This window comes from Melospiza melodia, chromosome 1 (genome assembly GCF_035770615.1).
Source record: "Melospiza melodia melodia isolate bMelMel2 chromosome 1, bMelMel2.pri, whole genome shotgun sequence".
Taxonomy (NCBI): Eukaryota; Metazoa; Chordata; class Aves; order Passeriformes; family Passerellidae; genus Melospiza; species Melospiza melodia.
The window spans coordinates 2,569,157-2,671,143 of record NC_086194.1 but is presented as its reverse complement, the minus strand read 5'-3'; the positions used below and the strand labels follow the sequence as shown (position 1 = coordinate 2,671,143).

General features: G+C 49.5%; 6 protein-coding genes across 14 annotated transcripts; 3 read left to right on the top strand and 3 right to left on the bottom strand.

Moving 5' to 3' along the window:
• Positions 1 to 3,890: 3,890 nt before the first annotated feature.
• On the bottom strand, positions 3,891 to 51,411 carry GJC2 (gap junction protein gamma 2). 3 transcript variants are annotated; one of them, XM_063169920.1, is made up of 3 exons: positions 51,393 to 51,411; positions 47,826 to 47,928; positions 3,891 to 8,757 (listed from the first exon to the last, which is right to left on the bottom strand). In XM_063169920.1, exon 3 carries the CDS (start codon positions 8,735 to 8,737, stop codon positions 7,487 to 7,489), a length of 1,251 nt encoding a protein of 416 aa, XP_063025990.1. In that variant the 5' UTR covers positions 8,738 to 8,757; positions 47,826 to 47,928; positions 51,393 to 51,411; the 3' UTR covers positions 3,891 to 7,486. The 3 variants fall into 3 exon arrangements, with proteins under 3 accessions (XP_063025990.1, XP_063025912.1, XP_063026068.1); XM_063169842.1 differs by lacking the exons at positions 47,826 to 47,928; positions 51,393 to 51,411 and adding an exon at positions 43,457 to 43,813; XM_063169998.1 differs by lacking the exons at positions 47,826 to 47,928; positions 51,393 to 51,411 and adding an exon at positions 14,718 to 14,836.
• Positions 6,185 to 6,744, top strand: LOC134425441 (protein BUD31 homolog). The gene has a single exon (XM_063170125.1). The coding sequence runs from the start codon at positions 6,242 to 6,244 to the stop codon at positions 6,674 to 6,676; it is 435 nt and encodes a 144-aa protein (XP_063026195.1). The 5' UTR covers positions 6,185 to 6,241; the 3' UTR covers positions 6,677 to 6,744.
• Positions 51,412 to 55,072: 3,661 nt separating the features above from the next.
• GUK1 (guanylate kinase 1) lies at positions 55,073 to 67,474 on the bottom strand. Of its 2 annotated transcripts, XM_063169712.1 has the most exons (8): positions 67,381 to 67,474; positions 62,268 to 62,381; positions 61,520 to 61,561; positions 60,529 to 60,625; positions 58,424 to 58,562; positions 56,529 to 56,613; positions 56,156 to 56,241; positions 55,073 to 55,250 (listed from the first exon to the last, which is right to left on the bottom strand). In XM_063169712.1, exons 1-8 carry the CDS (start codon positions 67,421 to 67,423, stop codon positions 55,215 to 55,217), a joined length of 642 nt encoding a protein of 213 aa, XP_063025782.1. In that variant the 5' UTR covers positions 67,424 to 67,474; the 3' UTR covers positions 55,073 to 55,214. The 2 variants fall into 2 exon arrangements, with proteins under 2 accessions (XP_063025782.1, XP_063025693.1); XM_063169623.1 differs by lacking the exons at positions 55,073 to 55,250; positions 67,381 to 67,474 and adding an exon at positions 63,546 to 63,566 and having other exon boundaries at positions 56,152 to 56,241; positions 58,387 to 58,562.
• A 29-nt stretch (positions 67,475 to 67,503) lies between these two features.
• MRPL55 (mitochondrial ribosomal protein L55) lies at positions 67,504 to 70,063 on the top strand. 4 transcript variants are annotated; one of them, XM_063169399.1, is made up of 4 exons: positions 67,504 to 67,534; positions 68,232 to 68,316; positions 68,834 to 69,017; positions 69,869 to 70,063. In XM_063169399.1, exons 2-4 carry the CDS (start codon positions 68,294 to 68,296, stop codon positions 70,010 to 70,012), a joined length of 351 nt encoding a protein of 116 aa, XP_063025469.1. In that variant the 5' UTR covers positions 67,504 to 67,534; positions 68,232 to 68,293; the 3' UTR covers positions 70,013 to 70,063. The 4 variants fall into 4 exon arrangements, with proteins under 4 accessions (XP_063025469.1, XP_063025380.1, XP_063025552.1 ...); XM_063169310.1 differs by having other exon boundaries at positions 67,519 to 67,582; XM_063169482.1 differs by lacking the exon at positions 67,504 to 67,534 and adding an exon at positions 67,714 to 67,728.
• A 121-nt stretch (positions 70,064 to 70,184) lies between these two features.
• Positions 70,185 to 73,344, top strand: C1H1orf35 (chromosome 1 C1orf35 homolog). 2 transcript variants are annotated; one of them, XM_063176271.1, is made up of 9 exons: positions 70,185 to 70,204; positions 70,981 to 71,117; positions 71,210 to 71,363; positions 71,444 to 71,489; positions 71,575 to 71,657; positions 71,745 to 71,817; positions 72,147 to 72,226; positions 72,490 to 72,648; positions 72,759 to 73,344. In XM_063176271.1, the coding sequence occupies exons 2-9, from the start codon at positions 71,024 to 71,026 to the stop codon at positions 73,024 to 73,026; spliced, it is 957 nt and encodes a 318-aa protein (XP_063032341.1). In that variant the 5' UTR covers positions 70,185 to 70,204; positions 70,981 to 71,023; the 3' UTR covers positions 73,027 to 73,344. The 2 variants fall into 2 exon arrangements, with proteins under 2 accessions (XP_063032341.1, XP_063032335.1); XM_063176265.1 differs by lacking the exon at positions 70,185 to 70,204 and adding an exon at positions 70,273 to 70,375.
• A 1,958-nt stretch (positions 73,345 to 75,302) lies between these two features.
• Positions 75,303 to 90,565, bottom strand: ARF1 (ADP ribosylation factor 1). Of its 2 annotated transcripts, none has more exons than XM_063169067.1 (5): positions 90,458 to 90,565; positions 80,107 to 80,286; positions 78,597 to 78,707; positions 77,966 to 78,090; positions 75,303 to 76,912 (listed from the first exon to the last, which is right to left on the bottom strand). In XM_063169067.1, exons 2-5 carry the CDS (start codon positions 80,252 to 80,254, stop codon positions 76,751 to 76,753), a joined length of 546 nt encoding a protein of 181 aa, XP_063025137.1. In that variant the 5' UTR covers positions 80,255 to 80,286; positions 90,458 to 90,565; the 3' UTR covers positions 75,303 to 76,750. The 2 variants fall into 2 exon arrangements, with proteins under 2 accessions (XP_063025137.1, XP_063025218.1); XM_063169148.1 differs by lacking the exon at positions 90,458 to 90,565 and adding an exon at positions 81,862 to 81,880.
• Between the last annotated feature and the right edge of the window lie 11,422 nt (positions 90,566 to 101,987).

Here is a 101,987-nt window from a genome sequence, read left to right as displayed (position 1 = left end):
TAGGAACAATTGTGGTGGGGATTTTGCTTGTGGCTGTGAATATTTTGCTGCTCTGTCCTTTTCCTGCCCCCAGTGACAGGATGAAAGGAGTCATTCCTGCAGAGTCATCGTCATTGCATTTGGTCACCTTTGTGGCAGTGACTCAGTGGAGAAACCCAACATCCTAAAGGGTTTACAGAGTGGAGGAGGAAAGGGGGAAGTGAGCAAATCAATATATATAGAAATAATAGTAAGTAATAATATTTTCTGTTCCTAGGGCTGTCTGACCCATGCTGGCTCCTGTGTGTGACCCAGATGGGATTTGGGAGAGCTTGGATCCCTCCTCCCCATGCTCAGAGGATCAGCATTGTCCTCCAGGCTGGCTGGGACCTCACTTTGCATCCCTGACACCAACTGGGAATGCACCCCTGTGCTTGAGTCCCTGCAAAACTCTTGGAAAACATGGGAAAGCAGGCTCAGCTCCCCTTGGGAAGGGATGTTGTGCAGGGCTGGGAGTGGTCATCCCGTGTCCCTGCCCAGCGAGGGGGTTATTGATCCCCCAAGAGTCTGCCCTGGCTCTGGCACCCATCAATAATGCAGTTATTGACTCTCCCTGCAGAAAACAGCCTGTGCATGTGAGATGTGAGGGTGACACCAGCTGGGGAGAGGCTCCAAACCCTCTGCAGGTCACTCACAGCCCCCTTGGCTCGCTGTGAGACAATGAAAAGGGGTTTGAAGGAGGGCGCGAAGATTCTGACTGCGCAACCACACATCTGCAGAGGGGAGCAGTGGGGATTTGGGGAGGAGCAGAGTGAGGAAGAGGAGAAGGGAGGGAAGGTGACACAAGGAGCAGCACTGCCACACTGCTGGGAATTTGTCAAGTGGCTGCTGTTGGTCCAAAGACACCAGAGAAAACCATGCTAGAAAATCAGCCCTTGCAGAAGAGTTCAGCTTAAAGCACATTTGAGGGTGCAAACAGTCTCCAAACAACCAAAATATGCAGAGCTAAAGGCATGAGGCTTCTCCATGTCTCCATGGGGTTGCAGAGAGGGGGTTCATGTCACCCTTCAGGGTGATGGTGGCAAGTTGGCCAGAAGATCCATGGTCTTTTCCCACCCTGCTGCTCCAAAGCTGGAATCTCCTGCTGGGGTATTGCTGGGGCAGCCCTGCTGTACAGACTGGGATTAATGGGTTAATCAGGTCTCTGTGACCAGTTTTGGGGGGTTTTAGCTTAAAATCTGCCCTTGGCTTTCTCCCTTTCCCTGACTTTGGGAGGTTTTAGCTTAAAATCTGCCCCTTGGCAAGGCGTTAGCCAAGGTTTTTTCCTGGCACAAGAACAAGGGAGTGACATTCCTATCCCTGGTGTGGTGACTCAGGGGGGATCTGCAGGTCAGCAGGAGCTGAGGGGAGGATCTGAGTCACCAGCAAGTGCTCAGGCCATGGATGGTGCTGTGAGGGGGGTAGGGGCAGGAGAAACCCAAAATGCTGCACTCCTGCCTCCCAGCATCGCGTGGGAAGCACAAGTTGATCTGGGGCTGTGGGATTGTTGTTGCTCATGGAAAAGGAATCACAAGAACCCAGGCAGAATCCAGCCATGGTTATCCTCAGAGTTTCCATCCCTCCCTTGGGATCACAACTTTAAATGCACACAGTTTCCCCCGGGACACAGGGCTGGGAATAAAGGAGAAGTCACGCTGATGTGGGGGACAAGCTCATGCCCTGCACAGCTGTGTCGCAGACATCTTTTATGAAAATCTTTTCCTTGAGATTTTTTCCTCCTGGGAGGCTGAGAGGCCTCAGAGACAAGATGTAAACAATGATTATCTGCTGCTGTAGAATGCAACATGTGCATCTGTGATTGGTCTTATGTAGATGTTTAGAATTAATGGCCAATCACAGTCCAGCTGGCTCTCTGTCTAAGCCACAAACCTTTGTTATTCATTCCTTTCTATTCTCAGCTTAGCCAGCCTTCTGAAATGAAACTCTTTCTTCTATTATTTTAGTATAGTTTTAATATATTATATATCATAAAATAATTAATCAGCCTTCTGAAACATGGAGTCAGATCCTCGTCTCTTCCCTCAACCTGAGACCCCTGTGAACACAGTCACCCAGCTGCAGTGACCAGGGAACAAATTTCCACCCAGGGAACAAATTTCCACCCAGGATCACCTCTCTCCTCCCCAGCAGCCTGGGATGTGGCCCTGCAGGCATTTTTTCCAGGTTTCAGCAGCCCTGTGAGCAGCCAGCCTCTCCTGCTGTGCCCAGCACATCCCCAGCCAGCAGGGAGCATATTCCCAACATGGGACAAGGACAAACACAGCACTGGGATATGTTTGTCACCACCATGGTGTGACCCTTCTGAGCCTTTCCTGCAAAACTCCCAGCAGAAGGGATGGATGGATGGATGGATGGATGGATGGATGGATGGATGGATGGATGGATGGATGGATGGATGGATGGATGATGGATGGATGATAGATGATGGATGGATGGATGGATGGATGGATGGATGGATGGATGGATGGATGGATGGATGGATGGATGGATGATGGATGGATGGATGGATGGATGATGGATGGATGGATGGATGGATGGATGGATGGATGGATGGATGGATGATGGATGGATGGATGATGGATGGATTGATGATGGATGGATGAATGGATGGATGGATGGATGGATGGATGGATGAGGGATGGATGGATGGATGGATGGATGGATGGATGGATGGATGGATGGATGGATGGATGAGGGATGGAGGGATGGAGGGATGGATGGATGGATGGATGGATGGATGGATGGATGGATGATGGATGGATGGATGGATGATGGATGGAGGGATGGATGGATGGATGGATGGATGAGGGATGGAGGGATGGATGGATGGATGGATGGATGGATGGATGGATGGATGGATGGATGGATGATGGATGGATGGATGGATGAGGGATGGAGGGATGGATGAGGGATGGAGGGATGGATGGATGGATGGATGGATGGATGGATGGATGGATGGATGGATGATGGATGGATGGATGAGGGATGGAGGGATGGAGGGATGGATGGATGGATGGATGGATGGATGGATGGATGGATGGATGCCACTGCCAGCTGCTGCTGTGCTGATGCTCCTCCTGCATCCACTTACCCTTTTCTCGAGCTGCAAGAGCAAACAGCATTCCAGGCATTTTGCTCAGCCAAAGTTCCCAGGGGATGAAGGGCATATCCAAATTCCCTGTCTGTTCCTAAAAATGGCCAAAGGGATGGACATTTAGGGAACAGGCATCCCCAGGGCTGTTAGGGACTGACCTCAAGGACATGAGAGTGTTGTTCAGCTAGAAATCAGGAATATCCCATGGATGAGAAATCCTGGCACAGCCTGAGAGAACAGCTTGGCACAGGGAGAATTTACTTCTTTTGCCATAGGTTTGATCCTGAGGGCTCTGCCTGTCTGGGTTCTCTGTGGTGGAAATGAAACCACCCTCTGACAAAGAACAGTAGGAGCCTTGGAGCTCAGCAGCTTGATTTTAATATGCACCCAAAGTAAGGTAAATGCATGAAAACCACCCTAAAATCAAGCCCAGCTGAAAAAAATTCCCCATAACTCAGGAAAAACTTCCTGCTCTTGTCCTGGTCCTGTCCCCACCGAAGCCAGACCTTCTTCAAAGCCCCCCCCAGCAAATGTGGGACCCCCTCCCATTCCCCAGGTGGGGCTGGAGGATAACAGGCCCAGATGGGACCAGCCCCAGCCCTGGAGCAGCTGGGTTCTCTCAGAGGAGGTGGAAGGGAGGCTGTAGAAGGAGCAGAGGGTTGACATCACATTTACACCAAGCTCTCTATGTCTACGTTCACACTCACATGTTCATAGTGCCTGTATCTACACATGGACACACACACACCACTATGCATAGATCTGCCTCCTGCCACTATTTATAAGGGTTTGATTAATCAGAAAAACAAATTTGCCAACAGTGCTTTTCCTCAATTAATCAGAAAAACAAATTTGCCAACAGTGCTTTTCCTCAATTGATCAGAAAAACAAGTTTGCCGACGCCAATTGCCAAAAATTCAGCAAGTAAAGGAGCCTCGACTCTTTACACTTTTGTTTTCATGGTTGCATAAAGGCACTTTCTGATGATGTGAAGCAGCAGTTTGTTATAACCCTGTAACTGCAACAATTCCCATCACATCTGTAGCGAGTGCTACACAGGCACCAGTAGGACACAATGTCACTGAGGGTTTGGAGCAGAGTCGGCGCTGGGCACGACTCCCGTGGTCAGGGCGAGAGGGGCTCCGAAGGTGTTCCCCATCTCTGCAGGCCCAGCACTCGGCTCCTCACGGCCAGACACCACTCCAGTCTCTCAGCTCTTATTTGGCTCGTTGTTTTTGGGGTTTTCTCAGTACGTTTGGAGCCGTAGTCCCACACAGCATGCTGGTCCTGGAGTCACTTTGCAAAACCCCCCTCCAGGTCTCTTCTCCTCACTGTTCGGGATGTCCCCACCCGTTACTGTCTCAGAGAAGGGCCATTACCTCGCCCCAGCCAGGGCTTTTACTAATACAAAAACAACCATTAACGACAACGACCCGTAATTACCATAACACAGGCAGCAGCCCAGCAGTACTGGTAACCTTTTTCTCACAGAAAAAAATCAACTGAATTTTTGTTCATAACAGTGCCAGTTCTGGTTCACAGCATCCAACAAGGCCCTCATTGGCATGTGCCAGCCCAGGCAGGCCATCAGCTGTGAGCCTGCCACCAAGGTCCCTGCAATATGTCAGTGGTTTTCTTACCAAAGGATCAGGAATTAATTTGATTAAGGGTGTTTAGTAATTAAACGCTGCCTGGCCTGCAGCACTCGAGCCTTGCCATGCAGGAGGGTGGCTGATCCCTGTCAGCCTAGCTTCTCTCCTGAGCCACCAGCAGCTCCTCTTCCCAGCACAGCACATTGTCCAGTCTCTGCTGGGGGCTCTGGTGCTGAGCCAGGGGCTGGGAGGTGGGGAGGGTTTGCTGTTACTCACTGGAGTGTTGTAGTGTGTTCATATGTGTGTTCCTTAAGTTCATTTAATTCCTCCCTGATTTTATGCATCTGCTCCCCCCCATTTTGTGTAAAATGGTTCTGCCCTCCTCAGTTTTCCCGCCACAGCCCTGCCAGTTCTATTGTCAATCTTTTAGGTTATATAATTCCTCCTCCCCTTTTTCCCTTACAGGTATGCTTTTTCTCCTTCCTGGGCCAAGTCAATCACCCCCCGCCCCCCCCACTCCACCTAGCATTCCAGAAGCTTCTCCTCTTTGGGGGTTGTGGTTGGCTGTGGTCCCGGGGCCCCTCCCATACCTGGTACCTATTGGGCTCTCCACTTTGTCATTTGTGTTAAGCTCATCCCTTCTTCTCCCCCCATTGGTCTTCTGTAAACCCCTCCCGGGTCCACTCCTTCCCTTTATAACCCTGAGGCACCCTTTGTTCTGGGTCATTCGCTGATACATCGTGGGCTTTCCAATAAACCTGGTTAGCCCCCCTGGCGAGTGTCCAACTCCTTCCTTCTCGTCGTTTAGCAGCGATCCAGTCCGCAACCAGCACAGCCCGAGGCCTTACGACGGGATTCGAAGCCGCAACTCCCCGCACCTGAGGAGGGCTTCGAGACGAGAAACCATCCGCCTGAACTTTTCCTTTGCACCGCTGCTGGATCAGGTGAGCCCCGGACTCGGTGGTTACCCCCGCGGCCTTTTTAATTTTCCCTGGGAGCCCTCCCTGCGCTGGGGACTGCTCCCGACCCTTCTTCCCTTGAGGGCTGGTCTCTGGGCGCTGCTCGTGGCCGGGGGAAATTCTCTCTCTCGGCGCGGGGCGGGGGGTCTCGGTCTGCCGCTCGGTGTGCCCCGGCTCCCTGCTGCTGCTGCTGCTGCTCGGGGATTTTAAAAGCAGTATACACAGCTGCATTGTTTCTCTGCAGCGTGTTTTGCTGTCCTTCAGAATTCGTGCCGGCGGGCGCGGGGAAGCTCTGCCCTCTCTCTGTGCGGTAGGGGCCCTCTCGGCGCGGGGTGTTCTTCTGGGGACAGTCCTCACCCCTTTCGTTTTTGGTTTTCCCTTTCCTGTGGGGTCTGCTTCCCCAGACTTGGGGCCAGGTCCCACCACCTAAATTCCTTTCTTTCCCCCCAGTGAACCCCCAGACTTGGGGACAGTGGGTGGAGCAGGGGCCGGCGGTGTGACTCTTGAGGGAGTGCTGGCAGTTCCCCTCGCCCTTTGGCCCTCTCGCTGCCGAGGCAATGCCCAAAGTGAAGGGGAGCAGGAAGCCGCCCCCGGATGGCTGGGAGCTGATCGAGCCCACGCTGGACGAGCTGGACCAGAAGATGAGAGAAGCTGAGACAGAGCCACACGAAGGGAAGAGGAAAGTGGAGTCTCTCTGGCCCATCTTCAGGATCCACCACCAGAAAACACGTTACATCTTTGATGTCTTCTACAAGAGGAAAGCAATCAGCAGAGAGCTCTATGAGTACTGCATCAAGGAGGGCTATGCTGACAAAAACCTGATAGCCAAGTGGAAGAAGCAGGGCTATGAGAACCTCTGCTGCCTGCGCTGCATCCAGACTCGGGACACCAACTTTGGCACCAACTGCATCTGCAGGGTCCCCAAAAGCAAGCTGGAAGTGGGCAGAATCATTGAGTGCACTCACTGTGGATGCAGAGGCTGCTCTAGGTGAAGCCTTCTGTCATCAAACTTGTTTTTTGAACTCTGAGGGACATCCTTCTCCTCAATGGACTATGGGTGTAATTACAGCCATTTTCTGTGATGGGCTATTTCTGTATTAAATTAAAGCATCAGCATGGTCACCTGGATCATGCATAAATGGGGTGTCGCAGACATTTTTCCACAGAAATCCTTTCTTTCAGATTTCTGTGTCTTCGGGAGGCCAGAGGCCTCCGAAGAGAAGGTAAACAATTATTATCAGCTGCTGTGGAATGCAACAGGGACACCTTGATTGGCTCATTTCCTATGTTTATAATTAAGGGCCAATCACCAGGGCAAGTGAGGGGACTGAGTCCCTGGACACAACTTTGTTTGGGATTCTTTTCTATCTATTCTTAGCTTAGCTAGCAGCTCTGCAAACCTCTCTCTATATTCTATTTAGTATAGTCATAATGTATTATATATCATATCTTAATAAATCAAGCCTTCTGATCAAGATACAAGAGTCACCGTCTCTCTATCACCAGCAGCACCCACTCAGGTCGCTGTAATAAATGGGGGGGAGCAGATACATAAAATGGGGGAGGAATTAAATGAACTTAATGAACGCACTACAACGCTGGAGGTTCCCAGTTGGAGAACACGTTTGAAACAGGGAAGAAATGTCTTTTGTTAACTGGAAGACAGCACTAAATTGGTCCAACACTCCTTTCACTCTCTCGACTTCCATGCAAAAACCGTGCCCTGCGAAACACACGCGAGATAACACCGAAAACCAGAAATAAACCAAAACCAAAGCCCCTCTCACGGCTTCCTGACACAGTTATATCCACACGGATGTCTTCCCATCTTTACTGCTGGAGCTGCCTTTCTCCAGTGAGGCCTTGGGCTTAGCACCTTGTTTCTCCTGGGCGGTGTTGGCCCTGTTCTGCTCCACCACAGTGCCCCCCGAGGCGGGGCTGCTGGTCCGAGAGGGCTGGGTGTTGGCCTGGGTGCTGCTGTAGCTCTGGAAGGCGATGTCCAGCTGCTCCTGGGCCACCCTCAGGTGCTTGTGCAGCGTGGACAGGTCGGCGGGCAGGTTCTCGTCGGGGCTGGTGCATTGCTGCTCCTGGGCCACGTTGGCCAAGTTCTGCTCGTGGGCCATCAGGCTGTTGGGGATCTTGGTGGCCTTCTCGGATTTGACGACCAGGTTGTACTCGGGAGGGCAGGAGATGTTCTTGGGGTAGGCGTAGTTGTAGGGCGGCTGGCGGAAGCTGTTGATTTTGCGGTTGCGGATGGCATCGCGGATGGTCCCGAAGCCCAGGTGGAACATCTCGCACATGTTCAGCAGCAGGCACAGGCAGCTTACCACGTACATCACCAGCAGGAAGATGGTCTTCTCCGTGGGCCGGGACACGAAGCAGTCCACGGTGTGGGGACATGGGACCCTGTTGCAGACGTAATATGCTTCCACCTCAAAACCGTAGAGCAGATACTGGCCTATCAAGAAGCACACCTCGAAGGAAGCCCGCGTGAGGAGCTGGAAGACGTAGATCTTCATCAGCCCCTCCTGCTGGATGCGCCTCCTCCCGTCGTGCTTCTGCTGCTCCTTGCACTTGGGCTTGGCCTTGCTGGCCTTGTCGTGCTCGGCCGCGTCGTCGGAGATCATGGGCTCCTCCTCATCGGCCTCCATGGCGTCCTCCATGTTGCGCACGGCCTGCCAGTTGAGGGCAAACTGCTTCTTCTTCTTGAAGCCCTTGAGCTTCTCCTCCTCCTCGGCCGAGCGGGCGATCCTGTGGATGGCATAGCCCAGGTACATGACGGAGGGCGTGGAGATCATGATGATCTGGAAGACCCAGAAGCGGACGTGGGAGAGCGGCGCGAAGGCGTCGTAGCAGACGTTGTCGCAGCCCGGCTGCTTGGTGTTGCAGGTGAACTTGCTCTGCTCATCGGAGTAGATGGACTCGCCCCCCACCGCCGTCAGGACGATGCGGAAGACGATGAGCACGGTGAGCCAGACCTTCCCCACGAAGGTGGAGTGGTTGTGAATCTCTTCTAGCAGGCGGGTGAGGAAGCTCCAGCTCATGTTGGTCATAAGGGCTGCTCAGTTAGAACCTGCACGGAGAGGGGCGAGATAAAAGCAAACAGGGATGGGAGGTCACATCTTGTGCCAGAGCAGTGACTGACCCTTGTGCCGGGCACTGGGGAGGCCACACCTCGAATGCTGGGGTCAGTTTTGGGCTCCTCATGACAAAGAAATACATTGAGGAGCTGGAGCGAATCCAGAGATGGGAATGGAACTGGAGAAGGGGCTAGAGCACCAGGATGTAGCCATGATATTTTATGAAGAATTCTTTTGCCAGGATTTTTCTCCTGAGAAGCTGAGAAGCCTCAGAGGAAAAGAAAAACAATAATTATCTGCTGCTGTGGAATGCAACAGGTGCATCTTTGATTGGTCTCATGTGGTTGTTTTCAATTAATGGCCAATCACAGCCCAGCTGGCTTGGACTTTCTGGTCAGTCACAAGATTTTATTATCATTCCTTTCTATTCTGTTCAAGCCTTTTGATGAAATCCTTTCAGTATAGTTCTGGTATATTACTCTCCTTTAATATATCATAAAATAATAAATCAGCCTTCTGAAACATGGAGTCAAGATTCTCATCTCTTCCCTCCTGGGACTCCTGTGAACACCACCACACCAGGAGGGGCTGAGGGAGCTGGGAAGGGCTCAGCCTGGAGAAAAAGGGATCAGGGGGGCCCTTGTGGCTCTGCACAGCTCCTGACAGGAGGGCACAGCCTTGGGCTCGGGTTCTGCTCCAGGGAACAGGGACAGGAGCAGAGGCAACGGCCTCAATCAGCACCAATGCAGGTTTGGATTGGATATCAGGGAAAATTTCTCCCCTTAAAGTGTGTTCAGGGCTGGAGCAGTGGAAGATGCTCCCACAACACAGAGACGTGCCCTGTTGAAACATTTTTCATCAGTAAACCCAGAAAAATGCAAAGAATCAGTGGAAAAATGGGAATATTTGTGTTTACAGGCAAATGGCCCTTTTAAGTCCCTCTTGAAACAAAGCAAAACAAAACTTTAATCAAATACAGACTGTTTCAAAAATAAACCTTGAGAAGCTTTCAAGAGAAAAGCATGGATTTGTTAGGAGACCTGGACAGCTGGGGAGGAAGAGCTTGTAACGAGCATTTCGTGTTTAGCTTAACATACAGAGAGTTCCTTGGGTGACCTCAGGCAGCACCAAAGACAGGAGGGATCTCACTGCTTGGCTGGCACAGATACTGAGAGATGAGAGCAGTAGGGAAAACACCTGCACCCCGAGAAAAGAGGGAAGGGAAGAGGAAGAGGAAGAGAAGAGAAGAGGCTGTTTTCCTATGTGCAAGAAGGGCATCAACCATAAATCTCCATGCTGGGTGGGGAAAAGGCTGAGTGGGGAAAATGCTCATAAAATCTCAAAATTCTATAATTTTTGGGGGTTGGAAGGGACCCTAAAGATCCTATTCCATGGGCAGGGACATCTCTTAGACCAGGTTGCTCCAGCCCCATCCAGCCTGGCGTGGTGATGCCACGAGACACCAGCCTGGCTTGGCACCACTGGAGACACAAATTTCGCTGTGGGGTCTCCGTGGTGGGAGCACAGCAGCAGGAAGGGAAACGTGCCCCGCTCTGATCTCCACATCCAGCCCTCCTGGAATGCAACTCTGCTCCCACTGCTCCCCCGGAGAGGAGCCAAGCAGCGCTGCTTTGGTTCGCGCAGATGGAATTTTCTAACCCTGCTATTTCCAGATCAAACAAATCCCCTGTGAACGCAAACCCCCGAGTCTTCACACGCCGGGCTGGGGGAGAGCTCACGGCACCACAGATGGTGCTCTTCCTGTCCTGGGGCTGGGGAAACTGAGGCACAGCTGGGTCATCAACCAGCAAAAGTGGGAAATTCTCCTCTCTGCCATCAACCCTCAAAGCTGCTGGGAGCAGAATCCCCCTCTCCTGGCCCAAAAGTGATGCCTTGCTCAGTACATGTGATAATTGGGATAATTCAGCAACTGCAGGACATGGAAAGTGATGCCCACTGAGATATTCTTTATTTATTGATGAAATTTGGTTTATTCAGGGGTGAGATGGGAAAGTTCCCTGTTTGAGTGCCTTTTTTTGCTTCCTTACAGTGGGTACACCCTAAAGAGTATTTAACTCTTTCTCTGTCATGTTCACATTCAGATAAGGGCAAATTGAGGTGTTAAATGATTTGCAGAATTAATCCAGGCACTCAACTGATGTGGGGCTGGGAAGGGAAGACCCTGCTGGGGAAACTGAGGCACAGCTGGGTCATCAGCCAGCAAAAGTGGGAAATTCTCCTCTGTGCCACCAACCCTCAAAGCTGCTGGGAGCAGAATCCTCCTCTCCTGGCCCAAAAGTGATGCCTTGGTCAATTCAGCCCCTGCAGGACATGGAAAGTGATGCCCACTGAGATAATCTTTATTTACTGAGGAAATTTGGTTTATTCGGGGGTGAGATGGGGAAGTTCCCTGTATTTAACTCTCCCTCTGTGGTGTTCACATTCAGATAAGGGTAAATTGGGGTGTTAAAGGATTTGCAGAGTTAATCCAGGCTCTCAGCCAAGCTCCAGCTGATGGGGTCTGGGAAGGGAAGGTCCTGCTGGGTGTGGGGCATGGTGCATCTGCCTGTGGAGCATCCTGGGCTGGATCAGGCAAGGTTGGATGCTGCCCAACCCTGGCTGGCCCCATACAGGTGTCCAACCCCCCACCAGCTCCCATCTGCACTCCAAATCAGCTGCAAGCCCAAAATTGTTCTTAGAAATGCGCTTTGAATCCTGTTCATCCAAATTTCAGTGCTGCCCTAAAGAATTCTGAAGCTTACACCGAGGATAATTCACCGTTTTCATAATTCACAAGTGTTAATCATGGACACAATTCCCAAAGCTCTAATGCACCTCCCAGGAGCTGTGTGCTGGGGCAGGGGGGGGGTCTGACCAAGGTTTTCACCAATTTTGGAGGAAATATTCCAGTTTTGAAGTGGTATTTGTCAGGGTTGCTAGCAAAGCACCCCCTGTCTCCTCTAGGGGACACATTGTAGGAAGGAGGACCCAATGAGGTGCTCCCAAATCTCCTGAGCCAAGGAAAAGGAAGGAAATTGTAAAATATCAGAAGTGAGGGGTTGTTGCTTTGAGCAGAACATCCCTGGCTGCCAGCTCCACCCTGAGCTGTGGGTGCTGCCACTGCCCTGCTGCCCAGCCCTCTGTGCACATCTGGATCTGCAGGAACATCTGCAGGAAACAGCCCCGAGCTCTTGCTGCACCCTGGCACCCTCCTGTGAGGGGTCACACCTTGGTGAGCATGGCTGCGTGGGGAAAATGATCATAAAATCTCAAAATCCTATGATTTTTGGGGGTTGGAATGTGGTTTTTACCAAAACACACCCCTGTCTGCCCCCCTGGCACTGGATCTGAGAGCAGGAGCCGAAGGAAACGAGGTAAAAATCCCCTCCCTACAAACCAGTTTGGTTAAACTTCCAGTGGGGTTTAGGATTGACTGGTTACAAATCCCAAACTGTGGGATTTTAATGTTTTTAATTGCTTGGATGGGGGGTTAACAACATTCCATGATGTTTTGGAATTGATTATAAATAAAACAAGCTTCCAAGGAAAGACTTGTTCACAGTGCTGAACTGGCACTAGGAAAAGGCTCCTCTCCTCATAACCCCAGCCATCAAAGCACAAAACACAGATTTTTGCATCTTTCCACCAGTTCCTCTGTGCAGTGTGAAAGTTATGCAGTCTGGGTGAAAAATAAACCCATCTGGGTGGATCTGCAGCAGGCAGAGGGATTAGATGAGGTGGTTCATGTAGCTTAAATATCTCCCCTAGAAAGGATTCCTCATCCCTGTGGCTTTGAAACCCGTTCATTCAGTCATTCATCACCTCCAGAGTTGGATGAACACACACAGGGTACAAGCTCCACTTCAAAACAGCTACAAATGAGAGGTTGGACTGCTCAAACCACCACCAGTTCCTAAAGCAGTACAGGAATGAGATTTTCTGACCACAGTGACCACCCAAAACCCCCTGACCCCTCCACACAACCACAGGCACAGCTGTAGGAACTGGGAAAACTTTAAAATCTGAATATAAAACATGCCAAAGAATGAAAAAAATATAAATCAGTGCTGGCTGGTAGTGGGATCTCAGTCCATTCTGCACGCTTCCTGAACTACAGTGTAGATTCATGCAGCTGAATTATCTCCCCATCCCTGTGGCTTTGAAACCCATTCATTCAGTCATTCATCACCTCCAGAGATGTATGAACACAGGGCACAAGCTCCACTTCAAAACAGCTGCAAAGGAGGGGTTGGACTGCTCAAACCACCAACAACTCCTGAAGCTGTACAGGAATGAGATGTTCTCACCACAGTGATTTCCCAAAACCCCCTGACCCCTCCATACAGCTGTAGGAACTGGGAAAACTTTAAAAACCGACTCTAAAATGCACCGATGAATGAAAATATATAAATCAGTGCTAGCTGAACGTCAGTCCATTCTGCACACTGCCTGAATTACAGTGTAGATTCATGCAGCTGAATTACCTCCCCAAGAAAGGACTCCCCATCCCTGTGGCTTTGAAATCCCTTCATTCAGTCACCCATCACCTCCAGAGGTGTATGAACACAGGGCACAAGCTGCACTTCAAAACAGCTGCAAAGGAGGGGTTGGACTGCTCAAACCACCACCAGTTCCTAAAGCAGTACAGGAATGAGATTTTCTGATCACAGTGACTATGAAAACCCCCTGAGCCCTCCACACAACCACAGGCACAGCTGTAGGAACTGGGAAAACTTTAAAAACTGAGTATAAAACATGCAAAAGAATGAAAAAAAATATAAATCAGTGCTGGCTGGTAGTGGGATCTCAGTCCATTCTGCACGCTTCCTGAACTACAGTGTAGATTCATGCAGCTGAATTATCTCCCCAAGAAAGGACTCCCCATCCCTGTGGCTTTGAAACCCATTCATTCAGTCATTCATCACCTCCAGAGGTGTATGAACACACACAGCTCACAAGCTACACTTCAAAACAGCTACAAAGGAGGGGTTGGACTGCTCAAACCACCACCAGTTCCTAAAGCAGTACAGGAATGAGATTTTCTGACCACAGTGACCACCCAAAACCCCCTGACCCCTCCACACAACCACAGGCACAGCTGTAGGAACTGGGAAAACTTTAAAAGCTGAGTATAAAACATGCCAAAGAATGAAAAAAATATAAATCAGTGCTGGCTGGTAGTGGGATCTCAGTCCATTCTGCACGCTTCCTGAACTACAGTGTAGATTCATGCAGCTGAATTATCTCCCCATCCCTGTGGCTTTGAAACCCATTCATTCAGTCATCCATCACCTCCAGAGGTGTATGAACACAGGGCACAAGCTCCACTTCAAAACAGCTGCAAAGGAGGGGTTGGACTGCTCAAACCACCAACAACTCCTAAAGCTGTACAGGGATGAGATGTTCTCACCACAGTGATTTCCCAAAACCTCCTGACCCCTCCATACAGCTGTAGGAACTGGGAAAACTTTAAAAACCGACTCTAAAATGCACCGATGAATGAAAATATATAAATCAGTGCTAGCTGAACGTCAGTCCATTCTGCACACTGCCTGAATTACAGTGTAGATTCATGCAGCTGAATTATCTCCCCAAGAAAGGACTCCCCATCCCTGTGGATTTGAAACCCATTCATTCAGTCATCCATCACCTCCAGAGGTGTATGAACACAGGGCACAAGCTGCACTTCAAAACAGCTGCAAAGGAGGGGTTGGACTGCTCAAACCACCACCAACTCCTGAAGCTGTACAGGAATGAGATGTTCTCGCCACAGTGACTTCCCAAAACCCCCTGACCCCTCCACACAGCTGTAGGAACTGGGAAAACTTTAAAAACTGACTCCAAAACACTCTAAAGAATGAAAAAAAAATATATATATAAATAACTGCTAGCTGGATGTCAGTCCATCCTGCATGCTGCCTACACTACAGGGAAAGGGATAAAATGTACTTACAGAGACATGATGCTGCTCGCGGTGCCTTTCCCTCCTCCTCCACCGACATTCCTGTGCCTCGATCCCTCCTCCCTGCCCCGGATAAAGCCCTGGATAAAGCCCCAGCAGCTCGGTCCAGCTCGGTGCAGCCTCCCCAGCGCTGGGCAAGCCGGGCTCCCTATTTAAGGCTCTCAGACCCCGCCTTTGCCCGCAGCCCTGCCCGACCCTCCGCAAGCTGGAGAAGCTGGGAAGGTGCTCCACAGCCGGCCAGGATGGAGAAAGGCGCTGGTTTTAAATCCAAACAAGCCGCCGGGGCTGGTTTCAGGGACGCCGCCTGGAATTTTGCTTGAGTGAATTAATGGCATCAGCTTGTGGCGCTGGTTGGAAAGGCTGAGAGTGTGACTAATAGGGAACATGAGGAGAACGCATCCTGGGAAAAGCTGCTTGGCTGTTGGGGGTGAAAAATTAAAATAAAATCAAATAAAATAAAATAAATTTTAAAAATAAAAAATAAAATAAAAATAAAATAAAAATAAAAATTGAAATAAAATAAAATATAAAATAAAAAATAGATAAAATAAAATATAAAATAAAAAATAAAATAAAATAAAAAAATAAAAATTAATAAAATAAAATATAAAAAATAAAATTAAAAAAAGAAAAATAACAAATAAAATAAAATAAAATGTAAAATAAAATAATAAAAGAGGGGAATCTCGCTAGTGGGAAAATCTGCCCTCAAGCTCCTGCTTGGAAATCTGTCCCTGAAGGAGGGGGTTCCCCTCTCCCCAATCTGTTGGAGGGAGCAGAAAGCAGGTGAAGGATGGGAGAGGGGTTTTGAGCACCTACAGAGAGTTTTCTGGCTTCTTGGCAGATGCAGGAAGGAATATCAGGGATGGGGATGCACAGGAAGCCTGAGGCAAGTGGTTCTCAAGAAGAAAAATCTCCACCCTGATGGTCCAAGGAGCACCTGCTCCATCCATGAGGAGCTCTGGCATTGCCATTCCAGCAGCACCAGGGCTCGGGGGTGTCAATGCTGAATTTATTCTGTTACCAGAATAAATAACATTTCTGCTGTGCTCACAGTGGAAATGGACAGTCAAGGCAGAAATTCCAGCAAGGATCAGATCCCTGAGGGCAGAAAACATGGGGAAACATCCCCATCTGCACTGGGATTAAAAGGGGTGTTTGAAACCATATGTTTTATCAGGAAATTTTATCTCTGGTGCTGAAAAAGCAGAGCCCTGGCTTCCCAAAAAGCCTGAATGGACCTGGAAGGGCAATTCCTTCTCATTGGAATTTGTTGCCTTGATGCTCTTGCAGAGAGCAGTATCTGCATTTTATTGCAGCTCCATTCCTCGAGGTTTCCTGTTATAAACGAATTACTTACTTATCATTACTGATAAGTTTATGCCCTGTTTGGAATCAGTCACCCAAGATAGGCAGGAAGAGCCTTATCAGCTGGGTGAGGTGTAGGGATGAACACACCTTGGTGGGAATGTGCCACACCAGGAAAACCAGGTGTGGGAGGTGTTTTTGGGGAATAAACCTCTAAAAAAGTTGAATTACCACAACCCTGGCTTCATGTTTCAACTTCAGCACATGGCACAGTGGCAGTTTGTTCTCCCAAAGGACACAGGGAGGTTCCAGAGGAGAACACCAGGGCTGGAGATCTCCAAACACCCCCAGGGCTGGAGATCTCCAAACAATCCTCAAGGCATGGAGATCTCCAAACTTCCCAAGGGCTGGAGAATTCCAAACCCTCCCCAGGGCTGGAGATTTCCAAACACCCCCAGGGCTGGAGATTTCCAAACCCTCCCCAGGGCTGGAGATCTCCAAACAATCCCCAAGGGATGGAGATCTCCAAACTTCCCAAGGGCTGGAGATTTCCAAACCCTCCCCAGGGCTGGAGATCTCCCACTGGAAGAGTTTGGAGATCTCCAAACCCCTCAAGGGTTGGAGAATTCCAAACCCCTCCAGGGCTGGAGATCTCCAAACTTCCCAAGGGCTGGAGATTTCCAAACCCTCCCAGGGCTGCAGATCTCTAAACACCCACAAAGGCTGGGGATCTCCAAACACCCCAAGGGTTGGGGATCTCCAAACCAACTTGGGGTTGGAGATTTCCAACCACCCAAAGGGTTGGGGATCTCCAAATCTCCCCAGGGCTGGAGATCTCCAAACCCTGCAGGGGTTAGGGATCTCCAAACCCCCAAGGGCTGGAGATTCCCAAACTCTCCCAGGGCTGAAGATCTCCAAACTCCCCCAAGGGTTGAGGATCTCCAAAATCCCCAAGAGTTGGAGATTTCTAAACCCTCCCACGGCTGGAGATCTCCAAACCCCCACAAGGGCTGCAGCATGGGCATGTCACACCTACTCCTTCCTAAAGCCACACCCTGTGACATCCACCAGAGCTCAGGGATGGTCACCAAGAGCTCTTTCCCACCCTAGAGCTGTGCTGAAAGCCCCACCTGCTGCTGCTGGTGCAGGACAGAGCTGCAGGGAAGTGCTGTTGGTTATTTAAAAATAACCCGCTGAGAACAACTCCCAGGCTCAGCTCAGAGATAAAAGGCAGCTCAGCGTGGTCCCAGCCCCGTGGGTCAGGCAGATTTTCCAGGCTCTTTGCTTTCTAACCATCAGGGTTATTTATACACACAGCTCTCGTGGCTGGGGAAAGGTTTCTGGGGCATCTGTGCTCCAGGCAGGCCAGGCAGCATCTGCTCCTGCTCCTGCCATCACCCTGGCAGGGACTGAGGGATTCCCATCACCAAACCAGCACCCAGGCAAGGAGGCAGAGCCACGAATGGGTGTTCAGGGAAAAACCTGTGACAGTGGTCACAGGGGTTGCAGGATGAAGAGAGAGGCGAGAATGTTGACTTCGTGTTCAGAAGGCTTGATTTATTATTTTATGATATATATTACATTATGATTATACTGAAAAGAAATAGAATGAAAGTTCTCAGAAGGTTAGCTCAGCTAAGAATAGAAAAGGAAATGAATAACAAAGGTCTGTGTCTTGGCAGAGAGCAAGAGCAGCTCTGCCGTGAGTGGTCAGTAAATCCAAACATTTACAGGAGACCAATCACGGATCCACCTGTTGCATTCCACAGCAGCAGATAACCATTGTTTGCACTTTGTTGCTGAGGCTACAGCTTCTCAGAAGGGAGAAAAATCCTAAAGAAAGGATTTTTATGAAAAGATGTCAGTGACAAAAACCCACGCCTGCAGTGTCGCAGACATATTTTCATGAAAAATCCTTTCCTTAGGGTTTTTCCTCCTGAGAAGCTGAGAGGCCTCAGGAACAAAATGCAAACATTGATTATCTGCTGCTGTGGAATGCAACAGGTGCATCTGTGATTGGGCTCATGTGGTTGTTTCTGATTAATGGCCAATCACAGTCAGCTGTGACCGTGGACTCGGACAGAGAGCCAGAGCCACAAACCTTTGTTATCATTCTTTGCTTTCTATTCTATTCTTAGCCAGCCTTCTGATGAAATCTTTTCTTCTATTCTTTTAGTATAGTTTTAATGTAATATATATCATAAAATAACAAATCAGCCTTCTGAAACATGGAGTCAACATTCTCATCTCTTCCCCAATCTGAAAACCCCTGTGAACACTGCAGCATCCTCAGTTCAATGCCTGGCCAGGAGAGATGGGAATAAAAGAGAGGAGACAGAGGGGAAAGGGTGTGATGGAGCTTTGGATAATTGTGGCTGCTGCTGGGAGTCACCTCTCCAAGCCACCTCTCCCCCCCAGGCACCATTTGTGTTTCAGAGCAGTGATCTGTGCATATTTATTTAAATGTTCTATGGAAATACAGGAGTGCTGTCACCAATGATAATGAGACCTGGTGTAACATCTCCTGCTACAGCAGGGATGAGGAGGGACCATAATTACCCACCCTGCGCACAAAACTACAAAGCTCTGGGCTGGATTGTGCTGATAGGTCATTGTCTTTGCTGATTTTCCTCTTTTGTATATTCATTTGTTCAGTTTTAAACTCAATGCAATGGAGGTTTGCATCTTTGTGCAAATGATAAGCCTGTTTTTAAAACAGGGCCCACTGTGTTGAGACAAATGTGAAAAATTGGAATGAATTAAAACCACCATCTTTTTACCTTATTGATTATTGTTGGATTTGGGCTTTTGAGATGATGGAATTTCCCATCTGAGAAGCAAAAATATTTGAACATCACAAGCAAGAGCAAGACATGAAGCAGCAGTTTTAGTTCTTATCTTTTTTCTCTTGGATTAACTTCACTAAAAACTTTTTTTCCCTGATTTTTGGAGGTGGGATGCAGGACTCATCCTCACCTTTGGTGGCTGTGGGTGCTTGCCCACTTTGAAAGGGATTTGTGATGGAAAGCGTGGCAAAGGCACGGCTAAAATGAAATATTGGGATTTGGAAAATATTATTTTTCTTTTGCATAGATTGAAAATCCACTGAACTGTCTTATTATTGTTATTTGCCAGTAATTAGGTGGCAATTATGGGGAAAAGGGGATCTGGGGAAGCACTCTGAGGTTTTATCCCCTTCAAGATGGGCTTCAGGGGTTGGTACCTCCTTCCTCAATGTGTCCTCCTTTCCTCCACCCCCTCTTGTGCTCTCAGAGCTGCTGTCCCAGGAGCACACAGGTGTGGGGGGATCCATGGGTTTGGAAGAGCATTTGGGCTCATTTTCAACCAGTTTGGTTCAAGCCAGCCCTGAGAACTTGACATTTCCAACAGCACGTGCCCGGCTGAGAGGGGAACGGGGCCCTGTGGAGAATCCCAGGATGGTTTGGGTTGGGAGGGACCCTAAAGAGCCTCAAGTTCCACCCCCTGGCCATGGGTGGGGACTGCAGCAGGTCCTTGGGCCTGAGGGCCAAGCTGTGTCTCACTGGGACATCTCCATTTGCATTTCCTGGTGGCAAAGAGGCCACCAGCTCCCACGGGAGCGCCTTCTTCATGCCTGGAGTGTCCAGAGCCTTCAGCAACCCCAGGACCCACATTGTGTCCCCAAGGGCCCAAATCGTGTCCCCAGAAACCCAAACTGTGTCCTCAAGGACCTAAGTTGTGTCCCCAAGGAACCCCAAACTGTGTCCCCAAGGACCCAGGTTGTGCGCCTAAGAACCCAAGTTGTGTCCCAAGAAACCCAAGCTGTGTCTCCAAGAACCCAAGCTATGTCCTCAGGAACCCAAACTATGTCCCCAAGGACTGAAGCTGTGTCTCCAAGGACCCAAGTTGTGTCCCAAGCTGTGTTCCCAAGGGCCCAAGCTGTGTCCCCAGAAACCCAAGCTGTGTCCCAAGGAACCCAAGTTGTGTCCCAAGGAACCCAAGTTGCCAAGCTATGTCCCCAAGGACCCAAGCTGTGTTCCCAAGGGCCCAAATTGTGTCCTCAAGAACCTAAGTTGTGTCCCCAGGAAGCCAAACTGTGTCCCCAGAAACCCAAACTGTGTCCCCAAGGGCCCGAACTATGTCCCCAAGGACCCAAGTTGTGTCCCCAGAAACCCAATCTGGGTCTCAAAGAATCCAAGCTATGTCCTCAGGAACCCAAAATATATCCGCAAGAACCCAAACTATGTCCCCAAGGACTGAAGCCGTGTCCCTAAGGAGCCAAGTTGTGTCCCAAGGACCCAAGCTGTGTCCCCAAGGAACCCAAACTGTGTCCCTAAGGACACGGGCTGTGTTCCCAAGAACCCAAATTGTGTTCCCAGGAACCCAAGTTGCCAAGCTATGTCCCCAAGAACCCAAGCTCTGTCCCCAGAAACCCAAGCTGTGTTCCCAAGGACCCAAACTGTGTCCCCAAGAACCCAAGCTGTGTCCCCAGGAACCCAATTTGAGTCCCCAAGGACCCAAGCTCTGTCCCCAGAAACCCAAGCTGTGTTCCCAAGGGCCCAAATTGTGTCCCCAAGAACCCAAGCTGTGTCCCAAGAACCCAAGCTGTGTACCCAGAAACCCAAATTGTGTCCCCAGAAACCCAAACTGGGTCCCCAAGCACCCAAGCTATGTCCTCAGGAACCCAAAATATGTCCCCAAGAACCCAAACTATGTCCCCAAGGACTGAAGCTGTGTCCCCAAGGAGCCAAGCTGTGTCCCCAGGAACTCAAGTTACCAAGTTGTGTCCCCCACTTGCCAAGCTGTGTCTCCAAGGACCCAAGTTGTGTCCCCGGGAACCAAACCTGTGTCCCCAAGGCCCCAAGCCCTGTCACTGTCCTGGTGACCTGTCTGGTCCCCATCTCCTGAGTGCTCTGGGACAGGCCAGCAGCTCCCAGCAAGGATGGGAGCCCCATCCTGGGACAGGGGTTGGGTTAGCGGGTGGAGGGGCCACACCTGGGCACAGAAGGAGCCATTTCCTCATGAAACAGAAACCCAACCAACAATTCCATGGGTCGGGGATCAGGGACAAGCGTGGCTGTCCCAGGGAGCTGTTCAGGAAACTGAGGCAGGGGTGAGCACTGGGAATGGCCCTGGTGCTGCTCGGCTCACCCATGCCAGCCCAGATGTTCCAGGCTCGTTTTCAGTCCAAACTCCCTGATTTAACACCAAACCCATCCCAGCTGTGCAAACTTCTCCCCTCCTTCACACAGAGCTTTGGGTGCTCTCCAAGATTTGGGGCTAATCAGGGCTCGAATCCTAAGAACTCAGCCAGAACCTTAATTCTCTTTAAAATAACAATTTACAAGCAGCAGGAAAAGCTGTGCTAAAATCTGCTTCATCACAAAACTCTGCTCAGACTTTTCAGGGCAGTGGTGACGCCAACCCCAATGCAAATGTGTCATTTAAAGGACAGAAAGACAAAATCTCTATTTATTCATCATCAGGTTGATTTTTATCCTGCATCCAGCTCTGTTGGATGAACCCAGGAAGGTTTTTTGATGTGGAAAAGAATGATGTGGTTGGTCTCTGGCTCTTTGCAAGGATGAAACAGGGAAAATCTGGTCTTACACGTTTTTCCAAAGCCCGTGGGGATTCTGGCTGAATAATGCAAGACTGTTTGAAAGCGAGGTGAGGGATGTTTTCCTTCATGCGCTCTGAAAATGTAAACTCTGGCTCTGAGCTGCCATGACATTTGGACCACAGCTATGCCTCAGTTAGCACAAAGACAGGTCAGAAAATGGAATTTCTGTGAAGTTTGCATTGGTTTGTGCCTGGAGCCAGAAGCCAGCGCTGTTAGCAGAATAAATAACATTTCTGCTGAAAACCAGGAAAAGTTTCCTTCAGATATCGCTGGCTGATGACTGCAGAAAGGTAAAAGCATTTTGAAAATGACCTAAAAACTTATCTGATATGCTTAAATAACAACAAGATTTCCATTCCAAAGCACAAAAGCCCAGAGGAAATGTTTAAACCCAGGCTGGAGAGCTGAAGCAATTTATTCCAGCCCTTCCCAGCTGAACATTTCTCTGCCATGGACACATTCTTGAGATAAATTTCAGTGTTGAGCAAAAAAAAACACATTAATTTTTTTGAGAGAAACCTTTCTGCTGAAGTGTCTGAGGTGATGACAATGAGATGGCAGTGAGGGGTGGAAAGAAGGGACTCAGGTGGAGGCCTGGGATGTGGCTCAGCAAAGCCCTTTATAGCATTTTTTTTCCCCAGCATCTGTTCCTGCTCCAAAGAAAACATCTGCCTCCATAGCCAGAGGTCAAACTGAGCCATTATTCCCTCCTCTATTTGCTTCCCTTTCCTGAAGTGGCTGAGGGAGCAGTGGGAATGGAAGGCCATCCCCAACCCCACCCTCAGGGTCATCCCTGGAGCTGGAGCTGCCCCTGTTCCTCCTGGAATCCCATCCTGGAATCCCATCCTGCTGCCTCCCTCAGCTCTCATAACAGGAAACAATAAAATTTCCACTCGGTGCCGCCAGCCCTGTGAAGCCAAGCCAGGCTGGACTCACTCTAGACCCTCCTGAACTTGTACAAAAGAGTGAAAAAAAAAAATAAAAAAAAAATCAAACAATTCAATTAAAATCAGAGGAAATCCATCCCTGGGCTGTACAAAAGTTCGCAGCTCATCTCCTCCTCCCTCTGTTGTCCATGTGGACATTCCTCCATCCAGCAGTGCCTCAGTGCGGGTGGAAAAGGGTCAGGGTGTGTGGGAGAGGTCAGGCAGTGCTGGAAATCAAAAGGGAAATGGACACATTGTTGGCTGCTCCAGCAAGGTGTGGGTTTGGTGGTGCTGTTCCCCAACACCTGTGGATGGGCAGGGATGGAGGGAGCTTGGAAGAGCCCCAGGAAAAGGGGTCAGGACAGGTTTGGAAGCTCAGCCACAGCTTCTGAGCTGCTGGGTGAGGTCCCTGACTGGTGCCGAGTGGGTGAAAGGAATATTTTGCCCTATTTTTCAGCAGCATGAAAACCACACTCCCAATGTCAGCGTGGGAAGGGGATGGGGGCAGCAACACCTTAGGGGCAGCTTGAGCATAAAACAGCAACCCCCAGAGTGGAGGTGGAGCAGTTCTGTCCTTGGGACCCTCCCAAAGAAAGAGAAAGGCATGGAGGTGACAGGGCTGGAGCTGCTTTGCTCTGCAGCCAGGCTGGGAGAGCTGGGAATGCTCACAAGGAGCTCCAGGGAGAGCTCAGAGCCCTTCCAGGGCCTGAAGGGGCTCCAGGAGAGCTGGAGAGGGACTGTGGACAAGGATGGAGGGACAGGACACAGGGAATGGCTTCAGAGTAAAAGAGAGGATGTTTAGATGGGATATTGGGAAGGAACTCCTGGCTGGGAGGGTGGGGAAAGAGTGGGATGGAATTCCCAGAGCAGCTGTGGCTGCCCCTGGATCCCTGGAATGTCCAAGGCCAGGCTGGACAGGGCTTGGAGCAGCCTGGGACGATGGAATGTGTCCTGTCCTGTGTTTGGAACAGGATGGCCTTTGAGGTCCCTTCCAACCCAAACCTTTCCATGATTCCATGGTTCTCTGAAAGCTCAACATCTCCAGCTTTCCTCACCAATCCCCCCCTGCAAACACCTGCAATTCTCACAGGTTTGGGGTGGTTTTGTGTGTGGAAAATGCTCTGCAATGTCACAGCCAAGCTGCTGACCCTGAGAGTTTGACTCTTTTTTTTTTTTTTCTTCCCCAGAAGTTCCAGTGGAAAAAATGATTGGTGTCACTTCTGTCAGCACACACCTCATCCATGTCAGACACCGCAGCAGATGGCACGAGCTGCTCACACCCAGCCAGGACAGCCATCAGAAATGGTCCAAAGCTATTTCATGCTTTTATCCTCTCTCAGATAACGAGTGACAGGACAAGAATAAATGGCCCCAATTTTATGGCATTTTAGAGGAGGTTTAGATTGGGGAAAAAATCTATTAGGGAAAAATTCTTCACAGAAAGAGTTATAAAACACTAGAACAGACTGCCCAGGGCAGTGGTGGAATCACCATCACTGGAAGTGTTCAAAACTGTGTGGATGTAACACCTGGGGACATGGTTTAGGTGTGACTACGATGGTGCTGGGTTGACTGGTGATGATCTTAAACAATTCTATGGTTCTAATGTTTTACAAACGCAAAAAATATCTGTAATTTGCCAACCAAAAGAAACCTCTCAACTCTAACAGGGCCAGGAGCTTGCAGTGAGCAAGTTCTCCATCAATTTGTCCAGGAACAGGAGCCAGCCCAGGTGTTTGCATCAGGTCCAGGTTTGTTTGCTCTGCCAGGTTCTCAGGATTGTCCCTCACACTGCCCTGGCCAGACCCTGGCACCACTGAGGCCTGCCCTGCCCTGCCCTGTCCTGCTCTGTCCTACACCATCCTTGGGGCAGAGCTGCTGCTCTAAACACCCCTGACAGCTCTGAGGTGGTTTAAAACCATCTGGGGGTGGTTTGGAGCAGCTGCTGGGCTTGAGGGCAGCTTCAGGTCCTGGTTTGGTGTGTCACCTCCTCAGGATGCTGAGCCACACTCTGGGGCCCAGCCTGCTCTGCCAGCACTGGAATCACAGAATCCCAGCGAGATTTGGGATGGAAGGGATCTTAAAACCCATCTTCAAAGCCATGGCAGGGACACCTCCCACTGTCCCAGGCTGCTCCATGCCCCATCCAGCCTGGCCTTGGGCACTGCCAGGGATCCAGGGGCAGCCACAGCTGCTCTGGGCACCCTGTGCCAGGGCCTCAGCACCCTCACAGGAAGGAATTTATTCCTAATATCTCATCTAAAGCTACCCTCTATCAATTTTAAGCCATTCCCCCTTGTCCTGTCCCTCCATCCCTTGTCCAAATTGCCCCTCCAGCTCTCCTGGAGCCCCTTTAGCCACAAGAAGGGGCTGCAAGGTCACCTTGAATCTTTCTCTTCTCCAGGCTGAACGACCCCAATTCTCTCAGCCTTTCCCCACAGGAGAGCTTCTCCATCCCTCTGGTCACCCTGGTGACCTCCCAAACCCATCACCTACCACAGAGTTTCTGCTTGCAGGAGCTGAGGTGAAGCTCGGGCAGCAGAACTTGTGAGAAAAGACAAAATTTTACCCAAACCATCATGTCTGAAATAGCAGATCTTTCTGCAGATTCCAACACTCGTTGCTGGGATATCTGTGTTATCTATTTCCCAATCTTTTGGCTTTGGAGGAGCCTCTGACTTGTCAGGTCAGACAGAGCCATAACAGCGAGGCTGCTCCATGATCCAAGTGTTGTGCAAACAGGGACAAGGGCTGGGAACAGCTGTCAAACCCTTCTCTCCACCAGATAAACCCATCCCTCTGCCCTCCCCTAATAAACCTGCTGCACACTCACCACCCCAAATCACCAAAATATCCTCCTGAGCTCAGCCCTGGACACCTGGACACCAGATTTTCTTTATGGTAACAAAATATTTATGGTAAAAAAATTCAACACCAACTTTAAAACTGTATTGAAGACAGCAAGAAGTTGCCCAGAGAGGCTGTTCCCTCCCCAAATAAATCTGCTGCACATTCACCACCCCAAATCATGAATATATCCTCCTGAGCTCAGCCCTGGATACCAGATTTTCTTCATGGTAATAAAATCTTAATGGTAAAAAAATTCAACACCAACTTGAAAATTATGTTGAAGACAACAAGAAGTTGCCCCGAGAGGCTGTGCCCTCCCCAAATAAATCTGCTCACCACCCCAAATCACCAAAATATCCTCCTGAGCTCAGCCCTGAACACAGATTTTCTTCATGGTAACACAGTCTTTATGGTAAAGAAATTCAACACCAACTTGAAAATTGTATTGAAGACAGCAAGAAGTTGCCCAGAGAGGCTGTGCCCTCCCCTTCCATCCCTGGGGCTGTTCCAGACCAGGCTGGACGTGGCTTGGAGCAGCCTGGGGTAGTGGAAGGTGTCCCTGGCAGGGGCTGGAATGAGGTGACCTTTAAGGTCTCTTCCAGCCCAAACCACTCTGGGATTCTATGGAGGCAAGAAGGAAAATGCCAAAGGAGATCCAAGACACTCAGGTGTGACTTTGTGGCCCATTTCCCCATTACTAATTAGACCTAAATGGAGTTAAAAGGGAAGACAGAGACTCCAGCATGAAAAATAAGGCAGCAAATAGGTTGCATGTGTTATTGCCAAACTGTTCTTAGATAACAGACACAACAGAAAATAAGGAAAAAAAGGAAACATCATTTCCACAAGTGCTTTCCTACCCTCCTGGCCAGGTTCCCAGCACAACCAAGGCAGGTTCCCACTCTGCTCACCAAGATATTTCATTACACAGATATCACCAGCAAATATTTAATTACCCCTTTGGCAATTAGGCACAGACTCAATTAGACAGCCAGGTTTGCATGCAAAGAGAGAGAAGAGCCCAGAGGAGAGCCCAGAGCAGCACGGTACCTTGCAGAGCTCCAGGCTGGAGCATCAGCCAGGGCTGCGGGTCCTGATCCAAGGAGGGTCTGATCTGAGGGTGGAACAGGGACAGGAACCTTCCTGGACATGCTTACATAGGTGGTCCCCACCCTGCTGACGTGCAGATGTCAGCAGCTCCTGCCTCACATCTGGACAGCCCCGGGTCCCCCGTGCCAAGAAGGGACACTGCCAGAATCATATTTCCTGGAAAAATCCCTTTACCCAGGATTCTTCTCCGGGGAAGCTGAGGAGCCTCAGGGAAAAAGGAAAACAATTCTTATCTGACTTGTTTCTCCTGTGTTTTACTGCTTTTAAATGCATTTGGAGATTGTTTGCCCACAGGTGATTGTTTCATTGCTTTCATGTGAATTGTTTTTACGCAATGGCCAATCACAGCCAAGCTGTGTCGAGGCTCTGGAGAGAGTCACAAGTTTAATTATTATCTTTTTGGCCTTCTGTCTGTGTCCTTTCTGTATTCCTTAGTATAGTTTATCATAGCATTCTTTAATATAATATACTATCATAAAATAATAAATGAGCCTTCTGAGAACATGGAGTCAGATTCATCATTCCTTCCTGCCATGGGGCACCCCACAAGTACAACAGGACACCACGTGTCTGGTCATCCCCAAAGGCTGCAGTGCTTTGGGCACTCAGGGGGGCTCCAGCAGCACCTTCTCCACCCCCTCACCACCATGGGCATGAGCCCACACCTGCCTGTTGGCCAAACCCTGCACCAGCACCACAAAAACCTACGCCAGTACCACAAAAATCTACACCACAGCACTGAACCCTATACCAGCACCACAAAAACCTACTTCATACCACCAAGTCTACTCTAGCACCTGCAAACCTACACCACACCACCAAACCTACACTGTCACCACCAAACCTATAAAAGCACCATCAACCCTACACAACAGCACCAAACCCTACACCAGCACCGCAAAAACCAACACCACACCACTAAATTTACTCTAGCACCACAAAAACTACACCACAGAACCAAACCCTACACCAGCACCACAAAATCTACACCACAGAACCAAACCTAGACCACAGCACCAAACCTACACTGGCACCACAAAAACCTACACCACAGCACCAAACCCTACACCAGCACCCCCAAACCCACACCAGCAGCACCAAACCGTAATCAGCACCACAAAAAGCTACACCACAGCACCAAAACTACACTGGCATCACCAAACCTATACCAGCACTTCCAACCCTACAGCAGCACCAAAAATTCTACCCTACACCACTAAACTCAAACCATACCACCACACCTATACCAGCACCCCCAAACCCTACACCACAGCACCAAACCTACACCAGCAGCACCAAACCCTACACAACACCCCCAAACCTACACCAACACATCCACACCAACACCTCCAAACCTACACCAACACATCCACACCAACACCTCCAAACCTACACCAACACCACCAAACCTACACCAGCACCATGACAAATGACCCAACAGCCCCAAACCTACACCAACACCCCCAAACCTATACCAAGCACCACCAAACCTACACCACCAACCCTACACCAGCAGCACCAAACTTACACCAACACCATGAAAAACCACCCAACAGCCCCAAACCTACATCAGCACCCCCAAACCTTACACCATGCCACCAATCCACAGCCCACCTTCACCCAATCCTAGAGCATTCCCCAAACTTGTGGTGGGCCCAGGATGGGACCATGATCCCAAGGGCTTGCTGTGATCCCATCACTCTCCAGGCCAAGGAAGATGATCCCGGCCTTGCTCCCTGCCCTGTCCCACCAAAGGATGGACCAAGCTGGCTGGACAAGGATAAGGAGTTGGACAAGGAGCTAGGAGATGCTGGCTGCAGCCAGGTGTCCTCAGGGGACCATTATGGGATGGCACCTTCCTCTCTCCCTGCCCAGACAGGATCCATTGCATGGCCCCACTGCAGGAGCACACAATCCCTTCCAGCCTCAGTCTTTAATGAACAGCTCATGGAATCACAGAACCCTGGAACTGTTGTGGGTGGAAGGGACCTCTGGGGATCAGCCAGTCCAAACCCCCTGCCCAGGCAGGGTCACAGAATCACAGAATCATCACAGAATTACAGAATAATGAGATTGGAAGAGACCTCTAAGATCGAGTCCAACCCATGCCCTAACACATCAACCAGACTATAGCACCAAGTGCCATGTCCAGTCTTTTTTTTTAAACACATCCAGAGATGGTGATTCCACCACCTCCCTGGGAAGAGCATTCCAGTACTTTATTATTCTTTTGGTGAAAATTTTTGTCCCAATATCCAACCTGTTCCTTCCCTGACACAGCTTGAGGCTGTGTCCTCTGGTTCTGTCAGAGCCCAACCTCACCTGTCTGCAGCCTCCCTTCAGGAAGGTGTAGAGAGCAATAAGGTCACCTCTGAGCCTCCTCTTCTCCAGGATAAACAGTCCCAGCTCCTTCAAACGTTCCTCACAGGGCTTGTGTTCCCAGCCCTTCTCCAGCCTTGCTGCCTCCTCTGGACGTGCTCAAGCATCTCAACGTCCTTCCTAAACTGAGGGGCCAGAACTGGACACAGCAGGGGTTGAAGCTTCATTCAGCTGTGCCTTCCACCAGTCTTTTTTTTGCTCCAGGTCACCTGGAGCAGGTGGCACAGGAGCTCATCCAGGTGGGTTTGGGGTGTCCCCAGAGATGGAGGCTCCACGCCTTCCCTGGGCAGCTGTTCCAGAGCTCTGCCACCCACCATGGGAAGAAGCTTTTCCTCATGTTGAGGTGGAACTCATTGTGTTTTTGTTTATGGCCATTGCTCCTCATCCTGTCCTGTGGGGGACAGCACCCCTCACTGCCCCTGGGGCAGCCACAGCAGCCTGGGCCCCACACCAGCACACATTCTGCTTCCCTACAGGTTGCTCTGGAGAATGAGCAGCAATAAAAAGCTGCAGAGAAGAGAGGATAATGTGGAATCCAGCTGTGAAAACAAAGATTGAATCCCTCTGGGCCTACGACCTCCCTTGGCCGGCGCGCGGGAAAAAACGCGCCAACACCAATTCCTCTCCTCACGTCCTTCCAACTGGGAACTTTTCATGAATGAGCACGTTGGGGAGGAAGGGGAGGGCAGGAAGCTGGGGGAGGAAGAGGATGAGGAGGAGGAGGAGAGCCCTTCCATGCCTGTTACACAGGGGAAGCTGCAGCTCGTGGCTGCGGGCCCGAGCCAGCCACGCTCCATGCTCAGGGCTGATCCGCAGCCTGAGACAAGGGGAGATGAGGGCTCGAGGAATCTGTCTTTGTTTTCAGGTCGGTCCTGATGCAGAGATCGTCCCTGTCAGGAGCCAGGACATCCCTCTGGCTGTCCTGAGCTGCCCAGACCCCTGCCAGGGGGCTCAGGGACCCTGGCACAGAGCCCAAAACACCTGTGGGTTTGATTATGACCCATGGAGCAAATTACCAACCTTAGATGAAGATCTGCAAGCCACAACAGTTTAGGTAGAATAATAGTGAAGTTATCATGGGGTGGAAAAGTAGATTTTGGGGTTTCTGGAATGGGGGTTCAGGGGGCAAGATGGAGGGAACTGGGTGTGTCCAGCCTTTCTCCTTCTTCTTCTTGGCCTCCATCTTCTGCTGTGATGGTGGCACTTTTGGATTGGTTTAGAGAAGAAGCTCACTGTCTAACATAGGTGATAGGGATTGGAAAGTAATTGTAAACATTGTACACGTAGTTTTTAGTATAAAGACATAACAGTGCCCTGGGGCAGGCAGAGTGCCTGGAACTGTCCTGCTGGACGGACCTCAGCTGGACAGGAGAAAGAATTTTATAGATAAGAAACAATAAACAACTTTGAGACCGAGAACTGAAGAGCTCTGACTCCTTCTTCAAGCACCGGGCTGGGAAAGAGAATTTCTAACACATCTTGGGGTCACTGCGAGCAGCGAGAGATCCCGACACTTCCCAAGGGAGCACCAGGCCTGTGGGTGCAGGTAGGGATGTGCCCCCTGTTGATAAAGTGACCAAATTATCCTTTGTCTCCTAAAAAAGGAAAAAAAGCCCAAAAGTTTCTCTCCTCAGTTAGGTAAAAAGACATCTCATAGGGCCTTGGGGACTTCACCTCAAACCTAAGGATAGCTCATTGAACAGGAGCCAAAAGGTCCTATCTAAGTAATTTACTAGAAAAAAAAGAGAACAAAAGGAACTAATAATTTTTGTGACGTGTTTTACCAGGAGAAAGAACCTCTTGCCCTGGCTGGGTTTTCCTTATAAAGACTTTTGTTACTTTACCTTTTAATAAACTTTTCTGTTTCCAGCACTGCCACAGAAGCCATCCTGCTGATTTCATGCCATCTAAGGCAGCTGAGCTGTCTTGGGTGTGATATAAATCTCCAAGAGCTTATCAGACCTGGCTTGAGGAGACCCCAAAATCAGGTGCAGGTTTGGCTGGAGAAAACAACAGCTCAGGTGAGCCCTGCCCTGCTCACCCCAAACCTCCACCACCCCTGGGTGAATTTGTCTGGTTCCCAGGCAGGGATGCCTGCATCTCCTCTGTGAGGCTGGGGATGGGACACAGAGGATGTTGCAGTCATGGTTTAATTCACGATAATACCAAAATCCCTCCATGACGTGCAGCGAGCCCCTTCCCAGGCTCCCAGTCTGGTGCTCACATTTCTTCCACATTTTCTGCCAGCCCAGGGATGGTTCAGCCTCCTCTGCTAAGTTTAAAGAGGCAATCAGCACAGAAATTCTGTGAAAAGAGTGTATTTAAGGGGAAAAAAACCTGATTCTCCTTCCCTTAGTGATAAATAGACCTTAAAAATGCCAAGCCAGAGTCTCTGACCTCTAGGCAGCTTTTGGGACGGGTCTCAGTTTGTTGGTGCTCAGCTGAGGTCCATCCTCTTTGCTGTGGTGGTCACTGGCTGGGCACCCATCCCACCACATTTCCATATTCCAGGAAACCCCCTGGGTATTTTCTGGAGTGAAAAGCTGCCATCACTGACCCTGGCCATTACCAGCAGCTGAGGAAAGAAGATGAAGTGGTGGGAGGCTCTGCGTGAAAATTCAGTCTTTCCATCTCTGCTTCTTTCCCTCCCTTCCTCTCCAAGTCATCCTCCCTGCAGTATGCAGACAGAAACAATTAAGAAACCACAGCACCATCTGTGTTTCTGAGAAACTTGAAGAAACAACATGAACCAACCCCCAAATCATGTCCTGCTGGAGGGGCTGGAGCCAGAGGAGCAGCCTCACACCTGACTGGTGGCACCTGACCCACTGAGCTGTGATAAATACAGAGCCTCTGAGCTTCCTTGTGTCATTTTAAAGCAGATCTGCACCCATTATCACCTTTTTTCCTGACTGCTTTTTGGTCCCTACTGGCCTCAAAGCCTTGGAGCCTCCAGCTGAATCCTCTGGAGCTCCTGCCAGTGTTGCTTGGCCAGCTCTGTGCTGCCCTTTATTCCCCATTCCACCCTGTGCAATCCCACACTGGATAGCTGCAGTGGTGGAGTGCTTGCTCAGCATGTGTGAGGCAATGGGATTGGTGCCTGCATTCTCCTTCTGGGAACCAGATGATCTTCAATGTCCCTTCCAACCCACGCCATTGGATCCTGTGATTTCCCCCTCTCCCAAGGAGAACAAGGGAAATGTTGGTCTTGTCTTCCCTTGAGCTGTGAGGGTCCTGCAGACCAGGATTGTCAGCACCAGACACAGCCCTGGGGTGGAGGGTGGCTGAGATATGATGAGGGAAGGAACTTGCCTGGTGGGGGACAACATCCAGACCAAGCCCAGGATGTCCCACTGAAGGTTTCTCCCATGGCATTGTCACCCTGTCCCACGTGGGACCTGATCCCAACCCTCCTGCATGGATGTGTGTCACAGACATCTTTTATGAAAAATCCTTTCCTTAGGGTGTTTCCTCCTGAGAAGCTGGGAGGCCTCAGGAACAAAATGTAAACATTGATTATCTGCTGCTGTGGGATGCAACAGGTGCATCTGGGATTGGGCTCATGGGGTTGTTGCTAATTAATGGCCAATCACAGTCAGCTGGCTCAGACTCTCTATCCGAGCCACAAACCTTTGTTATCATTCTTTCTTTTTCTATTCTTAGCTAGCCTTCTGATGAAATCCTTTCTTCTATTCTTTTAGTATAGTTTTAATGTAATGTATATCATAAAATAATAAATCAGCCTTCTGGAACATGGAGTCAGATCCTCATCTCTTCCCTCATCCTCAGACCCCTGTGAACACTGTACAGGATGTGCCTCTTCTGCCATGACAAAATTCAATATTATCACCCTGCCATGAGCCCAGACCCTGCTTTGTGTCCATCCCCACTTTTTTGGGGGCCCCAAAAGTGAGCAGGCCTTCTACTGGCACACCTGAGCAGAGCAGATCCAGCCCTTGTCCTGCTGCTGCCCATTCAGAGCTCCTCACTCCACCCTTCCCAAAAATCCCGCTGACCGAGTGGGATTTCTCCTTTGGCCAAAGCTCTTCTGCTCTCCATCTCATTGCCAAGAATTTCCAAAACCTGGCGGGAAATTAGAGAGCCAGCAAAACCTGCCCTGCCTCGGAGCTCATTTCCTGCCAGCCATCCTCTGTCAGGCACTGGGGGCAAAATATTCCAGTCTTTTCCAGGCACTAAATCACCCAGCTGGACTGGTAATGGGGGCAGCTGAACTACACCTAGTTCCAGCTATTGAAATGGTGGCAGCAGCCTCCATCCCACAGGAACTGACCCCTCTGCTGCTGCTGACATCCATTTCCAGAGGTGTTTGTGGAGCCTGGGCTGGGTGGAGGGCTGCAGGCTCCAGGGAATGGAGATGGGATGTGGGGTGCTCAACCCAAAGGAGAAGCCAAAAGCTTCATGGAAAAGAAGGAATGGATGAGGTAGGGAGTAAACAACTTAGGGGGAAAGCGTTCTGAGGGGATGGAATAGGGGTACAAAGGATCAAATCGTTTCTCTAACTAACAGAGAATAGCTATTTTTTGTAATAGAAACAACAATAAAACTTGTGAAAACATGCAACACCACAGACAGGTGCATGGCAGAAATATCAATTAATCCCAAATTAATGCAAATGCCTTCTTTGTGCATGCACCTCCAACTCTAATTAAATGCAACAATTAATAAATACCAATTCCTTGTACAGAAGGAGAAGAGATGAATACAGCTTCAAATCCTGAAGAAGGAGCATCTTTGCAGCACACAAACCCAAAAATTTATTACCTTCATTAAAAACCCTCTCCAAACCTGCCACAGGCCCTCTGATTCCACTCATGCAGTCCCAGGGATTACATGGACATGATGAATTAGCCCTACCAGACTGATCATCAAGGGAAATTAAGGTTGGAAATGAGCCCTAAGATCATCAAGTCCAACCATCAACCCAGCACTGCTGTGTTCACCTCAAACCACATCCCCAGGTGCCACATCAATGTGTATTTGAACATTTTCAGGGATGGGATTCCACCGCTGCCCTGGGCAGCCCCCTCCAATGCCTGACCAGATTTTCAGGGAAGAAATTTTCCCTAATATCCAATCAATACCTCACCTGGTACAAATTGAGGCCGTTCCCTCTCCTCCTGTCCCTGTTCCCTGGAGCAGAGCTGGCTGTCCCCTCCTGTCAGGAGCTGTGCAGAGCCACAAGGTCCCCCCTTTTCTCCAGGCTGAGCCCCTTCCCAGCTCCCTCAGCCCCTCCTGGGGCTCCAGCCCCTCAGTGTCCTTCTGGTCATGAGGAGCCCACACATGGACACAGAATTCCAGGTGTCTCAGGGACAATCCCTGCCCTGGCTCGAGCTGGTTGGTCACAATGCTCTGCACATCAGCCCGTTCCAGCCACAGAACCAGAGAACATCCAAATGGGATCTACAGGGACCAGCACTCTCCAGTGACCACTGAAATTCTACATTCAGAAACGCCCAACGTGGTCACTGGGCTTCATAGGACTGAGAAACGGGGCCACCATGGGCTCCTCCTGCAGCTCTCAGCAAATCTGCCCAGCACAGAAGCCCACACACACCCCCAGCCCATCACCTGCCCCATCCTGGCCACCCCAACAAGTCCCTGCTGCCCCACCAGCTCTCCCTGCCCAGATTTCTGTCCAGCTCCCACTTTGGGAATTTTGAGTGCTCCCACTTGTGCTTTGGGAGATGACCAATTTCACCCTGCCTGCCCACACAATTCCCTCGTTAAACCAGGGACAAGAAGGGGATTTGGGAACACTCAGCCTCTCTGCTGGGCAGTGGAAGGGGCTGGGTGGAATCTGCTTTCCCTGGGTAGGCCTGTTTTTGAACAGCAATTCCTGGCAGGGAAGAGCAAATCCTGCATTCCTCAGTGAAGGAATCTGGGTGATGTCACCTCCTGCCCAGTGGCAGCAGCATTCCTGCCCGAGCCCTCCCTCCAGGCAGCCCCTGCCTTTCCTCCAAATATTTGTTTTGGCTGGTTTTTAGGAAGCTTGGAATAACAGCAGGATGGGCTCTCCTACTGTAAGGTCTGTCCCTGAGCAGCACGTTCACAGGGCCAGGGGTTAATAGAGGCTCAAATGTGTCAGCCAAAATTTTACTGCCAGTAGCAAAGTGGGGGATTTGTTGGTTTTGTGTTGGTTTTTTTTTCTTTTTTCCTCCTCCTTTACAATCTGTGTGGTTCAGTGCAGGCCGGGAGATATCAGAAACCTCTTAAAACAGAAGGTTCTGTGCCTCGCTAAAACACTTTGAACCAAATTCCTTAAATTTTCTTGTACTTGTGACTGGACTAGAGGCACGTAGATGTGCTTGTAATGCTGTGCCCTGCCTTCCCTCCCTTCCACCCAGCAAGACACATCTATTGAGGTGCCTGATGCCAGCCAGGACCTTTCCTAAACTGCTGGCCTGGAACAAAATGCCCTTTTGCCTGGCAGGGAGTCCCAGTGGATGTTTGTGGGATAAGGGCTGCAGGGTATGGAGCAACTCTGGGGTGACAATGCAGAGGCAGGACCTTGTGCCATGGTCTCCTCCAAAGGATAAAATCTCGGTGGCATCCTTCAAGACTGGATTTAAGGCGCTGGGGTGGGATTTCATTGTTTAAATTTGGGTGGTTAACCCTCCCTGGAGCTGAGTGTCGCAGACATCTTTTATGGAAAATCCTTTCCTTAGGATTTTTCCTCCTGAGAAGCTGGAAGGCCTCAGGAACAAAATGTAAACATTGATTATCTGCTGCTGTGGAATGCAACAGGTGCATCTGTGATTGGGCTCATGGGGTTGTTTCTAATTAATGGCCAATCACAGCTGGCTCGGACAGAGAGCCGAGCCACAAACCTTTGTTATCATTCTTTACTATTCTATTCTTAGCTAGCCTTCTGATGAAATCCTTTCTTCTATTCTTTTAGTATAGTTTTAATGTAATATATATCATTAAATAATAAATCAGCCTTCTGAGACATGGAGTCAGATCCTCATCTCTGCCCTCATCCTCAGACCCCTGTGAACACTGTCACAGCTGAGCACAGGGTGCCCAGAGGAGCTGGGGCTGCTCCAGCCCTGGAAGTGCCCAGGACCAGGCTGGATGAGGTCTGGAGCAGCCTGGGATGGTGGAAGGTGTCCCTGCCCATGACCCTTCCAACCCAAACCATTCTGGGGTTCTGTGACATCCAGGGGCTGTCTGGGATTCATCTCAGCCTCCAGCTCTTCCCTCCACTCCTCTAGATGTCACCAACTCTCCTCAGGAACCAAAGCACACCCTGCCCAAGGTGTGACATCCCCCTGCAGCTCTTTTTAAATTTTACACTGCCCTTAGGAGTTCCCATCCTTCACCAAGGTGCTGCTCACACCCCATGGATCACCCACTGCTCCTCAGCACCTGTGATGTGGAGAAGGGAAGGTGGGCATGGCTGGAGGGATCAGGAGCTGATTTCAAAGTCGGTTTCTTATGGCAGGTGGGTAAATTCTTTCCCTATGCTCCAAGATGATCCATTGCTGGCCCCTGAAAACGTTTCCTGCTCTCAGACTAATTCTGCAGGACTCATGGGAGGGGGATAATCCAGTGGAAAATGAAGAGCAGGAGGTTGTTTCTTGTGAGGGGCTTGTGAGGTTCAATCACTCTGAATCCCACAGGTGATGAAGAGATGTCACCAAGACAGATTTCACTAAAACCTGAGCTGGGACACTGAGATCCTACAAAGACTTGGGGAGAGGAGTGATGGGGTGGAAATGAGCCCCATTTCCAACACCAGCACAAGGTGCTGCCCCACATCTGAATTATAAAAAAACCCCACATTTAACCAACTGCTTTTTTTCCCAGGCTGAAACCTCTTACATCTGCTGATCATCTTGTTCTGTCAGGCTGTGAGCAGGGACAGGAGCCTGAGGCACCAGCACAATCTGTCCCTCTCAGTGCCAGATGTGACCTTCAGTGGCAAAACGACCCAACCTGGATGGATCCCACCCTGCTGATGGCTGAAATCATCTCTCCAGCAGCCCCTCAGAGCCAGGCTGGTGGAGAGATTTCACAGCCCCAGCCCCGACTCAACCCCTCTGCAATTAGCACAGCACTTTTCATCAGCTCTCTGTTGTTTTTCAGCCCTGGTGATAAAAGGCTTCAGAGAACATTTCCAGCCGTACACAAACTGCAGCCTGCCAACATAAACACCATAAAACACTCCCAATAAATCAGGGCTCACCCTTGCTACGGCTATTCAAATGCTCTGGAATGGCTAAAAAAGTGCTCTGGGCTGCCAGGAGGATCTGCAGCCACGGGATCAGGGAGGGAGGGAGACAAACAGGGAGAAGGACTGAGGGGAAGCTGGAGCTGAGCTTCCTCCTCATCCTCCCACACTGGGAGAGCTCTGCTCGTGGAGGAATAAATAAAGGAGCTCCACGCCCGCACAGATCCTGGCTAGCGCACAGATCCTCGTGTGTTTGCCCTTAGACACAGAAATCCTTACAGAAAGCTGAACCTGTGAGCTGCCCACATGCCTCTGCTGTTTTCCAGGGTATCCCTCTGTGCTGTAACCACCCCACACAGCAGCTCCAGGAGCCCCCTCAGCATTTGAGGATGGGCACAGGAGATCAAACCCTGCATTGGCCACTGGAGTTCTCCAGGCAGAAACAGCCTTGGCCAAACCCTCCGGCCAAACCAACCCCGAAAGTCAGGCAGGGTCTGGAGCATCCCCCAGCAGGGACTGGAGCATCCCCCAAGCAGGGTCCAGCCCCACTCTGCTCATTTTGCTGTGGGTCCCACCCACAGAAGGACCAGCCCCAGGTCATCCCCCAGGCCGGGGCTGAAGGAGAGGGCACCCAAGTCCTCCCTTCTCCCAAAATCCCGGAGGCACACGGTCCCTCTCGCGGCATCCCCAGCTGAGCTCCTCACCTCTGCACCCACGCCAGGATGCTGGGCAGGTGTCCATGGCCCAGGCAGGGGTGTCTCACGCTCCACCAGCCCAGCTCTGCCCAGCACACGCCGCCTCCACGCTCCGCCAAGCTCTGGCTCCATGCAGGCAGGCGCTGAGGCTGCGGCTGATCTCACCCGTGTCCCTGCAGCCTGGAAAACGCTTTGTGCGGGGATTCTGCGGGCCTGACAGCGGCCACCTCCCATCAAGGCAAGCCAAGCATGCAGCACGGCCCCGTGGGAGGCAGCCTGGCTGTGGATGCCCTTGGAGGAGAGGCGGTGGGAGCAGCGAGCGGCATCCCCAGAGCCTGGCAGAAATAATGGGGTTTGGCATCTGGGGTGACCCCAAAGACCTCCCCAGACCAGCCCGGGGGCTCTGGGCACTGAGGTCAGCACAGGGTCCCGGCCCTGATGGTCTCCCCTTTTCCTGGGGAATCTCCCAGGAGAGGCCAGGCTGTCAAACCAGGTTGTGTCTACAGCAGGGATTCCTTGCAACGCCCCTGGCATCATCTTTTCCCTCTCTCTCTTTCTCCTCCCCTCCTCCTCTCCTGTTGTATTTGCAGGGATTCCTGTGGCAGGGAGGAATGGTGAATCTGACTCCATGTTCTCAGAAGGCTAATTTATTATTTTATAATGCTATATTAAAGAATACTATACTAAATTATACTAAAGAATACAGAAAGGATACTTACAGAAGGCTAAAAAGATAATAATGAAAACTCCAGACTCTCTCCAGAGCCCTGACACAGCTTGGCCATAATAGGCCAATGAGACAAAACAACTCACAGCAGAATCCAATCCAACAATCTCCAAACACATTCTAGACTTATGATTGATGATTTTGATGATGATGATTTTATGTTTTATTATTGTCTATATTTGTAGTTATTAGGATGACTATTATGGTTATGGTTTTATTATGTATTTATTATATTTGCTGGGTCCCCTGATGAAGGGAGGAATGGTGAATCTATGTTCTCAGAAGGCTAATTTATTATTTTATAATACTATATTATATTAAAGAATGCTAGACTATACTACACTAAGGAATACAGAAAGGATACAGACAGAAGGCTAAAAAGATAATAATGAAAACTCCTGACTCTCTCCAGAGTCCTGACACAGCTTGGCATGGATTAGACGGTGAGTGAAAACAACTCACTTGAAACCAATGAAAAAAATCACCTGTGAGTAAACAATTTACAAATACATTCTAGATGAGCAAAACACAGGAGAAGCAAATGAGATAAGAATTGTTTTCCTTTTCCTCCGAGGCTTCTCAGGAGAAAAATCCTGGGTGAAGGGATTTTTCAGAGAATGTGAATGCCACATCCTCCAGCCCTGCTTTTTATCATCAGCCTGATGCCCAGGAGGTGCAGGAGGGAGCAAAGCGATGCTGCAGAGAGCCCCGGGGCACGGGGCAGGGCCAGCACAGGCCACCGGGTCACTGAGACACCGCCTGGTGATGCTCTGCAGAGCGGCTCCTCCGAGCGGGGACACGGGCAGGGGGAGGGAAGGAAACCAGGACATCCATGTCTGAGCCAGCCTGGTTCACTGATTCTGTCTGAGGAAAGGGCTGGGCAGGGCTCTGAGCAAAGCCATTGTCACCGGCAGGAAAAAAAAAATAAATAAAAATTTAAAAAAAAAGGATGATGAAAACGTGCCTGGAGGGATTTGGCTCGGGTTCACGTTTGAACTGGTGTTGTCTTGTAGGGAACAGGATTTGGGGTCGTGGCATGGATTAACCCTGCCTCAATCCAGAGGAGGGATGGGAGCACCCAGAGGCGCTCAGGGCTGGGCTGGAAGCCATGCCTCCCCAGTGGGGGACGAGCCCCATTTCTGGGCTGTTTTCCCGTGATTTTGCCCATTTCCATCCCACTGCTGGTGCCATCAGGGGCTCACTGCCCCCTGCCCTGTGTTTGAAAGGTGCCTCACACCAAGCAGATTTGCACAGCTCCCCGCCAGCTTAAAAGGGTGTGAAAAGGGGTGAGAAATAACAACACAAAGCAGAAATTCAGCCTTAGAGGTGCTGAGCTCCCTCAGTTCTTGCTCTGCAGAAATGGACCTGATCTCTGGGGAAATGGGGATTCTGGGTGTAAACCCCACAGAACAGGGTCCTGTGGCTGATGGAAAATGGGGATTCTGGGTGTGAACCCCTCAGAAAATAGGGTCCTGTGACCTCATACTATCCTGGTGTCCTGGAGCATCTGGTGCCACCCTGTGACCCCCCTGTGATGGTGACAGGGCCCAGCTGGTGGTGGCACCTCCCAGGGATGAGGCTGTGGAGCGTCATTAATGATCAGGGTGACGGCACTGAGTTCAGGGGGATAGGGAAGCTGTGCTGCTCTGTGCTGCTCACAGACATCCCAAAAACACTCCATGGAAGGACAAGATGCAGCCAGAAGAACTTCAGGTGGATAGGAAATAAAACTCTCCCTGGCAAACACTGGCATGGCGTGCTGGTGGCATCTGCAGCTCCTGAGGGACCTCCAGCCTCTGCCGGGCTGTGGTTGCACAAATCACCCTCAGATCCTCACCTTGCTCAGCATTTCCCACACCTCCACACCCGCTGGAGCCAGGAAAAGTTGGCATCCACTCCCAGAGCATGGAGAAAGAGCAAAAAGTCAAACTGAACAAAAAAAGAGAGTGTGCAGCTCTTGGAGGAGCAATTCTGACCTGCTCGAGGGCTTGGCTTGTCCTTATAAAGTCACTTCATGTGGGAACCCAGGACATCCCTCTGGTTGCCCTGGAGGACTCCAGACACTGGCAAGGGGCTCAGAGACCTTGGCACGGAGTCACAAACACCTGTGCCTTTGATTTTAACCCATGGAAACAATTACCAACTTTGTGTGAGGAGTTACAAGCCACAAGAGTTTGAGTAGAATGATAGTGAATTTATCACAGGGTGAAAAAGTAGAATGTTGGGGATTTAGAATGGGAGTTCAAGAGGCAAGATGGAGGAATTTGGATGTGTCCTATCCTTCTTCTTCTTGGCCTCCATCTTCTGCTGTGGTGGTGACAGTTCTGGATTGGTTTAGAGTAGAGACAGACTGTCTAACATAGGTGATAGGAAAATTATTATGAAATTATTGTAAATAAAGTACACATAGGTTTTAGTATGAAAAGCCAACACCACCCCAAGGGTGGTCAGTGTGCCCCAACCCAACCTGCCAGACAGATGTCAGCAGGTCAGAGAAAGAATGTCATAGATAAGAGAAAATAAACAGCCTTGAAATGCAGAACTGAAGAATCTCAAATTCTTCGGTTGCAGGGCTGGGAAAAAAGAGACTTTCAAATATCTCAGGAGCCATTTCAGCCACAGAAACCCGAAAACTTCATTCCTCAGGGTGGGACATGGGGTCCTCACCTTCTGAGGATGCAGCTGGAGAAACAGTGGCACAACCCACAGCAGAAAAAATGGGAGAGGCAGGGAGATAAATTGCTCCAGCAAAGTTTATCCCAATGTGTCTTAATTAATTTATAGCACGGGGCTGCTCCTTTGCCATCCATATTCCCTGTCTTCTACAGGCTGCAACGTGCAGAAACCCCACAAAAACTCCTTTATTTTCCCTTCTCCTGGCAGCAAGGAGCAGAAACCACGTGGATTTTCATGGCTGCTCATCAATCTCCAAGGGACAGAGCAGGTCAAAGGGAGCTGGGCAGCCTTAAATGTGACCCTTGGGGTGCTGGGGTGAGCACTGGGTGCAAGAACTCCAGCCAGGCCATAAATGAGAGGAGAAGAGAATTCTCCCCAGCCCTGGGGTCAATCAGGAATATATATGGTGCACACCATGTTGCTGGGGAAGGAGGGGTTTCCTTGTGACACACACACACACAAAACACAAAAATAAAACCCTCCTGGTATTTTGGTCTTGGACAAGACCCAAGGATTGTCTGGGAAATGGCTCTCCCAGCTTGCAGGAGGAGCAGATTCCCTACATCTGTTCCTGTTCCCATTGTCTGGAGCTGGGATTTCCTCCCTGTGCCTCTCTAAGGAAGTCTGGACACGGGGCAGGTTGCCCTCCTGTGGCATTCCAAGGGAATTTGGGGGAAAGGAGAAGGTCCCAGGGTTTCAGGGACTCTGTTTCCCTTTGGGGGGTCATGGAATATTTGCTCTCCTCTCATCAGGAGAGGACACAGCTCTCTACCAATAAATAATTGAGCCAAACTCCTGTGCTTGGGATAGATGGAAGGAGGAATTCCCTCCCCTCCCAGGCCACCTCATGAACAATGGGGGTCAGGAGCTCCTTCCAGCCCCCCTCTCCAGGAAATCCTTTGGGCAACTAAATCTGCAGAATCTGGAGGTAAAAGGGACACAATCCAGGGTCATCCATCAGCCACAGGGAAGATCTTTAGGATTTTGAAGGATGGGGCAAATAAAAGCTGTGGAACCTCAACAGCATCTCCACATGAGGTTCATCCCAGTGGAGCCTGAGGTGGGGATGGGGGATCCAAGTTGGAGATCCCAGCCCAGAGGAGCATCCTGGGTGTTTGGTGGCCCAAGGAGAGTTTTCTCTCCAGGAAGGTTGGCCAGGAAGATGAGGCCAGCCAGGAGGAGGTTCAGCTCCCAGTGGTGGTGATTGCCAAGCCACAGGCTCCCCCTGCCTCAGTTTCCCCAGCTGCACAGGAGGGAACGCAGCCTTTGCAAGGTGTTTGGGATGTGAAGGTGAAAAGGGCACTCACAGCCTTGGGTCTTATTTCAAAAACAAGCCAAAAGCACCTTGCAGAGAAGATAAACTTATCATGGATCAGACACACCAGCTGCAAACCCACATCTGCTGCTGGATGAGCCCCCATGGCTGCTGCTCTCCAGCCATGCCTGGCCTCACAGCCCAACTCAGCATGCAGGAGCAAGGGGATCCAAGCTGGTGATCCCCAAGCCAGGAGGATGCACATCCCAAATTTTGCAGAAACCTCAGGAATGGAACACAGGATCAGCAGGAAAATCAGAATCTGGCGTTCCTCCCCCAGCTTGGGTGGTCTGAGATAAGAGGAGGTTTGAGATAGGGACTGGCAGGAGGTCCCGGAGCACAGAGGGGTTTCACAGAATCCCACAGTGGTTCGGGGTGGAAGAGATCTTAAGGATCACCTCATTCCACCCCTTGCACTGTCCCAGGCTGCTCCGAGCCCCATCCAGCCGGGCCTGGGACACTTCCAGGGATCCAGAGGCAGCCACAGCTGCTCTGGGAATTCCATCCCACCCCTCCCCACCCTCACAGGGAAGAATTCCTTCCTTTTTGCAGCTGCACCACGTTGGGTTTAATCCCAAACTGCCTGGCCGCGGCTCCGCAGTGCCCTGCGTGCCGGGGGATGATTCACGGCAGCAAAGCGTGCACAAACCCACGCCAAAAAAGGGATGTTGTGGCTCTCACCCCTGCAGGAAAGGCACCACAGGAACATCCAGGCTCAACAAGCCAAATTTTGGCATTTCTCACCCCAGAAATTGGGAAAGGGCGGAAAATGAAGAGCGGGGTGGGAGCAGAGCAGGGGGTGCAGCACAGCGAGGGGATCCGCAGCGCGCTGAGCTACGAACCACCGGCAAGCAAAACCAGGAGCAGGGAGAACAAAACAAAGCAAAACAAAGCAAAACAAAGCAAAATAAAATAAAATAAAATAAAACGAACACGAAAGTAACATACAGAGAAGCGCTGGGCTCAGTCTGTCCCAGAATGGTCCCATCCTGGCCAGCTCTGGCGCCTGGATCCCCGTCCGCAGCCGCTCCCAGCGCCGCTGTCCTCCCTTCCCAGCACAGCTCTGACGTGGGACGGGAAAACTCCTCTGGATCTGCACTCCCTGCCACACCAAGGATTCCTTCGCTTCCCTCGAGTTTTTTGGGGGTTTTTCTTCCCAACCCGCCACGAAAACGCCATAAAAAAAAAAAAAATACAGCGGGATGAATTCAACTCGCTCGCTCTACCAGAGCCCAGAGCGGTGTTTGTGGAAAAAAAAAAAAAAATCAAATAATTCAAATAGTTGAAGGGTTTAGGGCTAAAAATAGCAGAAAGAGCTCCTTGGAGCGGGAGGGGAAGGCGGGAAGCGGAGGTGCTGCAGCGGGATAAGAATGTTTCCTTCTTGTTTGGGATTTCTTTTCCTTTCTGCACCAAACCGGGTGGAAAGTTGGCACAAACCCTCCCTTAGAGTGAAACGCTGCAGCACCACCAAAAAAATGCATTTTCCCCTCATTTTTTATGCCCAAAGCAGTGCTTGTTGGTTAAATTTTGTATTTGAATGTTTTTTTGTTGATCAGAGGCTCCTCTTTATCCCCGTTCTGCATTCCCAACCCCATTTCAGGGCAGGGGGAACATCTGGAAGGGAAAACAGCTGGAAAGGGACAAGAGGGACATTTTCCTCCTGCTCTCTGCCAGAGGGATTTTTCTCAATTTTTCTCTCCCATCCCAGCCCCTCTTCATCCTCGTTCTCCCTTCCCAACCCCATTTCAGGGCAGGGGGAACAGCTGGAAGGGAAAACAGCTGGAAGGGGGCAGAGGGACATTTTCCTCCTCCTCCCCCAGCCCCTCCTGCTCTCTGCCAGAGGGATTTTCCTCCCCCCTGTGCACATCCCTGCTGCAGAGGAGGGGATGCTGCCCCTGACCCGAAGCCACCAGCAGGGATTGAATAATTGCCCCGCGCCGAGGCCACAACCCCTGGCACGTTGTCATCTGCTCCTTCCCCTTGCCAGCCCGCATGATTTTCTGGCTGACCTCACAAAAATTGATGTTTTCCTTAAAGGCCCCGTGTTTTGCGAGGGGAGATTTGGTTTCCAGGAGTCCAAATCACTGAGGTTTTGCTGGCTGCTATTAAAGAAAACCCCAAAACTGAAGAAATTTGGCATAAAGAAGGCCCTAAGCCTTTAAAATCTTGTGGTTCTTCATCTCTTAAACATCCACAACCTTCAACACATCCTAAGCAGCTCTCACCGTGTGAAACTGCTCAAAATAACTTGTTTTCCCTGGTCTGAAGGAAATTTTAAGAGATGTCCTTGCTCCTCAGAGCAGCTGGGACGGGGCAGCCAAGTTTGCATCCCCTAATTTAATTTCTCCAGTGTTTTTGTGCTCTCCAGCTGCTCTGGGGCAGGAACAGGCTGGGAACAGCCTGGCTGGCTGGGCAGGGCTTATGTGAGCCCAGGAGGAGCTTTCCAGAGGAAATCAGCTCTGGGATGCTCCAGGGATGGAGGAGGAGGGAGGAAGCACCACAGCACTTGTTCCTGCAGCTGCTGCTGCCCTTGGCACAGTCACGAGCCCCAAGTTCAAGAAATTTTGACAAGAAAGTTCCTAGGGAAATCCTATTTGTAACCACACGGCTCGAAACCAACCTTAAATATGCTCCTTCAAAAAAAAAATCTCAGCCCTGCTCTGTATCAGACTCTGAGCAAACTCTCATTCAGCCTTGTGTAAAAGGGTCCCAAGCAAAATCCTGGATTTAAATTTTAAGGGATTGCCCAGACCCCAATGGAGTTGGATTTCTGTATCTTATGCAAATATTTAATGCAAAACATTTTGCAGGCTTAGGGAGAAATTAGCATTTTCATGGTTCTCAGTGCTGCCTTGATACATGCAATATATAAAATAAAATATAACAAATACACAATATCTTACAAGGATCAGTGAAACAATGACACAGAATCCTGGGGTGAGGAACCTCATTTCCCTCCCCATTTTTTTTTGCTCCCAAATCCACAATCCCAGCCTGCCAGTGCCCACCCAGAGAGTCCCATCCTGGTTAGGAGGTGACAATGAAAAAACATAAAAAACATTAAAAACCTCATAATTTTTTTTTTTTACATTTACTTATCATTATAAAAAACCCTATAATAATTTCAAACCTTAAAACCCTACCAAATTAGTTACATCAACTTTATTTCTGCCTCAACTTACCTCAAACATAACATTGTAAAAATTAAACCAATGAGAGTACTAGCTAAATAAAAAAATCAATACTGCTAGCATTACAATTACAACACAATAACAAATTATTATGTTATGTTATAATGACAGATTATGTTATGTTATAATTACAGATTATTATGTTATGGTATAATGACAAAATGTTATGTTGTGTCATAATAACAAATTGTTGTTATAATAACGATTTATTATGCTATGTTATAATAAATTATTATGTTATGCTATAGCATAATAACAAATTATTATGTTATGCCATGATAACAAATTATGTTATAACATAATAACAAATTATGTTATAATAACTTATGATGTTATGTTATATAATTTTAAAAAATTATGTTATGCCAGAATAACAAATTATTATGTTATGCTATATCATAATAACTATTATGTTATGCTACAATAACAAATTATAGGGATTTGTAATTAATTATCATGTTATCATAATATCATTATCATGTTATCATATCGTAATAGCAAAATATTGTTATACTATAATGATAAATTATGTTATGCCATAAAAATAAATTATGTTATGTTATATCATTATACCAATTTATTGTTATGCTATATCATAATAGCAAATTATTATGTCATAACAAGTCATTATGTTATATCATAATAAATTACTTTTGCCATAATAACAAATTTTTATGTTATATGATAATAACAAATAATTATGTTATGCTATATCACAATACCAAAATATTATGTTATATCATAATACCAAATTATATTATATCATAATAAGTTATGTTATGCCATAATACCAAATTACTGTGTTGTGTTATATGATAAAAAATTATGTTATAGAATAATAACAAATTATTATTTTATGCACAATATATTACAACACCAAATGATGTTATGCTATATAATAACACCAAATGATGATATTATGCTTTAGCACAGTACGAAATGATGATGCTATGCTGTCTCACAACCCCAAATTCTGATGCTGTGCTGTATCACAACCCCAAATTCTGATGTTATGCTGTCTCACAACACCAAATCATTATATTATGCTATATCACAACCCCAAATGATGATGCTGGGCTGTATCACAACCCCAAAGGATGATGTTATACCATATCAGAGTACTAAATGATGATGCTGTGCTGTATCACAATACCAAAGGATGATGTTATGCTGTCTCACAACCCCAAATTCTGATATTATGCTATAACACAACCCCAAATGATGATGCTGTGCTATATCACAGCTCCAAATTCTGATGTTATGCTATATCACAACCCCAAATGATGATGCTGTGCTATATCACAGTACCAAATTCCAATGTTATACTGTATCACAGTAACAAATTCTGATGCTATGCTGTATCACAACACCAAATGATGATGTTATGCTATATAATAATACCAAATTACGATGCTATGCTGTATCACAACACCAAATTCTGGTGCTGTGCTGTATCACAACCCCAAATGATGATGTTATCACAACCCCAAATGATGGTGTTATGCTATATCACAGTACCAAATAACAATGTTATGCTATATCACAGTACCAAATGATGATGTTATGCTGTATCACAACACCAAATGATGATATTATGCTATATAATAATACCAAATTACGATGCTATGATGTATCACAACACCAAATTCTGGTGCTGTGCTGTATCACAACACCAAATGATGGTGTTATGCTATATCACAGTACCAAATTCTGGTGCTGTGCCGTATCACAACACCAATTGATGATGTTATCACAACCCCAAATGATGGCGTTATGCTGTATCACAGTACCAAATTCTGATGCTGTGCTGTATCACAACCCCAAATGATCATGCTATGCTGTATCACAGTACCAAATTCTGGTGCTGTGCCATATCACAACGCCAAATGACGATGCTATGCTATATAATCGTACCAAATTACGATGCTGTGCTGTATCACAACCCCAAATGATGGTGTTATCACAACCCCAAATGATGGCGTTATGCTATATCACAGTACCAAATTCTGATGCTGTGCTGTATCACAACCCCAAATGATGGTGTTATCACAACCCCAAATGAGGATGTCATCGCACCCCCAGACTCTGCTGCCATGCCCCAGTAGCCATCCCCTGCAGGTCCGTACCTTTCCCAGGCAGGAATCGGAGCCGTGGGGCGGCGGCTGCTCTGCTCAGCTCAGCTCAGCTCAGCGCATTCCCGGGGCCCAGGCTGGCAGCTCCAGCTCAGCCCTGCAACAAAGGCAAGGAGGATCAGCCCCGGGCATCTGTGCCAGGCACAATACGGCAGCGCAGGGCCACTGTCCCCTCAATGGCACCATTGTCCCCTCCCGGCCGCGCTCCTGCGGGTGGTGGCACGGGGAGAAGCTGCTGCTCCTCAGACAGTGGGGATTGAGGGGGTTTTTGCTTAGAGTAATTGAGAAGTGCTTAAAAAACTTTTATTTTAGTCTTGGAGTAACTGAGAAGTGCTTTAAAAATTTTATTTTCAATTTTATGTGAGGAGTAAGATAATACAGATATTATAATTTACACTATTATATTATAATTTACACTATTATAATCAGAAACTATTTTTCAATTACAATACAAGTGTTTCTTAACTTATTGACTTTTACCACACTATACTGTAAATCCTTTAAAACCAATCATCTAAAATGACTTCTCATGAGTTCTATTGTACTGTAGCATTTACAGTTCTATTTCTCTAAAATATCCAGTCTTACTTATAAAACCATCTTTTAAAACTTGTTTCTAATTCCAATTCTCTCTCAACAATATCTACCTTATTCTATAATATTTCTAAATTGACATTTCCTATTTCAAAATGTACATACCAATATATACTATGTAAACCTTCTATCAAACTTTAAAAATATTCCCACAAATTCCCACAAGAGAGCCCCTGAAAGGTTTTGTGCCGCCCCTGGAGAAGAGCAGGAGGAAATAATTGTTCAAATTATTTTGGATCCCATCAAAATTGTTTTGGATCCCAGTTTTGCCCTGACAGCAGCACTGGGGTGAGGCTCCTCCAGGAAAGGGGGAAAATGGGATCTTGGGGCAAATTAATCAGAATTGGGAGGATTGGGGTGAGAAAGGGATCACAGCTCACTGATCAAACACAGGGATGCTCCCAGGGGGGTTTTGCTGGGATCCTTGCAGGAGTTTCCATCTGGATGCTGCTTCCAGGGGAAGAGCACACTGAGGAGCTGGAGGAATCTGAGAATCCCAGATGGTTCGGGTTGGAAGGGACCTAAAAGCTCAGCCAGTGCCACCCCTGTCATGGCAGGGACACCTTCCAGTGTCCCAGGTGCTCCCAGCCCTGTCCAGGGACACTGCCAGGGATGGAGCAGCCCCAGCTGCTCTGGGAAATGGGAAATGCAGGGAGCAGGGTCAGGGCTGGAGGATGGGCTGCACAAGGGGAGGCTCAGCAGGGAGACTTCCCTGATAAATACAACTCTTAAATGGGAAAATGGTGAGAAAACAGAGCCAAAACATCCTCAGAGGCACCCAAGGCCCAGAGGGGCAGCACATCTGTGCTGACAATGGTGACAGTGCACAAGGGAAGGTCCTGCCTGCCTCTGCAAACACTGGGGCTGCTGCTAGAACTCAAATGAATGCCTTTCCTATAGGACAGAGGGGATCAGGCTGGGTTTCAGACAAAAAAAAAAAAAAACAGTAAAGATCCCAGAGATGCCACCACAGAAACACTGTGACCTTGGGGATGACCCAGGGTGAATAAAATATATTTTAAAAAATACATGAAAAGGCAAATGGAAATTAGCAGTGGTGTTGTGCTGGAGGCAGGCAGCTCCTGGGGCTGCTGGCAGGGACAGGGAGTGCAGGCAGCCCTTGGAGGAGGGAGCAGGGGGATGTTCCCAGCTGGGATGTGGGCATCAGGCTGCAGCAGGAAGGAGCGGCCAGAGCCACGTGGATGGAGGGTGTGGGATCACCCCTGCTCAGGGGAGAGCCTGACAGACACACACACCCTGCCAGGGAGGGAGACTGTCTCTCTGCTCTGGGCTGGGGCACCAGTTCCACCTCTCCACCCAAACTGGGGTGCGTTTTCTCCCTCCAGTCCATGTGCCCACACCCAGGATTTCAACCGTGTTTAAAGCAGGAGATGCAGCTCACATATCCTGCAATTCCAGCTAGGAGAAATTATAAATCCCAGGATTTCAACCATGTTTAAAGCAAGAAATGCAGCTCATGTATCCTGAACTTCTAGCTAGGAACAATAATAAATCTCCTCTATTTTCTCATCCTATACCCAGCATATCCAGGTCAGCACATTGGTGGTGACTGGAGCATTGCTTTTGGCTTTTTGAGTTTTTTCCATCACCTCCATGCTGACTCCACATCAAGGAGCCAGGCCATCCCTAAAATTCAATGTCCACCACACAGGCACTTTGTTTTCCATCAAGAATTGAAACAAACAGGAGCAGCAATCCCTGTTCCTTCAGGGAATATCTGCAAATTAATGCTGGGCACCTTCCCTGTGCCCATTGGACCCAACTGCCAGGAGTCTTATCCCCCACATGGCTTCAATAAAATAAACCCCTCTATGTGGAAATTGAGGAATATAAATCTATATTTGCCCGGCTCCACCTGGATACTGAAATTTTGCCTTTTTTGCCTCCCTTCTTTTTATCCCCTCTTTGCATCTCTGGAGATGGGGAAAGTAAAACGCAGAAAAACATCCTGTTTTCCCTCTTTTTTTGTGGCTGGGCTGAGAGGAATCAGGAATCACAGAGCAATCAGTCAGGAGGGGGATGCACCCCTGACCCCACACGCATCCGCTCCTTGCGGTGGCCGTACCAGTTGCCACGGCACAATGGGAATTGCAGATGGCTTCTGCTTGTTTACAGGGCTGGAACACATCCTGGACAAGCAGAATCCCAGCTGCTGCTGCTGGAAAAGGCTGAGGCAGCGGTGGATTGCTGAGTTTTGCAGGCTGGGAGCAGGGCAGGATGGCAGGCTGTGCGTGCCGTGCCGGCCGGAGCCGGCCGCGCGTATGGATCGGCGTCCCGCGCTCTCCAGGGATGACACACTTGCACATGCAGTCGATGAGGCTGACCCAAATACAGCACCCAGCAGGGCAGGCACGGCCCCTGAGCCAGCTGCCAGGGCCACTCTCAGCCTCGTGCAGCTCATGGGCACGGCAGGACTCCTGTGAGCAGCCTGGAGTGTCCAGAGGCACGGCACGCCTGGCAGAAACTCCGTCCTCCCGCTCAGCTTCCTTCCCAGGGGCAGCACAGGCAGAGAAAAGCCCTGGAGGGGCAACTTTGGCTTTGGCCAAGAGCCCTGGAGGGGCAACTTTGGCTCTGGCCAAGAGCCCTGGAGGGGTAAATTTGGCTCTGGCCAAGAGCAAATTTGGCTCGGGCCAAAAGCCCTGGAGGAGCAAACTTGGGTCAAGTCAAAAGCTCTGGAGGACCAAATTTGGCTTGGATCACAAGTCTTGGAGGAGGAAATTTGGCTTGGGCCAAAAGTTCTGGAGGAGCAATGCCATGGCCAAAAGCCTGGAGGACCAAATTCGGCTCGGGCCAAAAGCCCTGGGGGAGCAAATTTGGCTTGGGCCAAAAGCCCTGGAGGAGCAGAAGGGCCATGGCTAAGGGTTGCTGGCACGGATCCATTTGAGTCCCACATGGATCAGCTATCCCAGGGAGGGTTCTCTGCTGCTGTGGGACAATGGGACCTACCTGTGCTCGGTGCTGGTGGTGCTGGTGGGAGTTTCAGCGTGAGGTGGCAGCAGCTGGAGCGTGGTGGCCACCTCCCTGTCCTGTGGGAGAGTACAAGGGACATCAGGATACCCCAGCATGGATCACAGAACCCAGCACAGCTGCAGCCTCCTGAAAAAATGCCCTGGATCTACGTGGCTGGGGAAATCCATCCCAAGCCCACCTCCCAGTGGTTCCACTGCTCTTTATCCATTTTGGAGCAGCTGGGAGCTGCCAGAGGTTTTTGCACCCTGGGGGATTGGGGGACACATGCAGGTGGCTCCAGTGTGGAGGGATGAGGATGAGACCCCCAACTCCCTGCTCTCCTGTCTGAAGCCATGCAGGCTGCTGGAGGATTCCCTAGATTTTCCCTCACAGATAGAACAGGAAACCTGTCTTTGCCGAAAAAGGTGGGAATTAGCAGCCTCTGCAGGAGATCCCAGGAGTTTTCCCTCACAGGATAACTTCTGGCAGCACTCAGACACCCACAGCACACCCTCCCCATGCCCCACCACGAGCACATCCCCTCACATCCCCTACCTGGGCTGCTCAATCCCGGGAGACGCGCGCGGAGCGAGGCGGGCGCTGACGGACAGGCAGGAGAATCAGGGTTATTCCTGCTCCTTCTCCCCCTCCTTGCTCATTCTCTACGCCAGCTGCCCAATTATTTGCCAGGCCAGCTCTGCCCCGCGGTGCCTTTCTGCAGTGGAATGGAAGGAAGCCTGAAAATCAGAGCTGCCTCCAACGGCACTGAGATGCCAAGGAAAAGCACGGCGAGGACAAGGCTCTGGGATCATCAGGATAGATAAAAATGGGCTTTGGGCTAATGTTGGCTGATTCAAGGTGTCCTGGAGGGTGGCTCCAGCTTTTTTGGGGTGGTTTGGGCTTTGGGGAATGCCTGCCTTCCTGAATTCCCAGCAGCTGGGTGCTGCTGTGTCAGAGCAGAGGTGACCTCAGTTCACACCCCACTCCTTGAAGGAGTTTTTCTATTTCCAAAGAGCTTGGGTAGGCATGAAAATTGAAAAAAGGGGGGAAAATAATCAGCTGCTGCCCCAAAAGCAGCATGTCAGCCTGGATTCAGCAAAAAACAATGCAATGACTGCAAAGCAACAGCTTTGAAGCAAAAGTGCTACAGGGTGTTGTTATTTTCTTAGCATTAGCTTGAAAATATCCTCAGTCACAGACTAGAGAGCTCCCAGGGCAGGTTTTATCCCAGCTTTTACCATCCCCTGCCCTCCTCTTCCTCCCTCAGCATCCTCTCCTGCAGGGATGTAGGTGCTGCCACGTTTCCCAAAGCATCTCAGCTGAAAAAAGCTGAAGTCTGTCCAAATTTATCTCAGCCTGACAGAACAGTGAATATTTAGTTATATAAAATCCCCATTTCTGACATTTCTGGAAGCAAGCCAGGAGCAGGCCTGCTCCTTCCCTTGGGTGTACCCCAAGATGGGAGCAGCACCCTCCTGCCTGGGAGATCTGGGTGGGACAATGTTCCTCCAGGAGGAGCATCTTTAATCAGCCAACCCCTGGGCTGGAAGGTTTCTGTATCCTCACTTTTCCAGTCTGATCCCTCAATGCCAGCCCCACATGGAGCACTGGGAGCAGATGTTTGCAGATGTGGAGAGCCCAGCATCTGGCCCCAGTCATGCTCAGCATGGTCCTTGCCTGCCCCAGGGATGTAGGAATTGAATACCCCAATGAGCCAGCACCAAACCCACAGATCCAGAGAGGCTTTTATGGCTGCAAACTCAATTAACAAAGCAGACATCCCATTTTCGAGGGTGCAGGAATTAAACTCACTTCAACAAGTGCCTTCACCCACCCAGCTTTGGGATTCAATGCACCTCCAAAACGCCAAACCTGGAGAGGGGCACCCAAAATGACTCTCTGGAGATGCTCCACAGCTGTGCCACCTGCCTGGGGACCAGCCTGGCTCCAGCACCCACTCCCTCTGATTCCCAGTGCCTTCCCCATGGCCATCCTGTCACCTCCATCATGTCACCTCATATTGGAATTCCAAGCGTTCTCTGTCTGATCCATCACACACAGCAGCTACAGCAGGGCACCCCAGCATGCCGGGACACCCCACCAGGCTGGGACATTCATCCTTCCCCAGGGAAGGGGACACCAACCACCCAAAGGCTCGGCTGTTCCCGGTTCCCGGGGGCTGCCCCGCTCCCGTTCCCGTCCCGCGGGCTCTGCACTCACCGCTCCCGCCGGGCTGACCGAGGCCGGGCTGCAGGAGGGATCCGCAGGGAGCAGCGGGCGCTTCCATGGGGTGACAGCCCCGCAGGCGCCACGCGGTGGCCGCAGAGCCCCGCACCGAGGCGGCCGCCGTGTCCTGCGCCTCCCGCTCGCTGCTCCGGGACTCCAGCGCGTTCCTGCTGCCGTTCCTGCCATCTAGAGGGGACCTTTCCCACTGCAAACCGTCCCTCGAATTGTAATAAAATCCCACGGTTCAGGAGGTAAAAAAAAAAAAAAAAAAATCAGAGCTCAATAATCAGAGCTCGTCATTGAAAAAGGACGGGAAAAAGCACAAGAAAAGCCTGCGTGGTTCACACCACGAATCCACACAGGATTCTCCTGCTTGTTAAGCCAGTTCCAGAACAAAGCAGTGGGAAATCCACAACAGGAATTTCTAGGAAAGATGTATCAAAGCAGTCTGAGAAAGCTAAATGAGCAAAATAATCATGAAGTCATGGATGTGAATGTGAGGTACTGAAAGGGTGGCCCAAGGAGAGTTTCTGCTTGTTGTCCCCATAAAGTGGAGGATGGAGGTTTGGAGATGACCTGGAGCAAGAGGTGCTGCAGAGGGATGGGATGTGGAGAGGATGAAACCCAAAATGGAGTGTTTAGGTACAAACCTGCTCTTGGGTAAGAAAATATCCCAGCCTGGCACTGCAGGGCCCAGTGGGCCATGGGGTTTGGGGGGAAGCAGCTGAAGTCACCCTCTCTAGGACAGAGTGTGGTCATTCCATGGAAGGGAAGCACACGAGGGTTTGGGATGGAAGGAACCTCAAAGCCCATCTTGCTCCAATCCCTGGATGGGCAGGGACCTTCCACTGTCCCAGGCTGCTCCAAGCCCTGTCCAGCCTGGCCTTGGGCACTGCCAGGGATCCAGGGGCAGCCTCAGCTGCTCTGGGCACCTGTGCCAGGGCCTGCCACCCTCCCAGCCAGGAATTCCTTCCCAATATCCCTCTGGCAGTGGGAGCCATTCCCTGTGTCCTGTCCATGCCTTGTCCCCAGTCCCTCCCCAGCTCTCCCGGAGCCCCTCCAGTTGCTCAAAGCTCTCCCTGGAGCTTCTCCTCTGCAGGGAACACCCCCAGCCCTCCCAGCTTGTCCCCACTGTTTTCAGTGTGAGAAACCAACCCAAGGACACTCAGGATATGTTCTGCTGGAGGGACTGAAGGGCTTGGAAGCTTCATGAAAACATCAAAAAAAGCTACAGAAAACTTGGGAAATGAAGTGCAAAGCTCTCTAGGTCTCAGAACAAGAGCTGCACAAGCAAGAGTTACTGGATGCAGAGGATTCCCCCTAGGAAAAGGGATTTATTGCTGCCTTCCAGAGGGGCTCAGCCCTTGGGCAGCTCCCAAAGAACCCAGAGGTACAAACCTGAGGGAGCACGTGCTGAGCAGGCAGTGAACAGAAGCACAAGCACGACCAGGTTTTCTTTTCTTTCCTTTTAATATAAACATCCTAGGGAGAGTTGGGGGTAGGAGCAGCCTACAGGGAATGTCTCTTGGAATAAAACGCTGCGACGTGCTTCGGGAATGATGTGCAAAATCCAAACGGCCAGGCAGGGCCAGCTCAGGACTTCCTGGATTCTTCAGTCTTCTTGATTTCCTGCAGGAAAGATCAGGAAAGAGGCTGAGGATCTGCCACTCTTGGGGAAACAGCTCTTGGTGTCACAGCTTAGGAGACCAGGAGCGACCAACTGTGGGTCCCAGGATGAGGTGAGAGATGAGAATCTGAGTCCAAGTTCTCAGAAGGTTGATATATGCTATATTTATAGGTATATTATATTTGTATTGTATTTATATTTATATTCATATTCATATTTTTATCCATATTATATTTATATTATATTTATATTCATATTATATTTATATTCATATTATATTTATATTATATGAAAATGCTATACTAAAACTACACTAAAGAAAAAGAAAGGAGACATCAGAAGGTTAGAAAGGAATGATAATAAAAACCCGTGACAGATTCAGAGAGTGACACAGCTGGACTGGGATTGGTGATTAATTAAAAACAATTCACATGGAACCAATCAAAGATGCACCTGTTGGTAAGAAACCTCCAGACCACATTCCAAGCAATCAGATAATTATTGTTCACATTTCGTTTCTGAGGGTTCTCAGCTTCTCAGGAGAAAAATCCTGGCAAAGGGATTTTTCAGAAAATATCATGGTGACAACCAACAACTCAGACCAGTTCATGACATCCCAGAACCAAGCTCTGAGTTCACCCTTAGGGACAGGGCAAGGTTTGACTTGGAAGCTCCAGAAATAGGAATCCCCTTCTCTGTCATCCAGGGGTGTTTATTTTGCCCCAAGTCAGGATTGTGTTGGATTAATTTCCCCCTCCCTGATCCATCACTTGTACTCAGCCTGTCTCTCAGCAGCTCAAAGCAGAGCAGGTGTGGGATGAGGTGACATTTCTGTGGCTGCCTGAGAACAGACACTCACCTGCCTGGGCCAGGAATGAGGTGGGAAAATCCCCAAGGACTCACTCACCTCCAGCAGCACCTCCTTCAGTTCAGAATAGGCCTTTTCTAAATCATCATTAATGATGACCAGGTCGAACAGCCCAGGCTCTTTACCTGGGGAAGGAGATGAGGACAGAGTTAGAGGACAATTTTTCTTCCCTGTGTCAGCTCTCATGCACAAAGCCCCATGGCATTTTAATAAGATTTTTTAGTATTATTATTAGATCAGCTGCTGCTAATGAACTGCTCTGCCAAGCAGCCCCAAGGAACTGCAGGGGGAACTGCAGCAGTGATCCAAGTCAGCTCATGGCAAGCCCTGCCAGCGCTGCTGGAGAGCACAAATCAGCTGCTCCCAGCAGAAGCAGCTCCCAAACCCCCCAGGCAGCCCTGCAAGGACTCACTGAGCTCCAGGTCCACGCGGGCTGCACTCAGACGTTTCTGTAAACTCTCCTCTGTCTCCGTCTGTCGGTCCCGGAGCCGTTTCTCCTACAGGACAGAGACACGAAGGGGATGAGAGCTCTGAGAGCTGCAGGCACAAACCACCCCCACCCTCAGGCAGTGCTGTCTGTGAGAACACCCTGCAAAGGGTGACTGAGGGGCCTCACTCACAGCCCAGTGCAAACCAGTGGCCAAACTGGGCTCGAGATCTCCTACCCACAGTTCAGGGTCCCGGGTTGCCTTTACCTCCCTCTCATTTATTTATTTTTCCAGGTACTGCTGGAAATGAGATCTCTCTGCTGGGCTCTGGCATCTGGTGCTGCTGGCTTCCTCCTCCACAAACTCAACGAGAAACAGAGCCTGCCTGATGTACTGAGAGCAAGAGGGCAGAGTCAGGAGTTGTCCTCATGTGGCCTCATCCCTCTCTGAACCACGACAGTGATTCCACTGCTGCAAGAGTCCCACTGCAATCACTTACACAGGGCAAGACAGAGGGGCAGAATTTAGGGTGCTGCACAGAACCAGCCTCCCTGGGTTTCATTTTAACTGTGGAGGCAAGTCTCAGCACAGCATGAAGCACAATTAATTAAAGACTGGCCATGCTGCAATGGAGTTCATAAGGTGTGGAAAACATTGAGGAAGGACTCAAAAAACAAACCACAGGAAGATTTATCCCTGAGAGCCAGAGGCTGGGGAGCTGGGCTGGGTGGAGATATGTTATAGTGGCCTCCTTGATCCAGGTCTCAAAAGCTCTATAACACACCCAAGATAGCACAGCTACCCTTGGAGGCATAAAATCAGCAGGATGGCTTCTGTGGGAGTGTTGGAAACAAAAAGGTTTAATAAAAGGCAAGATAACAAACAGAGAAAAACTGAGCCAAGTGCCAGAGGTTCTTGCTCCTGATAAAACACCTCACAGAAGCCATTAGTTGCTTTGTTCCCCTCTTTTTCTAGTAAATTGCCCAGGCAGGACTTGTTGGCTCCTGTCCAATGAGCTATCCTTAAGTTTGAGGTAAAGTCCACTAAACCTATGAGATGTCTTTGTACCTAATTGAGAAAAGAAACTTCTGGGCTTCTTTTCTTTTTGAGGGGACAAAGGCCAGTTTTGTCACTCCGTGGCACACTCCTACAGGGATTTGTTTGGAATGTGTTTGTGGGATCTCAGCACCTCAGGACTGAGGTGCAGAGTGGCCGAGACCACCCTTGGGGGGCTCGGGAGTCCTGGAATGTTGCCAGAAGTGTCTGGGGCTGGACTTTGATCCTGCACGGGAGATGACACCTGTATGAGGATGGGAGGATTTCACTGGGTGAATGGTGAAGGGATGGGTTAATTAGAGTGTGAACACAGGGTTTAGGATTTCTGTACAGGGGGGTCTAAAGAAGTAAGATGGAGGAATTGGGGCGTGTCCTGTCCTTCTTCTTCTTCTTCTTGGCCTCCATCTTCTGTGGTGATGGTGGCACTTTGGGATTGGTTATTACTAAAAGTGCACTGGTTAACAAGGGTAAAAGGTATTGGGGAAAATTGATAAATATTGTATACGTAATTTCGAGTATAAAGATAGGTGACCGCCCCGAGGGCTCTCAGTGTGCTCATGGCTGGCTGCTGTGCAGACTCTGTCGGGCCAAGAGAAAATCTTTTAGATAAACAATTAATAAACACCGAGAGACCGAGAAAAGATCAGAAGCCTCTTCTCGTCCTTTGGAGCGCGGGCTGCCCAAGGCCACCCCGGGCCTTTCCAGGCCACCTAAACAGCCGAGAAACCGACATGTGTTCCCAGCTGGAGCAGGGCCCTGCAGAGGGGAGCCGTGGCTGCTGATTACCTCTAAGCGCTACCGGCAAAGCAAGGCGGGCGCTCACCAGGATCTCGATGGAGGGCGGCTGCACCGAGATGTAGATGGGGTTCAGCTCCGTCCTCTTGATGTTCCTCACGCCCTGGATGTCGATGTCCAGGACACAGATCTGGTTCTGGGCCTGCACGGCCTGCACAGCTCCTTTACTGGGGACACAGCACACAGGGAAGGGTCAGAGAGCCCGGGGGTGAGGGCGTGTTCACAGCGCTCACAGGAGGAGGGAAGAGATGAGGATCTGACTCCATGTTGCAGAAGGATGGTTTATTATTTTATGATCTATATTATATTAAAACCATACTAAAGGATAGAAGAAAGGATTTCATCAGAAGACTACCAAGGAATAGAAATGGAATCTTGTGACTGACCAGAGTCCGAGCCAGCTGACTGTGATTGGCCATTAATTAGAAACAACCCCATGAGACCAATCCCAGATGCACCTGTTGCATTCCACAGCAGCAGATAATCATTGCTTACATTTCATTTCTGAGGCCTCTCAGCTTCTCAGGAGAAAAATCCAGGCAAAAGGATTTTTCATAAAAGATGTCTGTGACACAGGGGTGTGGTTATTAATTGTTGTGGGTCCCCAGGAGGAGGTGAGAGATGGGAATGTTGACTCCATTTCAGAAGGCCGATTTATTATTTTATGATAAGACATAATATTGAAAGAAATGATATACTAAAACTACACTCTTAAAAGAGAAAGGAGACACCAGAAGGCTGGAAAGGAATGAATAATAAAAACCCATGACAGACCCAGAGAGTGACACAGCTGGACTGGGATTGGTCATTAATTAAGAACAATTCACATGGAACCAATCAAAGATGCACCTGTTGGTGAGCAACATCCAAACCACATTCCAAGCAATCAGACAATTATTGCTTACATTTCATTTCTGAAGTTTCTCAGCTTCTCAGGAGAAAAATCCTGGCAAAGGATTTTTCACAAAACATGACAGTGACACAGGGAGGGTTGGGGTGTCCCCTCCAGCAGCGGGGAAACCTCACAGGGCTCCCCAAACTGTGGCAGGAGAGGACAGAGCCTGCTCTGCTCTTGATGAGGAGTTGCTCCAAGTGTCACTGCTCTGGGTGGAGCAGGGAGCTGCTGTCTCCTGCTGGAGAGGCTGGCAAAGCCATGCTGGAAGCTGTGGGGATGGATCAGTGTGACTCTCCCAGGGATGGGTGGGATGTCCATAAACTCCTGCCTTGGCACAGCTCCACCACCTGGAGAGAAGTTCCCTGCTCATGGCAGGAGGTTGGAACTCGAAGATCTTAAAGGCCCCTTCCAACCCAAACTATCCTGGGATCCTGTAACAAATATGGAAATAATCTTCACTGAAGAGCAAACCCACTGAGAACTCCCCTCTCCAGAGATCCACTGACTCTGCTGAAGGATGCTGGATGGACATGGATGCTCCCATCTGTGTCAGAGACACATTTTATGAAAAATCCTTTCCTTAGGATTTTTTCTCCTGAGAAGCTGGGAGGCCTCAGGAACAAAATATAAACAATGATTATCTGCTGCTGTGGGATGCAACAGGTGCATCTGGGATTGGCCCATGTGGTTGTTTCTGATTAATGGCCAATCACAGTCAGCTGGCTTGGACTCTCTGTCCAAACCTTTGTTATCATTCTTTATTTTTCTGTTCTTAGCTACCCTTCTGATGAAATCCTTTCTTCTATCCTTTAGTATAGTTTTAATGTCATATCATAAAATAATAAATCAGCCCTCTGAAACATGGAGTCAGATCCTCATCTCTTCCTCGGACCCCTGTGAACACCACCACACATCTGGGTCACAAGAGGCATTTAATTCTCCACTTAGTTTTTCAAGTGATGGCTTTTATATGCTGCAAAGACAATTTCTCTTCCCCAACATGGGGAATTGCCTCAAGCTTTTAAATCATTTATTGTAACTCACTGCTGACTTAGGGAGCAGAAAGGATTGGTGAGAACTTCTCAACTCTCCTTCAACTCTCCATTTCTCCCACATCTGGGCAGGATCATCCTCAGGGGCTTGGAGAGATTCTGAATTTATTTTCTAGCATCCCAGAATAGTTTGGATTGGGAAGGATGTTCGAGACCCTGGGGCACAGGCAGGGACACCTGACCCACCTTGTCCCGTACATGTTCCCGGAGAACTCCGCGTGCTCGATAAACTCCCCAGCATCAATCTCCTTCTGCATTTCCTCTCTGCTCACAAAGTGATAATCTGGAGAAGGGAGAATGGAGAGAAATTAACATTCTGAAGGTAAACTTCATGGTCAAAATGACACCCGTGGGTTTTTGGGGGAGAAGACACTAAAAATCTGTTTTAGACAATGATTCACTTTCTACTTCCACACCAGTTGTCCAAACACCTGCTCAAAACTTTCTGGAGTTTTCTGTGTGGCCAAAAATGCTGCTCTACCCCATTTTTCACATCCTTTCCCACTCCTGGTGCAGTGGGAACTTCTCCTCCCTTGCCTCCAGGTATGGGACACATTAGAGCAGGAATGGTGAGGCCTTTCAGTTAAAGGATTTCTAATTAAAGACCAGAATGGGATGAGAGACAGGGAGATAAAAGGGAACATCAAAACCAAGCTAATTAAAAAGGAACATTTCTCTATCTTCTGTTGAAATTCCTTCCTGTCACTTCAGAGGGAAAACTGCCACTGGAAATGAAGAACAAACCTCATTTGGTTGTTTCTTAAATATGCAAATACATGAGAAAACAGCTGGGCACAAGCAATTAGTACAACTAAAACCATTTAATTAAGCAGCTGCACTTCCCAAAGCAGCGGCCATTGGAGAAACCTCCTCAGAACCACCTGGAACTCTGCAAAATCAAATCACCCAAGTTCAGAGCACAGTGCCCAAAATGAGAACCCAGATCTGAAAACCTGAATTATTTGGAGAGTTCAGTGAGACAGACCCAACTGAAAACCTGAATTATTTGAAGAGTCCAATGAGACAGACCCAACTGAAAACCTGAATTATTTGGAGAGTTCAGTGAGACAGACCCAACTGAAAACCTGAATTATTTGGAGAGTCCAATAACAGACCCAATGAAAACCTGAATTATTTGGAGAGTCCAATGAGACAGACCTGACTGCAACAGGCTCACCTTTGCCATTCACTTCTCCAGGTCTTGGCTGCCTTGTGGTGTCTGCAGGGAAAAAAAGAAGAACAAAAAAAATTAGAAACAGCCTTGTAAATTCTGTACATCACCCACAGATGATGCAGGATGAAAGAAATGCCAAGATCTAAGTGGCACATGGATTTCTAGGCAAAAATCTCTACCAAGAGGCAATTTGGGAGAAAATAAGGTTTAGTTTGGAGTGAGATTAGAGATGCAGTTGAATCAGAACATAGGATAACACACACAAAATGGATAATTTTAAGGTTTTTTTCTCCTACCATTAGGTTTTTAAGCATCCAGTATTTGCTCTTTCATGGTGGAGGGAATCCAGATCTCAAAGCACAATTTTACTTGCAGTACACAGTGTTGGGACATTAAAACACATTTTGGAAATGGACCTAAAAACACCTTACAAAGCTCCATGGAAAAAAATCAAGTGGCTTTTGAAGCAGAAATGTGGGGGGAATTTTGTTACTTTCACAGTCAAGAATCACTCAGAAGAATCTTGTTTACTCTCTGAGTTCAGAGATGTGGGGAGTCACTAAACCTGGAAAGGTGCTACTCCAGACAAAGCTTAGCCTCACCACTCAATACCAGGAGTAAAAGGTGCCCTGAATAATTTAAACACCCCCAGGATCCCACAGACAGACTGGGACACAGCCAAACCATGAGAAACCAGAATTTAGGTATAAATAGAGGCAGGCTCAGAGCTGGCCCAGCCCTGGATACTCACGGGAGACGCTGAAGCCGAAGATGTTCTCATAATCCTTGAGCAGTTTCTTTAACAAAGTGCTTTTCCCTGCACCTGATGGGCCACTCAGGACCACTGGCCTTGGTCCCTGCATGACTGGGGACAGACAGAGAAATGGCTCTGCTTAGAAACACCCATGAAAATGCAGCTGTGGATTCCCAGGAGTGCTCAGCCCCTGAAAACAGCACCAATCTTTTACCCTTGGGCACAAATTTATGCAGGAAAAGCTGAAATGATGCAAAATCACAAGGTCAGAGCTGATAAAAAGCACTGGGAGTGCAGAAACATGTCTCAAGAGACTGAGGTTAAACTCATAGGATGTAACCCAAAGAAGGAGGGAACTGGGATTTAGCTGCCACTAAACTGGGATGATTGAAGCCAGATGTTTTCCATCACAGCTGGGTCTCACTGGGACCAAAATCCTAAGGAAAACTCTCTCTAAAAAGGACAAAACCCTGTTTGTGCCTGGTGGCATTTGGAATCATGGGACAGAGGTACAATCCCAGTCCCTTCCCTCTCACAGGGAGAGAGTTTGCAGGTAAAACTTTGTATCACCAAACCCTTGTAACATCATCTGAACTCAGGTGAAATCACTGCCATCAACAGTCGCGGGGATTTATTCCCACATTTCCTGAAGCACCAACTCCCTCTGCAGGTGTTTCATGGTAAAAAAGAAAGAGATCCAGAGATCAGTTCCTGGTACTGGTGGAAAAAATGCAGCCTGGGGCCACACAGAACAGGAGAGGAAAAAGGGGAGAGGAAAAAAAGGGGAGAGGAAAAAAAGGGGAGAGGAAAAAAAGGGGAGAGGAAAAAAAGGGGAGAGGAAAAAAAGGGGAGAGGAAAAAAAGGGGAGAGGAAAAAAAGGGGAGAGGAAAAAAAGGGGAGAGGAAAAAGGGGAGAGGAAAAAGGGGAGAGGAAAGCAACGGGAGTTTTCACATTCCTGTGTCTCTGGAGAGAAGGAAAGTTGAATTATCCACACGTGCAAAAGAAGAAATGCTGTTTAAAGGTGTGGGGGGACCACAGGGACCCTCATCCATCAGCAGTTTCCAAACCAGAAGCGATGGTGAGAGTGGAAGGAATCAAAGAAGCTCTTCCCATTTCAGTTTCAGCAAGCACTAAAATCATTTCCTCAGCCTGCGGGCTGGGTGTGGCCTGGGGAGGCAGCAGATAAAGCCTTTCCATTTTCAGTGAGCTCACAGCAATGTCACCCTGACCTTACACATCACTTTCCAAGCAGCCTTAAGCCCGGTGCTGTCTCACCAGCGCGGCCCGGTAATCCCGCCGGGCTCCCTCCCGCTGACCCCGCGTTCGCAGCCCTGAATCCCCGCTCCTCCTCCTCCTGCCTGGGGCAGCACGGCGCGGAGACTGAATTACACAGCTTCTCTCTGCTCCCGAGGAGCCTCGGCTCACCGCAGCTCATCCCGGGCGGGGTTTAAGGCACAGAGCATCGGGAGGTGCCGCAGCGGCAGCGTGGGCAGTGAAACACCCACGGGCGATTATCATCCATAAAGAAATTCCTTTATTCGTCTTTTTTTGGTTTTGCTCAGTGCCCTCTGAGATGAAACCTTGAGAGGACCAATCCCATCACCACAGTGCCCGATTAGGCTCCATCACCCCAAAACCAGAAGGTTGAACAAACTCTAGAAGTTCTTTGGGGGCTTTCCTACCATCCCCTTGGTCTTTAAACGTCTGTAATTTCCAAAAAAACACAGGTTTTGCCTAAATGGTCAATACCAAAAGAAAGCACCAGGGAAATGCTACTCAGTGCTTGCAGAGCAGTCACCCAAAGCATTTTCTTCTCTCTGTCCCACATCATCCACCAGGTGAGCCCTCAGCATTCCCTGGAAATTCATGGACACAAATTCATCCCTTCAGCCTTCACAACACATCTGCCCCAAACAACGCTCTCCATCACACACCAGCTTCTACAAGCACCCCAAAAGTGACATTGGGGTGTCATGGATTTCCAGGTTCCCTTCCACAAATCCCAGTCCCAGATCCCAGCCAGAAGGAAAAGAGCTTTCCCTTCATTTCCCCCAAAGTTTCACCTGCCCTTAGCAAACACCAGCAGAAATTCAAAGCTGCCCAAATCACTTCCAATCATTGAACCCCAGACAGTGGGGAGGGGGCTGGGAGAGGCTCCAGCCCATCCTTACCTTTCCTTGTGCTCCTTTCCAGCCAAGGAAAGCAGAGGCAGCAGCACAGGCTCCTGGGGGCAGAGCTGGGCTATTTGTGAGCTCCTAAAGCCTTCATTAACCAGCTGCCATTCGAAGGTGGCCAATGAGAACAACCCTGCCGAGCTTTAATCTCCCCCTGCTTCCTCCTCCGCTCTGCTCTCCGGGCTGCCAAAGCTGCAGCAGCACCCCCAAAAGGTGAGGGGTGCCAGCCCTGGCTGGGGTGGGATTGTGGCAACAGCAAAGCTGCTCCTGGCCCTGCATGCACGAGGGTTTTGTCTGTGTAGGATCCTGGAATGTTTGTGTTGGGACCTTCCAGAGCATCTATTCCACATCTAGCCCTGCCATGGACAAGGAGAATTCCCACCAGGCCAGGCTGCTCCAAGCTCCATCCAGCCTGGAGCACTTCAGGCACTTTGCTTCTGCAGGAACATTGCTCTTCCTTTGGAGCACACAGCTCCACGACAGGAAAACTCCTCCTCCTCAAACCACTCCCTCAGCGGGACCCTCTCCTCCACCTCACCCCCTTTTCCTTCCCCAGCACACCCCCAGCTAAGAGAAAAGGCACCTGGGCAGTGATCACGTCTCACTTCTTTCAAAACAGCTAAAAATAAACCTGAAGACTTGCAGGTGTTTCCTCCTGCCTCCCTTGTGAATCCCTTCCCTGGCTGCAGATCTGCAAAGGAAACTGAGAGGGAACAAAAGGCATTTCAATGCTCATGGAATCCCACTGGCAAACTGGGGATTTCACAGAATTCCAGAATGGTTTGGGCTGGAAGGGACCTCAAAGCTCAGCCAGTGCCAGCCCTGCCATGGCAGGGACACTGGGATGGAGCAGCCACAATGTCCCTGCCCCCACTCCCTGCTCCCCAAACACCACAGCCCTCAAAACCCACAAGGAAGCAACAAGAAACCCCCCCCAAACCCCAGATCTGGTGGATATGGGGCTTTTTTCTCTTTGTTTGGTTCCAGGAATGCATTGGTGCATCACATTTCCAAGCTGGCTGCAGCAGGAATGTCACAAAATGTATTTATTTTAGGCAGAAGCTCAATTTTTTATTCCCCCTTTTTTTATTCCCCCCTTTTATTTCCCCAGATTTTGGCATTTTCAGAGCAGCCAATCTGCAAATATCCAGCACAGAGGGTTTCCTAAAAATGAGCTGGGATCCAGCCTAATCTACCAAAACCACTGCAGAGCTGGCCAGCAAGAGAACAGCCCAACTAATTAACAATATTAATTATCTCCTGGGCCTGAATTATCTCCTGAGCCACACAAAACCCCTCTGGGCTGCAGAGGTGGTGACAGGAGGGTGTCCCCAAGGCAAGGAATGGCTCCTGGTCTGCTTGTGCTGCTAAAGTCACCCTGGATTTTACCTCACCAGGGGAGCAAAGGACAGACATCACAAGAGTTAAACAAATTAAAACTGATTAGCAGAGAGGCTTTACAGGGAAGGCAAAGCCACCTTATGAAGAAGAAAAGAAGATTAAAGCACGGTTTCCCTGGAGCCTTGAGAAATGTCTCCTGGATTAGGATTATAATCCCAGCCCCTATTTTTAGCAGGTTTGTTATAAAAGTGCCACCCCTGTAGATCTGGGACAGGTTCCAAAAAGGGAGAGAGCTCCTGCTGTGACAGGGAATCATCTGCAGGGAGGTTCCAACCCTCCAGCTTCTCCCACCCTGTGGTTCTGTGAGGAGCAGAGCATCCCACAGCAGTGCAGAGCTGGAGCTCAGCCACCTTTTTCCTGCAAATAATTACCTACAAAGCACTAATTAGCCTCTCCACTGGCTGCAGCCTGGCTTGCAGGGGATGGTGATGCTGCACTTGCTCGAGGTCACTGCAGAAATCAGGGAGCTCCAAGCCCATTATTCCCATGTCCTCCTGTAAACCAGAGCCCACCAGGAGGATAAAACCTCCAGAGAGGTGAAGCTCACACAGGTGTGCTTTTACCATCCCCACACGTTTGTTTCAGCACACCTGGAGGATGCTCGTCCCTAAAGCCCTCTAACCCCAAAAATCCCACAAGCACATCTCTGTGTGGTTTATCCAAGCAGGGACACCTCGGAGCCACCCCGGAGCAGCTCAGCCATGGGGACCCCGTGTGGATGGTGGCAAGGGCACACAGCCAGCCTGGGGACAGCCCCGCGGGGCTGTGACCTGTGCCACCCCCTCAGCCATCCCACACGGCTAACACGGGACAGAGCAGGGGCAGCTCAGCCTCCCCAGGGCTGCGTGGGGGGATCATGCAGGGGGTCAGCACAGCCAGGTCGGTACCTCAGTGTCCCATGGGGCACTCAGCAGCCCGGGGCCAGCTGGGACCCCTCAGCCCAAGGCCTTTGTGAGGGGCTGAGCACCCCAAGGCCAGCCAGGGCTCCTCAATGCAGGGCCCCCAAAAGGGGCTGAGCACCCCAAGGCCAGCCAGGGCTCCTCAATGCAGAGCCCCCAAGCCAGCCAGGGCTCCTCAATGCAGAGCCCCCAAGCCAGCCAGGGCTCCTCAATGCAGAGCCCCCAAGGCCAGCCAGGGCTCCTCAATGCAGAGCCCCCAAGCCAGCCAGGGCTCCTCAATGCAGAGCCCCCAAGACCAGCCAGGACGCCTCAAAGCAGAGCCCCCAAGACGGGCTGAGCACCCCGGGACCCCTCGGCAGAAGAACCCCGTGAGGAGCTCGGCACCCAAGGCAGGTTGGGCCCCTTCAGCGAAGGGTCCTTATGAGGGACTGAGAACCCCAGAGCCGGCCAGGACTCCTCATGGCAAGCCCTCCGTGAGGGGCTGAACGCCCCGAGGCCACTCAGCCCAGGACCCCTGTGAGTGACGGAGCTGCTCGGGCTGGTTGGACCCCCTCTGTCCACGGCCCCTGTGGCCGGCCGTGCCCCTCAGGCCGCGTTCCCCGTGAGGATGCGAGCCCCAGCCCCATCCCCGCTCACCCGCCCGGGCGATCCCCGCCCCGCGCATCCGCCCGAGGATCATGAGGGGATGGGGGGGGCGCTCCCGGCAGCCCCCGCGCGCGCCCGCCGCCACCGCCGCGCGCCTGACGTCACCAAGGGGGCGGGGCCCGGCGGGGAGGGAGCGCGCCGTCACGTGAGTGAGGGGCGGCGGGACGGACCACGCGGAGCGCCGGGCGGGGGGGTGAGAGAGGGGCTGAACCATGATGGTGGGAGGGGGGACAGCACCTGCAGGGCTGTGGTGGAGGGGGGAGTTAGGGGAGAACGGAAGGAGCAATGTTGAATGAACCACGGCAGGGCGGAGAGGGGGCGGTGTTGGGCCGAAGCACGGTGCGGTGGCGGGAGCCATAGTGGGGTTGGAGAGAGGCGGGAGGGTTGTGGGGGGGAGGCATGATGGGATTGAACCGTGGTGGGCTGAACCATGACGGGGAGAGGGGGGAACTGTCATGGAACTGACGCATGGCTGGGCAGGGGGAGATGTGGTTGGGCTGAACCATGGCGGGAATGGGGGGAACCATGGTTGGAGAGAGGTGGGAGGGCTGAACCAAGGTGGTTGTGGGGGGGAAGCATGATGGGACTGAACCATGACGGAGAGAGGGGGGAGCTGTCATGGAACTGACGCATGGCTGGGCAGGGGGACGTGGTTGGGCTGAACCATGGAGAGGGGTGGGGAGTACACGGGGCTGAACCATTGCGGGAGCGGGGGGAGCCACAGCGTGGCCGGAGCTGTCATAGGGCTGCCCCGTGCTGGGGGGAGGATGTGGAAGCTTCACAGCGATGGCGACACTGCGGTGTCACCTCACAACCACTGCAGCACCTTTCCTTGTCCCCAGAGTGTCCCCAGGCTGTGTCCCTTCCTCCGTGTGCCGGACCCGTCCCTCACAGCCGGGCTGCGATGGCGGCCAGCGGTGCGCTGAGGTGAGCGCGGGGTGCCCGTGGGGCAGCGGCGGCTCTCCCGCCGGGAACGGCCCGATGGAGCTCCCGTCACCCTCACGGTGACACTTGGCAGAGCTCCTGCCACCCTCATGGTGACACCTGGCAGAGCTCCCGTCACCCTCACGGTGACACCCGGTGTGAGCTCCTGTCACCCTCACGGTGACACCTGGCAGAGCTCCCGTCACCCTCACGGTGACACCCGGTGTGAGCTCCCTTCACCCTCACAGGTGACACCAGCTGTGAGTTCATGGCGACACCCGGTGTGAGCTCCCGTCACCCTCACGGTGACACCGGTGTGAGCTCCCTTCACCCTCACGGTGACACCTGGCAGAGCTCCCGTCACCCTCACGGTGACACCTGGTGTGAGCTCCCGTCACCCTCACGGTGACACCCAGTGTGAGCTCCTGTCACCTTCATGGTGACATGGGCCAGAGCTCCATCACCCTCCCGGTGACACCAGCCTGTCACCCTCACGGTGACACCGGCCCTTTCCCCACAGTGCCCTGCGCCTCCTGGCCCGGCCCCGGCCGCCGCTCTGTGCCTGCACCCGCAGCAATTCCAACCGCGCGGCCATCGGGCACCTGCAGCGGCAGCGCTACGGCCGCCTGTACCCCATGCTGCTCGTCAGCACCGACGGCTCCACCGTGCGCCTGCGCTACGGAGAGCCCAAGAGGATCCTCATGGTACGGGGACAGTGACAGGCTGGGAGCAGGGGGGTCACAAGGGCTTGGGGTGTGTCCCCAGGGGGCTCAGGGTGTGGTTCAGGGGGTTCACAGCCTGTCCTGGGGCCTGGGAGGTCACAGCGTGTCACTGGGATTGCACCCTGCGTGCTGGGGGTGTCGCACTATGTCCCAGGGGTCTCACACCGTGTCCTGGGGGTGTCACACCGTGTCCTGAGGGTGTCACACTGTGTCCCAGGAGAATCTCACACCATGTGCCAGGGGTCTCACACCATGTCCTGGGGGTGTCACACCGTGTCCTGGGGGTGTCACACCGTGTCCCAGGAGAATCTCACACCATGTCCCAGGGGTCTTATGCCTTGTCCCAAGGCTTCACGCCGTGTCCTGGGATCTCACACCATGTCCTAAGAACTCATGCCTGTCCCTGGGGAATGTCACACCATGTCCCAGGGGTCTCATGCCTTGTCCCAAGGCTTCACACCGTGTCCTGGGATCTCACACCATGTCCTAAGAACTCATGCCTGTCCCTGGGGAATGTCACAGCATGTCCCAGGGGTCTCATGCCAGGTCTCAGGGCTCCACACCATGTCCCTGGGATCTCACACTGTGTGCTGGGGGTGTCACACCCTGTCCCAGGGATGTCACACCATGTCCCACGAGTCTCGTGCCTTGTCCCAAAGCTCTACACCATGTCCTGGAAGCTCACACTGTGTCCCTGGGATCTCATCCTGTGTCCTGGGAGTGTCACACCATGTCCCAGGGATTTCACACCATGTCCTAGGGGTGTCATGCTGTGTCCTTGGGGTGTCACACTGTGTCCCCGCTGTCTCATCCCGTGTCCCCCGTGTCCCCAGATGCCCCTGGACAGCAACACGCTGCCCGAAGCCGAGCGCAGGGCTCGTCTGCGCCGGCAATTCCCCAGCAAGCCTAAGGCCAAGGAGGAGGAAACCTTCGAGGGCATCGACCTGGACACCTACAAGAAGTTCTGGAAGAAGTGAAGCGCTGAAAGCAGGATTGTTTAAATGTATAAATAAATGTATAAATGAAAATGTTCAATTCCAGCCGTGTGTGTTGGTGCGGCTCTGCGGGGCTCCCCCCGCGCTGGGAGGCGCGGTGGTACCGCCCGTCCGGCCCCCCTCCGGCTGTGCCCGCGGTGGTAGCGGCGGGGCGGGCGCGCTCGGCGGCCGGAGGTGCGTGAGGGGAGCGGGGGCGGCCTCGGGATTTGGGGATTTTGGGGATTTTTGGCATTTTGGGGGCTCTGGGTGTGACCAGAGGGGCCCGGGCTGCAGGGAACCGCCCCGAGCTGCTTTCACACGCCTCGGGCACGGGCAGACTCCCACCTCAGGCCCGGCAGCGTCCAGGTCTTGCAGCTTCCCCGGTCCTGAATCCCTTCCCAGACCCTGAAACTCTCCCCCGGGTAATGTCCCAGCCCGGGCCGTGCAGCTTCTTCTCCGGCTGTACAGCCACTCCATGATCCCTTTTTCCAGTTCATCCCATCCGGGCTGTGAACCCCTCCTAGACCCTGAACCCTCTCCCTTGAAGCCCAGAACCCCCATGCGGGCTTTAAACCCTCTATCAACCCTGCAACCTCCTCGCAGTCCCAGAGCCTTCCCACTTCTAATCCCGAACTGTCCCCCACAGGCTGTGAACCCTCCTTGCTCTGCAACCCCTTCCCAGAGCGTGAATCCCCCAAGCTGTGACTGCCCCGCTGCTGGCCCTAAACCCTCCGTGAGGCTCTGAACCACCCCAGACTCTGAAACCTCCAAGGCCACGAACCCCCTCGGGGCTGCCCTAAGCCTCCCTCCCCACCCAGCAGCCTCCCCCCAGGCTGGGACCCCCCCACTAAAGCCTTTGCTTACTCCACTCACCTCTGGGGGGCCAAATTTGCTTCCCTGCTCCTTGAGGAGCCCCCCCAGGGCTGCAGGAGGATCTGCAGTGGGTAACCCCGGCGCTGATCTCGTTGCAGGTCTCCAGAACCCCCCGAATCCCCTGCAGGGTGCGGCCCCGCCATGTTCGGCTCCTCCCGGGGCGGGGTCCGGGGGGGCCAGGACCAGTTCAGCTGGGAGGATGTCAAGACAGACAAACAGCGTGAGAATTACCTGGGTAAGGGCGGATCCTGCTCCGATCCCACCCTGCCTGTCCCCTGTGTGGTTTTGGGGTGCTGTGATGCTGAGGGGGGTCGCTGTTCCCCACAGGGAACTCCCTGATGGCGCCGGTGGGGCGGTGGCAGAAGGGCAAGGACCTGACCTGGTATGCCAAGGGCAAGAAGGACACGGGGCCCCCGTTATCCCGGGAGGAGGAGCTGGCTGCAGTCCGCCTGGCCGAGCAGGAGGCCATGATGGCAGCGCTGTGAGTCCCCAGCCCACAGAAACCCCAAAGCCAGCAGCTGCGTGTCCCCACACACGGATCACCTACTCTTGTGTTTACAGGGGCTACAAGAGCTTGAAGAGGCAGCCCACGGGCCTCAGCAAAGAGGTAACAGAGGCACCACACACCCCCCCAGTGTCCCCTGGCTCTGATTTTGGGGACACACACAGGACACTGTCCCCCCTCCCCACAGGACCTGGCTGAGGTGTGCAAGAGGGACGGCGGCGAGCGGGACGAGAAGGACGTGGATCGGGTGGTGGGGCTGGGCAGCTCCAGGTGAGGACAGGGAAGGATCCCTCACCAATTTCTGAACGTTTTGTTTGATTTTAGTGTTTTATGCCTTTTCCTGTGGTCTCTCTGCAGTGGCAGTGCTGGCAGGGTGATGCTCTCCAAGGAGGACAGAGAGGCTGCCAAGATGGGGCTCTCGGTCTTCACGGTACGGTGCCGGTCACACTGTCCTTGGAAGGGGCAAAAATAGATGGAAAAAGGCAAAAAGCAGTGCCCCTCACCTGGAATATTTCATCTAAAAACCACCTGGGTATTGTAGCACAGACCTGCAGGAGTTTTCTGTGTCCTGTTGGCACAGAGGTCATTTGTGGGGCTTTCAGTTGGAAGCAGCTGTTTAAGGGTATTCTATTTTCCCCCAGATATAATTTAATTTTTTTTCTAAGTTTAACTTTTAAAGAGAGAAAAACCCTTTGTCTTGTAATTACAAGCTCTGGGCTCGTGGATTCACTCTGTATTTTTCCCCCTCTCCAACCCTAGCACCAGAGAGTCTCCAGCAGTCCAGAGACATCTGTCTCCAAGAAGAAGCAGGAAAAGGAGGAGAAGGTGGAGGAGAAACGGTGAGGACTTTTCTCACTCTGGTGGGAAACCACCAGAAACACCCTAGCTTTTATGAGAAATATTTTACAAAATGTTTCCATGGCTCTGTGTGGCACTGGGCTTGTTTTGCATCTCTCTGAATCATCCCCAAAAGCCTCTGTGGGCTTCTCTTTGGCAGGGGAGGGATGTGGTGGGATGTGCCTGGAAAAAGGGATGGGGATCAGGTTTTGGAGCCAGAGGGATGCACAGTGCAGGGATTCTCATTGCTTGATCCATCCTGCAGACCTGAGAGCAGCAAAAAATCCAAAAAGGAAAAAAAGAAGGAGAAAAAAAACAAGAAAAAGAAGAAACACAAGAAGGAGAAGAAGAAGGACAAGGAGAAACATTCCAAGAAGGATGCTGCCCCATCATCCTCGGATTCTTCCCCGGATCGGGATAAGAGGTAGAGGCTGGCATCAGGATGCCCCGTTGGCATTTCCTGGCTTTCCAAAATCCCTTTTCACCCCCAGAATCACCTTACTGGGGTCTCCTCTGTCATTGCTGTCCCCGCAGGCACCACCGCAGGAAATCGCCGCAGCACGGCCGGCGGCGGCACCGCACGGAATCCGGCACGGGATCCTCGAGCAGCGGCAGCGAGCGGAGCCGCAGCCGGAGCCGGAGCCCCGCCCGGCGGCGCAGCCGCAGCCGGAGCCGCAGCCGGAGCAGGGACGGCCGCGGCCGCCCCCCGTCCCCGCGGAGGAAGGGCAGGAGGAGGAGCAGCACCCGCTCCCCGCCGGCCCGCGGGCTCCGGCAGCGCCACGACACCGACTCGGAGGGCTGAGAGCGAGCCTGGGGCTCTTGCAGGGACATCTTGCAGAGAGTTCTATTTTTGAAGGGATGAAATTAAAAAGGTGCAGCCCCGCGGGTGCCGGGGCAGTGGCAAAGGGCATTAAGGGTGTGGTGCCGGCAGCCCCTTCCCTGCCTGCCCAGGGGCAGCAGGGCCTGGGCACCCTTCTCTCACTCCTAAAGTCCATCCAGCAGGATTGAGGGTGCTGTGGGTCAGGGCTGGTGCTGAAAATGCTGTGGATACCTCGTTTATGGATAGAGATTTCTGAAGAGATTATTATTATTATTATTATAAATATTATTGTTATTATGATGGGGTTTTGTCTTCTTTCTCTGCCTGTGCAGTGCAGTGGCTGAAGGGATTTTTGCTTTAGTTTCCCTAAGTTCATCAGCTGCATGGATGGGAGTTTAAAGCCCATCTAGCTCCTGTCCAGGGACACCTTCCCCTGTCCCACCTGGCCCTGGACACCTCAATAATTCCTCAGTTTACAAAGTGGATGGGACCAGGTGTCTCCATAGGCTCTGCCCTGGCCACAAACCCCAGGGAGCAGCAAACTCCATTGCCAGCCCTCAGCACGTGATGATTGATGTTCTTGGCACGCTGAAAGGGGAATTTCACACCAGTAAATGGAAATATTGATCCCAGTGGGAAGGGGCTGTCCCCAGCAGCTCCGGAGCATCGCTGCCAAGCACAAGGGCCTCATTTGTGTAATTAATGATGCAACTGCACACAGGGAGGGTTTGTGTGCCCCGGTGGACAAAAGCCCAGTGGCACCGTGCTCAGGAGCTCACAAAGCCCTTCTGTCCCAGCACTGGGAGATGCTGCAGAGCTGTCACAGCCTGTGGAGATCCCACCCCACCCCACAGCGATTTTTGGGGCTGGCAGCTCCTTGGCACCAGGGCTGCTCCTGAGCCATGCCAGGGATCCCCAGGGCACAGCTGGGCACTCCCTGGGCAGGAGCTCTGGCCCTGCTGGTGCTCACCAGGCTGAGCTCAGGCTCACTCCATGGGATTTTGGGATCCAAACCGTGGCTGGAGCCTGCAGGGAACATCCCACTGTGGAACAGCACAGCAGAGAAAAGCCCCACAAAGCCCAGAGTGCTGCTCTTCCACGGGTTCCCACACCCCACCCTCAGTGCCAAGCCCTGGCCGGATGGGTGGCAGGGCTGGGCAGGGTGCTGGGCACCCACAGCCCCTCGGCACAGGGACAGGGTGTGGGTGTGCCCAGAGGGAGCAGCACTGCTGGCCCAGCTCAGTTCAGCTCTCCTGGGCTTTCTCCTGCTCTGTTCCTGTCTCACACCCAAACCAAGATCAGTTGAGAAACAGGGGAAGCCAAAACGGAGGGGGCAGAGGGTAAAGGAGCCCAGCCCCAGCCCTGCTCACCCCAAAGCCTCCCTGCCCAGCTGCTGCCAATCCCTGGGCCACCGGGCTTGAGCCAGCCCGTGCCCAGCTGCTGGGTGGCCCAAACTCCAGCCTGAGAGCCTGGGCACAGCAAAGGGCAGAGCACCCACAGCTCCAATAACATCTCCACATTCTCTGCTTTCCACAGCAAATCCTGCCTGCAGAGCAGCAGCACATCCTAACCCAGCTGGCCCTTCAAGTTCAATTCCCTCCCAGAACAGGAATAAAGAGCTGTCCTGCTCTATTAGGGATGCAAATACCCTGATTCACAGCCTGAAATTGCAAGGTGGATTCCTGACTTGCAGGAGGTTTGTGATCCCAGTTTGCCCAGTGCTATTTACCCTGTACTCCTGTCCCAGGTTTCCCCAGAGGGGATTTGCTCTCCAACCTGCAGGACAGACCTTTGATCCTCCAGCTCCCCAGTGCAATGGGGGAGCTGCAGCTGCTGCAGCAGGAAAGCAGCCAGGAGCTGGCAGCAGCCTCAGCTGAGCACTGGGGAGGGAGGAGAAGCTGCAGCTGCCAGGGAAGGCAGCAGGATCACCCAGAGGAGGAGGAGCTCTGTCCCAGATCCACAGAACTGCAGAAAGGGAAAATGCAAAACAAAGCACTTAGCAAGGTGGAATTCCTATTTCCCCTCACAGAACTGCTAATTCACAGATCTGTAATTAACTGGGACCAGGAGGAACAACCCATGAAGCTCAAGAGGCAACAGTTACTCCAGCAGAAGCCAACAAACCCCAGCCACCATTTCACCTGCAGGCTTCCAACCAGCAATGATTCATTTCTTGGAAAACACAGATTTCCTCAAATTTTCATGCAAATTTTCACGGATCCCCTGCAGAAAGATGATACAAACCAACACAATACCAGTGCAAGTTTCATGAAACTTTTTATTCAACAAGTATTTAATTATGATTCTGCCAAGATGATCGAATGAACAGCAAGGCATAAAAAACATGAAATAGTTAAGAGATTTTTATTCTAATAGCTTTAATTACAGTGCTTGTTTGTCGAAATGAAAACTGAAAACAAGTATACAAAACAGTTGATTACTAGTTGTGTATTGAAAGCAATAAAGGTTTCCACAACACTAAATAAACCAGTTCTGATAGTTCCTCGAGTTAAAGTTTAACAGCTCCAGCTTCTTCAGTGTTTATCAAAATACAAAAGAAAAGTAAAGAGGTCTTTTTTTTATTTTTCTGATGGCAAATCTGAACCTTGCAGTATGAGGGATGCCAAGGGTTTTCACACATATACAGATATGGGATTGTTCCAAAATGGGATTGAATACTTGTAGAGTGGAATGACTCTCCAAACTCTCATGCTTTTTGTTGTTTTTATTTTTTCCCTAGACACTATACATAGATGTTTGGTGTTTTTCATGGCAATTCTTACGTTAAGTACAGTACTTTCTGCCTATAGAGCTTAGGACTAGGACAGGCTGTGCTTCCTGTGGAAAGGTTTTGCCCTCTGGAGTGGTTTAAGCACAAGAAAAGTACAAAACACTTTTTGACAAATATGACAGGCTAAAAATGTCGACTTCTGGAAATGATTCAAGTTCAATGGAAACGAGAAATCTCACCTGAACCAAAAGTCAGATGTTTAGCATGAGTCTGCAAAGCTCATCTAAACCAGGCCCAGCAAATCTTTGAACGGTTGTGAACGGAGATGAGCACAGACTACGAGCTACAGAAAGAGCCAGAGATCTACTGATTATGATCTGTTCATTAAGCAGATGAAGCTAATTGGGTGTCAGTCATTGCTTCACCCTTTCAAAAGAATCAAGAGTCACCACGTTAGAGCTGGAGCAGCAGAAGCGATGTCAAACGTTTGTGTGTTTTTAAGTGTTTTTACTTTTCCTTGTCTATTTAAAAAAATACAGAATTCAGGTTAAAAACCAACCACCAAAATGGATCTCACAGATCTCACAACCCAACCAAGATGGAATCCAGCTCTACTGCACAAGGACCACTGGCAACCCTTAGTTATTAACCCACTGAATTCCCTTCCAGGTACTAAACAGTGACTCGATTCTTTACAATAAAAAAGCTGAGTAATATTGCATAGGAGTACCAGAAACTGCCTCATTGGAAACAAAAACTATTTACATTAAATAAGAAACCTAACTGTTTTCAGGCTTGTATTTGCCACATTTACAGCATGATGCAATATATACTGTGACAAAAAAGAAATGAAAACAGCTTCCGGCACTCAATACCACAAAGTAGCACAGTTTGCCACATTAGAGTAAAGCGAAGGGCGAGTAGGAGGAGATAAGAGGGAGGGTGGAAAAAGAGGGAAGAGGAAGGTTTATGGTTTCATTTCTGGTTTCTGAGCTGATTGGACAACCAGTCCAGTCCTTCATAGAGACCGTCTCCGCTAGTGGCACAGGTGGCCTGGATGTACCAGTTCCTGTGGCGGAGGGAATGCAGTCCCAGTTTGTCTGTGATTTCTGCTGCATTCATGGCGTTCGGCAGGTCCTGCGGGGAGCAACCACAGTCATTCCCTGGCACACACATCTCTATGGAAAATCCTTTCCCCAGGATTGTTATCTCCTGAGAGGCCTCAGGAACAGAATGCAAACATTGCTTATCTGCTGCTGTGGGATGCAACAGGTGCATCTGGGATTGGGCTCGTGTGGTTGTTTCTAATTAATGGCCAATCACAGTCAGCTGGCTCAGACAGAGAGCTGAGCCACAAACCTTTGTTATCATTCTTTGCTATTCTATTCTTAGCCAGCCTTCTGATGAAATCCTTTCTTCTATTCTTTTAGTATAGTTTTAATGTAATATATATCATAAAATAATAAATCAGCCTTGTGAAACGTGGAGTCAGATCCTCGTCTCTGCCCTCATCCTCAGACCCCTGTGAACACCATCACAATTCCCCACTCCTCCATCACCAGCTTCAAAGAGCTCTCAAATCTTCTCTTTCAGAAAACCCCACTGGATTACTGTGATATTCAAGCTATTTCCCCAACACTGAGAAAAAAAACCTCCAAGGTTTAGCAACCTAATCTAAATCAACATTATGGAATATTTGAGTATTATCCAGCCATTCCCACAGTGCTGACACTGCTCACAATTCCAAGCCCACACTTCAAAATGATTGAAGCCTAATGAAAATTGTGTGAGAAGGACCTTAGGATTCTCAAAAACACTTGGAAGGCAAATGACTGCTGACACCTGACTGTTCAGTCAAGGTCTTTTAAGGAACTAAAACTTTGTAAAACTCACCTCAAATTCTAATATATTATATATGTGTTGCTGCAAGTGAACACATATAATTAAAAGTCACAGTTTGTAAATCTCCTAATGTGATTCTCTTGGCCAAGTCTATTTAGAAGGATGCTCCTTTCAAATGAGAATTCAATCCATTTTTTCTCCCTTCAACATACCTGAATGGCCATTTACTCTGAGTTATTTATCATTACACTGAAAATATGAAAACCAAGCTCAAGATCTGGCACTCACAAGGATGGTGGAAGTTTTCAAGGGTTCAGACAGACAGACAGACACCTTTCTTGGGCATACCTGTTTGTTAGCAAACACTAATAAAACAGCATCTCTGAGCTCATCTTCTGCCAACATTCTCATAAGCTCTTCTCTGGCCTCGTTCACACGTTCTCTGTCATTGCTGTCAACCACAAAAATCAGACCTAGAAATAAGCAAAAATAAACAAACTTGAAGTCTCATGTCAGAAAATCTGTTCTTGCTGAAAGTTGGTGAAAACTGGTGTTGGATTGCATTTGTTTTTGCAACTTGGTTATTCTTTCTACAAACCCATTTTCCAGGGAGCAGCAGCCCCTGAAATGCTGTGACAGGACTCAGACACACACAAAAAGACCCAGCAGTGACACAAGTGACAAACTCCCAGCTCATGGGGCTGCAGAGCTTTAAGTACAGACTCTGCTTTGAAATGAGGGCAGAGCTGTGATGCTGACAGAAGAAAAAACTCCTGAGTCAGAAGGACAAGGAAGACTGGTTTGTGGAATCCTTCCCATCCCTCTGTGAACCTGCAGCGAGCAGCACACAAACACACCTTTTATAATAACAAATATTTCCATTCTCCTCCAAGAAACTTGCAAAATGAACTGAGTGAAGACAGCCAAACAGCTCTGTCAGCCCCAGGAGAGCTGGGCATGAGGAGTGGGGCTCCCTCACCTTGTGTGTTCTGGAAGTAGTGGCGCCACAGGGGCCTGATCTTGTCCTGACCGCCCACGTCCCACACTGTGAAGCTGATGTTCTTGTATTCTACTGTTTCCACATTGAAACCTAAAAAAGAGATGGTGGCATAAATCTCACTTCAATATAGCTGGTGTGATTAGCAGGGCACACTCAAGACTGTGATCATTTAAAAAGTTCACTTCAAATTGGAGTTACTTTAAAGCAGCAGAATCCTCAGCTGAAGCTGTTGAAGGAAAACCAGCTTGTGCTGCTCCCACCATCACCCCAATGGATAAATCTAATTGCTACATGAGCAGCTACAACAAACAAGCTGTGTTGCCTTAAAAAACCCCTTAATGAACAAAAAAAATCCCAGACAAGCAACCCCAACAAGCTGACAAAAAACCAACCCCAAAAAACCAAAAAAACCCAAAAGAAACAAACTCCCCAAACAACAAAACCCCAAACAAACAACAAAACCAACCCCAACCAAAAAATAAACCCCAAAGGAACCAAAAAACTAAACCCCAATGCAACCAAAAAAATAAACTCCAAAGGAACCAAAAAACTAAACCCCAAAGCAACCAAAAATTAAACCCCAAAGGAACCAAAAAACTAAACCCCAATGCAACCAAAAAAATAAACTCCAAAGGAACCAAAAAAACTAAACCCCAAAGCAACCAAAAATTAAACCCCAATGCAACCAAAAAAATAAACGCCAAAAAACTGAAAAATAAACCCCAAAGAAAGCAAAAAGCAAATCTCAAAGAAAGCAAAAAGCAAGCCCCAAAAAACTGAAAAACAAACCCCAAAGAAAGCAAAAAATAAACCCCAAAGCAACCAAAAAATAAACCCCAAAGCAACCAAAAATTAAACCCCAAAGCAACCAAAAATTAAACCCCAAAGCAACCAAAAAAATAAACACCAAAAAACTGAAAAATAAACCCCAAAGAAAGCAAAAAGCAAACCCCAAAAAACTGAAAACAAACCCCAAAAAACTGAAAAACAAGCCCCAAAGGAACCAAAAACTAAACCCCAAAGGAACCAAAAAATAAACCCCAAAGGCACCAAAAAACTAAACCCCAAAGCAACCAAAAAACTAAACCCCAAAGGAATAAAATTAAACTTTAAAGAAAGCAAAAAACAAACCCCAAAGAAACCAACCCCCTCCTGCAACCAACCAACAAAACTCCCCAATCTCCCCTGGGTTTTCAGAACTGCAAATCTCAATACCTTCCAATAAAAAGAGAAAAAAGAGAAGATGAACCCTCTGCTACTCAGTCTGACAGGATGCCACCACAGCTGGGACACAAATTGTCTTTCTGTGGCCCACAAAGGCTCATTCCCCAAGTGATGATACAGGGAGGGGAGTGACAAAAGTCACAATCTCCTCCCATGGCAGAATATCTGGTTGTGCCTTCACACCACAGCTTTAACAAGTTGTTCTGCCAAACCAGCTGAGACCCAAATCTCCAAGGCACGAGTCAGAGAAACACAAAACTCTTACCTATAGTAGGAATAGTAGTTACTATTTCACCAAGTTTAAGTTTGTATAGAATAGTTGTCTTTCCTGCAGCATCCAGGCCAACCATGAGGATCCGCATTTCTTTTTTGCCAAAAAGGCCTTTGAAGAGGTTAGCAAAAATATTTCCCATGGTTCAGGTGTGTTCTCTCTGGCCAGTGAAGTCTGGAGGAAAAAAAGATCAGAGTATCATCATGAGTTACCAACAGTTGTGAGAATAATAACGTAAAAAAACCACAAAAATAGCAAAGTAAGAAATAATGTGAATCATTTATAGACACCCCAGGCACCACTGAACATTTTCTCCACACTGAAGCAACACAAAAATGAACAGATGTGCTAAAACTCAGTGCTCATGAAATGACTCAGCTTGAAGTGCCTGAAATGTTTCAAATATTCTTTCAGAGATTTCAGCATTAATTGCTGTTCTCAAACTCTTGTTTGCAGAATTCACCCAGCTGACCACTTCAGGCACTTTGCTCCCCGTTGTTATGGGACAGTTGATCTGCAGCAAAGTGTCACCATTAAACAAACTGAACTGCAGATAACACATTTCTGCTTAGCACAGCAAGAGCTGGTGATTCATTGGGAAGGAAACTCTGAATACAGCTTGGATTTTCTCCTACTCAGAAGAGTTTCCTTCCTCTCCATCCCGAGGAAATGGTGTGTGAAGAGCACAAACACAGAGCAGTTACTCTCATTAGCAGCGGAGGGAGAGCTGCTGTAGGAAACAAACCCACACTGAATCAGGTTAACCACGGAGAATCAGCAGGCACACAAAGGAGCAGCTCAGGGGTGAGCACTTCCCTCTGCTGCCTGTGACTGCAGAGATTCAGGACAGCAGGAGCTTCCTGAGGGGAGCTGCTCTGCTCTGCACCTCTCACCCCTCCCCGTGCCCTGGGGACCCATCCCAGCCCAAACTCCCTCCTGCAAGGCCCCAGCAGCACTGAAACCCCAGCAGATTCCATCCTCTGCTGAGCCTGGGAGCTCAGGCCTGCACAGGCACAGCTCACACCTCCTGAGGCTGCGACAGAAGCTCTCAGGTGTCAGTGCAAGAAAAGACAGAACCCAACTGAAAATTCAACTTTCAGATGAGATGCACCGTTCAAAGCGTGAGTTTCCTGTAAACCAAACCAAATGTAAAGCATAACATGAAGTCTGAATCATCTCTGGAAATATTCTGTATTTCATGATGAAGCGAAACTTTCCCTAGAAAGAGAACAGAATATCTACACAGAATACCTATTCATTTATCCTTATAGAATATATATTTTATTTATCTTGACAGAATATCTATTTATTTATCTTGACAGAATATCTATTTATTTATCTTGACAGAATATCTATTTATTTATCTTGACAGAATATCTATTTATTTACCTTTACAGAATATCTATTTATTTATCTTGACAGAATATCTATTTATTTATCTTTGCAGAATACCTATTTATTTATCCTTATAGAATATCGATTTTATTTATCTTTACAGAATATCTATTTATTTATCTTAACAGAATATCTATTTATTTATCTTTGCAGAATACCTATTTATTTATCCTTATAGAATATCGATTTTATTTATCTTTACAGAATATCTATTTATTTATCTTGACAGAATATCTATTTATTTATCTTTGCAGAATACCTATTTATCTTTAGAGAATATATATTCTATTTCTCTTTACAGAGTATCTATTTAGGAACACGAAAGCAGGATTTGGACTGACAAGCACAGCTCACCACAAAAGCTTTTTCCTTTTTCCTTTCCCCACTCTGCCCAGTCTGGGGCTGCCTCGGCCTGCACTGGGAGAGGCTCAGCAGCTCTGTCCTCTTCATGAGCTTTTCTGGACACAATTTTGAACCCAAAATTCAACTCTGTCCCATTAAGCAAGCCACATGTGTGAGCACTCCCAGCTGCACAGGCAAGTTCAGAGTCCACTCCAGGACGTCAATCCCCACACAGCAGCTGAGTCAAAGATTTGTTTATTTTGTATGACTGAAGCTTTAAAACTCAACTCCTCTACAAACCAGACTGGGGATTAAAACCAAAGGGGAGGTTTCAAGCTTCTATTATTGTACAATTTCCTTTTGTATTTCTGCGACACCACCATGGATATCCCACCCCCGCTGGAATATATGAAGGCTGTATAAACAGGAAGGTTCATTAGGAAGCAGAGAAAACAGTTTTGCTGCAGTCCTGGTTTCTCCACAGCAGGAAATCTCCCATGCCAGCGTGCTGGAGGGCAGGGAGGCTGCAAAGCTTCCCTTTGTCTGCTGCTCATGCCACTCCATCCCCTGCTTCATCTGGAGAGCAGCAGCCAGGCCTGGCCTGTGACCTTCAGCAGAGCCCACAGATCCTGCCTGCAGGAACCCTCACGGCCAGGGAAGCTCAGAGGGCTGCACAATGAACGCCTTTCTGTGCTTTGCACACCTTTAAAAGCACAACGAGTTATCAGATGCTTGGACTGATCACAGTAATTAGTAAAAAGACAAAAATCCTACAAAATCCTGTCATTTACATCCAGGCCAGCTCTGCACACACTGGAGGAGCCCAGGCTGCTGAACAAGCTGCTGGTACTTGGCACTACCAGCACTGAATCCTGTTAGATCCCTGTTTTCCTGGCAGCAATTTCCAGGTCAAGCCTGCCCTTTGCCACTGAAGCTGCTTTTACACCAGCAGCCTCCCTATTTTTACTTTTTGTGAAGATTAAGAAGTTAAGATCTATTTAAGCACTTGGTTTCCAGCTCCCCTCTTGTTCTCTTCCCCATCCCTCCTATCCAAAGCGAGTCTGTAACTTTATTTGGTGCTTCAGGGTAGGTGGCATTACAAAAAGTCACATTTATTTTTACAGGCAGCACAGTATAGTTTACAGCCCACTCCTGCAAGAAAAGCATGTTTACAAGTTGACTAAAAAGTAGCTGAATCCTTGCTGTCTAAAAGAAGAAAAAACCAGGAGAAATCCATCAGTAAAACAAATTGTTTTGGTTCCCATGGGGGTTTTGTTGGACGGGGCTGGGGCAGGGTCCCTGAGCAGGAATCTTTTCCCACAGGAAGGAACTCACACTCAGGTTTGTGCTGCTCCCTCTCTCCCTGCAGAGCCACGGGAACCGCCCGGGTTAATTCAGCTCAGCTGAGGGATCACGGGACTGCTCCCTCTGCCTTCAATTCCCACCCCAGCCCATTGCTTGCACCGGGAGAACGTGCACGGCTTGAAAAGCCTTCCATTTTCTCATTTATCAAACAAAAAAACCTGTTATCTTTCAGGCATTATCACCATCACCCCTTGTCTCACCAATACCTGTACTCCTCACTGAATTTAACTTCCTCCTGAATGCTGTCAGTAATTGCTGACAGCACGAGTTGGATAAAACTCCTGAAAACATAAAAGACTCCGATTTGTGAGCTGCCCTGAATTCCTCACTGAATTTAACTTCCTGTATTCCTCACTGAATTTAACTTCCTCCTGAATGCTGTCAGTAACTGCTCCACCGACCCTTTTAGGAGCACAAGTTGGATAAAACTCCTGAAAACATAAAAGACTCCGATTTGTGAGCTGCTTGTAGTGCTCGAGCACATCTTCAAAGGAGGGATCCATCGGGCTGAGCGGGAACATCCGAGTGTGAAAGGGAACGATTTGAATGAACGGCACCGAGGATTTTCACAGAGCTCGGTGTGGATTCTCCCTCAGCACCCCTGAGCAGAGCCAGAGCAGCGTGTCCGTCTGTCTGTCCCTCCAACACATTTCACTCCCCCTGAGCAGAGCCAGAGCAGCGTGTCCGTCTGTCTGTCCCTCCAACACATTTCACTGCCCCTGAGCAATGCCAGAGCAGCGTGTCCGTCTGTCTGTCCCTCCAACACATTTCACTCCCCCTGAGCAATGCCAGAGCAGCGTGTCCGTCTGTCTGTCCCTCCAACACATTTCACTGCCCCTGAGCAATGCCAGAGCAGCGTGTCCGTCTGTCTGTCCCTCCAACACATTTCACTCCCCCTGAGCAATGCCAGAGCAGCGTGTCCGTCTGTCTGTCCCTCCAACACATTTCACTGCCCCTGAGCAGCGCTAAAGCCGTCGGGCAGCCTGGGCCGAGGCACAGTGTGCCATGGGTGGGTAAACAGCAGCGCGTTTCAAAGGGGAAATTGCAGTTTCGTTTCATGAAACCAAAGTTGTTTTCAGCTGCCCGTTCTCTGGTAAGTGACACACTGAGAGAGCCATGAGGAGAACGGGGAGCCTTCACAGGCAGCCTTTGGCAGAGAGGAGTTAAAAATGAATGAGAGTCTGCAGCAGCAGCAGCCCGGCCTTGTTACAGTGATATGGCCCATGAGGAAAAGCAGAATCTGCTTTTATTAATTGGAGGTGGTTAGAAAAAGAGCTCTGAGGGATAGCTCAAGGCCAAAGAGCACTAAACAATTCATCATGCTGCAGAATTTTATGTTTAAATGCATTAAAGTCATTTCATTCAGGCTGGTATCGTGAGATGTCCAATGTGCTGCTTGACCTGCAAACTCCTTGGGTGAGCCTGGTGAACACCCCCAGGTGTGTATGACCAAAGAGAGCAAAAAAACCTCAAAATTCCCACAGACCCTCAGCTCTACACCTCAGGAAAAGTTAGAGATCAGACTTCCCTGAGACAGGAATCGTTCCATTTAAATTTCTTTAAACCCACCAGAGCCAAAATGAGAGGATACCACATGCATTATTACAAACTATACCGCAGTACAAAATCCATTTATTTCCCTTCTACACACAGCACTCAGCACACGAGGCTCCCACAGGGAATAAATAAAGCTCCAAACTCTGCACGTGTTCCAACCCAGCATTGTGGCAATGTGAGAATCCCGGCAGCCGTGAACACTGCAGGGGTGGAACCAGCAGAGCTCCAAGGTCCCCTCCAAGCCAAACCATTCCAGGATTTTATGGTGCTGATAAAATCAAGGCAAGTTCAAGCCTCAGCTCCTCCCCTGCCCAGAGGGACAGAGGGCATTTGCTGTCCGTGGGGTATTTGCTGTCCCCATCCTGTTTCAGTGCCATTTTTAAAGAGAGATAAGCACCAGTGGCACACACTGAGCTCCACAGCTTCAATGTTAAATATTAAACACAGGGAGAACCCCCAAAAGCTGCAGGTTTACCAAAAATCTCCTTCCTGCACCTTGGCAAGTAAAACTGGCCTGTTTAGAAAAGCAATGGATTCACCAGCAAAATTCCAGCTCAATTTAAAGGAAAATCTACTTGTTAGCTCCATGTCTAAACCAATTAGAAAAGCCCCAAATCCAGAATTCCTAACCAGGTATTAACATACAGGTTCTATCAGTCACAGGGAATAAAAATGAATCAATTTGCCATTTAGCAGAAATATTGATTTGAAATTCAGCCAGTTGTCACTGCTTGGCCTGGATCATTCTTTCTCATTTATAGCATTCTAGAATGTTTTAAATTAAATTATCAAGACAGGCAAAATATTCACACAACTGATCACCAAAGCAATGTGCAAATAAGAGGTGAGAATGCATTTTTTAAAGAACCCATGCAACTCCAACAGCTGTTGGTGTAACATTCAAGAACAACTGGCAAATAATTTCAAGTGCAAACCTAACCCGACAGCTTATTAACGATATAAAGTGTGATTTAAAGGAGAATGTGAGGAGAGATCCAACAAGAATAGAACACTGCTCAAATTCAGGATTTTCAGAGTTTCACACCCCCACTCAGCAGGGAACAGCACTGATGTGTTCTCTTCAACTTGAAACCATTTCTTTACAGATTCGAGTGTTCTGTTACAGCAAATTTTGGAAACACCTCTTTATATATAGCCAGGGTGGCCCAACACTATCCCAGTACAGTTATATTCAACTATTTTTAGGAACTGTTTACTGCCCTTGCACATCTGCTGAGCTGAGAGATGAAATCCACTCAAAGCCTTCCACTGTGGGGCCTGCACACTGCAATTGAGCTGAGATCATTTTTATTTGAGCTCTGTGGGCCACACCAGCACCAGGAGGGATGGATTACATGTGGGAGAGCTGCAGGCAGGCTAGCCCTTTGTTCACCAGGTGATTCATGATCCTGCACAAACAGCTCTGCCAGAAAGGCCATGGCAACATCATCTTCCCACAGCTCCTCATTAATATCCTCATTAATATCAGTCCTCAGTCCTTGATCATTTTAATAATTAGAACCAGAGGAGTGTGAATTGCGGAGATCCACACTGACCACTGGCACCTTTTCCCCAGGTTACACTGGGGGCGTTTCTGCCAAGCCTGGGATGGGAAAGGTCCTGAAGGACCATAAGTGGTTATCTGAGGGAAAAAGCAGTGAAATCCCAGTTAAACACACACAACTGCTGGATTTGGTGGCCAAAGGCTTGCAGGGCTCAACTGAAAAGGGCTCCAAAAGCAATGTGCGTGCCCAAGGCAGGGGAGGACAGGACTCCAGGGGACAGGAAAGCTCCCTGACCAGCAGCTTTAACCCAGGGAGGCTGAACACCCCCTGTGCACACACCTTCCCCACACAGGACTGAACACCCCCTGTGCACATACCCTCCCCACACAGGACTGAACACCCCCTGTGCACACACCCTCCCCACACAGGACTGAACACCCCCTGTGCACACACCCTCCCCACACAGGACTGAACACCCCCTGTGCACACACCCTCCCCACACAGGACTGAACACCCCCTGTGCACACACCCTCCCCACACAGGACTGAACACCCCCTGGGCACACACCCTCCCCACACAGGACTGAACACCCCCTGGGCACACACCCTCCCCACACAGGACTGAACACCCCCTGGGCACACACCTTCCCCACACAGGACTGAACACCCCCTGGGCACACACCTTCCCCACACAGGACTGAACACCCCCTGTGCACACACCTTCCCCAGACAGGACTGAACACCCCCTGGGCACACACCTTCCCCACACAGGACTGAACACCCCCTGTGCACACACCTTCCCCAGACAGGACTGAACACCCCCTGTGCACACACCTTCCCCACACAGGACATTCCCTCATGCTGGAACATTCTCCTGACAGAACTGGCCTTGAAGTGGAAGAAAACACAAAACAATTTCACTTACAATATCAAAACAAGGATAAAATGGGGAAAGTTTCCCTTGGGGTCATGCCTATTTCTCAGACATGAGAACAACTCACTCCTAAAACACCCAGAATAAAAAGTTCCAGGATCAGAGTGGGTTGCTTGACTTGATACTCAAACCCCAAATCAGAATTACTCCTCATTCTCACCCTCAAGCAGGGAAAGCAAACTGCTGCTGTTTCACAACCAAACTTCCAATTATTTACAGATTTATACACCTGGGAGCACACAAACCAGAAGGGACACAGGTGAGTGAATTTCCTCACCCTTTCACCCAGTGCAATCATTCCAACAGGGAGAGCAGCCCAACAGGGCCCTCCAGCACTGCAGACAAAATCAGGGCCATCAAACCAATCCCAAAAACTTTCCTTGCAGAGAACCCCTTTATCCACATGGCTGTGTTCCTGTTTTATTCCACTATAAACCCCAGGAATAAAAGCAAAATAAAATATCTGGGCTGAAAAAGGACAGGCTGACAGGCGAAAAGCACAGAGGGAGCTGCATCCATGCTCTCCTCACTCAGGAAATATTGTGGTGCCAAAAATGAAGTTGTGAACCCCAAGAATGGCCTTGGGGTTTCTGCTTTCTGCTCACCAGTTCAGCACTGGGCACACTGGTGTGAGAACTGGTGGGTACAGAGGATTTCTTCTCTTTAAGATAAGCAGTGCACAGTTGGGGTGGGTTTCTTTTTTTTTTTTTAGTTTTGAGGCTGAATTGTTCCTGAGCTCAAAATCTCCAGTTTTAAGCCAAATATCCTGTTATTCATTCCTGGGAACTGGGCACTAAATCAACATTTACACTGCTAGCAGAAATGGCAAAGGCTCACGGGAGAGCTCCATCCAGCAATGAAATTGGGTTTGGTTTGGGGGAAATGTCAGAGCAGAGCCTCTGTGAGGAAGAGGAGCAGGGGCTGAAGGAGAGCTGTCAGACACGAGGGTTTTGTGAGAACTGAAACATCAGCAAAGCTCCAGCACAGCCCCTCCGACGTCTGCGTGCGTTCAAAATAAGGAATAAAATCGGAAAGGAAAAAATGCTGAATTACACAGAAAAAACAGCTGCTCTAGTAGGAAGCTGATTCTGAACTTCTTTACTCATCAGTTAAAGAAAGAAAGGGAATAGCACAGGCTCTGTAGCATTCCAGGAGCAGAACTTCCAAGAGATTTCTAAAAAAAGAATCAGAAGTATTTCTTTTCAGATAAAGTTAGCTCACATTCACCAAATTTATCCGCTGGAAAGCAAGCTGGATGCTTGGGAAGGCTGCTGAAATCCTGAAGAATTCTTGCTTGAAAGCCCACGTTTAAAAAAGAAGAGAAAGAAAAGCCTCTGGGATGTGTAAAGCTGGTTGTTTAAATTTCACCACTGCCATTTCAGCTGCAATCCTGCGTTTGGAGTTCCTCCTCCTTCCACCGATTCAGTCATCAATGGCTCAGCTGATAATTATCTGCACAAACCCCGTGCAGAGTTTGGTGAATCCCCAGGAGCAGAACGCAGCCCCGACTCCCACACAGCCCGCCAAGCTCCCTGGTGCTCCCCCCGCTCGGTCAGCGTGACTAACACTCACAGGGAGCGCGGCTCCCGCCAGGCCCTGCCACATTCCAGCTATTTCACAACCCAGGAAACGCTGAGAAACCCGGGCGAGCTCCTCCTCAGCCCATTTACACCCAGGGCTTGGACTCTTAACAGGATTTCCATCACAAACACAGAGCTCTTCGGAGCGGAGGGCGGCCCTGCTTTGGAGCCGTCTGAATTCCTGATGTTCCATCGGTGCAGGAAGCACCGAGGGACTTGGCAAAGCTGCGGGGTTGGAGTTGCAGAGGTTCACTCGAGGTGAGTTTCCTCACCCTTTCACCCAGAGCAATTATTCCGACAGGGAAAGCAGCCCAGCAGCACTGCAGACGTGTTTGTAGCAGAGAAAAATCAGTGGCATCAAACCAACCCTCAAAACTTTCCTTTCAGAGAAGCCCTTTATCCATACTCCTGTTTTATTCCATTATAAACCCCATTAATAAAAGCAAACCGGCAATCCTCCACTTCAGCCACACTTCCTTTTTTTCCCCCCCAGAAGCGCTCTAAATCAGCAGCAAAAATAGCAAGAAAGATTGCTGAATGACCTTGGAAAAATCCACTTTGCCTCGAGTTTCTCCTCCTGGAAAATCAGGTTAATGGAATACCCTGCCAAGGGGTGCAAGACAGAGCTCAAAGTATTAAACAAATACTCGGAATTTTCGTTATTGACAAAGCCACAATTTCAACAGCAGACCTCTGGCCGGGACTGTAATCAACCTGCGGAATTTGCTTTGGCAGGAGCGGAGCGGCAGAGCCACAAGGTCAATGTCAAAAGCACCACAACAACATTTGGGGCAGTTTCTATGGCCAGGCTGAGTTTTGGCCTCGCTGCGCTATCACTCCATCACTTTATCAGCCCCGAAGTATCACGTTGGCCTCGCACAGAGGCACGACGGAGTGTTTTCAGGCAGAATTTAATATCCTTATCCTCCCACCGGGAGCTGCTGGGCCAAGGAAAGCTGATCTCCCACAGCGCCCAACGCAAGGCGATGCACGGCAAACAAGAGTTGTTTGCTCCACGATAAAGCTCAACTCCTCTGCCCGGCAAAAAAAGCACCAAGTCAGCAGCCGAGGGCTTACAGAGAATCAACCTCTGCCCCAGCAGCTCCAGCCGAGGCTGCTTTCCCCCGCCACACGAGGGTTTGAGGGGGAGAGCACAAGGAGGAAACGCCGCTCCTTGCTCGGGCGGGGCAGGGGCCGGAATGAGCGAGTTTGGGGAAGGGAGGACAAACCCATCCCGTCGGCTCCCATCGCTAGAGGGAGCGGAGAGGGGCCTTGTGCAGCTGCTGCCGAGCTGGAGCGATTCCCCTTCCCCAGCCCTGCCTATCCCGGATCCCGGCCCTTCCCACCCCATCCCACCCACGGCAGGGAAGCGAAAGGCCCGACCCCCCCACCCCCGGCCCCACAGACGTGCAGGGGGGCACGGATGGGGCAGCACCGCTCCTGGAGGGTCTGTGCGGGAAAAGGAATGAGTAGGAATGAGACGGAGTGAGAAGGAATTAAAAGGAATGAGAAGGAAAAAAGAGGAAAGAACAGCCCGGCCCCGCTGCCTCAGCGTCCGCCTCGCCTCAGCGCCAAGGCCGCGGGATGCGGGCGGGGGCGCGGCGAGGCGAGGCGGAGGGGGGAAAAAAGGCTCGAAAGGAGGGAAGAAGGAGGTGTCGGCAAACCCACCGGCGTCGTCGGGAGGCGCGGGCCGTGGGTCTGGCTGCGCTCGGAGGGTCCCGCTCGGAGCCCGCTCGCCCCGGCCGCGATCCGCCCTGGAGCACAAGATGGCGGCGCGATGCGGCCACGTCAGTGCCCGCCCCGCGCGAGGCACCACGGGGAGGCGAGGAGGGAGCGGGGGGCGTGGCCTGCGCGCAGGGGGCGGGGCCAAACCGGGCTGCCGCAGGGCCGGGATGCGCGGGGGGCGTGGCGTAGAGACGCAGTGGGCGTGGCCACGGCGTGAGTGACAGATCAGACAGACCGGGGGCGTGGCCTGGAGCAAGTGGGCGTGGCTATAGCGGGAGTATCCACTCCTGGAAGGCGCGGGGGCGTGGCCACCTCACAGGCCACGCCCACTCTGCGGCGCGGGAGCGGAGCGGGAGCGGGGCCGGGATCCCGCGGGATGCGGGGATGGGATGGGATCGATGGATGGGATGGGATGAGATCAGATCGATGGGATGGGGTTAGTCGGGACCGTGCCTGCCCTCCCTGCACGGCTCCCCTTCCTCTGCACTGTGCCCTCCCCTTTCCGTGCACGGTTCTCCTTTCCCTGCGCTGTTCCCGCTTCCCTTCACCGTTCTTCCCCCGTTCCCCTTTCCCCGCAGCGCTCCTTCACCTTCTCTGCACCATTCCTCCCCTTTCCCTGCTCTATTCTTACTTCCCTGTACCCTTCCTTCCCCTGTCCCGTTCCCCTTTCCCTGCATATTCCTTCACCTTCTCTGCACCATTCCTTCCCTCTTCCCTTCATCATTACCCCGTTCCCTGTATCATTCCCCTTTGCTTGCACCGTTCCTTCATCTCTGCACCATTCCTTCCCTCTTCCCTGCGCTGTTCCTCTCATCCCTTCATCACTCCCCCTTTCCCTGCCCCATTCCCACTTTCCTTACACCATTCCCCTTTCCCTGCCCCATTCCCCATTCCCAAATCCACCAGCAATCCTCTCTGAGCTCTCCCACCCCGGCTGCTTCTCCAGCCTCTCTGTGCCTCAGTTTCCCCACGCAGGGAAAATCCCTTTTAATTTTTATTTTTATTTTTTACCTAAGCAATTAATTTTCATTATTTAAACTAATATTAATTTATTTTACCTCACACAGCACAGAGGGAACAGGTCAGCACAGCAGAATCTTAAATCCACGTGGAAAGGGAATAATTCACATGGTTCCAAAAAGAGAATAATGCCTATGGTTCCAAAGCTCAAGAAGTTGCTGTAAAAACAACTGTGCACAATGAATTTAGACTTATCTGCTCTCTGTTTTGGGTTAAATTTGAGATAAATCAAGGCAGTGCGCTGTTCCAGGCTAAATACTAAATCCTTTGTTAATGAGAAGCAGGAAGCCACCAAAACTGCTTATTTCCAAATTTCCCCCTGATGCTCATAGGAAATGAGTGCCTCAAAGACCTCCATCCCCTGTCCAATGGGGCTGAAATCACCCAGAATTACAGAGAAGGCAGATGGGAGTGAGCCCAAAATCTTCTTTTCCTTAAAAAATTGGGTCACACTCAAGAGAGATGGCAGCAACAGGGCTGAGAGGTGCCAGGAGGCAAAATCAACCCTGGGCTTCTTCCAGGGAGGCACCACCCACCCCCAGGCACAGCAGGTTTAAATTTGTATTATTATTTTGCTTTAAAAAGCCCCTAAATTGCATTAAATCTTCCCAAAGGGTCACTGAGCACCAGCAGCACCGATGGGCTGAGAAAGTGACAGCAAGGACAGGCTGAAAAATCAAATTAATCCTGTTTTTCAGCTGGCTGAAATGGGGGTTCAGGAAGAGGAGAGCTGTTCCAGGGCACAGATTGGTGCCCACCTCAATGCCCAGGCACGGACAGCTCCCATTGGCATCACAGATGTCCCTGTCCCCTGGTTATCCCTGCATTTGGGACCTGTTTGGGACACAGCAGCCCCCGGGAGCTGCTGTAAGAGTTGGACCAAAAATACCCAGTGAGATTTAGGGAGAAAAAAGGAGATTTTGCACTTGCTCAGGGCTCCTGGGGAGGAGCTGGATATTGCTGGATATTTTGGGTAGCCCTGGGGCAGGAGCTGAGCTGGGAGGCTCTGTGTGTCTGTGGCAGGAGGAAGCTGCTTCCAAATCAGCAGCAAAATCCCAAATAGAAATCCTTTCCTCAGGATTTTTCCTCCTGAGAAGCTGAGAGGCCTCAGGAACAAAATGCAAACATTGATTATCTGCTGCTGTGGAATGCAACAGGTGCATCTGGGATTGGGCTCGTGTGGTTGTGTCTGATTAATGGCCAATCACAGTCAGCTGGCTCAGAGAGAGAGCTGAGCCACAAACCTTTGTTATCATTCTTTGCTATTCTATTCTTAGCCAGCCTTCTGATGAAATCCTTTCTTCTATTCTTTTAGTATATTTTTAATGTAATATATTACATTAAAATATATTGTATAATATATTTTATTATTTAATGATATTTATAATGTAATATATTACATTAAAAATATCATTAGATAATAAATCAGCCTTGTGAAACGTGGAGTCAGATCCTCAGCCCCCTGTGAACACGGTCACACATCCCCAATCCCTGCTGGGCACAGCTGAGCAGAGCAGCCCTCGTTTGTTTCCCAGCCCTCCTTTCCCAGCCCTGTCTCCATGCCCGGGCACTGAACCAGATCAGGGCTGCTCTGAGTTAAAAATAACCCTTCTCTCATTTTCTTTTCCTTTTTTTTTTTTTTTTTTAGCTTTTTCCTTTTGCTTTATTTTTAACCCAGAGCAGCTCCTCCTTTTAGCTCGCTCAGGGGAGAAGATGCTCAGCCCCGCTGGGGTGAGAGTCCAGCTGCAGAGCAGCTCAGGGGAGGTTATTTCTTATTTCACATTATCACCCATGAGCCATCACCAGGGAGATCTGATTTCATTATCCTCAAACTCTGATTTCATTATTCTCGTCCTCAGTGGACGCTGAGCTCGAGGTCTCATCCCTCTGATTCATTCCTGGCTGGAACCCTTTGCCCTGTGACTCACAGCATTCGTGGAAGGAAAAGAGGCCTCAGTTTCTTTTTCAGAAGTGCCCTTTGCTTCCTCCATCCTAAGGAAAAAAAAAACAAAAAAACATGTTTTTTTTTTTTTTTCTTTTTGGGAGAAGGACAAAACAGGGCAGATCTGCTCATTTTTCTGGGTGCTCCCAGGGTTCCAGAAAACCCCTTGGATTCTCCTGGATGGCCCCTTTGGAGCTGGAGAGTTTTCCTCCCTGCTGGGAGCCTCTGATGACAAATCTGCAGCTGAGCTACACCCTGTTCTCGCTGCCCTTTTGGATTAAAAAAAAAAAAAAATAAAAAAGAAAAAAAAAAAGTGTTTGTGCAAGGAGGTTTCTGAGGTTATAAAAATATCACCTGGAGTCTCGGAGCTCTTCCCAAGCTGTGCTTTTCCTTCTGCCTCTTCCCCCAGGGAAAATCACCACAGGCTGGATCTGCTCTTGCTTCAGGGTCCCCCAAAATAATCTTTTCTCCCGAGTGTGGGCAAGCTGACTTTATTGAGAAGATTCTTGGTGAGAATATTTGGGATATTGGGGTGATGGACACCCCTGAGCAGGTGGCAGCGATGTCCAAGCATTAAATCCCTCCTGGTGGTGGTGGAAAAGCAATTTTGGGGTGGGAACCCATCCCAAAAGGGTGGAAGAAGCTCTAGGACATGGGGGCCCATCACTGCTCCGTTTTCCCTGGAGTTCCTGGCTGCTGTCAGGTTGAGGATTTCTTGGTGAGAACATTTGGGATAAAGGTGTGGTGGAGACCCCTGAGCAGCAATGTCCAAGCATGAAATCCCTCCTGGTGGTGATGGAAAACTAATTTTGGGGTGGAAGGGGCAGAAGGACACCAGGACCCATCACTACTCCATTTTCTGCTGCCTTGGAGCTCCTGGCTGCTGTCAGGTTGAGGATTTCTTGGCGAGAATATTTGAGATATTGGGGTGGTGGAAACCCCTGAGCAGCAATGTCCGACCATTAAATCCCTTCTGGTGGTGATGGAAAAGTAATTTTGGGGTGGACACTGACCCCAAAATGATGGAAGGGGCTGAAGGACATGGGGGCCCATCACTGCTTCATTTTCTGCTGCCCTAGAGCTCCTGGTTGCTGTTGGGTTGAGGATTTCTTAGTGAGAATATTTGGGATATTGGGGTGGTGGAGATATTGGGGTGGTGGAGACCCCTGAGCAGATGGCAGCGATGTCCAAGCACTAAATCCCTCCTGGTGGTGATGGAAAAGTAATTTTGGGGTGGACCCTGACCCCAAAATGATGGAAGGGGCTGAAGGACATGGGGACCCCTCACTGCTCTGTTTTCTGCTGCCCTGGAGCTCCTGGCTGCTGTCAGGTTGAGAATTTCTTGGAGAGAATATTTGGAATAAAGGGGTGGTGGAGACCCCTGAGCAACGATGTCTGACCATGAAATCCCTCCTGGTGGTGACGGAAAAGTAATTTTGGGATGGAAGAGGCTGAAGGACATGGGGACCCCTCACTGCTCTGTTTTCTACTGCCCTGGAGCTCCTGGTTGCTGTCAGGTTGAGGATTTCTTGGCGAGAATATTTGAGATATTGGGGTGGTGGAAACCCCTGAGCAGCAATGTCCAACCATTAAATCCCTTCTGGTGGTGATAGCAAAGTAATTTTGGGGTGGACACTGACCCCAGAATGATGGAAGGGGCTGAAGGACATGGGGACCCCTCACTGCTCTGTTTTCTGCTGCCCTGGAGCTCCTGGCTGCTGTCAGGTTGAGGATTTCTCACCTCTGAGTCTCTCACCTCGAGGTGAGAATTGCAATTACGCACAGGAGCTGAGAAATTACAGCACCCTCCACCCCCCTCCAGCAATTTGCTGTGTTGCCTACCCAAAATAGCCACGATTCCAGGGATCTGTGCTCCTGGGGTCACCTCTAGATGGGCTTGGGCTGTTGGAGAGATGACAGAGCTAATGTTGCTGCTCGTGTTTCACCATCCTGCAGGGGAAAGGAAGGTGGAAAGAGGAGGAAAGCAAGAAAAGCTCTTCACAGCTGCATGGAGAGGCAGGAAAACCAAGAATATTCACGGGCAGAGCTTTTATTTTGCTGTGGCTTCTCCTCCCAGAGCTGGTTTAGGTGGCAGAAGGACCCACTCAGCTGGAGAACCTTTGAGAGCAGAGGGAGCAGATCAGCTCCGTGCTCCTGACACCGCCTCCAGGGATGGTGGGGAAATTGCCTCAGCTCTCTCTGCCTCGTTTTTCATCCTCATTCTCTTGGAAGCAGCTGCTCTTCACGTCTCGGTGGCATGCAGGGTGACCTGGCTGTGAGGAGATGGTGGTGGCACCTCAGGAAGGAACTGGGATGCCTCAGGCTTCAACTTTTATATTTTTTTCACATTCTGTGCTGCTTTAGTGTGAGGGTCTGGGCTTCATATTATGGGATGGTGAGCTCTGTGCACAGAGCAGGGAGACAAAACAATTCCTGCTCCAGCTGGGCACCAAGGACTGTGGTGTTCATGTGCCCTCTGAGAAGAGAGAAGCTATAAGAAAAGTAGAGAAAATAATAATTAAAAAGAATAATTAAAACAGTTTTAAATGAATTTATTACTCTTGTGTTTGTGAACATGCAGAATGTGTTGGAAGATTATTTACCTGAAAGAATTTGATAATTAGATTCTACTGAAGATTGTTTTGTTTCCTTAACCAATCACACAAAGCTGTATCCTGTCAGGAGACAGTAATGAGTTTTCTTTAGCATTCTTTAATAAGAATTATAAAGTATTCTTTATAAAGTATGATATAGTATGGTATTTTATCAATATAATATAATATAATATAATATAATATAATATAATATAATATAATATAATATAATATAATATAATATAATATAATATAATATAATATAATATAATATAATACATAATATAATATATTATAACATAATATAATATAATTTTAATAAAGTGAATGTTCAGCATTCCAGAGCCTTGGAGTCAGATGCCAATCATTCCTTCATTGGGGGTCCTGATTTTACTATAAAGGACAAATGATCCAAATCTCAGCCCAGGAGCACAAACACCGTGGGCTGGAGAGAGAAAAACAAGCAGGGTGGGACTGCCTGGGCTAAAGCTGGAATGGGACAATGAACTGCAAGGTGCAAATGGAGCAGAACTGATCCCAGGGAGAGACCCCGGGAGCGCTCGTGCATTTTGGGGCCATTTTGGTTCATCTTGGGTGCAGCCCTGGCTGGGCTCTGGTGCTGCCCAAGGTGCATCCATGGAGGAGATCCTTTGAATAAATCCCTGCTTTATTCTGTAGCTCTGTCCAGCCTCTGTTCTAGGGCAGCCTGCACAAGGCATGATGGTGATGCCCTGTTTGGGCAGCCTTAGTGGGGCCTTTTGGTACCCAGACAAGGTGGCTTGGATGGGAAAAATTGATTTTTGTGCTGTCATAGAATCACAGAATGGGTTGAAAGGGATTTTAAATATTCCCCATTCCATCCCTGGAGGTGGGAGCATTAAAACCCAAAGGTGGGAGCATTAAAACCAAAAGCTGGGAACATTAAAAATCCCATTTGGAGATCTCTGTGCAGTTTCCCAGAGCTCCATCGGAGAAAGCTGTCTGACCATCCCCAGGGCACCACGCTGCTGTAGAGGATTTCTTGTGGCATGAATCCTCCTGCTTTTAATGCCCCCTGACAGAAAATCTGGATTTTTTTAAAGCTCAGCTGAAATATTTGCCCTCCATCAGCAGAGTGCTCTGAAAGCCCAGCAAAGCTGCCACCTCAGAAACTCTAAATGGTGCATCCTGTCACTCAGGACACTTTTCCAGCCAGGATTCCTTGGAAAAAAAAAGGAGAAAGGCTCCTCCTTTCCCTATGAAGTCATTGCTGTGGAAGGGAACATCACAACAGAGGGAGCAAAGTTTGTGCCACGGTGTTCCCTGGCTGGGAACGAAACCTCACCCGCCCTCCATCATCAAAACCTCATTAAGCCGTGCAGGCACTAATTGATAAGCCCAAACCTGACAAGGTGGCTGCCCTGGGAGCTGCCAATCAATGTCACAGCTGTCCCTGGCCCTGGGTGAACTCTGACCGCCGGCAAGAATGCTGGAATTGTTCCTCTGGGAGGGGAGGGATGGGAACAGCATAATTATAACATCCATGTCAGGTCGCAGCCCACACTGGACACCTGCCTGATGGAGAGGGGGGAAAAAACTCCCAGACTGTGGTGGTTGGGGTCCAGCTGCTGATTCCAGGCTGGGAAAATGTCACCTGGAAGGGCTTTGTTCAGGCAGCGTGGGTTTTGTGGAAGGATGAGGAGGAATGTTTCAGCAGGGAGGAATTCCAGCGTGGAAGGGTTGGTTTGCAAGGCAGGAGGAGTTGGACTGGGGAAGGGACATGGAGGAGCTGATTCATCTCTTTATGTTGCTGTTTGTACCTTCAGTTTTACAGTATTTGTGCATCCAGCTTTCTTTTAGTTCAGAAGTTGCAGAAATCCATGCCTCCATGTAAACCACAAAGTTTTCCTTGCGGAATTAATGGATCACTTGGATTATTATCCATTATTAATGGATTATGTGCTATTAATGGATTATGTGCTAATGATTCAGTTTATGCAAACCACCAAATGAAGGAGGGTTTTAGGAGAAAGGTGTGGAGGTCCAAAAGTGGTGAATGTCCAACTCACAGCAGGGCAGGGTCATTTAATCTCATTTTGAGCCATCCCCTGACAAGTTCATTCCCTTTGAATCGTGAAAAAATGTCACCTTGAAGGGCTTTGTTGTGAGTTTTGTGGAAAGGTGAGGTTGCAGGAGGAAGGAATTCCAGCATGAAAGGGTTGGTTTGCAAGGCAGGAGGAGTTGGACTGGGGGAAAACCATGGAGAAGCTCATAAATCTGTAGATGTTGCTGTTTGTACCTTCAGTTTTACAACATTCGTGTATTCAGCTTTCTTCTTAATTCAGAAGTTGCAGAAATCCAGGCCTCCATGTAAATCATGAGGTTTTCCTTGCAGAATGAATGGTTCACTTGGATTATTATCCATTATCAATGGATTATGTGCTAATGATTCAACTTATGGAAACCATCAAATGGAGGAGGGTTTGGGGGTAGGAGAAAGGTGTGGAGGTCCAAAAGTGGTGAGTGTCTAACTCACAGCAGGACAGGGTGATTTAATCCCATTTTGAGCCATCCCCTGACAAATTCATCCCCTTTGAATCGTGGAAAAATGTCATCTTGAAGGGCTTTGTTGTGAGTTTTGTGGAAGGATGAGGATGTAGGAGGGAGGAATTCCAGCATGGGAGGAGGAGTTGGACTGGGGAAGGGCCATGGAGGAGCTGATTAATCTCTATATGTTGCTATTTGTACCTTCAGTTTTACAACATTCGTGTATTCAGCTTTCTTCTTAATTCAGAAGTTGCAGAAATCCAGGCCTCCATGTAAATCATGAGGTTTTCCTTGCAGAATGAATGGATCACTTGGATTATTATCCATTATCAATGGATTATGTGCTAGAGATTCAATTTATGGAAACCATCAAATGGAGGAGGGTTTGGGGGTAGGAGAAAGGTGTGGAGGTCCAAAAGTGCTGAGTGTCTAACTCACAGCAGGACAGGGTCATTTAATCCCATTTTGAGCCATCCCCTGACAAGTTCATTCCCTTTGAATCATGGAAAAATGGGATGGTTTGGCTCAGAGGGGTTTTTAAAGAACATTTAGTGCAGCCCTGCAGTGAGAAGGGGCAAATCTGCTGAAGTCAATGGCAAATTCTGGTGTGAAATAACCAGGATTCATGGCTTGTGTGGTGCAGGAGAGCTTGAGCATCCTCCCATTTACTGCAGGGGAGGGTGGAATATGCCAGACCCACCAGAATTCCCAGGAGGAGAAAGCCCTCAAGGGCAGCAGCTGGCCATAAAACTTATCAATAGCTCCATGTGGCACCTACAAACATCACAAATGAGGACTTTGAGAGGTCTCTGTAGTTCAGGAATCACCTCCAGGACATCTCCTTACCCAAACCCACAGGGCAGAGGGTAAGGGCTTGATCTATCAGCAAGGACTGGCCAAGGGACAACCTCATGGTTGAGATCCTTTATCCTCCCACCCAAACTCCAGCCTGCTGCCTTCCAACGCATGCCAAAAATTCCCTCCCAGCATGAGAAATTAGGATTGGCCACAGATATTGCAAAAATCATAGAATAGTTTGAGTTGGAACAGAGCTTTTAAAGATCATCTTTTGCAGGTGCCATGTGGGTGAGGCATCCTGTACCTGCAGCTTGGATGTCCTGTTCAAATCATGTGTTTTTGTCAGTCAAAGACAGATAAATGTTGCTTTTCTGATGGAGGATTATGGATAGCAGGAAATAATTTCTGTTCCAATCTGCATCACCCTATGAGATTTAGCCCTGGTGCTTGAATCTGCCCAGTGTTTGCCCAGGGGATCTGCCTGGCCTTTGGGACAGTGATAATGAATAACTGAGCCTTTGACCATCACAATAATAATGAAGTTTTAATGGTGAATTAAGGGACAGAATGAGGGAAAATCCAGCCATGAAGCTGTTTCTGTCTGTTGGTATCTAACAGGCAGTCAGGTGTGGAAGGGTTAATGGATGTGGGTAAATGAAGGAGGGATAAAATCACACAGTGTCCATAAACATAAATCAGGATCAATGCAAGAGTGGCTGCACAGATCCAGCCTCAGCTTCTGAGGCAAGAAACAGCTGTAAACCCACATGTAGGTTTGTATATAAACCCCATGGAACAGGGATTCAGTGTAAAACCTAAAATCTGTCCTCTTGGTTTCTGCATCCCTTGGAAAAACACCCATTTCCTTTATATTTTCAGGGTTTGTGCCACACTCATCTCTAGGGAAACAGCTGATTTATCCTGAGAAATAGATTGCAATTAACATTTAAGGCTGTGCCCGTGATGCAGCTACAAAAGCAACATAATGAATCAGGTTTTTAATCATGAACTCACCCTGGTGGGAGCTGGGCACACAGCAGAAAATGCTGTCATTTATTCCAGAGCTGCCAAAACTGATCCACATTTCCCTGATCCACTGGCCAGGCATGTGCTGGTCACTAAATAAAGTGGATGTGACAATAAAACAGAGCTTGGTTCCCTGTTTTATTCTGCAGGGATGGATATGAGTTCATCATGGGGATGAGGTGCTGGGATGGAGAGGCTGGAGGGGACCAAGCACCTCTCCCCATCACTGTGAGAGGCAGGCATGGCAAAATGGGGGGAAAATGGAGATTTGAGGCCCTGGACTGGAGAGTAGCTCTCCTAATCACTGGCAGCCAGCATCCAGGACCTGAAGCTATGGATTTCTGGAGGTAATTACGACTAGGTAAGGAAAACACCATTTCCAGGTGGATTTTGGGCATGGCCTGAGCGTGGTGGGGATGTGGCATTGGGATGGGTCCCTTGGGTGCTGCCCGGAGGTAAAGCTCAGCTGGGGACAGGTTTTCTTCACAGAATTCCCAGAATGACCAGGTTGGGAGAGACCTTCAAGGCCATCGAGTCCAACCCAGCCCCAACAGCTCAACCAAACCCTGGCACCCAGTGCCACATCCAGGCTTTGTTAAACACACCCAGGGATGGGGACTGCACCACCTCTCCGGGCAGCCATTCCAGAACTTTATCACTCTTTCTGTGAAAAACTTTCTCCTGATATCCAACCTAAACTTATCAGTGATATTTTTGCCCGATGTTCGGGAGGAATGATGAGGAGGACTCCATCTTATCAGAATGCTAATTAATTACTTTATTATACTAAATTATTCTATATTATATTACACTACATCTAAACTAAATGTGCCAAGCACACAACTGCACTCCAACTGCCCAGAATCTCAGTGACAGTCCCAACCAACTCACCTGGATTCAACTGGTCAGTGAATTAAAACACACCAGAATCCAATCATCAATTCCCTTCAGGTAAACAATCTCCCACAATGCGTTCCACTTGTGAACAAGAGGAGCAGCTATATTATATTATATTATATTATATTATATTATATTATATTATATTATATTATATTATATTATATTATATTATATTATATTATATTATATTATATTATATTATATTACTATAATGTAATATTATAGTATATATAATATACTATATTATATATAATTATATTATATATATCTAAAATACATGTTATATATTATATTATATTATATTATATTATATTATATTATATTATATTATATTATATTATATTATATTATATTATATTATATTATATTATATATATTATACTATATATAATATAATATAATATAATATAATATAATATAATATAATATAATATAATATAATATAATTTATATTAATGAAATTATGCTAAAACTATACTAAAGAAAGAGAAGGATACAGACAGAAGGCTTAACAAGAATGAATAATAGAAACTCCTGACTCCTCAGAGTCCAACACAGCTGATGGTGATTATGGTGATTGGTCATTGAGTAAAAACAATTCACATGAAACCAATCAAACATGCATGTGTTGGTAAACAATGTCCAGACCACGTTCCAAAGAACCAAA

Excerpts from the sequence above, each read along its gene's own strand:
- LOC134425441 (XM_063170125.1), top strand. The coding sequence starts at position 6,242 with ATGCCCAAAGTGAAGGGGAGCAGGAAGCCGCCCCCGGATGGCTGGGAG.
- GJC2 (XM_063169920.1), bottom strand. The coding sequence starts at position 8,737 with ATGACCAACATGAGCTGGAGCTTCCTCACCCGCCTGCTAGAAGAGATT.
- GUK1 (XM_063169712.1), bottom strand. The coding sequence starts at position 67,423 with ATGATCCTCGGGCGGATGCGCGGGGCGGGGATCGCCCGGGCGG. Across the intron at positions 62,382-67,380 it reads GGCGGGGATCGCCCGGGCGG|TCATGCAGGGACCAAGGCCA; the intron begins GTGAGCGGGGAT and ends GTCTGTCCCCAG. Across the intron at positions 61,562-62,267 it reads CTTCGGCTTCAGCGTCTCCC|ACACCACAAGGCAGCCAAGA; the intron begins GTGAGTATCCAG and ends TTTTCCCTGCAG.
- MRPL55 (XM_063169399.1), top strand. The coding sequence starts at position 68,294 with ATGGCGGCCAGCGGTGCGCTGAG. Across the intron at positions 68,317-68,833 it reads GCGGCCAGCGGTGCGCTGAG|TGCCCTGCGCCTCCTGGCCC; the intron begins GTGAGCGCGGGG and ends CTTTCCCCACAG. Across the intron at positions 69,018-69,868 it reads AGCCCAAGAGGATCCTCATG|ATGCCCCTGGACAGCAACAC; the intron begins GTACGGGGACAG and ends CCGTGTCCCCAG.
- C1H1orf35 (XM_063176271.1), top strand. The coding sequence starts at position 71,024 with ATGTTCGGCTCCTCCCGGGGCGGGGTCCGGGGGGGCCAGGACCAGTTC. Across the intron at positions 71,118-71,209 it reads ACAGCGTGAGAATTACCTGG|GGAACTCCCTGATGGCGCCG; the intron begins GTAAGGGCGGAT and ends TGTTCCCCACAG. Across the intron at positions 72,649-72,758 it reads TCCCCGGATCGGGATAAGAG|GCACCACCGCAGGAAATCGC; the intron begins GTAGAGGCTGGC and ends CTGTCCCCGCAG.
- ARF1 (XM_063169067.1), bottom strand. The coding sequence starts at position 80,254 with ATGGGAAATATTTTTGCTAACCTCTTCAAAGGCCTTTTTGGCAAAAAA. Across the intron at positions 78,708-80,106 it reads AACTACTATTCCTACTATAG|GTTTCAATGTGGAAACAGTA; the intron begins GTAAGAGTTTTG and ends TCTCTTTTTTAG. Across the intron at positions 76,913-77,965 it reads TAGTGTTTGCTAACAAACAG|GACCTGCCGAACGCCATGAA; the intron begins GTATGCCCAAGA and ends TGCTCCCCGCAG.